The sequence below is a fragment of the Bubalus bubalis genome, chromosome 22, assembly GCF_019923935.1.
Source record: "Bubalus bubalis isolate 160015118507 breed Murrah chromosome 22, NDDB_SH_1, whole genome shotgun sequence".
NCBI lineage: Eukaryota > Metazoa > Chordata > Mammalia > Artiodactyla > Bovidae > Bubalus > Bubalus bubalis.
The window spans coordinates 54550175-54677056 of NC_059178.1; the positions used below are offsets into that span (position 1 = coordinate 54550175).

At 43.1% G+C, this 126882-nt stretch overlaps 1 protein-coding gene and 1 pseudogene across 2 annotated transcripts; both read right to left on the minus strand.

Annotated features, from left to right (window-relative positions):
• Positions 1-353: 353 nt before the first annotated feature.
• Positions 354-104942, minus strand: CD226 (CD226 molecule). 2 transcript variants are annotated; one of them, XM_044934495.2, is made up of 7 exons: positions 104589-104942; positions 80610-80774; positions 79966-80301; positions 27554-27901; positions 8785-8887; positions 3430-3487; positions 354-1088 (listed from the first exon to the last, which is right to left on the minus strand). In XM_044934495.2, exons 2-7 carry the CDS (start codon positions 80653-80655, stop codon positions 975-977), a joined length of 1005 nt encoding a protein of 334 aa, XP_044790430.2. In that variant the 5' UTR covers positions 80656-80774; positions 104589-104942; the 3' UTR covers positions 354-974. The 2 variants fall into 2 exon arrangements, with proteins under 2 accessions (XP_044790430.2, XP_006061341.3); XM_006061279.4 differs by lacking the exon at positions 104589-104942 and adding an exon at positions 85439-86159.
• Positions 87091-87493, minus strand: LOC102408872 (annotated as a pseudogene).
• Positions 104943-126882: the final 21940 nt, after the last annotated feature.

Consider the following 126882-nt stretch of genomic DNA (forward strand, 5'->3'; position numbering starts at 1 on the left):
TGGGTACCTGGTCAAAACTTTGAAGCAAAAAAAAGTTCTTCAGTACCTTCCTACTCTTTGATCCCTTTTCCTCCTTCCTTACACCCTCCTCAGCCTCTTCCTCTCTCCTTCCCAGTAATGGACTTGGGCGCCCCTCCTACACAGCTCTAGTGAGCCCTTAACTGACAGCCCATCCATCCTTTCTGGCCGTATTGTTGTTATTGTTGCTCCATCACTAAGTCATGTCTGACTCCTTGTGACCCCATGGACTACAGCACACTAGGCTCCTCTGTCCTCAACTTTCTCCCGGAGTTTGCTCAAATTCATGTCTATTGGGTCAGTGATGCTATCTAACCATCTTAACCTCTGTTGCCCCCCTTGCCTTTTGTCTTCAATCTTTCCCAGCGAGTCAGCTCTTCCCATCAGGTGCCCAAAGTAGTGGAGCTTCAGCTTCAGCATCAGTCCTTCCAATTGATATTCAGGGTTGATTTCCTTTCTGGCCATGATGACTGCTTAACAATGGACAAGTCATCGAATGTGCTTGCTCTCTACCAGGCAGAAACAAGGATTACGACTTGCTGAGAGCTGTCGGCAGTCATCTTGGAAACACAAGTGGAAAGCCTGAAGGAGAGTGAGGCTAACATCAAGGGAAGTAGATCCAATGTTGTGAAACGGGATCCAGAAACTGTCTTTTGTCCATTCTTAATTCTGGACATAATCTTTAAGCCCTGGAAAATAACCCTTCCCTGAAGCTTGATCTTCCCTGGATTGTCCCATTACATGATTCAATGTTTCCTTTTATGTATAAGCTAATTACAGTCAGGTTTTCTAAAACATATCTGTTAAGAATGCTCTCTATGGTTAGGCAGTATTTTTCTTGTCGAATGAAATGAATTTGGTCAACCAATATCCAAGGTAGACATTAAATAGTGGGAAGAAATTGTATGACGATCCATGTACATAATAGTTATCATTTACATTCTCCTATGATGGGCTTAGACTCTAGCCCTTGGTCCAAGACAGAAGACCGGGTGGTTGACATAAATGTCCTCTCCTGCACCAGCTGCAGGTGGGCTGGGAGGGAAGGGATTTCTGTAGTTGTTGGTTGCCTAGAAAGATAAACACAGAGGATGTTAATAATTCACTGCATTTCAGCACTTAATCAAGACACTCAGAACAAATTCCTCCTCAATTCAACCATAATAGAGGTCAAATTTCTATTACAATTAATTTCATAAAACATTCTCTTCATTGCATGGACTTTCCATGAGAAAATCACATTCTTGATCTCACGACTCTGAGATACAACAGAGACTAGTCTTGATTATCACTTGATATAGCGGGATATAAATTACCTCTTTAGATGTAAAATTCTCTCTCCTGATGTTACGCTATTTCAAAGAGAACAATAATTCACATTTTTATATGGAAGGTCTAGTACAGTATTTTCCCATAGTGGATAACCATTCATTTCTGTTGAAAGGATGAATTACTAAAGAAATGTTTTTAAAGTACACCGTGTCCTGGCTTAGGAATAAGCAACTGAACACAACTTAAAAATTACAAAAGCAAGAGGACATTCACTTTCAAGACAATGTTTTACAATCATTAATCTTCTCTAGCTAATCAAGTCGCTTTGACCACATGTATGCATGTGTGTGACAGAAGATACAGAGGCATAAGTGAGAACAAGGAGAGAGAGCAGGGGACAGAAATGAAGGGAAGAGGAGGAGGAGGAGAGAGAGGCCTTTTGGTGAGTAGTGAGTAGCTTGAAAATTTAGAATGGTGTTGGTGTTTGCACAGAGAAAGTAAAAGGAAAGTTCAAGTGGTATTGCTATCTACTCAATTTGTCTTTTTTAAAAGAGCCTCCAAAGAATCAAGGAAGTCTAACTTTGACAGACCAGCTGATTATCTTTCTAATTGCCACTCAAAATATCAAAAAGCCTGCAAAGCCTGGAAGCGTTGAATATCTAGGGCAGGAAGTTGCAAAGCGCCTTTCCTCCCCCGGAATTCAAAGCAGTAAGTGTGCCTTTGCATTGGCTTGAGTGGACAACAGCTAAGGACAGAGAAGAGACCCAAAAATTGTATGTGACAGAACAAAGCCACACTTCTCCAGCCTTTGCACTTGGTGCCCAGAAGCAAACCATGAGTTATTGAGGAAGACAAAAATTTGTTTTGCAAAGACTAACTCCTTAATAGAAGAAGAAAGCTAAACTGAGAGATTATTAAGAAGTCTGAAGCGCACACACTGGATTGTCAGAAGCTTTTTAGTACTTGAATGCTACTGGCCATGTAGCGTTCAAGTGCAAATAATTTAATTGAAGAGAAATGGATGTAATTTTAGATAACACTCGGGGAAATGTTTTATTGTAAGATTTTGTAAACAGAAAAATGTGCATTAGAGGGAATATTTGACCTACAGTGGAGACAATGAGTGAGCATGAAAATAAGCATACATCTTATCTGCAAACCCAGAAGTAAATTTCTTCCTCTTTCAATTAAACATGAAGGGGCAGGAGCAGGTAGAAAGATAATGTCACAGTTAACCCGAGTCCTGCCCAGCAGAAGGGTCTCTAGCTTCATAATCTGGACATCAATTAATTAATCAATTAATCCAAACATCATCACAGTAATGAATATCCTGTATTGCATCCTTTTATGTGCTTGCTATGTGTTAGTTTAATTTAATTTAACCCTCACAAAAACCTCAAGACACAGAAATATCGTCATGCCCTGCACCGGGTCAGATAGCATCTCCCCCAAATGTATGTACTTCCTAGACCTTCATTAATGTGACCTTATGTGGAAATAGGGTTGCTTCAGTTGTCACTGGTTAAGATGAGGTTGTACTGAAGAACCATGGGCCCTTAGCTCAATATGACTGGTGCCCTTAAAAGAAACGGAGAAGAGACACAGACATTCACGTGTGCATGCGGAATAACACCATGTGAAGACAGAGGAAGAGGTTTGGGCAATGTGTCAACAAGCTGCAGATTGCTGAGAGCCACGGGAACGGAGAGAGAAGCATGGAGCAGAGCCTCATGCCGAAAAGGACTCGACCCTGGGGAGACCTTGATTCTAGATTTCAACCCTCCAGAACTGTGAGAGAACAGGATTCTCTTGTTTCCAGTCACCCACTTCGTGGTAATTTTGTCGTTGCAGGCCTCCGATGGCGGTAGCTAAATGTGCAATGTTGACTATTAAGTGTAATTGCTCCCCTATTTATATGGATGTAAAACAGTGTCCAAGGGTATTAATCATAGGAGACTAAATCAGAAAAGAATTGCTTCATCAAATAGCTGAGACTTGAACAACAGGCAACTGTGTGGTTAGGTTATTGAGAATAAAAAAGAAGCTTACAAGCTGCAAAATGAACTGACTTGACAAGACACTTAGGATGCATGAAAGAGTTGTGGGGGAGGGGGGAGTAACTATTCTGAGAACACTTACCCTATTCTGTGTGATCCAGACATCTTTAAATAGGCCTCTTTTCTGTTGCCTTTTCCTTCTGGGAACACATGTACAAAAGAGAAATTAAGAATGACGTGTCAGCACTAGCAGTATTTCTTCTTTTTTTTCCAAAGATTTTTTTTTGATGTAGACCATTTTAAAAGTCCTTATTGAATGTGTTACAATACCACTTCTGTTTTAAGTTTTGTTTTTTTGCCACAAAGCATGTGGGTCTCAGCTCCCCGACCAGGGACTGAACCTGTATCCCCTGCATTGGAAGGCAAAGTCTTAACCACAGGACCACCAGGGACGTCCCAGCACTCTCATGATTTCAAACGCTCTATACCTCACCTGCACCCCGACCCTTACTGATTAAGCTGAAGTTGTTCATGGCTGCTTTATATGTAGTCACTCAAAATTCCATTGACCTAAATTTTTCCATTTTTCCTACATCCTCCAATGTGCTCACAAATGGCAAAGGCAGCTAAATGGATATCCAGTAGTGTAGCTTAGTAATTAATCTCAGGGAGTTTACTAAAGAATGCTGCAGAGTGGGTTGTTACATATATGACTGACAACCTTCTCCAAATAATCTCAGACATTTCCCACAATTAAAAGTTCCTCTTAAATGCCCCCAGTGTAGCTTCTTGGATGACAATGACAAAAGAACTAAGCTTTACAGACTCTTTCAGGCACTTCACTAAACCATCTGTATTGCTTTGCTTGCTGAGTCCCTTCGGTTGTGTCCCACTTTTCGCAACCTTATGGACCATAGCCCGCCAGGCTCCTCTGTCCATGGGATTCTTCAGGCAAGAATACTACAGTGGGTTGCCAAGTCCTTCTCCAGGGGATCTTCCTCACTCAGGGATCAAACTCTTTTCACAAGTGAGGAAATATATGCAGATCTATGACCTTTGATTCATTGTTAAATTATCATTCACAAGACTTGTTATATCATAATATAGAGTTAACTTTCCAAGTAGGTCCAAATATATATATATATATATATGTGTGTGTGTGTGTGTATATATATATATACGTGTGTATGTGTGTGTATACACGTGTAAAGAAATATATTTTAACATAAGCCTTAGTGTATACAATGTGATGAAAGAAAAGAGAACATGATTTCTTTTCTTCCAGTTTTATTGAGATATAACTGACATTGAGCACTGTATGGGCTTTCCTGGCGGCTCAGCAGCAAAGAACCTGCCTGCCAATACAGGAGACGTGGGTTTGATCCCTGTGTCAGGAAGATCCCCTGGAGAAGGAAAGGGGGCCCGGTGCCCAGGGGCTTCTGGGTGTGTGCCAGGCATGAAGGAAGGATTTCGTTTCCTCCAGGCACCCTGTGATATATTATGGCTCCTCTCCAGGTCAGTGCATCTGAAGCTGAAGCCGCAGGATTAGTTTAAACGTTTGCTAAAACAGAGTTCAGAAGGTCATTGTCAGGCCCTTGGGTCATTTTTCAAGATGTTTCTATTCTAAGCAATGACCACAAACCGAAACTAGCAACAGGGTAGAAAAGAGCACCCAATTTTTGCTTTGTGGTTTTGGCCATGATCGTGCATTCAGGTCCACTAATCTTCTTTTTATCACATTTAACCAAGTAGAACAATATATTCTACAGTTCCATTTAGCTATTCACGTAAAAGTGATGCATTCTCATGACTCAAAATCCATCCTGTCTGACACCTGCGACCCTCCCAAGACCTGCCTGTCGCTCAGTCTCTCTCCACTGTGTTCCCCGTGTTCCCTTGTGCTCCGGCTGTCACGTTGGCCCTCAGCACATTTTTATGAACCAAGGTGAAGCAGGGGAGAAACCCTCACTGCCACTAACGACCTGGCTTCCACACCTCGATTTGCTCATTTCTGACCAGGGATCGACTGGAGGGCAGCCCGCCATGCAGAGAAAGGGACGTCGACGGTTTCATGTTTCAACTTAATTAGACAAATGCTTGTGGACCATCCACTGTTTGGAAAGATTAGCACTAAATGCCATCAAGCACAAAGAAATGAATAAAACACAACCCCTGCCATTATGAATAGCAGGGAAGACAGGCAAGGAGGAAATGATTAAACTACAAAGCAGGCTGTGAGGCGTGGAGGGTGAAAGGTGCAATGGGACTCTGGATGGTGACCTCACGTCTGCTTGCAGGAGGTGGAACGCAGGGCAGCCGCCCAGAGGGGACACGCTCCCCACACCAAGAACATCCACAGGACTAAGGCTAAATCTGGGGGAACCAGCATTTTGGTGGCATCACAGAGGGGAAGAGTCGGGTGTGTTCACAGAATAAAAGTTGTATTTTAATACAACTGGTCAATATCAGGAGAGTAAGTAAAGTAGAAAATACGAATGAATATTAAATTGAAAGAAAGTGAAGTCGCTCAGGCGTGTCCAACTCTTTGCGGCCCCATGGACTGTAGGCTACCAGGCTCCTCTGTCCATGGGATTTTCCAGGCAAGAATACTAGAGTGGGGTGCCATTTCCTCTTCCAGGGGATCTTCCCAACCCAGGGATCGAACCCTGGGCTCCGGCACTGTAGGCAGACGTTTACCATCTGAGCCACCAGGGAAGTTCCTGACTATTAGATTGAGGTTAGATTAATCAGGCTGAACAGAGGGCACCTGTGACACAAGGTTAATGAGTTTAGCATTATTCTGGTGGCAGTGGAAACATAAACACTCTTTAAGCAGGGAGACAAGGTGGCCAGTCTAACTTTTAGAGAGGAACCAGGAAACATCAGATGAGTTCGAAGGAGAGAGATACCTGGGAGCAGGCAAGCAAGTTGGAGGGATCTCAGATGGCAGGTGAGCAGTGAGCGCTGCCTTTGGAGAGCTGCAGGCTGGGGGCGTGGCAACAAGATGGAGAAACCTAGGGGAAACCCTACCAATAAGCACACATGAGTGTGTGTGTGTGTGTGTGTGAGTGTGTGTGTGTGTGTACATTAATATTACTGGGGGAGAGGAGTGGAGATGGATGTAGATATTCACTCAACAAACATATAATAAATGGTTACAATGTGTCAGACTTTCAAAAAGCAGACACCAAAAGTTTGGTTCCTTCTTTCCCTGAGACTTTAACACAAGGGGTGGGATTAGGAGTGGGAGGGAAGCTGAAAGAGAGGGGATATGAATACATTGACAACATCCATTAGATCATCATTGAAAAAGCAAGAGAGTTCCAGAAAAACATCTACTTTATTGACTATGCCAAAGCCTTTGACAGTGTGGATCACAACAAACTATGGAAAATTCTGAAAGAGATGGGGATACCAGACCACCCGACCTACCTCCTGAGAAATCTGTATGCAGGTCAAGAAGCAACAGTTAGAAATGGACATGGAACAACAGACTGGTTCCAAATCAGGAAGAAGTATGTCAAGACTATATTGTCACCCTGCTTATTTAACTTATATGCAGAGTACATCATGAGAAACACTGGGCTGGAAGAAGCACAAGCTGGAATCAAGATTGCTGGGAGAAATATCAGTAACCTCAGATATGCAGATGATACCACCCTTAGGGCAGAAAGTGAAGAGGAACTAAAAGCCTCTTGATGAAAGTGAAAGAGGAGAGTGAAAATGTTGGCTTAAAACTCAACATTCAGAAAACGAAGATCATGGCATCTGGTCCCATCACTTCATGGGAAATAGATGGGAAACAATGGAAACAGTGAGAGACTTTATTTTTGGGGGCTCCAAAATCACTGCAGATGGCAACTGCAGCCATGAAATTAAAAGATGCTTGCTCCTTGGAAGAAAAGTTATGACCAACCTAGACAGCTTATTAAAAAGCAGAGACATTGCTTTGCCAACAAAGGTCTGTCTAATCAAAGCTATGGTTTTTCCAGTGGTCATGTATGGATGTGAGAGTTGGACTGTGAAGAAAGCTGAGTGCCGAAGAATTGATGCTTTTGAACTATGGTATTGGAGAAGACCCTTAAGAGTCCCTTGGACCGCAAGGAGATCCCAACAGTCCATCCTAAAGGAAATCAGTCCTGAATATTCGTTGGAAGGACTGATGCTAAAGCTGAAACTCCAATACTTTGGCCACCTGATGCGAAGAACTGATTCATTGGAAAGGACCCTGATGCTGGGAAAGATTGAAGGCAGGAGGAGAAGGGGATGACAGAGGATGAGATGGTTGGATGGCATCACCGACTCAATGGACATGAATTTGAGCAAGCTCTGGGAGTTGGGGATGGACAAGGAGGGCATTCTGCAGTCCATGGAGTTGCAAAGAGTCAGACACAACTGAGCAACTGAACTGAACTGAATACATACACAAGTAACTGATTCAGGTTGTCTCATGGCAGAAACCAGCACAACATGGTAAAGCGATTATCCAGTTAAAAATAACTCAGTAAATAAATTAACACATTAATTAGAATCACGAGTTATAAGGAATGATTCCAACCCAATGTGACTACAAATAAGATTGCCACAAATACCTAGACTGGTGAGTCGATGAATGTGGGGCAGCTAGGAGGGAAGGGTCAACCAAGAACATCCTAGAAAATTCCCAAGTGTGTCACAGACAATAAAAGGTAGGAGACTTTAGAAGAGGCAAGGTGGCCCCCTGCTCCCTCTAGGGTAGCCCCTCCGAGATCCTTTCTTCTCAATAATCTGTAATATAGGCACCCATATTACTTGTTTCAGACATTATTTAACCATTTAAAATCACACTGTTTGCTTATTAGAATGTGCATGCCATTACATCTCATTCACTGTGGTCAGAATAAATATTTGATGAATGAATAAAGGAAGGTGTTGGGGGTTCCCAGGTGGCGCAATGATAAAGAACCTGCCTGCCAATGCTGGAGACACAAGAGATGCAGGATAGATCCCTGGGTCAGGAAGATCCCCTGGAGGAGGAAATGGCAACCCTCTCCAGTGTTCTTGCCTGGAGAATCCCATAGACAGAGGAACCTGGTGGGCTACAGTCCCTGGGGTAGCAAAGAGTTGGACATGACTGAGCATACATGTAATGAGTGTTCAGCCCTGGTTTTGGCCTCAGAATCCACCCCTCCCTGACCCCTCTGTCACACACACACACCTCCCCCCTCATCTGCCAGCCTTTTGTGTTTGCAGGAGGAAGAAGACAGATATAGCTGCAGACAGGCAGTTGAACCTGTGGATGAGGGGGCGGACTGCCCACTCCTCCTAATTCTGAGATGAACTGCTCTAGCCTTCTCCTCTAACACCCCCACAGCCCCTGCTCCTCCTCTACCTTTTAGAACAGCATTCAAAGGACGTGGCCTCAGTTCATGAGTCCTAAGACAGCTCGGCCAGCTGCTGGGTCGTTAATAGAGAAACTCGAGCATCAGAATTACGCAGGAGGACCTGCAGTACTCACCTCTTGTAAGTAATGACAGTGATGCTGGTAATTAGGATAACCAACAGGAACAGAAGAACCGCCCCTCCAGCCACAAAGGGCATGTTTGATTTCCCGGTTTCACCTAGGAGGAAAAAAATAAATAAATTATAGGAGGAATTAGGAACTCAGCTAAAGCTAGAATAGAGAGGAAGTTGGGAAAATTTTTAAAGTGTACGTTAATCATCACAGAATAACAATGTATATAAAACAAAGAATCCAATTTAAAAAGCATAGGATGAGTAGGGGGAGAAGATTTCTTCTTTCAGAGTCTCCTAAATATCTCTGACTCCTCACAGATTTTCCTTACTTCCTTGATCTAATAATGGGTTTGACACCTTAAGAAGAATAAGAATAGAAAGCATTTATTCACACTAGGTAGCACTTCATTCTAATGAACTCCCAATCAGAAACACAAAATCTTTAGTAGGGAAAAAAAAAACTATCAAACTAGTATATAAATGAAGATTACTGCTGGGACTTCCCTGGTGATCTAACGGTTAAGACTTTGCCTTCCACTACAAGGGATGCAGATTCAATGCCTAGTCACTGAACTAAGATTCCACATGCTTTACAGCCAAAAACCACAATATAAAACAGAAGCAATATTGTAACAGATTCAATAAAGACTTTCTAAATGGTCCACATTAAAAAAAAATCTTTTTTAAAAAATGAAGATTACTCCTTAGTTCTGATAATAATAATTACATCACAACAGTATGTAACTTTGATATCTGTAAGTGGAATTTTGCATAAGAAATACTGTCTACTTAATGGCAGTTTAGGATAAAAATAATCAAGAAAAGTATGTTACTTTTCCAACTCAGGTATTAACTGGACAGACCAGCGATCGGGGGAAAAGGAAAATCTGAAATTTTCACACTGATTCTTTCACTATTTAGCTATTTGACCTCCAGCAAATTCCTAACCTTCTCTGCCAGCCTTCCTCCAACTGTCAAGTGATGCCAACACTCCTAATTACATCACGGAGTTGGGATAAGAGTCTAATGAGGCAATATTCAAATGAGCAATATTTGCTCCCCTCTGGACTGAGATCCTGTGAGATCAGAGACCATCTTATCTTTCAGATGTCCTCCTGCCCACAGCACACCTCACCCACCGCCACCCACAGAGCTCCTTGCAAGAAGACATCAGAATGTGTTGTCGATGGAAGTGGGATTGAATGGAAACCAAGGTGCTGTCTTTATGCCCATCTCTCTTTAGATGGCAAATTTTCCAGGCCCCCCTCCTGCAGAAAAGGGGGAGCTATGGCAGAGACCAGCACAACTGCCCATCCTCTTGAAACTGAGCTTTAATTTCCTGATTCCCAGGCTGTCTGGAATCCCATGGCAATCTGAAAACCATGCTTTTCACAGCAGTCTTCCCAATCTCTCATTCAGATGATTTCTTCCTTCCTGACTCACTATTTAGCTGAGATTTTTTTTCATGTCAGTTCAGTTCAGTCACTCAGTCATGTCCGACTCTTTGCGACCCCACGAATTGCAGCATGCCAGGCCTCCCTGTCCATCACCAACTCCCGGAGTTCACTCAGACTCACATCCATCAAGTCGGGGATGCCATCCAGCCATCTCATCCTCTGTCGTCCCTTTCTCCTCCTGCCCCCAATCCCTCCCAGCATCGAAGTCTTTTCCAATGACTCAACTCTTCGCATGAGGTGGCCAAAGTACTGGAGTTTCAGCTTTAGCATCATTCCTTCTAAAGAACACCCAGGACTGATCTCCTTTACAATGGACTGGTTGGATCTCCTTGCAGTCCAAGGGATTCTCAAGAGTGTTCTCCAACACCACAGTTCAAAAGCATCAGTTCTTCGGTGCTCAGCTTTCTTCACAGTCCTGCTCTCACATCCATACATAACCACTGGAAAAACCATAGCCTTGACTAGACAGACCTTTGTTGGCAAAGTAATATCTCTGCTTTTGAATATGCTATCTAGGTTGGTCATAACTTTCCTTCCAAGGAGTAAGCGTCTTTTAATTTCATGGCTGCAATCACCATCTGCAGTGATTTTGGAGCCCCAAAAAATAAAGTCTCTCACTGTTTCCACTCTTTCCCATCTATTTCCCATGAAGTGATGGGACCAGATGCCATGATCTTCGTTTTCTGAATGTTGAGCTTTAAGCCAACTTTTTCACTCTCCACTTTCACTTTCATCAAGAGGCTTTTAGTCCCTCTTCACTTTCTGCCATAAGGGTGGTATCATCTGCGTATCTGAGGTTATTGATATTTCTCCCAGCAATCTTGATTCCAGCTTGTGCTTCTTCCAGCCCAGCGTTTCTCATGATGTACTCTGCATATAAGTTAAATAATCAGGGTGACAATATACAGCCTTGACGTACTCCTTTTCCTATTTGGAACCAGTCTGTTGTTCCATGTCCAGTTCTAACTGTTGCTTCCTGACCTGTATATAGGTTTCTCAGAAGGCAGGTCAGGTGGTCTGGTATTCCCATCTCTTTCAGAATTTTCCACAGTTTTTTGTGATCCACATAGTCAAAGGCTTTATCATAATCAATGATAACAGCTCAAAGTTTACTCCACTCATTCTTTGGTAAGGTTTACTGCAAAGAGAGACTAAATCATATAATAAAAACTATTTTTACTTTTTAAATTTGTTTAACCTATAAGGTGAATAAAGGTAGCAAAATATATGAACACTTTAAAGACCTCGTACGTAGCATCTAAGATGGGATTTTGTTCAGATATCATGGGGAGAAGGAAACTGAAATTTATTCAGAGCAAAAAATACATTGAATCATCACTGCAAAAGGAACAAGGGAATTTTCTCCCAATCAAATAAGAAATTAGCATTTTTCGGTTCTTGGCACATTTTTAAAAGTAAACAAAATATCTGAAGTTATTCTGCATTATAACACAGACTTATAAAAGGACCGCAATTGCTATGCTGACATAATTTGAATATAGTAGATGCTAAGGTTAAGTCAAATGAACAATCGTGAAAGAAAAAAATGAAAGTTATGATCAAAAAATGCATTGACAGTACTCTGGGAAAATAATTTACCTACTCTTTGAAATATTATTTAGATCTTAATTACACTAAAAAAAGAAAGAAAACCAATCTGGGTGGACTACAGAGATCTAAATGTTTAAATGTAAACATGAGAAAAATGTGAGTATTATTTAATCTCTGAAATGAGAAATGACTTTCCAGTTTATACAAATAAGCAAATACATAGGATCAACTGGGTCAAAATGCAAAGTATCTGGAGGTCAAAGTCATCACAAACAACATGCAGAAACAAAAAAAATCAGTTGGCATCTTTAACATACCCTTGCTATTAAGAGAAAACTAAGCAAGACAATGAGAAGGATGTGGATAACTTATTAACCAAAGCACTTAGATTTGCATGAAAGGAAGCCAGTGGCAAGATGGATGACCTCAAGTTCAATCTAGGGAGCGAAATCTACCACGACCAGCCTCCAGGAAGAAAGCATTCTCTGTACATCGATCCTTTCATGAGCTGCTTGCACATTTGATTAATTTTTTCTCTACAAAAATGTTCAGAAATGTGAACAAAGAGTTTTGTGAAACATTTATAACAGCAAAAAAAAAAAAAAAAATCCTTATTTTCCGAGAGCAGACTAAAGCAAGACTATATAGCGGAGGGTCTCAAATGTAACTAGCATCACTAGCAGGCTTGTTAAACTGCAGATGGCTGAGTGGTCCCCTAGGAGTTTTTGACTCAGTAGGCTAGGGAGGGCTTCCCAGGCGGTGTGAGTGGTCAAGAATCCTCCTGTCAATGCAGGAGACACAGGCGACTCCAGTTCAATCCCTGGGTCAGGAAGATTCCCTGGAGAAGGAAAAGGCAACCCAGCACAGAATTCTTGCCTGGAAAATTCCATGGAGAGAAGAACCTGGTGGCAGAAGAGCCTGGTGGACTACTGTCTATGGGGTCACAAAGAGTTGGACATGACTAAGCAACTGAGCACACAGGTCTGGGAGGGTCCCAGAATTTGCAGGTCCTGTGTGATGCTGGTTTGGAGCCACCTCTTTGAGAATCAGGGCGTGGACGTTAGAATGATGAGTGTAAAGAATTCCAATGAAATGGAAAACTGTTGACTCTAAATAGAAAGTTAAGTAAAATTTCAAAGCCAGAATTCACAAATGCGCATGCTAAGATATCTCAATAGAGGATAGAACTTATGAGAAAAAAAGCCTGCCAGGCAACAGCATGCCACAATTTTAAAGTGATGAGCTTCAGGGAATAGAATTAAAAGCAATTATTTCTTTAGGCTTTTTGCTATTTTCCAAATGTACTAAATTATAATAATCAGAAAAAAAAAACAGTAGAAAAACTTAGAGGTCTGCCTGCTTAAAACAGAATACTCTGCCGGTTTTTAATGGTTATATTTAAAGTGCAGGACGTAGAGAGTTTCTCTGCAGAACTGTACTCAGAACCCTTAAAAATCACAATGGCTTTCTTTGTTAAGCTCTACATTATGCTAATTAAGTAGAAACCACTGAAAAGTATGGTGATTTGTTTCATGCTGCTCATTTATAAAACCAAAATCAAAATTTCAGATTCTTCACATTCTTTCATATAAAGTATGTTGGCTGTTTTTAACCTCTTCTAGCAAATGTTGGACTCAGATCCATCTTACTCATTTTTTAACACGTAGTATTTTAAGGCACAGTGTGTACTTGGCATTAGAGATGAAATGGTGGGTAAAAACAAAAAGCATGAGAGTCTGGTAGAGATTCAATCACACTCCAGAGGTATGACAATCCAGATATCTCAGCCTAAAGCCAATACTACTTTTTTTTTTTAATTTCTTTCTTTTCTTTTTTTTTTTTAATTTTTTGGCCAGGCAGTGCAGCATGTGAGATCTTAGTTCCCCAAGCAGGGATTAAACCTGTGCCCCCTGCATTGGAAGTATGGAGTCTTAACCACTGGCCTGCCAGGGCTGTCCATAGGTAATCCTACCACTTCTGTGCCTCCCACTCCTCGGCTGCATTAATGTGAACCATACTTGACGGGGCTAGTGTAACCACACCACTTGCTGGGCCCTCTGTGACTAAAACCAGAAACAAAAGGGAAAAGCAAACAGTGGTGGAAACTTTAGGGAATCAGTCAATATTTCCTAATGCTCACTTTTTCCTAAATTCTGCTACTAGATCCTAGCTTGAGTAATGTCAGCCCTCAAGCCCCTCTCTTAAAGGAAGAAGAATTACTGTCTCATCTCAGGCAGCCACTTTTTGGCTGATTTTTTTTTTTTTTTTCAACTTTCATCCCCATGCTGTGTTGATTCATGGGAGGACAAAAGTGTCGTGAACCATAAAGCCATTATTTTCCCACCCATCAGAAAAGATAAATACAGTTAAAACAATTTAAAGCACGTCAGTGAGAGATAGAAATGAATAATTTACTCCAGGACTGCAGTCCTCCCGGCTACGTTTCTGCCGATGACAAGTATTTATGGCTGAGTTATAAACCTTTATTTAGAAAGGCTCAGATAGAAATGCTTCCTGGTCCTTTCCTCAGAGCCAGGTGGGCAAGAGCAGGCGTTGATGTTTACAGTTCGTCCTTTATTATGGTCTGGGGTGGGGTCAGGGAGTGGGGAGACCAGGTAATTCCAAACCTAAATATCTGGATCAAAATAATGAACATTTCCCAGTTTTTCCATGCTGGGAAAAACTCACAGGTCCTGACCCTCTCTCTTGCCAGCCCTGGATAGGTCATGGTAGATACCAGTAAAAGTTATCTGTGCTGAATTGCCCCATTAAAAAAGAGAAGCATTCAAGTTCACTTTAGGTTCAGATGGGATATATTCAGGGTGTGTGTGTTCCCACAGGATGCATGTGTGAGTAGACAGACTCAGCATTATCAGGTCGATTCCAATTTTTGGCTCACGGTATGATGCAAATATCCAACCTGTCCCAAGCTAGATATTGAAAAGCACAGATTGAGAAGGGAAGCCTTGGGGTCTAAGTTCTGTCTTCTAAGTCTTTTCCCTGGAAGACCCCAGTACAAGACACTTGAACTTCTGGACGCTTTTCTTAGCAACTGCAAAATGATGATGAAATCAACACCAGAGTGGCAATGGAGGTGGCTATAGATAAAACATGTAGAGGTGCTTTATATATTTAAGTACCACATAATGTAAATCATCAAGAGTGTGATTATATTTTGTATGCATGCATTCAAAATCAGAGTTAAGTAACTAACTTCTGTTCTTTCATGTTGAAATTCCATGTTGTCCTAGTCATGTAAAACAGAGGGTGTTTGTTTCTGTAACTAGATTCACCTTTCTGGGGAAAGGTAAAAGGGGTGTTGAGAAACATGTATAGGATGGCTGTCCGTTTCGGGGACCCCTGGAAATAACAGTATCCTTGAGTTTGTTGAACTTTCCTGTATGCCTGCAATATGCATCAAGCGGGTTTTGGCATAGTAATATGATTCCAAGTTTTCAAAGGTCAAACTTCTTTGTGCAAATCAATTTTATACTCTCTGTATTTCAGAAACCTTTCCCTGTTTTATAGCAAGAAGGTCCTAGGGAATAAATTATTTGCAGAGAATTAAAGGACCATGACATCAACCTCTAATTTTTCTTTGGAGTGAATAGTAACTATTCCTCCTCAAAATAAAAGTAGCATGCATGTGGAATCCAAGGTATGACACAGCTAACACAACGTTGTAAATCAATTATACTCCAATAAAAATTAATTAAAAACAAGTATAATAAAATGCTGAATCTAAAAAAATATAAAAGTAAAATAAAATATGACACAAATGAACTTATCTATGACACAGAAACAGATTCACAGACTCAGAGAACAGACTTATAGCCAAGGGTGCGGGGATGTGGGAGGGGTGGATTAGGAGTTCAGGTTAACAAATGCAAAATATTATGCATAGAATGGATAAACAAGAAGGTCTACTGTATAGCAGAGAAAACTATATTCAATATTCTATAAAAACCATAGTGGAAAGGAATATAAAAAAAGAATATATATGTGTGTGTATATATATATATATTTGTATTAATATAACTGAATCCCTTTGTTGTACAGCAGAAAGCAAAGAGGAGTTAAAGAGCCTGTTGATGAAGGTGAAAGAAGAGAGTAAAAAAGCTGGCTTAAAACTCAACATTCAAAAAATTAAGATCATGGCATCCAGGCCCATCACTTCACAGCAAATAGATGAGGAAACAATGGAAACAGTGACAGACTTTATTTTCTTGGGCTCCAAAATCACTGCAGATGGTGACTGTAGCCACAAAATTAAAAGACACTTGCTCCTTGGAAGAAAAGCTATGACCAACCTAGACAGCATATTAAAAAGCAGAGACATTACTTTGCCAACAAAGGTTCATCCAATCAAAGCTATGGTTTTTCCAGTGGTCATGTATAGATGTGAGAGTTGGACTATAAAGAAAGCTGAGCACCAAAGAATTGATGCTTTTGAGCTGTGGTGTTGAAAAGACTTTTGAGAATCCCTTGGACTGCAAGAAGATCAAACCAGTTAATCCTAAAGGAAATCAATCCTGAATATTCATCGGAAGGACCAATGTTGAAGCTGAAGCTCCAATACTTTGGCCACCTGATGCAAAGAGCCGGCTCATTAGAAAAGACCCAGATGCTGGGAAAGATTGAAGGCAGGAGAAGGGGATGATAGAGGATGAGGTAGTTGGATGTCATCGCTGACTCAATGGACATGAGTTTGAGCAAGCTCTGGGAGATAATGAAGGACAGGGAAGCCTGGTGTGCTGCAATCTATGGGGTCACAAAGAGTCAGACACGACTGAGCTACTGAACAACAACAAGAATGTTAAGACCTACACACATCTTGCTCACTTCCGTGGTGAATCAGTATGCAGAAAAGAATCAGTGCAGCAGCCCCAAGACCCCCATCCTTAGAAAGCCCTGCTTACAAGGTTTGCCCTTGGTTGGTGTGTGGGAAGTTGGGTTTGGAGAGCATTCTCACCTTTTCTTAACTGCCAAGGTGGTTTATTGAATCTGAACTATTGACACAATGTGGTTTATGCTAAACACCTGCTTTCTTTCTGGGAATCAGCCAATCCTGACTTTGCCCCACCCATCTTTTCCATTAGCTGATATTGCTTTGTATCCTTTCGCTCTAATAAATCAGGGCCATCTCTTTGAAATGCAATCATCAAGGAAGAGAGAGCCCATATCTTCCAGTTCTATGGGAAGACAAGAGTCTAAGTTCCAAGGGCACCATGCTTCAAGGTGCAAAACTACCTCCAGCTGTTAAGATGTAAAAAGCTCATTTTTCCTTTGGATGAAGCCAATTAGCCAACACAAGTGGTCACTCTAGATGCCAGGTGAATTTAGGAGGAGCTATGCGAGACAAATGATGCTACCGAGTCCTCCTACTCAAGCACAAGTTATTGTTTACCTTGAAAACATACATATAGTTCCATCTGCGGGACTCTATGAGAAGTTAAGATTTCCTTCTATCTTTGCAGTCTCTTAGTGGACTGCCTGTGACGCATATCACAATTCTGGTTTAATGCTTATTCAATAATAAAATTGTTTTCTTTCCCTTCTACCCTTGTGGAGCAGTTTTCTGGGTAGGGAGAAGATTTTGTTTCTAATTCTAATTCCCCAACACATTGTTATTACTGTTGTTTAACCAAGTGTAACTCTACCTTACAGTGTCACTATTATGCTAATCCAAGAGGATATAATGGGAAAATTTTCAAATGTTCCACTAAAATCCAGATGAACATTTCACCCATGCAATAAGACATGGTGGGCATAACATACCATTGAAATATTTTATGTATTTAGCTGTTCGAATAAAGGTCCATAAATATGAGAGACTATAACTCTTCAGAATACTTAACATAGAAAAGAAACTTTTGTTTTTTCCTGGGAGATTCTAAGGGTTAAGCCTTCACTGCCCTTATTCTGATAGCTAATAACTCCAGCTCTGGGTTCAGTGGTCATTTATCATCTACAAGACCTAGAGGAAGAGCAGGATTTGAGAGGAAGGAGGCGGAGGAGAGACTTAAAATGGAAGGAGGGTGATGTGGGGAACTATGAGCTGATTCCAGGGAAGTTGCTCAAGGGAACGGAGCTTTCCCACGGGACGAGTGTACTGGGTGGGTCTGGTGAAGACCTAGGAGGCAGGTGGTTGCAAAGCTGAGAAGCCACCAGAGAGATGAGCTCTCACCAGTTCTCTCCAGCAAGAACCTTCACTCGCCTTTGCTCAGGGGTTACTCCTAAAGTCCCCTTATCAGTTCCTGGCATGGACTGGACCAGCCCTCACCTCCACACCCTAATACCTGCTACCTGATTTCGCTTGTCCTTCATAAGACTGATGCAAAGAGCCAACTCATTGGAAAAGACCCTGATGCTGGGAAAGATTGAGGGCAGGAGGAGAAGGGGGCAACAGAGGATGAGATGGTTGGATGGCTTCACCGACTCAGTGGACAGGACTTTGAGAAAACTCCGGGAGATAGTGAAGGACAGGGAAGCCTGGTGTGCTGCAGTCCAGGGTGTCGCGAAGTGTCAGTAATGACTTAGTGACTGAACAACGTGAGACTGCGTGAACACCCTCCCTCACATGACTTCACGATACTCAGAAGCCCCAGGAAAGGGGACGAGTCAGTGGGGAACCCACAGACACAGCACCTGGATGACCTGAGCACACGTAAGCACAGGGGCTGGAAGAAAATAGTGGGCGATCAAACCCCGCTTCCTTTGCCTACCCCTGCTCCATGTGTTGGTTCAGTAGATGATCTATGATACCTACTCACTTCCCAAAAGGAAGAGCACAAGGCTGTGGAACTCCACCGTAGCCAGCTTCTCCTGTGATGCTGCTGTTGATGGCAGGAATGTTTTTTTTCCTTCTGCTTGGAGAAGTAATTCAGTGCCGTGGTTAAGAACAAGAACCCTGGAGCCCATCTTCATGGCTGTGAAACCCAGCCCCACTCCTGACTAGCTATGAAGCCTGAAATAAGTTTCTTAAGCTCTTCATGCCTCACCTTCCTCATCCATAAAATGTAGATAATAATAGAGTTGTTGTGACAAAGGCATGACTAATTATCAGTAAGTGTTAGAGTGACTGGCACAGACATAAGCATAATATGCAAGCCTGTCATACAGCAGCCAAGACAAAGCCTTGTGCCACTTAGTCCTTATAACTGCTATTTATAAATTTTCCCTTGGGTCTTTAGAAAACTTTATACCTCAAACTCTATGACATTTATAAAGGCGTATATATAAATGTGCTATAAATGTCATACAGGTAGTTTCAGAATATGAAACAGAAAGCACTGGGCTGAAGATTAATTTTTCTGTCCAACTTTAAGTTATGTTACATGAAAAAATTTACTAATTGCTCTACAAAACATGTAAAAGTCAATGCCTGGTTATAAGAAACAAGGGATCTGGTAATAATTTCAAAATCTACAGCTTTATTCTCTAGAGTTTAACTATTCATCCGTTCTCTCCATTTTTAAAATAGCCAGTGATTTTATTAAAAAAGAACTGCATGATTGGATTTCAAACCTGATATCTTTACTTACTAGACCAGGAAGAAAAGACAGTCATCAACATAAAAGCAAAACAACTTGTTTTGATTAAAGTATTTGGGATTTGTGAGTTTCCTGTGAGTGTAAAATTGCCCACACAAGCACATGTATTTATTGAATGTTTGCCATCTGGCAGATTGTTCCTCCTAACAAATATTCACAGTTATCTTAATTCACAAATGCATACACACATATGCACATTAAAAGAGTGAAGAATTTATCTCAATGTTCAATATAAAACATGAAAAACAACAGGAGAATAATTACACTTTGCAAGCCTGTATTGCTTTATATTCGTAAACTGGCCTTCTATGTGGCCCTGATTTGGGGGTTATTTGCATATCCATCACATCCTTAAGATTCTTTGATTTGAAGTCACAAAAACATCCTATCCTTTGTTAACATCGTTTCTTCTCATCCCAATAATTACTCTTGACTTGCCTGTGTCCATCATTGCAATGATAAGGATTTTCATCACTCACTATTCACCTTCACTAAAGCCATTTCACACTCCTGACCAGCACTATGGAGAGCTTAAAACAGCTCAACCCTATATCCATGAAAGGAAGAATTGCCTCCTGTGGGTTAATTAAATAAAACCACTTTTATATTTAAAAGATTATGAGCATCATAGTTACTTCTGAGTCTTAGCCAAAGTGAACTACATTCAATTAATTCTGAAAATAAGGTGTAGAGGGATCAATGGGGATTGAAAAATATTTATTTTATAAAAATTTATCCAAGCATATTCTTCTGTTGAATGTGAAAGGGTTAGTCACTCAGTCAAGTCTGACTCTTTGTGACCCAGTGGACTGGAGCCCACCAGGTTCCTCTGTCCATGGGATTCTCCAGGCAGGAATACTGGGGTGGGTTGCCATTCCCTTCTCTGGGGGATCTGCACGACCCAGGGATCGAACCCATGTCTCCTGCATTGCAGGTGGATTTTTTACCATCTGAGTCACCAGGGAAGCCCTATGCTGTTGAATAAATACCTTTAAAGAAAACTCTGAATCATTTCAGTATACATAACTTTACAATACATGGGGGGTTCAAAGATGTATCTCTACGGCTGACAGGCCTGCATTTATTCTTCATTTCTTTTTCTTTCAAATAATATAGACTACTGAAAACGAACTAGGTCACCTTTGAATGCTTGTCAAGGGTCAGGTCAGAACATGTTCAAAATATCTCAGTTGAAGTTAGAAGTAGTTGTCTGACTAATTGAACTGCAATACTTAAAACTAGAATTTCTATTAAGAATGAAATGCCATTAACCTTATACAAAGAACTGTCTTTTTAAAAATTTAAGAAGTTTTCTACTTGCCTTTGGGGAAAAATTCACACCATCATCTACGTTCGGTTCCTAATAAGGCTCTAAGAGATCATTATAAGCTGTTAACGATTCCCAGATGTTTTAAAAAAAAAAAAAAATCACACATGACAAGGAAGAACAAATGGCTATTTTGCAGTTGGAGTCATTAGGTCTCTCAGGTAAATGTGGTCATGGATTTTAAGTGGGAGGAAAATCAGTACATTTTTCTGAATTTGAATTCCTACCTGAACTCTGAGTTTCTAGGGAGAGGAAAGCGTTATGAAAATTATTTAAAATTCAGGCTGAGGATAAAGATCCACTTTAAGAAAAACAGTTCTTAGGATTAGCTGCTTTCTAATACCATCAATTCAGGGATTCCCAGGTGCCTCATTGGTTAAAAAAAAAAAAATCCACCTGCCAATGTTGGTGATACAGGTTCAATCCCTGGGCGGGGAACATCCCCTGCAGGAGGAAATGGCGACCCACTTCAGTATTCTTGCCTGGAGAATGCCATGAACAGAGCAAACTGGCGGGCTACAGTCCACGGGGTCACAAAGAATCGGACACGACTGAGCGCACGCGCACACACACGATACCACCAGCTGCTTTGTTTACAGTAGCGATGACAATGGACACGGTCCCTTATGCAAGAGCTCCACCAGATCAATTTAACATGAGACTTTCAACACCTCCTTCTCTCTGATACTAACTTGTCATTATCATTATTCAGTTCAATATCTTGTTTATCTACACAAATATGGTATGTACAAAAAATGACTTCAGGCCACAATTCCAGGATTGTGTGCTTTAGGAAAGATGAATAAATCAAGATGTAGGGCTTATAAAACAAACTGACTGCTTGCTTTTTTTTTTTTTTTTTAATTCAATGACTCGTAAAAGAAAGATGTGGGCAGAGGAAAATGTAAAGTAAAGCTGTGATGTGTGCTCAGTCGTGTCTGACTCTTTGCGACCCCATGAACTGTAGCCCACCAGGTTTCTCTGTCCATGGGATTTTCCAGGCAAGAATAAAGGAGTGGGTTGCCGTTTCCTCTCCCAAAATAAAGCTACAAGGACAAAAGAGGGCCCTGACTGAATAGCTAACTCGTTTGTGATGATGGAAACAGTATGCTTCATCTGGATACCCAGTTATCATCCAGAATTTTAATAATGACTAAACAGGCTAAAAACCATAGGTGGTCTGTACTGGTAGAAGATACAGAACTTGCAGGCAGCGACACCAGTGCTCTGAGACTCTAGTCCTGTGGTTCCAGCATATAAGCTGCTGTGACAGGATTTTCTCTGCAGGAAGAGATAATAAAAGGCAGATGTTCACCATATCAGGTCATGGAAACAGATGTACCGGGGAGCCCAGCGAGGACCAGCTCAGACAGCCACCATGCCTACCATTTCAGGGACTTTTCCAATGCCTACAATAGTCATATCTATTATAAATTCAGAAGACTTGGACAGAAAGTTCTGGATTAATAAATCCATAAAAATCATATTTTATCTACAACTTCAAACTCTTTAGAAATCCAAATCAGCTGGGAAAAAAACGGAGTGAATTTTAGCAGAAACTAAGCCCAAATAAAGAAATGAAATGTATTCCTCTTCCTTAATAGTCTCATAGTCCAACTCAGGAGCACAGAGTCCAGAGTCAGTGATCTCCGCAAGCCATTAGAGGCAAGATTAGAACCTAGAGCAGCTACTCCTCGACACTACCCCTGTGTTGACCCATACCTCACAAAGAAAGAGTCTCTTGGCTGTGGGCCCACGATTTCCTAGTGAAAACTTCTGCAATCTTCATTTACAAATTCCATCCTCCACGTCTATCGATTAGTAATTACACACCATTAATACAGAATTGGAAGGACTGATGCTGAAGCTGAAGGTTCAATACTTTGGCCACCTGATGCGAAGAGCTGACTCACTGGAAAAAACCCTGATGCTGAAAAAGATTGAAGGCAGGAAGAGAAGGAGACGACAGAGGACAAGATGGTTGGATGGCATCACCGACTCAATGGACATGAGTTTGTGCAAGCTCTGGGAGTTGGTGATAGACAGGGAAGCCTAGTGTGCTGCAGTTCATGGGATCCCAAAGAGTTGGACACAATTTAGTGACTGAACTGAACTGAATACAGAATGTGCACAACAAGAAAAGTTTAAAAAGAAGATATACTTTTTGAAAGACATATATGTAAACGAAGCTCATGAGAATTTTCTCCCCAAACATTCCAATGCATCTTCTGAGAGCTCAGGTTTCTTTTGATTAGCAATCACTAAATCTCAAATGTTAAGTGTTGATGAAGAAAATCCAGAAGCAATCCAGCTAGAAAACTGGAAAATGAAATGGACACAGTTTGTACTAGAACACACAGGAATATCGGCATGCACAGTATGGGTCAAGAACACTTACTAAGCATACTCTGGAAAGATACTTTGACATCTCTAAGCAGAGATATCATGATCCTCAATCTCAAGTAATTTCTAATGTAAGGGTCTGGGGTCATTGCAAATAGATGCAATTATTCAATAACTTGAGGCTATCACCTTTCCTGCTATAAAAGTTTGAAAAATTAAAGCTGCTTAATGGTTCAATGTCAGGGAATCATTTGAAGTTACAGATTCATGAAGATGGTGAGATCTGACCGAAACGCTAAAGGAAACGAGGTAACTGTGGTGAGAATGAGTAAATGGGTTAGGAAGAAGAGAGAGTAGGAAGGTGTGAGTGACTGTGGAGGTGGTGACAAGCACAGGCTGACATTCTCATCTGACCAACATCTTTCCGCTTCGCCAGGCTACGTGTGCCCAGCCGAGTGGTAGGGGACCTGGGGCCCATCACCAACTTGTACATGAGCTTGGATCTGCATCGGTGCAGGGAAGGGGTACCTTTTTCTAATTTATATGCCATTTGTAATTTGTCTATCAAACTGTGGGCTCCTGTTTGTGGGCCAAAGACCCAGAACGTGACAGTGGCAGTCCATTTGAGAGCTCCCTCGCTGATGCCCTGACTGTTGCAACCAACTCTTAGCTAATTTCCTTTGTCTCCAATGTCTCTTTCTTATTCTACACTACTTGATTGACACATCCTTAAATACTACCTTGTGCCACCTGTGATAAAGAATTGAGAGTAACTTTCATTGCTCTTATACAACATCCAGAATTTCACCAAGCTATCATTCAATTGAGACTACCTCCTGTATTAACCCATAACTCACAATCTCAGCACCAACCTAGTCATTTGATTGCAATCACCTACTCTGTCCATGGGATTCTCCAGGCAAGAATATTGGAGTGGGTAGCCATTCCCTATCTGGGGAATCTCCCCAACCCAGGGATCAAACCCGGGTCTCCTGCATCGCAGGCAGGTTCTTTACCATCTGAGCCACCAGGGAAGCCCAACACACACAACTCCTCCTTCCCCACACATTCTGTGTAAGTCCCCAGATTCTGTTTTAACTCTTTCTTCTGCTCTGATCATCAAAGTCTTATTTGAAACTTGATGGTTCAGCTAAATACCCTCATTAGAGGGAAAAGATTGGAGAAGAATACTTCTTAGCAGAGTTAGAAACAGGTCTTCTCCAGAAACCTTCTGAGAGGACTGCTTTCACATCTTTGATCCTCCTTCTTTTTATAATCAAAAACAACTGTAGTCAGAATGCTATTTAGTTAATATTAGAAGACCTCAAAAATCCTTCTGATGAAAGTTAAAATACTTTTCCCATGACTAGTGAAAATCCAGAGGATATTAAGGGTCCAAAATAATTTTGGTCATTGTACGTATACCTGCATTTTCCCCTGTTCCTGGCCCTTGGTCCAGACAAGCTCCAAATTCAGAAATTTCAGTCTGGATCCATTTTAGACTACTTACCAGGTCTTGAGTACAAAGAAGGGGAAACAAACATTTCATTCAGCAGAGAAAATGCTTCTGCCCCTTTCTGCCTCTGTTCAAAATAAGTCAAGGCCTGGATATACGATGTATCAGTTGACAGCATATCATCTTTTTGGTGGTCTCTCAGTACCTGGTACTTGTCTGAAGATGAACGCAAGTGGGCAAAATCAGGGGAAGAGGCATGTGTGTGTGTGTGTGTGCACGCACGCATGTGTGTATTGCATGCAGGTGCATGTCTGTATATACATGCATGTGTGTGTGTGTGTAGAATACGAGAGTCATGAAAATCCCTTTTGGATCCCATAAAAAAAGTTGATGGGAGCTCACAAAAGGATGCCCAGCAGTTTACAAAATCTGCGTCACCATCACCTGTCCCTTGACAGTTGAAATAAATTAGATCGCCTCCACATCTCATACCTGTCTCTCTGCTTTCATCCCTACATTGATTTTTGACCGAACAGCCCTAGGACTTGAAATAATCAAATCATATCAAAGAAATACAAGTGATCTATTTTTGCTTTCCATCTGATTTTTTTTAACCTTCAATCTTTACTTACAGTTATTTTGAAAAGAAATTAAACCAAAATATTGAGTCAACAGCTATCATGTTCTGTCAATTATAACGTTTTACTAATGGGCCCAGTTGATATTCTTTCAACCTGTCAATTGAATGTCAAAAATCCATTTTTCAAGTATTCAAAACACTTGAACCCTAACTATACTGATCATTACATTCAGTCATTTTCAACACTGTCTGTGGCTTATTTACAGAGAAAAGAAATAGCTTTGTGCAAGGAATTTAGATATGTTTGGATAAGTGAAAGATTTTTATTAATTATTTAGAGTTAAATAACTATACCTCCTAAGAATCCATTTTTCTCTAGGATTTAAGATGTTTATAATAACTTTTTCAACATATAATGGCCAAGATCTTATTTCAGATGTGTTTGAAAATGGTTATGACATTTTCTGAAGAGAACACTCTCTTACCTTGGTCTCTGAGAGAAGATTTGTGTGTTTATTGTTTAGTCGCTAAGTCATGTTTGATTCTTTGCCACCCCATGGACTGTAGCCTGCCAGGCTCCTCTGTTCATGGGATTTTCCAAGCAAGTATACCGGAGTGATTGGTCATTTCCTTCTCGAGGGGATTTTCCCCACCCAGGGATTGAACCTGCATCTCCTGCATTGGGAGGTGGGTTCTATATAACTGAGACACCAAAGAAGTCTTAATGATTGCTTTTATTCTTTCTTTCTCTGGCCAGGTGTTAAAAACACTTCTATAATGCAAGAGTATTTCTTCAAGGCAAGAAGTATTTTCTCTATATGTATGAAGGAATGGAGTCAACATTTAAAATGAAGAACCTCTGTTAATTTTTCTCCCCTGAATATTTCCTCCCTCCTCAACATTCCATTAACCCTCTAGTTCACTTGAGAAGCAAAGAAAGCTTTGATGCTGTCCAAGGTGATCATGTACTGACAACTGCTAACCTCTGGCCAAGAACATCCTTCGCACACACAGCTGCCGGGGCGCAGCTGCGGAGGCTGCTGTACACACGAAACCTCCTCTTCTTCCCGAAGCAGGAAGGCGCTCTGGCCGGCAGCGTGAGCAGCGTGTATGCAGGGCAGCCACATCCTAGGAAGCCTCAGCTCAAAAGTCTACACACAGGCCGAAGCACACGAGGTGGCTGGAAGCACACGAAAGTAATGGAGAAAGAGATATGGGTGGATGGAGAGAAGGAAGGAAGGAGGGAAGGAGGGAAGGAAAGCAGAAAGGAAGGAGGAGGAGGAGGAAAGTAGAGAGTGAAAATACAGTGAAATAAAATTTCTGTCATAGGTAAATATACATTATTTTCTCTGACAGGTTCCTCTGACATCATTTTCTCTGACAGACTTCCCCAGAGGCAGAAGGGTGAGTCTGAGATGGCCTTCCTCCCGCTAGGCTGTAACTCGGGCCTCTGGACTGACTTCTACACAGGTCTGTACAGGTCTCTCTGTATTTGCACTTCAGCAGGTGAAATACCACTTTTTCTTACTCTCACACAGGTTTTAGGGCTTCATTATGACACAGCAGACAAATGACTAATACCAAATAAGCACTGGGCCTCGAGCCGGCTCAGGTGAGAAGCCCTGAAGGTCAGTTTCAAAGCTTCAAGGCCAGTCTGTTCCTGCTCCCAGGTCTGAAAACAAGTGAGGGAACCAAAGCTCTGATCTGGCAAAGAAGCAAGCACATTACCACACATGTATTACATTCTACTCAACGCTGATTCAGCAGACACCAGTCAAACATCTTCCCCTGTCATTGCTGAGGAGCCACGAGGATGGTAAAACCCAGTCACCACTGTCAGCAAGTTTGAACAGAATTGAAAAGTTAAAAATTATATAGCTGAGGGGATTCCCTGGTGGCTTAGTGGTAAAGAACCTGCCTGCCAATGCAGGAGACACAGGTTCGATGCCTAGTCTAGAAAGATCCCGCATGCCAAGGAGTAACTAAGCCCCGGCACCACAGCCATTAAGCTGTGCTCTAGAACCCAGGAGCCACAACCGCTGAAGCCCCCGTGCCCTGGAGCCCATGTTCCACACTAGAGAAGCCCCTGTGATGAGAAGCCCACATGCCACAACAAGAAACGCTTGCTGCCACTCGAGAAAAGCCTGTGCAGCAACAAAGACCAAGCACAGCCAGAAATAAATTGATTAAATTAATAAAAAAATTTTTAAAAGACACTTTTTAAAAAAGAAATTATATAGTCAAAACATATTGGGTGTTAATACCACATATTTTTCAGATGCACTGAATTTTTAAAAAGTTTTTGGAATATGACAGATCCAAAAAAAATCTGTGATTGATGGATCAGCAAGATAAAGAATAACATTCAGTAACTGACAACTTACCAAATTCAATCATTAAAGGTATTTTGTATAAGAAAGTCATGAGAAAGACAAAAGAAACCAACCCACAGCAGCGAGATTTTCCCATTTTTGACACGTGGAGACAGGTGCTACCCACTCACCATTGGTTACAGTCAGTCTCATCAAGAAGGTTTCTTTTTCCCCAGTGCTGGCTTTGAAGCCACAGCGGTAGAGTCCTGAGTCAGAGCCTATAACATTAGGCATGGTGACAAAGGCCTTTTTCATGCCCTTGTTGCAGTTGCTCAGTATCTGTCTTGGGTACTTGGACGTGTAATTTCTTCCTTGGGACAAGTTGCAGGTTATTAAGAGGTCAATCTGCTGGGGCTGGATCTTTTCCCATGACACTTCTTCTAACAGACGGTTCTCTCGAGGCTCACAGGTGAGTGTGATGTTTTTTCCAGGTTCTGAGACCATCTGGCTATTTGGTGGCCCAGCATCCTCAAAACTGTCTGAAAAGAACAAGCAAGTGATTACATTTTGGTCCTCGAGTTCTTGGATATGAGGGTGGAGATATCCAGAAAGCTCTATGAAAATGATGATTAATGATGTTATTTAACATAGTCTCAGTGAGTGTAAGTGATACCTTTACACCACATTTTTTATAAGAAAAGGATTTTTGAAAGAGGCTGGAACATAAATAGAAAAGAGGATGTGGTTGTTCACACATATTCCTTTAAGATTTCCTTGGTTAACCATATAATAGGAACATAACTGAACCCCCTGGAGTTTTTCTTGGTAGTGATCATATCAAAAGGCTCAATTTCACAAGACTGTTCTGTGGTGATGCTAGGCTGGTGACTCGAGTGTTTGAGTATCAAATATACAAATTGTAACCCTACTGATTGAGACTTTAATGGTCATAAAAGAAAGAGCAAATCATTGTCACAGAATATATACATAAACTCATCTTTCAGATATACAGGTTGTCTTATGCATAGATAGAGCAGGAAGCCACATGTGATATGAATTCCTGGAAACCAAGAAAGCTCTCTAATACTTTCCCACCTCCCTGTCACCAGAGCTGGCATACCCAGCACACAGTGCTCAGGAAATCATTACCAACTATCTAAGTCAGTAGTTCTCATAATGTGGTCTGAGGACCCTAGGGAGTTCCCGCTCTGAGACCTGCAATAACAAGCTTATTTTCACAGTTATATTAAGATTTAACTTACCTTCTTAAATCTTATTATACAAGAATATATATATTCTTAGAAATTCACTCATCATATAGGAATATACTGATGTTTTCAGAGGCTCTGATGGATAATGGGATATGTACTTATAAACCAGACATGGAACAACAGACTGGTTCAAAATTGGGAAAGGAGTATGTCAAGGCTGTATACTGTCACCCTGCTAATTTAACTTATATGCAGAGTAGATCATGTGAAATACCAAGCTGGATGATTCACAAGCTAGAATCAAGATTGCCAGGAGAATTATCAATATGGCATTTCACATGATGTACTCTGCATAGAAGTTATTTAAAAGTATATCATAGAGCCTCTTGATGAGGGTGAAAGAGGAGAGTGAAAAAGCTGGCTTAAAACTCAACATTCAAAAAACTAAGATCATGATATCTGGTCCCATCACTTCCTGGCAAATAGAGGGGGAGATGTGGAAGCATGGACAGATTTTATTTTCTTGGGCTCCAAAATTACTGCAGATGGTGACTGCAACCATGAAATTAAAAGACACTCACTTATTCTAAGGAAAGCTATGACAAACATAGACAATGTATTAAAAAGCAGAGACATCACTTTGCCGATAAAGATCATCTAGTCAAAGCTATGACTTTTCCAGTAGTCATGTAAGGATGTGAGAGTTGGACCATAAAGAAAGCTGAGCACTGAAGAATTGATGCTTCCAATTTGTGGTGCTAGATAAGATTCTTGAGATTCCCTTGGACTGCAGGGAAATCAAACTGATCAATCCTAAAGGAAATCAACCCTGAATATTCATTGGAAGGATTGATACTGAAGCTAAAGCTCCAGAACTTTGCCCACCTGATGCAAAGAACTAACTCATTGGGAAAAACCCTGATGCCTGGAAACACTGAAGGCAGGAGAAGGGGGCAGCAGTGGATGAGATGGTTGGATAGTATCACTGACTCAATGGACATGAGTTTGAGCAGACCCCAGGAGATAGTGAAGGACAGGGAATCCTGGCATGCTGCAGTCCATGCGGTCTCAAAGAGTTGGACACAACTAAGTGACTGAACAACAGCAACAATTTGTAAGTTCTGGTCTTTTCAGTTTAATGCCATTTTAATATCTAATATAGTAAATATTGATAGTTATAAGCTATATTAACAAAAGACTCTTTGGAGTCCCTGATAATTTTAAGAGAATAAAGGGAACAAATAATTCTAAAATTTATATGGAACCACAGAGCCAAAACAATCTTGGAAAAGAACAAAGCTGGAGGCATCACATTTCATGATTTCAAACTATTCTATAAAGCTACAGTAATTAAGAATGTGATACATAAAGACGTAAATACAGATATATTTCTAAAGAAGACATACACATGGCCAACAGACACATGAAAAGATGCTCAACATCACCAACCATCAGGGAAATGCAAATCAAAACCACAATGACATAGCTCCTTACACTTGCCAGAATGGCTATTATAAAACAGACAAGAAATAATCAGTATTGGTGAGGATGAAGACAGACAGAAGTCCCTGTTCACCGCTGGTGGGAACATAATAAATTGGTACAACCTGTGGAAATAGTACGGAGGTTCCTCAAAAAATTAAAAATGTAACTACAACATGATTCAGCAATCTCACTTTTGGGTATTTATCCAAAGAAAATGAAAGCGCTTATTTGAAAAGATACATGCACCCCTAAATTCACACTGCAGCATTATTTACAACAGCCAAGATTATGGAAGCAACTTAAGTGTCCATCAACAGATGAATGGATAAAGAAGATGAGGTATATACGCACAATGGAATATACTCAGCCATAAAAAGAATAATGAAATCTTGCTCTTTGCAACATCATGGATAGACCTAGAAGGTATCATGCTAAGTGAAATAAGTCAGATAGAGAAAGATAAATACCATATGAAAAACAAATGAACAAACAAACCAGAAGCAATCTTATAGATACAGAGAACAAACTGGCAGTTGCTAGTGGGGAAGAAGATGGGGGGTTAGGTGAAACAGGGGAAAGGGATTAAGAGGCACAAAATTCCAGTTATAAAATAAACAAGGTATGTAATGTACAGCATGGGGACTATAGATAATAATATTGTACTGGGAATTCCCTGGTAGTCCAGGAGCTAGGACTGGACTCAGTAGTTTCAGGGCTATGGGCCTAGGTTTGATCCCTGGTTGTGAATGAAGATCCCGCAAGCCACTCAGGGCAGCCAAATAATATCAATAATATTGTACTAACTTTGTATGGTGACAGATGAACAAGACTTATCCTGGTGATCAGTTCGTAACGTACATAAACGTTAAACCACTATGTTGTACACTTGAAACTAATATAATATTACATGCAAAATATACTTCCAAAAAAAAAAAAAAAGCGTAGAGATGAGAGGACAGAAGAGGAGAAGGGAAATCGCTCTTGAAAAAACAATTTATTATAAAATACAATAAAACATGCCATCTGTGTTAAACTACAATACTGTCTATGCAAGTCTCACGTCCGCCAAAAACTAGCTTCCTCCTCAGCAAGTGGATCTATGTGACAAAATGCTGTTGGAAAGAGAAACCACAGCCCTGCAGTTTACAATCTGCAGCTATACAACAATTCACAGAGCTAACACTCCAGACAGAAAACACTTCCTCTCCAAGCAAGACAACCCGACATCAGGGGAAAAAAAGAAAGGGAGACCATGCATGAGAAGAAAATAAAAGCTTAAAGGAAACAAAGGAGAACTGAAATTCAGACAGGGAGAGGAAGGTATGAGAAAAGAGAAGGAAACGTGCGGCAGTATAAATAAAAGGCTACACCAGAGAGGGGGCCCTGTGTTGGGAGAAATGAAAGAACATAAACACAATTTTAACAAAAAAGAGCAACAAAAACTTTCTGCGAGCCGTGCTGGACCCTGGGAAGTAAGAGGCCCGCTTGCTCTTGCCGCGGTTTTGCTGTCTGTCGTCAGGGCCAAAGCCCCTGTTTGTTGGCTTTGTTTTCCTCTGTGCGTCTCGCTCAGGGTCTCGGGCGGACAGACCCCTCAGGGAGCAGGCACAGGGAGGTTTTCACAGCACAGGCCCTGTGTAAGGACCCGACCCACCTGTCACTAGACACAAACTGGACTGAAGGTCAAGGCCCCCATGGCAGAGGCAGGTGACTGCAGAGCAGACTCGCCCCCATTAACCTCTGCCGATGAACCAAACAGCTGACTGGTGTCCCGTGAGAATCCAGACCCCGAGGAGGGCTGCAGAGCCTGCCTTGCCCACAGGCTTGCTGGGGCCCAGGCCACCTGGTCCCCCTGCTCAGCACATGTAAAGCGACATGGAACCACCCTGAACGCAACAACCAGAGAGACCCCACAAGCCCGAGACGACCTGGCATCTGGATGTGCTTGGAACTGGAAAGGGAATCTACTTAAAGGAAGGATCAAAATGACATCATTAAAAGGGAAGCAAGAGGTTGATTAAAAATAGAAACAAAAAATAATAAAAACCAGTTAATTTTATATATATTTTAGTTACATATTGATGTGTAGTGCACACATAGAATAGTCTGTGTTGTCTTTTGTTTGAAAGACTAGTTTTTAGAACAGTTTATGGTTGACAAGAAAATTGAGAGGAAGATACTTCCCTGCCTTTGTATGTGTGTGTGTGTGTGTGTGTGTGTGTGTACACACATACAGCCTCCCTCATTATTAACATCACACACAGAATGATAACATCTTTTATCAAGGCTGAACCCACAATGACACATGATAATCACACAAAATCCATCATTTACCTTAGAGTTAACTCTTGGTGTTGCACATTCTACGGTTTGGACAAATGTGTCAAGACATGTATCCATCTTTACCATGCCATGTAGTTTCCCTGTTCTAAAACCCTCCATGTGCTTCTAATAACCTCTCAGTCCTGGAAACCACTGAGCTCTTTATTGCTATGACACGTTTTATTTCTATGACACTTTTCTAGAGTGTCATACAGTTGGAATCCTACATATGTAGTCTTTTCCCAGGGCTTTCCTCATGGCTCAAATGGTAAAGAATCTGCCCACAATGCAAGAGACCTGGGTTCCATCCCAGGGTTGGGAAGATCCCGTGGAAAAGGAAATGGCACCCCACCCCAGTATTCTTTCCTGGAGAATCCCATCGACAGAGGAGCCTGGCAGGCTACAGTCCATGGGGCAGCAAAGAGTCAGGCACAACTGAGCGACTAACACTTTCACTTTTTCTTTCACTTAGTAATATTGATTGAAGTTTCCCCTGTGTCTTTGCATGGTTTGATAGCTCATTTCTTTTTAGTAATAAATAATATTTTGTCATCAGGATGCACCACAGTGCCATTCACCTACTAAAGGACATCTTAGTTTATTCCAAGTTTGGGAACTTAGGAATAAAGCTGCTATAAACAACCATGTGTAGGTTTTCACGTGGATATAAGCTTTCAGTTCCTTTGAGCAAACATCAAGAAGCAAGACTGTTGGACTGAATGGCAAGAGTACATTTAGTTGTTTAAGGACTGACCGTCTTCCAAAGTGGCTGCACCACTTTGCATGGAAACCAGCAATGAATGAGGATTCCTGAATGAATGAGCCCCACTTTCCTGCCAGCATTGGGTATGGGCAGTGCTCTGGCTTTTGGCCATTCTGATAGGTTTGTTGGTGTGTTGCTTTCATGTGATTTTTTTTTAATTGTAGAATAACATGATGAAATCCTCTGCACTGTGCATGTGTTTTTTCTGGCAGGGTAATGGATCATTTCTGAAAATTACTTCAGTGCTTCACTGCCGTTTCCAAGCACCATTCAGTCCCTAGGCACCACCTGCATTCCTGCGTGCCTCTGGGCATCCCACCGCTGCCTGCCCGCCATCACATCCCAGCCACTCACCATCCGCCCCCACAGTCCTCACTGGTTCTGCCTGCAATGTGAGCAGCTCTGCCACAAAAGTCACCAACCTCACAAAACCCTGAGTTTTGTTTTACTTCAAACTTCATAAACCCAGACCTTCATTTACCATTCTATCCTTAGGACCTAGAACAGTGCTTGGCATAGAGTAAAACATCAACTGATATTTTTCTAACAACAACAACAACAACAATTTGCAGTTTCACTTGGCAGACAATATGCAATGTGTATCTGTTGATAATATTAAGAAATGTGCTTAGTATCACATTTAGAATGCCTAAATGAATTAATAGGGCTTCCCAGATTGCTCAGGGGTAAAGAATCTGCCAGCCAATGCAGGAGACGAAAGTGCGATCCCTGGGTGAAGAAGATCCCCTGGAGAAGGAAATGGCACCCCACTCCAGTATTCCTGCCTTGATAATCCCATCGATAGAGAATCCTGGCGGGCTCAGTCCATGGGCTGGTGAAAGAGTTGGGCACAACTTAGCAACTAAATAACAACAACAAAATGAATTAATGTTTCCCAGCAACCATTGTCCATGTTGACAAATTCACAACAAAGGCACTGGAGTTGCCACACCACCACCCTGGAAGTAGCCACCTTGCCCAAATGATCAAGCCTGACTGTGATCAAGCCTCTAAATCTAAGGACCAATTTGCAGAACTAGGAAGGGCAGAGAGACGTGCCACGTGACACCCCGGCCAACACTCCAGGAGAAGACGGGAAACAGAAAGCTCCTCGGCACTGAGCAAGGTCTCCCCCGGCCCTGAAAGCCTGCTTTGCACACTGACCCTTTGCTTCCCCATCCTTTCAGAATTCTGCAGGGCACCCACTGCTCCGGACTCTGCCTGCTCAGTTCCAACATGAGCTTCAGCGCGGAGCACCGTTTCCACCAGGGCCCTACGCTGCTCGAGTCACCCACACTCTTGATCCTCAGAACTGAATGCTCGCCCTCCTAGAAATGCCTTGGCTTTGCTAACACCACACCTTCCTGCTTTACCCCTCTCCTTCCTCACCTGCCCTGGTCTCCTTCCCTCTTTCTTTGCTGGTCTTTTCAAACACCGTTGTCCTCCCTGGATTCCACTGCTCTCCTCTCTGCACTCACCATCCCTGGGTCATCCCACCCATCCTCCCAAGAGAGGCCACATCCATAACCCCTGCTTGGTCAGACCTCTCCCTGGGGCAGAGCCTGAGACAACACCTTCTCCTGCTGAGGTTTCCAACAGGCTAAAAATTCAACAGCCAGATGGCCTGAAGCTTTCTGCAAGAGCACTGCATTTTTAAAATATTTTATTTTTAATTGGAAGATAATTGCTTTACAATGTGGTATTGGTTTCTGCCATACACCTATGTGTATGACCTATGGATCATGCAGAGGTATACACATGTCCTCTCCCTTTTGAACCTCCCTCCCACCTCCCTCCCCATCCCACCCCTCTAGGTTGTCACAGAGCACCAGGCTGAGCTCCCTGTGTCATACAGAAGAGCGCTGCATTTACACCAGCTAATGGGAAGTGAGCAGAGCAGAAGCCTTGTATACTCCCAACTGCACCGCAACTACGTATGTGCTCAGTTGAGAACTTCTCTAAAAACTCACCAATAGAAAGTGTCCCCTACAAACGCAAGATAAAATATTGACTGCATGGGACTATGGAAATATTCTTAAGTGACCTGAGATAAAATTCTCAAAAAATAAGCAAGCAGGCACTTGTGGGCAAGTGGCTAAGGTTTCATGCTTCCAATGCAGGGGGTACAGGTTTGATCCCTGGTCAGGGAACTAAGATTTCACATGCCATGCCGTGAGGTCAAACTAATTTTTTTAATTATAAAATTTTAAAAAAGAAAAACAAGGAATCATGAAGAGAACAGATCTTAAAAGTTCTCAGCAAAGGAAAATTTTAAATTCTGTGTATATATATAGGGTGATGATTTTACAGTATGTACAAATATCAAATCATTATGCTGCACATCTGAAGCTAACATAATGCTATATGCCAACTATATCTCAATAGTTAACTAATTAAAGCAGTGTAAAAGGCAAGAAAAAGAAACAGAATCTCAAGGACTCCCCTCGTGGTCCAGTGGTTAAGAATCCATGCTTCCAGTGAAGGGAGCATAGGTTTGATTCCTGGTCAGGGAACTAAGATCCCACATGACATGCAGTGTGGTCAAAAAAATTGAAAATAAAGAAATAAATAGGGTCAGTCCTAACATGACAGAGGAATAGGACGGGGAGACCACTTTCTCCCCCACAAATTCATCAAAAGAACATTTGAACGCTGAGTAAATTCCACAAAACAACTTCTGAATGCCAGCAGAGGACATCAGGCACCCAGAAAAGCAGCCCATTGTCTTCAAAAGGAGGTAGGAAAAAACATAAAAGATAAAAATAGAGACAAAAGAGGTAGGGATGGAGCTCCATCCCAGGAAGGGAGTCTTAAAAAAGAGAGAAGTTTCCAAACACCAGGAAACACTCTCACTGCTGAGTCTGTGGTGAGCCTTGGAACCACAGAGGGCAACATAACCAGGAGGAAAAATAAATAAATAATTAAAACCCACAGATTACGTGCCCAACAGTAACTCCCCCAGCAGAGAAGCAGCGCAGACGCCTGCACCCGCCACTAGCAAGCGGGGGCTGGGCAGGGAAGCACAGGCTGCATTGCTTAGAGTAAGGACTGGGCCTGAATGCCCCGAGGGCAATCTGAGGGAACTAACTTGGGCTAGCAAACCAGACTGTGGGATAGCTACCACGCGAAAGGTCCTAACCTAAGACACCATCAGGCCCATTCACAGAACAAAGGACTGAGCAGAGCTAGCCCGGCGCATCCCCCTGCCTGGTGACAGGCAGGCGAGGGCAGCCAGAGCCAGAAGGGGTCAATCACGGCCCCAGAGAGGCATTATCTACCAAACTGCAAGCAGGCTTCGTTGCTAACCAAGACTTCTTGGGATTCTAGACAGTCAACATCCACCTGAGAAGGTGCGCTGGTTGTACACCCAGAAAACCAAGTGGCAGGGACAGGGGAAGCGATAAGTCTCAGTGACTGCACTTGCCAAACACCTGGTCACCTGAGCTGCTCGGACCTGGGAAGGGTACAAAACGCAGGCCCAACCGAGTCTGCGCCTCTGAGGACTACCCGAGTGCCTGAAGCTGAGTGGCTTAGACCTGGGAAGTACATACAATCCAGGGCCCACCTCAGACAGTTCCCGGCACAGCAACCTAGAGCCTGAGCAGTGTAGACAGGGAAAGCACACACGCCGTGAGCGGGGGCAAACCCAGTGTGGCCGAGACCCTGCGAGCACACACCAGTGTTATTTGTTTGTAGCGTCCCTCCCTCCCCACAGCACGACTGAACAAGTGAGCCTAAAACAAGTATCCACCACCACCCTCCTTGTGTCAGGGTGAAAATCAGACAATGTAGAGACCAGCAAACAGAAGAAGCTAAAACAGAGGGAACCTCCTTGGAAGTGACAGGTGTAATAGATTAAAACCCTGTAGTTAGCACAGACTACATAGGAAGGGGCCTATAGATCTTGAGAAATATAAGCCGGATCAAGGAACTATCTGAAAATGAACTGACCCCACACTGCCCACAACAACACCAGAGAAAGTCCTAGATATACTTTTACTATCATTCTCTAATTTTTTTAATCTTTAAGTCCTCTATTACTCCTTTAATTTTCATTTTTATAAGCTACTATTACTTTGCAAAAAAAAAAGAGAGACACCCTATTTTTTTAAAGCAAACTTCATATATATATATATATATATTTTATAATTCTTATGACTTTGTGTTTTTTTTTTTCCTTTAATATTGTATTTTTGAAAATCCAACCTCTACTCTAGATTTTTAATCTTTGCTTTTTGGTATTTGTTATCAACTTTCTACCTTTAAGAACCCAATCTTCAGTACCCATTTTTACTTGGGAGCGAGATTACTGGCTTGACTGCTCTCTCCCTCTTTGGACTCTCCTTTTTCTCCACCATGTCACCTCCATCTCCTCCCTCCCCCTTCTCTTCTCTACCCAACTCTGTGAATCTCTACGTGTGTTCTGGATGGTGGATAACACTTAGGAAACTGATTACTGGCTGGATCTGTCTCTCTCCTTTGGATTCCCCCCTTTATCCTCCTGGCCACCTCTGTCTCCTTCCTCCCTCTTCTCTTCTCTGTGTAACTCCGTGAACATCTCTGAGTGGTCCAGACTGTGGAGTGCACATAGGAAGTGATTACTGGCTAGCTTGCTCTCTCCTCTTTTGATTCCACCTCATCTCATCCTGGTCACCTCTATCTCCCTCCTCCCTCTTCTCTTCTCCATGTAACTCTGTGAACCTCTCTGGGTGTCCTGCACTGTGGAGAAACTTTTCATCATTAACCTAGATGTTTTATCATCAGTGCTGTATAGACGGAGAAGTCTCGAGGCTACTGTAAAAATAAGACTGAAAACCAGAAGCAGGAGGCTTAAGTCCAAATCCTGAGAACACCAGAGAACTCCTGACTCCAGGGAACATTAATCAACAGGAGCTCATCAAATGCCTCCATAACTACACTGAAACCAAGCATCACACAAGGGCCAACAAGTTCCAGAGCAAGACATACCATGCAAATTCTCCAGCAACACAGGAACATAGCCCTGAGCTTCAATATACAGGCTTCCCAAAGTTACTCCAAATCCATTGACATCTCATAACTCATTACTGAACACTTCATTGCACTCCAGAGAGAAGAAATCCAGCTCCACCCACCAGAACACCGACACAAGCTTCCCTAACCAGGAAACCTTGACAAGCCACCCGTAAAACCCCACCCACAGCGAGGAAACTCCACAAAAAAGAGAACTCCACAAACTGCCAGAATACAGAAAGGCCACCCCAAACACAGCAATATAAACAAGATGAAGAGACAAAGGAATACACAGCAGGTAAAGGAACAGGATAAATGCCCACCAAACCAAACAAAAGAGGAAGAGATAGGGAATCTATAAAGAATTACAAATAATAATGGTGAAAATGATCCAAAATCTTGAAAACAAAATGGAATCACAGATAAATAGCCTGGAGACAAGGATTGAGAAGATGCAAGAAACGTTTAACAAGGACCTAGAAGAAATAAAAAGAGTCAATATATAATTAATAATGCAATAAATGATATCAAAAACACTCTGGAGGGAACCAACAGTAGAATAACGGAGGCAGAAGATAGGATTAGTGAGGTAGAAGATAGAATGGTAGAAATAAATGAATCAGAGAGGAAAAACGAATTAAAAGAAATGAGGACAATCTCAGAGACCTCTGGGAAAATGTTAAATGCCCCAACATTCGAATCATAGGAGTCCCAGAAGAAGAAGACAAAAAGAAAGACCATGAGAAAAAAAAAAAAAAAGAAAGACCATGAGAAAATACTTGAGGAGATAGTTGAAAAATTCCCTAAAATGGGGAAGGAAATAATCACCCAAGTCCAAGAAACCCAGAGAGTCCCAAAGAGTATAAACCCAAGGTGAAACACCCCAAGACACATATTAATCAAATTAACAAAGATCAAACACAAAGAACAAATATTAAAAGCAGCAAAGGAAAAACAATAAATAACACACAAGGGGATTCCAATAAGGATAACAGCTGATCTTTCAATAGAAACTCTTCAGGCCAGGAGAGAATGGCAGGACATACTTAAAGTGATGAAAGAAAATAACCTACAGCCCAGATTACTGTACCCAGCAAGGATCTCATTCAAATACGAAGGAGAAATCAAAAGCTTTACAGACAAGCAAAAGCTGAGAGAATTCAACACCACCAAACCAGCTCTCCAACAAATGCTAAAGGATCTTCTCTAGACAGGAAACACAAAAAGGGTGTATAAACTTGAACCCAAAACAATAGAGTAAATGGCAATGGGATCATACTTATCAATAATTACCTTAAATGTAAATGGGTTGAATGCCCCAACCAAAAACACAAAGACTGGCTGAATGCAGACAAAAACAAGACCCCTATATATGTGGTCTACAAGAGACCCACCTCAAAATAAGGGACACATACAGACTGAAAGTGAAGGGCTGGAAAAAGATATTCCACACAAAGTGAAAGTGAAGTCGCTCAGCCGTGTCCAACCCTTTGTGACCCCATGGACTGCAGCCTACCAGGCTCCTCCATCCATGGAGTTTTCCAGGCAAGAGTACTGGAGTGGGGTGCCATTGCCTTCTCTGATTCCACACAAATAGAGACCAAAAAGAAAGCAGGAGTAGCAATACTCATATCAGATAAAATAGACTTTAAAACAAAGACTGTGAAAAGAGACAAAGAAGGACACTACATAATGATCAAAGGATCAATCCAAGAAGAAGATATAACAATTATAAATATATATGCACCCAACATAGGAGCACCACAATATGTAAGACAAATGTTAACAAGTATGAAAGAGGAAATTAACAATAACACAATAATAGAGGGAGACTTTAATACCCCAATAACACCTATGGATAGATCAACTAAACAGAAAATTAACAAGGAAACACAAACTTTAAATGATACAATAGACCAGTTAGACCTAATTGATATCTATAGGACATTTCACCCCCAAACAATGAATTTCACCTTTTTCTCAAGTGCACACGGAACCTTCTCCAGGATAGATCAGATCCTGGGCCATAAATCTAGCCTTGGTAAATTCAAAAAAACTGAAATCATTCCAAGCATCTATTCTGACCACAATGCAGTAAGATTAGATCTCAATTACAGGAGAAAAACTATTAAAAATTCCAACATACGGAGGCTGAACAACACGCTGCTGAATAACCAACAAATCACAGAAGAAACCAAAAAAAGAAATCAAAATATGCATATAAACGAATGAAAATGAAAACACAACAACCCAAAACCTGCAGGACACTGTAAAAGCACTGCTAAGGGGAAGGTTCATACAGGCATACCTCAAGAAACAAGAAAAAAGTCAAATAAATAACCTAACTCTACACCTAAAGCAACTAGAAAAGGAAGAAACGAAGAACCCCAGGGTTAGTAAAAGGAAAGAAATCTTAAAAATTAGGACAGATATGTGCAAAAGAAACAAAAGAGACCATAGCAAAAATCAACAAAGCCAAAAGCCAGTTCTTTGAGAGGATAAATAATATTGACAAACCATTAGCCAGACTCATCAAGAAACAAAAGGAGAAAAACCAAATCAATGAAATTAGAAAAGAAAATGGAGAGATCACAAGAGACAACACAGAAATACAAAGGATCATAAGAGACTACTATCAGCAATTATATGCCAATAAAATGGACAACGTGGAAGAAATGGACAAATTCTTAGAAAAGTACAACTTTCCAAAACTGAACCAGGAAGAAATAGAAAATCTTAACAGACCCATCACAAGCATGGAAATTGAAACTGTAATCAGAAATCTTCCAGCAAATAAAAGCCCAGGTCCAGACGGCTTCACAGCTGAATTCTACCAAAAACTTAGAGAACAGCTAACAGCTATCCTACTCAAACTCTTCCAGAAAATTGCAGAGGAAGGTAAACTTCCAAACTCATTCTATGAGGCCACCATCACCCTAATACCAAAACCTGACAAAGATGCCACAAAGAAAGAAAACTACAGGCCAATATCACTGATGAACATAGATGCAAAAATCCTTAACAAAATTCTAGCAATCAGAATCCAACAGCACATTAAAAAGATCATACATCATGACCAAGTGGGCTTTATCCCAGGGATGCAAGGATTCTTCAATATCCACAAATCAATTAATGTAATACACTACATTAACAAATTAAAAAATAGAAGCCAAATGATTATCTCAATAAATGCAGAGAAAGCCTTTGACAAAATTCAACATCCATTTATGATTAAAAAAAAAAAAAAAAAAACTCTCCAGAAAGCAGGACTAGAAGGAACATACCTCAACATAATAAAAGCTATATATGACAAACTCACAGCAAACATTATCCTCAATGGTTAAAAATTGAAAGCATTTCCTCTAAAGTCAGGAACAAGACAAGGGTGCCCACTTTCACCATTACTATTCAACATAGTTTTGGAAGTTTTGGCCACAGCAATCAGAGCAGAAAAAGAAATAAAAGGAATCCAAATTGGAAAAGAAGAAGTAAAACTCTGTTTGCAGATGACATGATCCTCTACATAGAAAACCCTAAAGACTTCACCAGAAAATTACCAGAGCTAATCAATGACTATAGTAAAGTTGCAGGATATAAAATCAACACACAGAAATCCCTTGCATTCTTATACACTAATAATGAGAAAATAGAAAGAGAAATTAAGGAAACAATTCCATTCACCATTGCAACGAAAAGAATAAAATACTTAGGAATATACCCACCTAAAGAAACTAAAGACCTGTATATAGAAAACTATAAAACACTGGTGAAAGAAATCAAGGAGAACACTAATAGATGGAGAAATATACGGTGTTCATGGGTCAGAAGGATCAATATAGTGAAAATGAGTATACTACCCAAAGCAATCTATAGATTCAATGCAATCCCTATCAAGCTACCAATGGGATTTTTCACAGAGCTAGAACAAATAATTTCACAATTTGTATGGAAATACAAAAAACCTTGAATAGCCAAAGCAATCTTGAGAAAGAAGAATGGAACTGGAGGAATCAACCTACCTGACTTCAGGCTCTATTACAAAGCCACAGTCATCAAAACAGTATGGTACTGGCACAAAGACAGAAATATAGATCAATGGAACAAAATAGAAAACCCAGAGATAAACCCATGCACCTACGGACATCTTATCTTTGACAAAGGAGGCAAGAATATACAATGGAGAAAAGACAGTCTCTTTAACAAGTAGTGCTGGGAAAACTGGTCAACCACTTGTAAAAGAATGAAACTAGAACACTTTCTAACACCATACACAAAAATAAACTCAAAACGGATTAAAGATCTAAACGTAAAACCAGAAACTACAAAACTCCTAGAGGATAACATAGGCAAAACACTCTCTGACATACATCACAGCAGGATCCTTTATGACCCACCTCCCAGAATATTGGAAATAAAAGCAAAAATAAACAAATGGACCTAATTAAAAGCTTCTGCACAACAAAGGAAACTATAAGCAAGGTGAAAAGACAGCCTTCAGAATGAGAGAAAATAATAGCAAATGAAGCAACTGACAAACAACTAATCCCAAAAATATACAAGCAACTCCTGCAGCTCAATTCCAGAAAAATAAATGACCCAATCAAAAAATGGGCCAAAGAACTAAACAGACATTTCTCCAAAGAAGACATACAGATGGCTAACAAACACATGAAAAGATGCTCAACATCACTCATCATCAGAGAAATGCAAAACAAAACCACAATGAGGTACCATTTCACGCTAGTCAGAATGGCTGCTATCCAAAAGTCTACAAGCAATAAATGCTGGAGAGGGTGTGGAGAAAAGGGAACCCTCTTCCACTGTTGGTGGGAATGCAAACCAGTACAGCCGGTATGGAGAACAGTGTGGAGATTCCTTAAAAAACTGGAAATAGAACTGCCATACAACCCAGCAATCCCACTGCTGGGCATACACACTGAGGAAACCAGAAGGGAAAGAGACATGTGTACCCCAGTGTTCATCGCAGCACTGTTTATAATAGCCAGGACATGGAAGCAACCTAGATGTCCATCAGCAGATGAATGGATAAGCCAGCGTGGTACATATACACAATGGAGTATTACTCAGCCTTAAAAAAGAATACATTTGAATCAGTTCTAATGAGGTGGATGAAACTGGAGCCTATTATACAGAGTGAAGTAATCCAGAAAGAAAAACAACAATACAGTATACTAACGCATATATATGGAATTTAGAAACATGGTAACGATAACCCTGTATGCAAGACAGCAAAAGAGACACAGATGTATAGAACAGTCTTTTGGACTCTGTAAGAGAGGGCAAGGGTGGGATGATTTGGGAGAATGGCATTGAAACATGTATAATATCATATGTGAAATGAATCGCCAGTCCAGGTTCGATGCATGATAACAGGATGCTCAGGGCTGGTGCACTGGGATGACCCAGAGGGATGGTATGGGGAGGGAGGTGGGAGGGGGGAATCAGGATGGGGAACACGTGTACACCCGTGGTGGATTCATGTTGATGTATGGCAAAAGCAATACAATATTGTAAAGTAATTAGCCTCCAATTAAAATAAATAAATTTATAGTAAAAATATAAATAAAGAGTTTCCTTAAAAAAAAAATAAAAGAAGAAATAGAAACCCAAATTCCTGATCACATGCAGGCAATAAGGTTCAGAAAGGGGAGCAATGGCCACTGAGGGGCTCCCAGGGCTGGCGGGTGGGGGGCAGCAGAGGCCACAGGCAGAAGGAAGAGCGTAGACCCAAAGGCTGAATTGGCCGCGCGTGACTTTGCCTCCCCCCAGCTCTGCCTGGTCAGACACGCAGTCATGCTGAAACGAGAGTCCAGCAGCTTCGAGCGGAACAGAACTAGAGCACCCTCAGGAAGCCGTATGGACCACGTGCTCTGACCACCCTCAAACTCTTGCAGTGTCATTGTTTCAAATGTAGAAAGCACTGCAAGGAGCGACGGCATTTCTCCAAAAACCTGGACTTATCCCAGGTGATGTCTGGGGTGTTGTGGGTTGAATTGTGTGCCCCCCAAAATCCCTGTGCTGAAGTCCTACCCCCAGCACCTCAGAATATGACCTTGTTTGGAAACACGGTGGTTGCAGGGGCATCAGGTAAGGTGAGGTCGAGCTGAAGGACAGTGGGCCCTGATCCAGCAGGACGGGTGTCCTTGTAAACGGGGGAACTCGGGACACAGACAGGCACACAGAGAGACTGTCACAATGCAGGCAGAGATCGGGGTGATGCATCCACAAGCCAAGGAACGCCAAGGACGGCCAGAGAACACAGAAGCTGGGAGACATGGCGCAACAGCCTCTACTTGAAGCCTCGGGAGGAACCAAACTTTTGACACCTTGATTTTGGATGCCCAGCCTCCAGAGCCGTGAGATAACACACTTCTGTGGTTTAAGCCACCCAGACTGCTATCTTGTTCCAGCAGCCCCAGCAGACTAATGTGGGGCGGGGAGTGAGGACTTCAGTGGCTGAATTTCAGTACGATCTGGATCTCGCCAGAACTGATCAGAAGCAGCAAGACCACCTGGTTAGGGAAATCAGGGGTCTTCACAAAAATCCTCTCCCCATGTCCTTCATTTAAAGTGCAGGTAAGAGGTAAAGGAACCAAACAAGATAAAAATAAGCTAAAAGACTGCTTGACAGAAACACGCAGATAAATCTGGAAGAATGAGAGCTGCGTCAAGAGATAAAAACACCAGCCACAAAGCCCTCAGGGAGGCAGGACCAGTGTGGTCATTTGTTTAAATGCAGGATGTAACCAGAATCAGGGAAGCATGTCCTGGGTGGTAAGTCAGAAATTCGGCCCCAACATTACATAGTAAGACAAAGTTTGCCTCATGTCCAAAATGTGATGCCCCTGTCTGAGCATCAAACAGTAAAAGGCTTGCAACTCAGGCTGCCCATACTTGTGATTAAAACCCTCTGTGATTCCAAGCAGCTGCTGCAGACCCAACACCCCCAGCCTGATCCCAGGCAGCCCCCAGCAGCTTCATGGAGCTCCTAGATGCTATGTGAAGGGTGACCAGGCCTTCTTACACAGCAAACTTTCCTCATTTGGGGGGAGGGGAGGGCGGGGGGGCTTTGTTTTAAGTACAGGCTTCCTTCGTAGCTCAGTCAGTAAATCTGCCTGCAAGGCTGGAGACCTGACTTTAATTTCTGGGCCAGCAAGATCCCCTGGAGAAGGAAATGGCAACCCACTCCAGTACTCTTGCCTGAAAAATCTCATGGACAGAGAAGCCAAGCAAGGTATAGTCCATGAGGTCGCAAGAGTCGGACATGACTTGGCAACTAAACCACCACCACAGTTGATCTGCGATGTTTGTTGGTTTCAGGAGTACAGCAAAGTGAATCAGTTATACATTTATCAGTTATACATACATATCAGCTATACACATAAAATAAATGTGTGTGCTTGTTGCATCCGACTCTGCAACTCCATGGACAGCAACCCGCCAGGCTCCTCTGTCTATGGGATTTTTCAGGCAAGAATACTGGAGTGGGTTGCCATTTCCTTCTCCAGGAGATCATCCCAATCCAGGGATCAAACCCGAGACTCCTGTGTCTCCTGCACTTGTGACAGGTGGATTCTCTACCACTGAGCCACCTGGAAAGCCCTAGTTATACATAGATACATATATATTTCACTATTTTTTAATGCTCTTTTCCCATATAGACTATTACAGAGTATTGAGTAGAGTTCCCTGTGCTATTACAGAGACTCCTTATTAGTTACATATTTTATATATAGCAGTGTGTATATGTCAATCCAAATATCCTAATTAACCCTCATGGGTTTTAATTGCTGAAAGAACACATTGCAATCTCTCAGTCATGGTACAGTGAAAATGATGCTTTTTATTTAAGTCGGTACCAAAAGGTCTGTTGAAACAGTTTAACTTTGGGGCATACACTGCAATTTCTGCCAACTAGGAAAAGAAATGACCCACAGGATATAAGAATTTTAAATAGTCCAGTTCTGAAGTCTTGTAAAATCAAAAATGACAATATTGCCCAGGAACGTTGGCTTGTTTTCTGCTAAAATGTTAGCAACTGCCCCCCACCCCAGATTTGGAAATTTGATGTAGAGTTTCTGCATGGCAAAGTTTTCCAGAAAAAGAATCAAAAGATTAACACCAACTCTAATCATACCCTTCCGTGCCTGTGTGCTAAGTTGCTTCAGTCATGTCTGACTCTTTCTGACCCCACGGACCGTAGCCTGCCAGGCTCTGCTGTCCATGGAGTTCCCCAGAGAAGAATGCTGGTATGGGTTGCCATGCCCTCCTCCAGGGGATCTTCCCGATCCAGGGATCGAACCTGCGTCTCTTACATCTTCTGCATTGGTAGGCGAATTCTTTACCACTAATGCCACTGGAGACTAAATTGTGTTAGTGAATTGTCTAGACTACATTAAAACATTTGGTCTCAGATACTTTAAACATTTCTAACATATTTTAAAGCAAAATAACAAACCTTGCTGCTGCTGCCAAGTCACTTCAGTCGTGTCTGACTCTGTGTGACCCCATAGAAGGTGGCCCACCAGGCTCCTCTGTCCCTGGGATTCTCCAGGCAAGAACACTGGAGTGGGTTGCCATTTCCTTCTCCAATGCTTGAAAGTGAGAAGTGAAAGTGAAGTCGCTCAGTCGTGTCCGACTCCAGCAACCCCATGGACTGCAGCCCACCAGGCTCCTCCATCCATGGGATTGTCCAGGCAATAGTACTGGAGTGGGGTGCCATTGCCTTCTCCGTGAGTCCTAATCATGCACCAGCATTAGACGCATGACGAGTGCCAACTCAGACTGACGATCAGAGGTGAGTCTCCCAGACGGTGAGTCTTCCAGAGGTGAGTCTCCCAGATGGTGGCACAGAAGGGGTGGGGTTCACAGAGCCACCCTCAGCCAGGGCTGGGGCCCCGGCCCTCATCTCCGGGAAGGGACCACACGTGATACTCCAAGTTCTCCTCTCCACCCTGCAACCAAGCTGAGTCGCACAAAGGCAAAATAGGCTCCCAGGAGGCCCTTGCTTTTAAAAATCTTATTTTATTATGCCTTAAGTCCTATAATTAGAAATCAATTTCTTTACTTGTCCTTGTTAAAATGCACATAACAACCTCTGCTCTTAGCAGGCACCCACACATTAGTGTGAAATCGTCCATTAGATTGCTCTCTGAGTGAAGGAAAGGAGGCAGGCTCCCACAGGCAAGTGGCCTGGAGCAGACCGGCTGCGGCAGAGGACACAGAAGAAGCAGGAGTCAGGCCCCCACCGGCCACAGTGCCCCCTGGGGAGCAGAGAGGCGGGGGCGAGGGGCGCCTGTGGGTGCAGGAAGGAGCGGTGGGAAACATAAGCAGGGTAACGGATGACGGATGGGAGGCAATGACGTTTTACCAATTTTGCCATTCATTCATTCAATAAAGATTCCTGAATATTGACATAAAGTAAGGCACACGTATATCAATGAAGTTAGAATATTCCCTCACACCATACACAAAAATCAACTGAAAATGGCTGAAAGTCTTAAATATAAAACATGACATCATAAAACTCCTAGAAGAGAATATACAAAAAATAGTCTTTAATGTAAATCGTATCAGTGTTTTATTAGGTCAATCTTCCAAGGAAAAAGAAAGAAAAGCAAAAATAAACAAATGGGACTTAAACTTATAAGCTTTTTCAGAGCAAAGGAAACCATAAACAAAATAAAAAACACAGCCTATGGAATGCGAGGAGATATTTGCAAATGATGTGACCAAGAAGGGCTTAGTTTCCAAAATATACAAACAGTTCATACAGCCCAATATAAAAAAAATAAATAAAAAATTTAAAAGATGGGCAGAAGGTCTATTGATAAATAGACATTTATCCAAAGAAGTCATACAGATAGCCAAAAGGCACATGAAAAGATGCTCAACATGGCTAATTATTAGAGAAACGCAAACCAAACAACAAGGACCTACTGCATACATAGCACAAGGAATTATAGTTGATATCTTGATGGGATTGCGAATAGTCAGACACGACTGAGCGACTTCACTTTCACTTTTCACTCTCATGCATTGGAGAAGGAAATGGCAACCCACTCCAGTGTTCTTGCCTGGAGAATCCCAGGGATGGGGGACCCTGGTGGGCTGCCGTCTCTGGGGTCACACAGAGTCAGACACGACTGAAATGACTTAGAAGCAGCAGCAGCAACAATCTAAATGGAAATAATCTGAAAAAACAATGCATATATCTGCTATACATATATATTAATATATGTATCACTCAATCACTTTACACCTGAAAATAACACAACATTGTAAATCAACTATACTTCAATTAAAAAAAAAAAAAAAAGATAAATAAGGCACAGTTCGAAGTGGATGAACAGACACATAATCCGGTCTTAGAAAAACAGAGCCTCTAGAAATTGTCCATTGAGACTCCATGTTCACAGAAACCCTGAGATAGAAAAAGTGTCATTTTGATTTCAAGCCAACCAAAAGCCATTCTGTAGGCTGACTCTGGGAACACCAAGATATCTCAAAGCTTCTTTGACCAAATGCAAAGTTATTCGCCCTAAGAAAACCTGCTGAGGACATGAAAGGCAGATGGTTGATTAAGTTTCACAGCATCTACCCCGTGTTCAATTTCTTTCCTCATTTAGCATTTTCTGGCACATCACTATTTACAATATTTATTTTAGTATCTACTTCATTACATTTCTTCAATATTTTAAGTTGGCTTTGTGCAAAACAAATAAAAATAATTTCTGATGAATGACACGAGAAATGACTAAGGAGCAACTGATATAAAGCTAAAAGGGGCAAAGAAGAAATGACACATGCACATCCCCACAATTCATCAATATATAATGTGTGTGACATTATATAAATATATGTCTGAGGATTTAGCTACTTCAACTGCCATAGAAGGAAACGATGTAATAAAATTAACTGAATTGCAAAACCCAGTCGTTAAAACACACTGCTCAGAAAAATCAGGAATTCACAATTTTTACCAACAGGATTTCTATCCAATTCAAACTTCTCTGAGAAACTGGAAAGCAATTTCTGCAAAATTCTACAGCCAGAAGACAAGATCTATGAAACAGAAGACATTTTAAGCAAGGAAAGGAGAACTTGCTGCCCTTTCATCTCCCTTGGCTTTGCAAAAATCTCCAGTTAATAATAGCAACAGCATTTAAAGAAAAGCAAGCTGAATATTCACTCTTACAGCTCTCTTTTGACTATCTGAATATAAGCCTCTTTTACTTGGGAAAAATATCTTACATGTACGGTGCCATCACTAAGAAAGGAGAGGGCTTCTGGGGAGCTTCAACTCTCAGACATTCGTGTCCTCCGTAACAGATAAAGGCAAGTGATGAAGGGGAGAATGGAAAAACCTGGTTCAATGCTTGGGTGTCTCCAAGCAGTGAGCTCCAAACAGCCCTGCACTGCAGGGAGCTCTGTAGACTTGAGAAGGGGCCATGCGCAACATGGACACTGACGAGATTTCAGCACTCCCTGCAAACCCCCTGGGCCCTCTAGACGCTGTGGGGGTGCACCTACCCCTGTGTGCTTCTCCCTAACAGCCAGTAGCTGCCACTCTTCACTGGGACTGCCTAGGGGGCTGGAACCTGCTGTGCCTGGGAACCCACACACCGAGAGGGACCCTTACTCAGGCCTGACGGGGTGGGATCCTCTGCCCTGTGGTTAGCTGGCCCAGCTTCACCAGCAGCATCTTACCCGGACTCATAAAGACATCTTCCCAACCTTCACCACTTGACGTTTTCAAAAGCAGTAGAGAAAAGAGAGAGAGTGAGATCTGGAGATTAGCAAGGGTATCACAGAAAGAAAAAAGAACACAGGGGCGTTTCAGAACATAGAATGGTAGAGCTCTGACCACAAAACGAGTCCTTAAAGAAATATGCTTAAAGGATTTGACATCCTCAACAGATCACAGATCGGATCATTTTTCCATTTAAATTTCTCATTTCTCAAAGTGAAAGAAGGACTGGCTTGGCCACAATCGGAAAACAAACAAAAATGTTTACTACTTCAAATAATTGTTTAGTAATGCATGCATATAGAAAGAAAAATAGTGTAGATGAGCCTGTTTGTAGGGGAGGAAAAGTGACGCAGATGTGGAGAAGGGACTTGCAGACAGCAGGGGAAGGAGAAGGTGAGATGAACTGAGAGAATAACATTGACATATAGATGCTACCACATGTACAGCAGATAGCTAGTGAGAGCCTGTTGTATAGCACAGGGAGTGGAGCTCAGTGCTCTGTGATGACCGGGTCGGAGGATGCGAGGGAAGCTCAAGAGAGAGGGGTTTATGTATACATATAGCTGATTCACTTTATAGTAGAGCAGAAAAACTAGCACAACATTGTAAAGCAATTACACTCCAATAAAAAATTTTACTTCCTAAAACGGAAAACTACCTGAAGCAAATTTAGAATTTCCTTAATCTATGCTCATGCATAGATTAATGCACTTTATGCACTGATTAATGCATAATCTATTTATGCATATATTCATAACAGATTTCACTAATCTATGCTCATGCATAGAATAATCTATGCTCGTGGGTTTTCCATGGGGCACTAGTAGTAAAGAACCCACCTACCAGTGCAGGAGACATAAGAGACACAGGTTTGATCCCTGGGTTAGGAAGATCCCCTGGAGAAGGAAATGGCAACCCACTCCAGTGTTCTTGCCTGGAGAATTCCATGGACAGAGGAGCCTGGCGGGCTACAGTCCCTAGGGTCCCAAAGAGTCAGACATGACTGAAGTGACTTAACACACACGCACACATGCTCATGTATTAAAGTGTGACTTTTTTTTAAAGATCACCTTTAAATTGGTAAGTTTCTATCTATCTCGCTCTTGAGTGACAACCGGAGAGCATTTACCATTACATTCCAAGAGCGGGGTGAGCGCCAGTGACGGCGGAGAAGGAGGTGGCTGTGGTCCCTCCGCCAGCACGGATCTCAGAGACAGGAGAAGGCACTGTGGATACAGAACACGTCTTCCATGGCCCAGGAGTTCTAGTCAAACGGTTGTTACTGAGCAAAGCACCAGTCCAAAGGAAACAGGCGAGAACTCAGATAGGCCAAGAGGATGATAGAGGGTGATAGACCACCCCGTACGAAGAAAGGGGAAGGAAAGAAGACACTTGTCATCAAAGGGCACAAGGAAGAAATTGGCATCTCACACCTTCTCCATCCCTGGGTCAGATCTTCTCGACTTCCTCTATAATCCCTAGTGATCCTAATGAAATTTCTGGACACAAAGTAAGTTGGTGAAAATACCTCACGGTTATTAGAGGACATTTCCAAAATTTGGAAAGCTGTGTTACTGTATTCATATCTTCTGAGCGTTATTTCAGAGCAGTGATCAAAAGTGTCTATGATTTATAATACTGTCCAAGAGTTGGGTCTGTAAATATTATATCAGGAAGTAGACGTTTTCTGGCTCTGAAATCCTTTCTACAAAAGGATTCTGTGCACCACATCCAAAACAGCTCTGCAGCCCTTAGTCTGCCAGGTGACCACGTGCTAAGAAGTCTCTGCATTGCTGAGCCCGTGAGGAGTTTGATGAGATCTTCCTTGACTGTTTCCTGTCAACCACCTCTTATTAGTGCCGGTGGCAATAAGAAGAAGCAGTGGAACTCAGTTCATCACCACTACGAGAAATGAAACTCACAGTGTACACCTTACATCAATATATTCATGATGTTCGTGGATCCAGGGCAAAATATTTTTATTTCGATTTGCACCTGTGGTTGGCAGTTCCTTAGCAAGGGCTCTTTCGATTTTCTCACTGCAGAGCTGTAGAGTTCGGTATTTCTGCCAGGTCCTATATATCAATCACTCTTTTAGAAAAGTAGTTTTACCAAAAGAAATTGGAAAGAGAAGAAAGGCCAAGCTAGACCAGACTTTCGGCCCTTTTTCTAATTGAGAATGACAACCGAAACCATTTCAGTTGCATTCAGCTGTCATTCTGTTACTCCCAATAAAATAGCCATGTTCACACTCTAAAGTAACTAACACACAAATAACCATCAATTGAGGACCTACCATATTTAAGACAGTGTTCTGAGATCTGAGCCAAAACCTAACAACATTCAAAGGGATTACAATTAATAATGTAAGAGGTCCTGACTCATCTGAAAATGAATTGGTACAAGAAAAAGCCCACGAAATATTTCTGAACCCTTTTAACATATCCTGGGTTTTTTAGGAATTCTATTTCTAGACAGTTTGAATCAGAGTGGATTTCACTTTGAAGTATCAGAACTTCACCATAAGTTGTTCACTTTGAAAACAGCGTTGCTATGACAACGCCACTCGAGGTACCTGCATCTTCAGTGGCACATGAAGTCATGGCTCACAGTGATCCTAAACAGAGTGGACACATTTGACCACTTTATTTTGTCTTTTCACATAATAAAGCCTTAATACTTAGGCATTAAAGTATAGACTCAGTTCAGTTCAGTCGCTCAGTCATGTCCAACTCTTTACAAACCCAAGGACTGCAGCACGCCAGGCTTCCCTGTCCATCATCAACTCCCAGAGCTTGCTCAAACTCATGTCCATTGAGTCAGTGATGCCATCCAATCATCTCATCCAACCTTCTCCTCCTGCCTTCAATCTTTCCCAGCATTAGGGTCTTCTCCAATGAATCAGTTCTTTGCATCAGGTGGCCAAATTATTGGAGCTTCAGCTTCAGCTTCAGTCCTTCCAATGAATATTCAGGACTGATTTCCTATAGAATTGACTGGTTTGATCATGAGAACCCCATGAACAGTATGAAAAGTATAGACTATCTTATTGTAAATTAATTTCTTGTTACCTCTCCTTGAAACTATGCTTAAAGCACTAAGTTTACTCTGTTAAAATGGTTTGTGTAGGTAGGTTTTATTATCTAAGAATATGATTTGAAAATAGTTAAAGGGATTTATAAAGTATTGATTATGAAAGATAACATTGACTCTAACAGGGTTCAGAATCACTGCTACCTTAATCTTTATAGCCTTATCATGTATCTATTTTTGGCTGTGCTGGTCTTCGTCGCTGCATGGGCTTTTCTCTAGTTGTGGTGAGCAGGGGCTGCTCTCCAGTTGTGATGCATGGGCTTCTTACCCCAGGGGTTTCTCCTGTTGCAGCTCCCGGGCTCTAGAACATGGGCTTGGTAGTTCTGGCACAGGGGCTTAGCTGCTCCATGGCATGTGGGATCTTCCGGGACCAGGGATTGAGCCCATGTCTCCTGCATTGGCAGGCAGATTCTTTACCACTGAGCCACCAGGGAAGCCCTACTTTAGTTGACTAGTAAGTGAAAATATACAGACAAGTTTAGGCATCAAGTGATCAAGTAGCCTGTGCAGTATACTCTTTAGTCTAATAAAGAAATCCACTATTAATGTCACTGACCAAAGACCCTGGGTACTTTCTCTTTGCCATGGCTCTCCACATGTTAGAATTCACCTAAAAGCCACATTAAACATGTAAACACTGGAAGCAAATATGAACTAGGAAAAAGAAAGATTTCTTTTTCAGATTACAATTAGTTCTCAAACACAGTTTGCAGCCTTGAATAACTTAGATAAATATGTCTCTTAGGAATGTGTATGTCCTCTTGTTACATGTCATTTTTTTAAAAGCAGAAACTAATTAAAATGGTTATATCTAAACCCCACATTTGCCATCTCTCTGGCCTATCTTGCTGTAAACACTTCCTCTAAATTAGGGGTGACTTCCATTTCCCCTGCACAGTAGAGACTTTCCTCCAAAGTCTGCAATTTAATTTCCACCTCCATCATTTTAAATATTTTAAAGTCATCATTTTACACTTTCCACTTTCCTCCAAAATTGCCTTCACTGATGGCTTCCTGACTCCATTATCTTGAAATTACATTTATCCCATTTATGGGTTTGCCTTTTAAAAACAAAACAAAAAGCTGTGCAATTGGGGGATCAGCGTCTAATCATGGGATGTGTTGGAGCTGGCTGTCGTGATTACGAATACTCCCTAATGTGCTGCAATCAAGGTGAGGTTTATCATAGTTGTCTACTTCATTTCAGAGGTCTACTGTGTAGAGTAACAGATAGGAGAATGAAGCTTCTTTTTTGCTGTCAATAGAATCAACTGTATTCAACAGCAAAAGTAATTCACTCATGGGTTTAAATTAGGTATCTAAGCAATGCATAAAAATAAATCGCTGGTGGCTTCAAGCTACCAGAAATAACCACCAAAATGATGATTTGTGAGTTGTGATACACCACAAATAAAACCCAAAACCTCACTGCATATTTCAGGAAAAGATTAATTTAGTGCTTACTTACTTATAAAATCATATAAGATAAATAAACCAAAACCGATTTTAAATAATAGAAGTTACCAACATGCTAGCCTTAGGGAGTAATTTAGTATGACATTGACCATCCACCCGTCTCCACTTTCCCTCTCCCCAAATGTTATTTCAACTCTAAAATGAAATACATCTTCTGAAAAAATTCAAAATAAAAGGTAAAAAATTAGGCTGTCAGGCTAATCTATATGAAATAAAATGTTTTCCAGAAAGCTATGACTCAACACATTTATCATCTCAACTAGAAACTGTCCTACATTTGATTCACTGAGTAATATGAAAAAGTATATTTTCTTGATATTTAAACAATAATATTTTACAATGAGTCATTCCCAAGGAATTAGAGATCTGACTTCATCTTATGTGATGAATGGTTGAATGGTTCATCAACTACAGCAGAAACCTACTCCGGGCATGAACCACGCATATGCCTTCTGTATCCAAGAGAACACCAGGGAGGATTTTTACACTCAGTATGTGTATGTGATCAGCATTCATCATGGCCTCAGTTTTGCTCTGAGAGGTGTTAAAAGAACTGACTTACTGCATGTCACTTCTGACCTTTGTGACATGGTATCCTTCTGATGGTGTCTATGCTGGTAAACACATCCCCAGATGCAGTAAAGACTCTACCTGCCAATGCAGGGGATGCAGGTTCGATCCCTGGGTGGGGAAGATTCCCTGGAGGAGGAAATGGTAACCCACTTCAGTATTCTTGCCTGGAGAATCCCATAGACAGAGGAGCCTGGTGGACTAGAGTCCACGGGGTCGTGAAGAGTTGGACACAACTTAGCGACTAACCCACCACCACCACATGCCCTGTTACCTGGTTAGAAGCCAAACTTACTCTTCCCCTGCTCCCCCTCCTCAGCTAATGTACCTCCAAATCCTCTCACATGTGCTCCCCAAATGCCTTCACACACCCCTTCCCTACATCCCACTCTTGGGAGATTCTTATCGTCCCCGCTGCCCTGGGTGGTAGCAATAGGCTGAAACTGACTCTTTCTACTCAGGCCCACTTCACCTCCATCCACCCCTCATCGCAGAGTCAGAGCAATCCTGGGAAAAGACACAGCTGGCCCCGTAAATCCCCAGTTTAAAATTCTTGAATGTACCCTCAAAGCCGGCATGGGGCCAGTTTTGCCAGCCTGCGGCGTTGGTGCACACCGGTCCTCCCGTCCCTGAGTTCACTCTTGTCCGCCCTCACACTGCTCACACGAGGTCACCCCTGCCTCCCTCCATCCTTTCCACCTGCCCCTTCCCTGGCTGCTTCCTCCCACTTTGCAGTCAGGTGTGGATTCTTCTGTTAAGCTTCTCTATATCACTTTTCCTTTTTCTCCTCCCGCTAGCTTAGACCAACCTCCCTCAACTTATGCCCATAGTTTAACCTGTACAGTTGTTGACTTTAAAAAAATAGAACAGAAGGACTTACATATTTTCCTACCCAATTTTGTCTTGACAGTTTGATTTACATATTTCCAAATTGTTGCTTTTCTCTTTCATCCTTCAGAACATCAGAAGCCCTGAGTTTTGTGTATAAACCTTTTTTTTTAATTCCTTATATAACTTGTTGGCAAAAGAGAAAAAAATGTCATTAAAAATGACCAGAGGACTTCTCTGATGGTCTGGGGGTTAAGAGTACACGATCCCAATGCAGGAAGAACGGGTTTAGTCTCCAGCTGGGGAACTATGTTTCCACATGCTGTGGGCACAGCCAAAAGGGAAAAAGAAAAAAGGAAATGATCTGAGACTGAGACTCCAGTGTCATAATTCATTCATTGCTCGCTGTGCTTTGAGATCACAGTGGGAAGGTTTAGTGAAAAATTTTTTAAAATGAGTAGTTTGGATTCCCTCTGAAAAGGAGTAATAGGGCTTGATAATTGCCGAGCGCCCCTGGTGTCAAACCTTGGAAATGGCTGGAGTGCTGGGTGTGCGCTTAAACGTCTTGCAGATTAAACGTCTGGGGCAAAGCTGTGATGGTGCAGGGGAGTGAGTTGGATGCAGTTCTCTGTGTGCACACACGGGAAGGCAGCAGAGGAGACAGGCAGAGGAGAACCTGTGCAGGGCCCGGAAACTGAACAATGAAGAGGAACTGGGAAACCATGGAGCTGAGCGATGATCCGGCCACCAAAACAAGAGCAAAAAGCCACGGGGAGAGAAACATCAAGCCCACAAAGAGGGTGAAACTTTACACGGTAAGCATTTTGACGGGAGAGGCTTCAATCACTGCATCGAATGAGACTGGACATTATCTTGGCTAACTTGCCGCCTCGTTTCTCCAGGGTAACCTGACACTGGCTGGGGCCACTGTCCTTCCATTATGAGTGCTGGGGAAGCTCGAGCCACTCAAACGCTGCAGAAAAGCTGCCGGGGAAATGGTTTCAAAAAAACCTGACCTTTTACATGACTACAACAGAATATCCAACATACTCCAAAGGAAGCCATGAACCAGGGAAATTTATCACATAGGACAAAATATTTCATTTGCACCATGATATTTACAGGGTCATCTGGAAGGTAGACAAAACCCTTCAAACAATGGCTGATGACTGTAAAGTCGTGACTCTTTGTTTTTTCGAAAGAACTGAAGGCAAGAAGATTATCTCAATTTTAAGAATAAATAAATGGTGAAGAGACCGAGCATATCATCTCTGTGTGAAGTGAGTGGCCTTCTGCAAAGCATATTTTCACCTAATCTTGCTGAACAACACAAGGCAAGACCATGGAGTCTAGCAACAAAGGATGGTTTATCGTGGCTGGTGCGTGAGTGCTAGTAACGAGGTGTGGAACTTGCTGAATAGTACAGGACGCTGCATGACGATTTTGCAAATCAAGTTCTTCCAAAAAAGAGTCAATGGTGTCCCGAGAACCGTGAACCACCCCCTTACTGTCATCTGCTCTGTTCTCACTCTTTCATCCTAGACTCAACCCCAAACTGGCAAACACTGAAGATAATCTTCACAGTCTCCCTAACCTCAGGAAAGACATGGCAAATGAACCCACTGCTGTCCCTTACTGGCTCTGATAAAAGGTGACCTCGTCTCTTTGAGCTTTCATATTTCAAAGCTTCACATCACGTGTTCTGAAACACAGGAATTTCCCCACAGAAAACACACTCCTGTGCATATATGTGGAATTTAGAAAAATGGTACAGATGAACCTACTTGCAAAGCAGAATAGAGACAGAGACATAAAGCAGAAATGTATGGACACCAAGCGGGGAAGGGGGGCTGAGATGAATTGGGAGGTTGGGCTTGACACATACACACTGTATGTATAAAACAGATACAACTAATGAGAACCCAGTGTACAGCACAGGGAACTGTGCTCAGTACTCTGAGGTGACCTGAATGGGAAGGAAGTGTAAAACAGAAGTGACACTCCCCCAGTGGCTCAGCGGTCAAGAATCCTTCTGCAAAGCAGGAGACATGGGTTCAATCTCTGTGTCAGGAAGATCCCCTGGAAAAGGAAGTGGCAACCCACTCCAGTATTCTTGCCTGGAGAATCCCAAGGACAGAGGAGCCTGGTGGGCTACAGTCCATGGGGTCGCACGGACTCAGACACGACTCAGACACTGAGCATGCATGCACACATATATGTATGGTTGATTCACTTTGCTATAGTAGAAACTAACACAACATTGTAAAACAACTATGCTCCAATAAAAATTTTTCTTAAAAAAGAAGAAAGAAAACACTCCCCTGTTACTTTCAAATGTCCATTCAGACATGAGTTGAAAGGATGCCCCAAGAAGCCCTTATTGTCCTCCTAAGGCATCCCTTTCTTTTCTTATTGTCTTATTTGACGAATCTTATCTCTTCTCTCTTTTACTTTCATGAATATATGTCTTCTGCATCTCTCACTCTACACAGCACTACTCTTAACTCTTCCCTCAAAACAAAACAACTTTGGCGCATTCTCTTTGATGTGGTATGCTGTGCTTAGTGGCTCAGTTGTGTCTGACTCTTTGTGACCCCAGGGATCATACCCTGCCAGGCTCCTCCGTCCGTGGAGATTCTCCAGGCAAGAATACTGGAGTGAGTTGCCATGCCTTCCTCCATGGGATCTTCCCAACCCAGGGATCAACCCAGGTCCCCTGCCTTGCAGATGATTCTTTTACTGTGTGAACCACCAGGGAAGCCCAAGAATACTAGAGTGGATAGCCTATCCCTTTTCCAGGCGATCTTCCTAACCCAGGAATCAAACCAGGGTTTCCTGCACTGCAAGCGGATTCTTTACCAGCTGAGCTACCAAGGAAGCCCCTTTGATGTGGTTATTTAGGTCAATTAACGAAAATAATATTTAACATGTACTCAGTACTTACGCCTTGACCTGAGATGTGACACTATCTGGGGAGTGTTTCATTGAATCTCAAAACCACCCTATTTAAAGGCTCTATTTTTATCCTTCTCACTTTCAAGATAAAGTAACAAAGTCATGGCTATGGAAGCCACAATCAGTATTTGAATCCGAAAAGTGATTAACAGAAAGAACCAAGGGCTCCTGATGGACCAGAATAGTAGGTGTCTATCTTACAGCACATCACAGCTCCTGCTTTGACATCTATAAACCACTGATCCTGGAGCCCTTTCGATAAAAACGCCACCTCCCACGTGCAGTGCCAATCGGCTGTACGTGTCCTCCTGTTACCTTCATACAACCAGTCACCGTCATCCTCAAGAGCATTTGTTTTTCACGCCCAGGTTATGGAGACAGACACCCGCCTCTCTTTCGAGAGCTCAGTCTTCCCCAGTTGTAAGTCTGACGGTGACCGCCTCTGCCACGCAGACCACAGCCCAGCACCCCGGCCCAAGGACTGTACGCCGCTCCGCCTCTCTACCCTCGCCATTCGTACCTCACACCCTCCTCTCTGCCCGAATCCCATCAAGTCAAAACACTCAGACCCAGGTGAAACGGGGGACACGCGGTGCTGAAACGGGAAGGGAGGAGCCCTCTATGGCTCCACCCCCAAATAGATCCAAGGTGGGAGATGGGAGACTGAGAGGCATGGAGAGTAGATTTAAAGCAGAAATATGGTAACGAAATAGCAAAATATGGCCTAATGTTGGAGAGGAGGGGTCAGGTTGCAGGGTGTCAAGACTGACCAATAGAAATCCATCTTTATCTCCGCCTTTCTTAAAATGTGCTGTCCTGGAGTGAAGTCTCCATCAACCCCACCCCAGTCCGGGAACTGACCAACAGAAATCCATAACTTTATCTCCACCTATCCTGGAGCCTAAGGAAATTCAGTGGATTAATGGAAAACTTACGAGAAACTGACAAGCTTGATCGAAGCGACATGTCTGATTTGGGGTGGAAAGAGGTTACTCAATAAAAACCAATAGAATATTTTGCCTTCGGACAAAAGAAAATGTTTCTGGGAGACAGATACAGCATCGTTTATAAAAGAACAGCATACACGGAAATCGTCTGAATAAGCAAATGTTACAGAAACACCAAATTACAAAGTAGGCACTAACTTCTTGGTTTTTTTTTTTTTTTTTTTGAAAGTCAGTAGTATCATCATTTTATTTTGTTCACTGGAGAGATCATTATGTGAAAAAATATTCTTTCTATTTTTTATATTTTCCTTTAAGTTATTTTAAAATGAAAGTATTAATTGAGAAACTCAAAATGATAAAAGTGAATCGACATATAATGCTGAATGTTAAAGAAAACACAAAAGGAAGTAAGTTTATATAGGTAGGTGGCATAAACAACGTTTCACTAACAAAGTTATACATAAATAGCTTTAAGTTCTATCTTCTTGGGCTTGGGTTGTTCTTTGGACCTTCGAGCCAATACTATAAAACTTAAGAGGAAAATATTATGCAAAATGGAAGAGAAATGAAAAGTTAAACTGGTGGACTCCTTAGATGTGTCTCCACTCCATCGTGAATTCCCCCTCTGAAAAAGCTATCTATGCTCTGAATTTGGGTCGTACATATAACTGGTCCATGTGTCCACAGAAAATAAAAATACCTTGAAATTTATATCACATTGTGAAAGGGAATAAATACACGCTATGCACTTTGAAGCACCTATCACAATCCAAATGACTAAAGGCAATTCTAACTAGAAAGCAAATGAAAAAAAAGAAAACTGGAAATTCTGCATAAGTAGAAATGATAATAAAATGCACATTTCCTGGTTAAAAAAATAAAAGATATAGTTGAAAGGGTAAAAATCCCAAAAGAAACCCCAAGACTACTGAAAAACACTGTTTTGAAAGCCCGGGGGAAGTAAGTGCTGCAGATCTAAAGGGCTGGGTGTTTGAAACCAAACCCTTCACGGCTAGGCTGGCAAAGCGAAAGTGCCACAGACGGATGAAGCTCTCACCCAAAGACAGACCCTTCAACTGAGAGTGATGAAGCCCAGAGGTACAAATGAGTAACCAAGCCAAAAGAGTATCTGAAAAACACCGTGCAAAAGACTACGGAATAAATGCCAAAAAGTTTTACAATACATCAAAGAGAGAAAGTGAGTGACAGAAACTTGATGGCATTTGAAACTAGCACACACAACAAGTTTTCTAGAGAACAAAAAGAGAATGAGAATAAGGACACTTAAGGAATGGTCTGATTCCATCTTTCTGGGGCAAGCTATTACGTTAGGGAATTTCCAAACTTCCCCATTAGAACAGAGAGGTAACAGGTTACATTAAAGAAATGATGAGCACTTGATCTAACTCAGGAACTGGATAGAGAAATGACCTCTCCAGGAATAGTTTCTCCTCCACTCAGAGTTTCTCTGCAGATGCCAGGCCCAGTTTGTTTGACGAAATGTGCATGATATTTACGAATGGGTACCATGCTTCAGAACAAGTATCTTTCCAGCGGGCACCATCTAACAGGGGAAGTCTAGATAGGTCATGAAATTGACTTCACTGAGGCCCCCTCCTGTCCAGAAAACAGGGAGAGCGTATTGGAACAGCACTTAGTGCATGCATGCATGCATGCTAGGTTGCTTCAGTCATGTCTGACTCTGCAACCCTATGGTTCATAACCCACCAGTCTCCTCTGTCCGTGGGATTCCCCAGGCAAGAATACTGGAGTGGGTTGCCACGCCCTCCTCCAGGGGATCTTCCCAATCCAGGGATCAAACCCCCATCTCTGACCTCTTCTGCACTGGCATGTGGGTTCTTTACCACTAGCGCCACCTGCACAAGCCAGCTATGCTATGGCAACTAGAAAGGCCACTGCAGCGTTGTTCTCCAAACAGAAAGAAAGTCCAACTTGCCTCCTAGAATTTCCTAAGTAGACAGTGACGCAGCAAAGGAGCACCGATGGATGCACCGATTTAGGTTTCCAGAACTTCTTTCTCCACTTTCTAGTCACAGATACTGCAGAGCCACATTCCCCTTTCCAAACTGACTCCTTCCCACTCTCCCAGCTTTCAGAAATCCAGGGCCATTCTGAATTTCCCTACCCACGCAATCAGGCTTTGGATCCTGTCAGTTCTACCTCCTAAACATTTGTCACGCATGTCCCCTGCTCTCCACGCCCATCGCCCTGAGTGCAGTCACACCTGCTCCGGCTGTGCTACCACAATAGCCTCCAGCCTGTGCTCCCTGCAGTCTCTCTTCCATGCAAACCCCTCCCCACCAGGCCCAATCCACTCCCCCTCCCCTTCAGTCGCCCACCCCTCCACCTGGCACACCGCGTTGAGTCGTGTTTGGTCCTTGCCAGCCTCTCCCATTGACCTGTCCTCACCCCCACCTCCTATTTTACCCTCCAGGACCGTGGGCTCCCATCTCTACCATCTCACACGTTTTTTGTTCTCTGGACCTCTATGCATGCTGCTCCTGCCACAGAGGACATGCCTACTAGGCTCCCTCTTTGGCCAACTCCTACCCCCCTTTCATTATCAGATACCCCTGCCGGCAGCTTGAACAATGGGAAAAAGTAGGGTAGTCTTAAAGGTCCTGACAGCCCCCTTTGGCATTTCTCTGCATCAGAGCATCTGTCATACAACGAATTGCTCTGCATCAGAACATCTATCATACTACCATCTAAGACCACCTGTTTTTCTCCCCTACGGACATATAAAGGGGATGAGGGCAGGAGCTATTTCTTCTCACTCATCACATTATCTCAAGTTCCTGATGGGCTGCCTGGCAACTGGTAACTGCCTACTCTGCAATTGTGGAAATAGTCTCTTTTTTTAGACTCAGTAATTCATTTACTCAGCCATTAGTTACTGAGTGCTTATTATATATCAGGTGTTTTACTTAATGAACAGCATCAGTTCTAACATTAGTGCTGAACCTTTATTCTTTCCATATATAACAGGTACTAGTGATGATAGGTAATACTGATTGAGCCTTACACTGTACCGCTGTAATACTGACTGAATCCTACACATTGTATTTATATTATCTGGTTTAATTCTCTCACTAAACTTGTAAAATAGGGAGTTGCTATGCTCTTTACAGGTATATTTTCATACAGTGCCTTTGTAGATATCTTTCCATTGGGATCAAGGTATATGATCTGCTTTTAAAATTTTGTTTTTAAAATTTGAAAATCTATACTTTAGTTAATAATATTGTATCACATGTTAATGGGGGGGTACAACATAATATTTCTTTATATCCTCAGTATTGGATTAGAAGTTTCAAACTTCATTCAAATTTTATTTTTAAAAATCACTAAGGTAACAGAGTTTCTAGACTTTTAGTGGTAATACTAGATGCCAAAATACGTGGAACTGTATCAAAGTTTTGAGTGAATATATAAATTAGAGCTCTAGCACTGTGGAAATGCTCTTGACACAGAACAAGAAGATACAACCTTCTAGGGCACATGGGAAGGGAATCCAATGTGCCCACCAGGTACCCAGGATCTGCTGTGACCTCACAGGGCCTTGCACACGTGATCTCATTCATCCTCAAGCCTGCCCCCTAGGTACCCATTATTATCCCCGTTCTATAGGTGAGTATACAGGAAGAGACTTTCCCAACGTCACAGGAGTACTAGGAAGAAGGGCAGACACGGAACCCAGAGTCCTCTGCCAACTGATCCATTTTCGTTCTCACCGTCACGAAGACAAAAAGCCACACAAACAGGAGCGAGAATTTCTCTAAACAGAAAACTGTCAACAGTGAAACTGCCCATAAGTTAATCCTGTAACTAAACTCACTATTGTGTATTTAATACATGCTATTTCTATATTTATATTTAATTGTCATAAACTTTATATAACATCCAAGTGACCATTTTCACCACCTTAAGTGTGCAGTTCCATAATGTTAGTATATCCGCACCATTATGTAACCAGTCCACAAAACTTTTCATCCTGCAAAACTGAAACTCTGTACTGCACCCACTAAACTTCCCCCGGCCCCCACCCCGCTCCTTTCTGTTTCTATGAATTTGACGGCTCTAGGTAACTCATAAAAAGGGATCATGCAGGATTTGCCGTCTTGTTACTGGCTTATTTCACTTAGAATTATATCCTCAAGGTTCATCCAGATAATTTCATGTGTAAGAACTTCCTTTTTAAAGACTAGATAGCATTTACTGCATGTCTTTACCACATTTGCTTACCCATTCATCCCTCCTCAGAGACCTGTGTTGCTTCCATCTTTTGGGTATTATGAATAATGTGTCTAGGAACTTGGTGTACTAAACTCACAATATATTCGCAAATAATGTGCTAACAGATATCATAACAAAATGTCATCCTTGTGGATGACACTAAACCTTTCTGTGTGTGAATAACAAACCAGTGGGGTGAATTACCAAAGTATTTTAGCAAGCTGTGAATTATGCACAAAAGTGGTTAGATATATTTTAATAAATGCCCAATGGAAAGAAAACTTTGGGGGTAAAAAAAATCTCCTCTATTTATCTTTTAGAATGAAGTTAATATAAATAATTAAATTATTTAGGGAAAAAACTACACCTCAAAGTACTCCAAACTCTATTTTATATATGAAGAAAGTGAAATGAAAGTTAGTTGCTCAGTCATGGTGTCTGACTCTTTGCGACCCCATGGACTGTAGCCCACCAGGCTCCTCTGTCCATGGGATTTCTCAGGCAAGAATACAGGAGGGGCTTGCCATTTCCTCTTCCAGGGGATCCTCCCATCCCAAGGATCAAACCCACGTCTCCTGCATTGGCAGGCGGATTCTTTATCACTGTGCCACCTGGGAAAATCAAATCTCTACTTACTACCCAGGAAAGAACTTTGCACTTCAGGAAGTTATTCAGAAGAAGGCATTCTGTTTCACATAATTGTCTCTGGAATAAATGCTTTTTACCTGTCCACTTAACACTCTTTTACCAAGTCACCCTTATGTGCTAAGTTCTTTTTCTCATGGTTTGTCCTTCACTTTCTGCTTTAATGCATTTTCAAAATTCTATATTAAGACTATCTACTTCATGGGGTATTTCAAGGACTAAATGAAAGAATCCATGTAAAGCCTTTAACTCTGCCCAGGGCTGCCGCGTAATAAACATTCAACAAACCACAGTTACTGATGCAAAAGAATCACCAGCCAAAGCTCTGCACGCTCAGGGCTTCACCGCACTTACATCTCCAACCCAACTTCTCTCTTGGGCTCTGACTCAAAATCCTCCTGCCTACAAGAAAGAGCTTCCCTCGGATGTCCAGAATTAAACCACTCAGCCCCATCCCAGACCGTCCCTTCACCCCATACACCCCAGTTCAGGAAATGGCAGCATTGTCTGCCCGGGATCTCAGGTTAAAACTGGGAACCACTCCAGTGCCCTCCTCCTTCTTCACACCTGACATTCACTCCACAGCTCTCCTGCTGCACAGCCACTATCTGAGCTCACTCCCAGAAACGGGGAGGCTAAGCAGACTGCCTGCCTCATCTGGGGGTGATCAGCAATGAAGGAGTCAGGTACCCCTTATCTGCATGTAGAGCACAGATAATTGGAAACAGTCCTGGCAGGTCCAGAATCCAAAAACAGGGGCAACGATGCTGTCATTCTGGGAAGATGACAGGCTATGTTACTCAGATCAGACCTTCATGTAAACACATCTAAATTATGAATAAACTTTTTAAAAAATACATAGAGGTGAGAAATAATAGCGCAATAAGGACAGAGATACAAGGATGAGATACTTCTTTTGAAAGTCTAGCCTCTTAGATAAGAAGAATAAGAGAAAATAAGGTAAAAAGAAAAGAACCAGAGATGGTGACGCCAGTGACAGAGACTAGGAGCAGAACAGATTGGGGGGTGAGTTTATGTTTTAGAAATGTCATTTCAGTTCAGTTCAGTTGTTCAGTCATGTCTGGTGCTCTGTGATGACCCAGCGGGTGGGCTGGGCTGGGGAAGGAGAGAAACCCACGGAGGAGGGTCCCGTACGTATACACACAGCTGACCCACACTGTTGGACAGCAGAAACTAACAACACGGTAAAGTGATTATCCTCCGGTAAAATAAAAGAAATAAATGCTAAACAACCAAAAAGAAAAGGGGACTCTCTCTTAAATACACCCCCTCTGCTTCAGCCCCACTTCTGTGGCCTCAGTGTAACTCTTTTTCCTCTCTTGTCTGACCTATTTCTCTAGCCGCTGCATGACTCTGCTGCGGACTGGGTGGCTTAAACCACAGAGCTCTGTGCTCTCACAAGGCTGGAGGCAGGAAGTCTGCCGTCCTCCTCCTGAGGCTGCCCTCCCCGGGTTTTCACGTGGCCGTGGCTTTGCGTGCGTCTGCATCCCAATGTCCTCTTCTTTCAGGAGAGCAGTCATACTGGATTAAGGCCCACTCCCGCGATGTCATCTGAGCTTGGTTCTCTCTTTACAGACAATTTCCATATACAGTTGCCTTCTGAGGTACCGGGGATCAGGGCCTTAATATACGAATTTGGGGGGAATGCAACTCAGCCCACCGCTGCCTCCGTACTTCCCCCTCACCTCTAACCCCCTGTAGACTTTTGTCTGATTTCTCTAAATTGCAAACCATTCAACTAATCAAAATTCTTAACAGCTCCTCATTGCCTAAAAGAAAATAAATAAAGTAGAACCCCTTAGAATGGAGTATGGTTGTGACACAAAGATGGAACCAGAGTGAACCCTCGCTCCCGCCCCACAGCAAAGAAGCTGCACTCTAAGCCCGAATGAGGCCTTGCACACACAGCTCCAAGTCGAGTATTCTGAAAACTGCCCCCACTCCTTCCAAATCAAAACCTGGAACCCCTGCAGAAAACAACAAATTTCTTCTCTGCTGCTCTCTGCCCCTTCAGGCTTGCCCCTGGGTATCACTAGCCATTGAAACTAATTTACACTCTGGCTTAATTCAGCAGCCTGGCACCCAAGCATACAGTCTCAATTTGCTTTTTTGTACTATTACCATGAATTGATGCTTTTGAACTGTGGTGTTGGAGAAGACCCTTGAGAGTCTCTTGGACAGCAAGGAGATCCAACCAGTCCATCCTAAAGGACATCAACCCTGAATATTCACTGGAAGGACTGATGCTGAAGCTGAAGCTCCAGTGCTTTTACCATCTGATGCAAAGAACTGACTCATTGGAAAAGACCCTGATGCTGGGAAGGATCAAGGGCAGGAGAAGGGTTTGACAGAGGATGAGATGGTTGGATGGCATCACTGACTCGATGGACATGAGTTTGAGCAAGCTCTGGGAGATAGTGAAAAACACGGAAGCCTGCATGCTGCAGTCCATGGGGTTGTTGCAAAGAGTCAGACACAACTAAGCGACTGAACAACAACGACTATTAGCACGAGCTCCCTCTAGTAGGAGGGCTATCCTGCAAACAGCTCAGTCATCCTCCAGCCTAAGAGGTTTATAACCTCCCTCTATGAGTAAGCTCAAGCATCTTTTGTTCTCTGAGGCTTCCTGAATGACCCCCTCCCCTGCCAACAACCATTCTTCCAACACACACACACACACACACACTACTATCCCCACCACCCTGTCACGACCAGCACCTCTTCTGTATATTGAATGGCATTAAAAATGATCCCTAAGCTGGAGATCAGAGACTGGGACATTTCTGTGTACCCTCAAACCTCGCACAGCCAACATTCCATAACTATGTACTTAAGGGAAGCTGGAAGGGGGCAGGAAGCAGACACCTGAGGAGGGGAAAGCTTGATCTGGTTGTGCACTGGTGGCCATGCACACTCCCTCCCCTTGCTTCCTAGTCTCCCATCTGTCTTCTCCCTGCCTTGCCTCTAAGTGATCCCACACACACCAGCCGCAGGAATGGTCCCAAATAATGGCTGCAATCATGACTGACGTGCTACTTCCACGGTTTGGAAACTTTATTAAACACCAAAGAAGTTCAAAGCTACACCTTCCACTACTGCCCTTCCTCCACTCCTGTGATCTTTTTCATTTGCCCCAAATACAAAGAGTGTTTCCCTTTTATGGGATTTTTCCCTTGATGCATTTTCCCCTGGAATCATACCTAGATTCCCAGTTGGTGCAGACAGCTTTCAAGGTCCCCCAAGCGGTAAGCTAGTCCCCACATGCTGTTCTCCGCTACTCATCAGCTTCCACCGGACATCACGGTCACTGGTCCATGTGTTTACATAACACATAGGACCTACTTCCCTGTCTTAGATTATAAACTTCTCGAAAATAATGACCTTCTTACTCATCTCTCCTTCTCCTCACAGCAAACTGTAAATGTCTATTCAGTATCTTCAGAGAGGACTTAAAATGCTTTAAATTACTGTTATCAACATTCATCCAATAAAAGAAGAACATCTCAAAGTGTCATTTCAACAGTAAGGTGTAATAACTAGCCCTCTGGTTCAGCTGTACTACTTTCACTGAAAACATAATAGTCAGGACTGTGTTAAGAATAAAAATTCAAACGCTGTGTCAGCTTAAAGAAACACAATGCCCGTGATTAGAAATGTTTCCTTCTTATTAAATATTCATTCTTTCTGGAAACATTTGTAGGATTTCAGGAAAACGGGAGGAAGAAGTAGCAAGTCCCATGTTAAATAAATATGCTATTGACTTATTTAAATGAGCAAATATGTTTCTTAAAAGATAGCAGGGACATAACTTGAGAATTGTGGTGTCACAAGCTAATGGGACACAAAATAATCTCATTGGGGGACATATGCTAATGTCGCTGAGCTTTACCTCAGAGACAAGTACAGAATCCCCGGCTGCTTCTCAGATGTAAAATGGTAGGTGCATCCACTTTCAACAGTAGCATCCAGTTTGTAAAGAGAAATAAATGTACTCTGTCCATTAGTGGAATAGATTAGGTAGATGATCTAAAATTTTCTGAAGTCTTGGGGTCTTTCTATGTCAAGAAGGAAATTATCCTGTACACAGGCATGCCCCTTTGGTACACTATTCTGGAAATGCCAGTGTTGGTATTAATAGCATACAGGATTTCACATAGCCTGGCAAGAAATGGGACAAATATGGTCTTAAGAGGTAATTTGCCAAAATGAGACTGTTAAGTTCCTTAAGTATTCCGGTAGTTAAACGGTGCACAGAAACGCAGAACAGAATTCATGCTCAGACACCATTCTCACCGGCCCCACTAAGCCCAGCAGGTATGACGCATGTGGCTATTCACAGAGTTATTAAATGTGAATTCTGCATCTAATATCTTCGTCCTTAGAAAGCTTTCTCTATCAATCTTCTATGGAACACAGGTCTTTCTCTCTAGGCAGATTATGAAGACTTTTTTTTTTTTTTAATGTAAGTGGGTTAAATAGCTGAAGTCAGGGAAAATTTTCTCACATTGAGATTTATTGGGTAGTGAATAATCTCTCCAGGGAAGTAGCAGAAGCCCCATCAGCTACGTTATTTAATTAAAACTATTGTGGAGTAAGGAGAAGAGATGGTGCCTGGAGGAATAATTTCTCATTGATCCCTGAAGGATGGACTTGATAAACTTTAAAATTCTTAATGGTTTCAAAATCTTAACTGTCTTCAGAAATGTGCCTGAAGGAACAGAAGAACCATCCTGCTTGCGACCTCCCCTCCCTATAAAAACTAAATGAAAACAAAAACCAGGAACCAAAGGCAGAGCTTAGAGACCAAGTGATTTTTCTGTCTATACTAAACCAGCTCCCTGCCCCAGCATCAGCTCAAAGAGACAGTGGGTTGCAGAGTCTCAAGCCCCTGGCCCTGAGAGCTTGACCTTTCCCCTTGCTTCAGTTATTTATTTTCATTTCTCCACTTTTAAACATCCAAAATCCAGCATTTTTATCTAATAAAATGCAAAAGTATCATTTTATACTCAGTCAGTACTGTCAGGATGCCTGTCCCCATAGGGTTTCTTTGAAGGTCCCTGACACCACCTCTAATCCTACGAGAAGGTGCAGTGAACACACCTTCTCACCCTTTGATGGGAGGAATTTTTTTTTTTTTTAAGAATCTAGAAGCTGAGATGGTGCAGGGGAGGGTCTCGGCGTGTGTGGGCTGAAGGGGTTCCAGTTAACCCAGGGGTAGTGGAGGGGGTGGCTCTTACTCACACTTGAAGCCACAGTCCCCACCCTGCACTCACACCCACACGCCAGCTGCACCCACTCGGCAGGCAGAGGAAGCGTGTTCCAGAGGCTGCGGTTGGCAGCCACCTGAGCGCTGGGGAGAGAAGGGCTGTGGTCACGAGCGACAGGAAGAGGTGTGAGCTGGAGGAGGGAAACCTGAGAGCTGTGTGTCTGCGCGGCACTAAGGCGATTTCCGAGGGCCGCAGGCGAGTGGAGCGCACCTTCCTGCGGTCCCGCCAAAGCCATCCCCCACCCTGGGAAAGGAGAGCAGCTAGTCAAGGAAGGAGTGGGCTTGTGAAGTCAACAAAAACGCCCGCTGGCAAGGAACGCAGCCAGTGGCGTCCCCTGCTCTGGACGGCCTGGGTGCATCTTCCCACAAGCCTGCATGACCATTCTCTCCAGGGATGCAGAGGCCTGGCAGAGTGGGAGGGATTGAGTGACCCAAAAGGGCTCACAGGCAACACCCCAGAGAGAGGTCTGTGCCCTGGGATGGATGAACAGAGAAAACTACTCTCATTAAAACCGAGGCAGAGGACGGGATGGCTCTTAACGGACATGAGTGTGAGCAAACTTCGGGAGATGGTGAAGGACCGGGAGGCCTGGCCTGCTGCCGTCCATGGGGTCGCACAGTTGAACACGACTGAGCGACTGGAGAACAACAAAACTGAACTTCACCAGCCACTCAATTGTTGAGTTTAATTTTGTATACAAATCCAGTATTGCCTTGTTTCAGAGTCGTTCTTTATGTCTCCCTTTTTGATTTTTTATTACAGAGCTCTACCCCGAAGGCCGAGAGTTGAATCTCATGGTGAATCTCAAGCATCTCCTCTAGGTTTAGCGACCAGAGAGCGAGTCAATAGAAGCAAGCATGGCCCGCGTACTGGCGACTGTTCCACTTTCAGGCTCCCATTAATTTCACCCTGGAGAAGTGCAGTGACCGTGAACTCGCTCTCCACACGTCTTAAGATGCTCTTTATCGTCTGCCTCCTCTATCTGCTATTTTATTTCATTAAGGAGTGAGATTTCTCAGCCTTTAAAATATTTCTGCTTTCCTCAGCTGGCTATTTCTTATTGACACTATTTAATATCTTTTTCCCTTCCTTAAATGAAAAACTACTGAAATGTAACATTTTAGAGAACCCATTTTTCTTCTCATATACGTGTACAACACACAGTTCTATAGATGGGGAAACGCTCATGACTTACTTCTGAGCTTGTAAGAATGGACCTTAAGAGAGTTTGGTATTTATTAATATCATTTATTATTATCTATTAGTAATCATTTGTTAATTCTTTCAATAGTAAATGTGAAAGAATTTTTCTACCTCACTTAAACAAACAAATAAAAAAATCCAACTTCAAAGCAAGAGCATGCATCTGATGGGCAAAACTGAAAGGATCCGGCAGGGAGGAGACATGCTGGTGTGTCCGCTGACACTTGTAACGGGAGAGTAAGAAAGACCCTTTCCTGTGGCCTCTGAGTCCCGTCTGGAATTACCACTGAACGACAAAGAAGCCTTTAGACTAAGTCTCCTCCTCCACCTCTTGTCACTAATATATAAGGTAGTGTTAGTGTCTCTGTTTTCTTCCTTTCTTCTGAATTTGGGATAGATAACACACCAGCTGAATTGAGAGTATGAAAATATCTTGAGATAGATTGTAAAATATAATTTCCACATACATCTGGATTCCTATGCCTCTTTAAGCATTAAGTCAGCAACACGCTGAAATAAACCAAGCCATGAACTGTAAACCAGAATAAACTGCATCTTCCCAACCCAGGGATCAAACCCAGGTCTCCCGCGTTGCAGGCAGATTCTTTACCATCTGAGCCACCAGAGAAGCACACGCCTAGGTGTTGTCTTGCAAAGTGGGTTAAAGCAGAGCCAAAGTTGTCTACTTTTTAGATAATATTTGAAGTGATTCTCCTGAATGCTACTATCTCCTTATCCAAATATTCAAATTTACCTCCATCAGGGTGAACTTCAAATTCCCTGTTTCCAGGAAATTTATCCTGAATTTCCCGGTTGAAAGTAAATAGAACTTACTCTTGGCTTTAAATTATAATTTGCAATACACAACTTCTATCTCCCCTAATACTCTGTGTACGGTTTAGAGCTAAGATCGTGTCTCTCTAATTTCCCAAGCACAGACATTATCTTGAATAGAGCAGGCTCTCAATAAAGCCGTGATGAGTGAATTAGTGGGTGAGTGATGTCAGTCCCACAAATCAGCCCAGCCAGGTCTACCTGCCAGATCTGGGCCACTTTCCCATTTCCAGCTTTAAATAAAATTTAAAGATACCCCAACTTTAGAAAAACCAACTGGCAAGACAAGAGCAAATATTGACATTGACGGGCGTAGCAATAAGACCCATCTAAGGCCAAATGTCGGAGAAGGCAATGGCACCCCTCTCCAGTACTCTTGCCTGGAAAATCCCATGGATGGAGGAGCCTGGTAGTCCATAGTCCATGGGGTCGCTGAGTCAGACACGACTGAGCAACTTCACTTTCACTTTTCACTTTCATGCATTGGAGAAGGAAATGGCAACCCACTCCAGTGTTCTTGCCTGGAGAATCCCAGGGACGGGGGAGCCTGGTGGGCTGCCATCTATGGGGTCGCACAGAGTCGGACACGACTGAAGCGACTTAGTAGTAGTAGTAGTAGTAAGGCCAAATGTGGACGACATACAGGGAGTCTCATCCCACCCAGGAAAGAACAAAAGGAAGGAGACAGTGAGGAACACCCTCACTGTCCGAGTTGAGATGGGAGCAGGTGGGGCTGGAGTGCCGAAGAAGACAGGGTGAGAAGCCTGCGTGATACAATGACACAGAGCACCTCTGCCATGAACACAGCAGCTCCCACACCAAGAGCCCCCGTCCTGCTTGAGAGTCCCCCACTTTCTCCCTCCCCGCCCCCGGCCCTCTCCAGTCTGTAACACGAATGCTCCCCACCAGCTTCAGTGTGACCATCCTCTGACGTGATGGTCTCAGCTTCCTCCCACCCACAAGAACTTGATTGGTTAACTGCCGTCTTCACATGTGCTGGGTGATCATCCAAATGTCTTCAGTCCTCAACTTTCTTTTGGTTTTCTGTTCCATAATCCCAATCCATTAACTGGTCAAAGGCTACTTTTCAACTCAATGTATTTGAAACCATTTGCAGTTACTTCCTCTCTTCCAAGACAAGCCATCTCCTAAGTTCCCATCTTTTTAAATGAAACCATCATTTTTCAGCCCTTGGATCATAAAAATTTGGACCATTTTCCCTCTTCTGGACCTCTAGCCCAAATCAGAATGAAGATCTCACCCTTAATTTAGATAATTATCTGTGAACTGCTCAAAATCGCAAGTGCATTCTTCTTCACTGTTTTTTTATTATTATTAGAAATTCAATAGATTTGAGAGGAATTTCATAAAACATTTTTAAGACAGATGGGAAACAAAGCTCCTGGATAAGAAAAACACCTGACTGGGAACTCTGAAGACCCTCGTGTCTCTCCTTGACTCCATCTCTTTCCAGCCTGTGCTTTCCTCAGAGTTTCAGCACATGTGTGCATCTCTAAGTAACATATCGCTTAGCCCTGCATGTTTCTAAACTGTAAAGGAAAGGAATCGTACCCTATGTGTTCTCCAGAAACCCTTGCTTTTTTCCTCTCACATGATGTTCCCCAAATTCATCCTGGTCGGGGAGCACCGTGATCAGTCATTCATTTGCAGGCTGTCACAGCGACCTGCTGCCTAAACCTTCTCAGGCATGTCTCCCACATGTGGGCAATCCCCAGAATACACAATGGGGTGGAATGATTAGGTCTTAGGAATCGGATTCTTTAACTAAAGCAGTATCATTTTCCAAATAGATGTGATAGCTAAATTTAGGGTATTAATTTGGAGAATGGTTTTGGTTAAGTTATTGTTCAGTTGCCAGGTTGTATCCAACTCTTTGTGACCCCACGGACTGCAGCACTCCAGGCCTCCCTTTCCTTCACCATCTCCCAGAGTTTGCCCAAGTTTGTGTCCATTGAATCAGTGATGCCATCCAACCATCTCATCCTCTGTTGCCCTCTTCTGCTTTTGCCCTCAATCTTTCCTAGCATCAGGGTCTTTTCCAATGAGTCAGTTTTAGTTAAGATTATCATTTAAATTGGTGACTGCTTAGCAAGAAGATTGGTCTCCCTAATGTGTGTGGGCCTCATCCAATCACTTGAAGGTCTGAATACAAGAAAAAGACTGCCCCGCTCCCGCCTTCAGCAGGTGCTTCCCGGTGGCATCTGCACCATCACTGGGTCCTCCTGGGTCTCCACCTGCTGGCCCGCCCTATCCAAAATCACATGACACACGGTATTGACGCTGTTTCTCTGAAGAGCCCTGAGTATTACCATCACCATTAACACAATAGATCCACCAACTCGCACTCCTGTCACCCGTGGATAAGCATTCCAACTCATAAAATATTATTAATATTTGTTCACCTGCCCTTCAACTCTTCCCCTTCTATAAGGCTGCAATGAGTTTAATGTAGGTAGTGAGGGAAAAAACTGGTTTATTATGTGTCTCCCTCTGAAAACATTCAGAGACTTCCGATGGTCTACACTGCAGAGTCAAGTTCAAACTCCATCAGGCACAGCAACATTGGGCCGTCCAATATTTCCAGGCTCTTCTCTGACTTTCTGCTGCTCTGTGGGCTTTGGCTTCTTTTTTTAAACACAGAATCTACTGTATAAAACCTTACCTGGGCCCATAGAGAACCTCTGCTGTGAGCGCAGAGAGAGGGTCCCACCATCACAGTCCCTCCAGTCTGCCCTCCAGTCACACCATCCAGTCTCCATCTGCCTGAATCAGACTTCCCCATGCCCTTCTCGTGGCCATCAGCACCCCCACTTTTTTCCCTCCATTTTCTCTCTTTCCCTCCCCCAGGCTATGCTAAAAAATTCCTTGTAAAAATGTACTATGTATTAAATAAGCTACAAGGATATATTGTACAACACAGGGAGTATTAGTTGTTCAGTCGTGTTTGACTCTTTACGACCCCATGGACTGTAGCCCGCCAGGCTCCTCTGTCCATGGAATTTTCCAGGCAAGAATACTGGAGCAGGTAGACATTCCCTTCTCCAGAGGATATTCCTGACTCAGGGATCAAACTGGGTCTCCTGGATTGCACGCAGATTCCTTACCATCTGAGCCACCAGGGGAATATTGCCAATATTTTTTAATGACCATCAATGAGGTGTAACTTTTAAAAATTGTGAATCACTACACTGTATGCCTGTGATTTATATCATATGTGTGTGTGCATGTGTGTGTGTTAGTCCCTCAGTTGTGTTCCAACTCTTTGTAAACCCATTGACCCAGCAGGCTCCTCTATCCATGGGATTCTCCAGGCAAGAATACTGGAGTGGGTTACCATTCCCATCTCCAGGGGATCTTCCCAACTCAGGGGTTGAACCCAGGTCTCCAGGCTTGCAGGCAGATTTTAACTGTATGAGCCACCATGGAAGCCCAGCTTATATCATACTGTACAGCAATCATATCATAATTTTTTAAAAGATCCTTCCAAGTTCTCTAGTCCAGCAGGACCTGTTCCTCCTAAGCCTCCTTGTTCACACCCACTCTGCTGGCATCCAGCTCTCCTTTTCATTCTTTGAAAATACCACCTGGTCTCACCCTGGTGTTGCAACTCGGCAACCTTGAATTGGCTAATGACCCTTCGGTTTCCTCAGCTGTATTTGGACTTCCCAGGAGGCACAGTGGTAAACCTACCTCCCCATGCAGGAGATGTGAGTTCAATCTCTGGATTGGGAAGATCCCCTGGAGGAGGAAATGACAACCCACTCCAGTATTCTTGCAGAGGAGCCTGGTGGGCTACAGTCCGTTGAATAGCCAAGAGTCGGACATGATTGAGCAACTGAGCACACACAGAATGGGAACACGTTACCTCCGACCCCACCTTGTTTCATGAGCATTAAACCAGAGGATAAGTATCTTCCTCATGCACACCTGGCATGAGTCAGATTTAGCTAACCTGGTCAGAGTTAGCTGGTGGGGTATTTGAGGTGCATGACATATTTGGGGGGACATTTCCATCAATATAACTACATTCACCCTGACTAGTGAAGCCAGAGACACGTGGGTTACACAGTCATTTTCTCCACAACCCCACTTCCTTCACAAACTCTTCCATGAAAGGGCTGCCCTCTCGAGATGCCTCAGTATATTTTTCCATGAGGCACTGAAATAAATGCAGCCATTCTTGCCATTAAATGCTCTAAATCAGTTACTGATTAAGAAATGCCTGCTCTGAAGGGAACGCACATTTTCACATAATTTTGCACTAACAATATCATTTATCCAGAATGAGATCTTCAACGTGCTTTTCCACTCTGTGCTGAAAATTCAAGGAGGAGAAGGACCGCAGGGACCAGCAATGATGGGTGTCCCCTCAGCCCCTGCCTGCTCGCGTGTCCCCTGAGCCGGCACTTCCTGACCTCTACTTGTAACTCAATCCAGTGGACACAAAGCCTGAGAACTTGGACAGATCAGTAGACCTCACTTCCCTTCAGTGTCCTCACCCTCAAATCTAAGTTACATCTACATCCAAGTGGGAAGGAGGGGGAGTTAAACGAGAAGACCTCAGTAAGGTTGACTGAGCTCCTCGCCCACTATCAACTTTCAGTAAAGAGGAGAAATCTGTATATTTAGAGTGCACGTGGCTCAATTCTTTCATCTTTTTAAAGATCTTACAATCTGTTGTACACATGAAGATCTCTGGATTCTGAGTCCAATCTTTCACTGTTAAATAGATAACTACCCCTCTACGTTATACAAACAGGTGATGTTTGTAGACCCTGACATGTACTAAAGCACACATGGGACTTCCCTGGTGGTCCCCTGGTTAAGAGTCCCCCTGCCAAGGTAGGGGACATAGGTTCGATCCCTGGTGAGGGAAGATTCCACGCCCCATGGAGCAACAACTGGAGACTGCAGGCCCAGTACCAGCGCTCCACAACAAGAGAAGCCACTTCGATGAGAAGCCGTGCACTGCAACTAGAGAGTACCACTGCTCGCTGCAACTAGAGAAAGCCCACGCATGGCAAGCAAGACCCAGCACAGCCAAAAGTAAATAAATAAATAAGTTCTAAAAAATAAAGCATGCATGGAAGAGCTTAAGTATATATAAGATTAATTTTGAAATATAGCTACTATATTTTATAAATTCACTATCATTCTTAGCTTAAAAGAAAAAATGAAACCCTCCAAATCTCAAAAGTGAATGAAATACTCTCACCGGCTGGTTAATGCAATCTATCCTTTAAAACTATAAATGATCAAAAACAACAGCAAAATATGTTTAAGAATACCATCATCAGAATTCCGGCAACAAGGAGAGTTGGCCTTTCTCTGACTGATGACTGACTGACAATCTCACCACAGTTTCTGAAAAAGTCCCATACGGCAGAGATCTCCCTTTTCCTCAAAATAACAACAGGGAGAAATAAATCTGGATAAGGGAAAATATTGCCAAAGTCATTCATACATGGTGCTAAAAATCCTACCTTGGGGTGGCAACCATAATTTAGTTCTCAATAATTTAGTGCTACCCTGTATCCTTAAACCTTCAGAAGAGGTCAAGCTACATGTTTTTGTTCCGAATAAAAATTGTATATATTTAGGGCCTATACCACAAAATGATATGTGGAATAATTGCTATAGTCAAGTTAATTTACATATCTTCTCCCCACAGTTACATTTTGCTGCTGTTGTTGAGAAGAGCACCCAAAATCTATTCTCTTAGCAAACCTCCAGTGTTCAAGATGATGACATTAACTATGGTCTTTACAGTGTACATTGGGTCTCTAGACTGATTCCATCTATGTAACTTCAACTTTGTTCTCTGACCAACATATATCTCCCCAACTTCCCACCTCCCCGCCCTAGTAACCAGTGCTCTACCTGTTTTGTTTTTTTTTTTAAAGAAAAGCCTTTCTCACTCACAGCGGTTATTTTAAGACAATTGAGCATAGACATGTCAGTTCTAGAGACAGAAAAATACAAACTTTTATACAAAGCGTTTTTTTTTTTTCATATAAAGAAGACAGTGCTAATAAATCTTATTGAATCAAGACCTTGAAAGAAGCAGAAAAGTCTGTACAGATCTCACATACACCCGTGAAAAATATATTACCTTGCTGCTGCTTCACAACACAGTATTTTCACGTTTTCATTTCACTGGAGTACAGCTGGTTTACGGTGTTGGGTCAGTTTCAGGTGCACCTGTTTTCAGTTGACTGTTCTTTCACAGAGATCAGAATACCTGACTTGGAACCCAAACTACAAAATCTCGCCACCCAAGGCAGGGTGGGGAAGCATATCGGTTTCTGGCCCAGGTGGCTCAGGCCATGCGTCCAAGAGCTCACCCCAAGACCCTTGTCATCCCCTGCCCCACCTGCATGGCTCATCAGAGTGGACGAGACACTGAAGACGTGCAAACAGCTTTTAACAGCTTTCACCAGCAAATGAGAGCTTGAGTGACGAATGAGGTCTTTAATAAGTGAGTATTTAAGGAGAGATTTTGCTGACTGACACTCTGTAAGGTTCATTCATACGCACAGAATTATTCTTAAGCTTAGCTACACCTAAAGAGAAAGGGAAAACTAACACATGGAAGTTTGTCTCACCTCCTGACCATTAGATATTCCTATATACTACTGTAAGTTGTTCATTTATAATACAGATTCCTTAAGAAGAAAGCATTGTATCAGGTGGTATATGATGTGCTCTGCTGGAGGTCTGTTTGGGATATAACTTGAGAGACACCAGACAGGAAACACAGTCCCGAACGTTTGCCTTACCCAGTCTATCTAAAAATTTCATCGTTAGTCATTTTGCATCAAAAGCACAGGCCTACCCTGGTGGTCCAGTGGTAAAGAATCCCCCTGCCAATGCAGGGGACACAGGTTTGAGCCCTGGTCTGGGAAGAACCTGCGTGCCATGGGACAACCAGGCCTGTGCATCACAATGACTAAGCCAGCGTGCCAGGGTCCACGAGCCACAATAAGCCACTGCAAGGAGGACCCAGCACCCCGCAATGAGAGAGGAGACCCTGCTCACCACAACTAGAGAAAGCCCACGTGGCCATGAAGATCAGCACAGCCAAAAATAACAGAAGAAAAACTGTTTAAATTTTTTAAAAATAAAGTAAAAGCACAAGCAATAATAATACCTACCAATAATAATAATTCCCCGGCTATCGAGGACCAAGTTCTTTACATATCTGATCCCTAAACCATTCAACAAAGAGAATGGAGCTATTAACTCAATTTGCTGTTTTGGAACCTGAGATTCAGACAGACTGAGCAGCTAATTCAAGGTTATAAAGGAAGTAAAGGCTTTAAAACCGAGTTTTTCCAAATATAATACCCCATCCATGAGGGCATTCCTCGCAGGACTCACTCACTCACCAAGCACTGAACCACAGTCGCTGGCAGACGTGGCAGGAAACGCTTAAAGAGCTCATTTGACTCTTCCTGAAATGACAGCTTGCAACTTCTAAAGCATCCTCTCTAGTGAAACTTGGGTGAAGAGAAAATGGGAGCCGGGGCTTGAACCCTGCCCAGGACTCACTAATAAACCCAGATTTGCTGCCACAGAAAGGACTGAATGCGCAGAGCTGAAGCACTTGGAGTCTTGCAAAAGGAAATGGGACCACCACACAGCGGGTGACTGGCCCCAGAACCCAAACACTGTCCACAGCAGCTTCACTGAGGTTCAAGTTCTCATCAAGGCAAGGTAAAGCCTGTGCTTTCTCCCATGACATTTGAATTCACAAGATGATAGCACATTAAGAAACATGGAATTGATTCACAGTATTATTTCTTTGAAACAACAATATAGAATCTAGAAATGCAACTGGGAAATGACACAAAAATAGGGTAAGGCATTTCACAGTTGCTACATGGTCTTCGTAGAACCAAATATTGGAGGTGGGTGAAAAGGTAAACGAAAACGTCACTTACCTGGTGGGACCACCTGTATCACCTTCTCCCAGGTTCCGTGTGGGAAAGTATGCAGGAGGCAGGCATAGAAGCCCACGTCCGCCTCAGAGGCATTGTGGAAGGACAGGGTCATGTCGTTAGAGGCCATGGTGTGATTTGAGAAGTAGACCCTATCAGTGTAGGCCTCTCTTATGATCCCATGGAATGCAGGGTTGAAAATGGCCATGGACTCTCTCTCCGTCTTAATCTTGAACCACTCCATCTGGGTTACAGTGTCCGCTAATGGATATACACATTCTAGGGTCATATTCTTAGCAAGTTTAACAGTCGTGTCCCAAAAAATCTCTTCACATGGCACTGAAAGACATGTCATCACGTGAGTTCAATTAGACTGAAACACCAGAGAGATATCAGAAACTTATTCTAGACCTAGGAAGATAGTCTTATAAATATTTATAAATACATTGGGATCACGGTAAAGACTGGCAGTTTCTACCTTAGCCTAAAAAGGTTTCCACTGCTGATTATTGGCATTCGCAACTTGTAGTTTTTCTGAACAAGTGAGAAGTTATCTAGACCAACCCAGAGCATCATAAATTCTGAACGTGTCACAGTATAAGACTTGAAAAAGGAGTAAATTCTTTAAATGAAGACATTATCGTTACCTGTGTACACATAAAGAATTGCCAAGAGGAGGGTGAGGTGATCCATCTCTGGAAGCCGTCGGGGAGGCCGGTTTCTAGAAGGACAATTTATAATGTCATCTGCAGAGCCCTGCCAGCAGGCACTGCTTCCTTCCTCTCAGATCCTATCAGCAGCGTCTTCTTTATCTGAAGTATGAACACAAGAAAAAAGGTCTGAGGTTCAAAGTCAGGCTCACTCGCGTGAAAGGATGGGTAGATTCGAATTACTTCTCTCTTGGGGAAATGGCTTATTTTCAAGCTTTTGTTTTCTACAAAAAACTCGTTCATCAAACAAATGTGGTCTGAGCGCGTGCTCGGTGCCTGGCTCTGCTCTAGGTGATGAGGATGGACCAATAAATTAAAAAAAAAAAAATTCCTTGCCATCATGCACCTTACCTTCTAGAGGAAGGAGACAGAAAATAAAATATGGAAGTACGGGGTGTGGTGAGGCGGTGAGTGTATGAAGGAAAACAAAGCAGGGCAGGGGATGGGGAAGAGGTGGTGGTGTTCCCCATGGAAGGAGGGCTGGGGAGTCTGCACTGAGAACAAGAGACGGGAGCAGAGTCTGCTGGGTGTGGGGAGGGGCCTGAACTCCACCAGCGTGCCGTGTGTGGCTGACCGTCACAGCCAACCCGTCACCTCTGCCTCTTTGCTGACCTCAGGCATTTGCTTTGGGGGTAAATTAAGGGACTGCAGAAGGCCCTCCAGAGCATGGCTCGGGTCATATACAAATCCACCATTGTTTTTTTTAACTTTTTATTTTGAAATAATTGTAAAGTCACAGGAATTTTCCAGAGAAGGCAATGGCAACCCACTCCAGTACTCTTGCCTGGAAACTCCCATGGACAGAGGAGCCTGGTTGGCTGCAGTCCATGGGGTTGTGAAGAGTCGGACACGACTGAGCGACTTCACTTTCACGTTTCACTTTCATGCACTAGAGAAGGAAATGGCAACCCACTCCAGTGTTCTTGCCTGGAAAATCCCAGGGACGGGGGAGCCTGGTGGGCTGCCATCTATGGGGTTGCACAGAGTCGGACACGACTGAAGCAACTTAGCAGCAGCAGCAGCAGCACAGGAATTTTCAGAAAAAGTACAGAGAGGGTCTGTGTACCCTTCACACAATTTCTCCTGATGCTTCCATCTTACATAATCCTAGGAGGTGCATCATTGCTCTCCTCCTTCTCTTGTAAAACAATATTCAGTTTCCTGAGAACTTGCTGGGAACATACTACCATGTCAGCGGGAAAATATATTATTGCCTCTATAACAAGAGACAATGAAGAAGAATGCACCTGACCCCCTGATGAAAGGGCCAAAATAAAAGGTGGGTAAAAAATGGAGAAAACGGGGAGCAGCAACCATTAAAGGCACCTTTGCCTGATGTTGACTCTGAGCCTACGTGATTCCATCCAAAGTTCACCCGTATGTGTTTTCTCCTTCACATCAGTAACTAATGTGGGAACTTCAAGTGTGACATCAGAAATGTAATGATAGGGTTTCCCTGGTGGCTCAGGGGTAAAGAATTCGTCTGCCAATGCAGGAGACACAGGTTCAATCCCTGGTCTGGGAAGATCCCACGTGCAGCATGGCAACTAGGCCCATGGGCCACCACTACTGAGCCTGTGCTCTGGAGCTGGGAGCCCAGCTACCGAAGCCCGAGCGCCCAGTGCCCGTGATCTGCAACCAGAGAAGCCACCACGGTGAGCAGCCCGCACAGGGCACCCAGCCCGCAGCACCTAGAGGAAGTCCCGGCACAGCAGTGAAGACCCAGCATGGCCAAACATAATAAACAAAATTATTTAAAAAAAGGTAATGATCATCAGAACAAAACTCTAACGTGTCCGTATAATACCGCACAGTGCTTCCTTATGTCTACAGAGCACTCTGTTTTCCAAAACCTTTCCCCTCTGTCATCTGTGCCTATGACTGTTTTGTGACCTAGTCCAATGAGGCAACTGTCATCTGTGTTTTGTAAGTAATTTGATAAAAATTTTACTGAGCCCTGTCTCAGGGACCCTGATTAGGTCCTGGAGACACAAGAACAGTCTCTGCCTTCCAGTCATGTATAGCACATTGCACCAGACAGATACAAGGAGCAATTTATGATAACAAAACTAAATCATTTCTATTCAAGTTGTTTGATTGAGTTTTACGACACCCCAAAGAGGAACAAATTCATTCTATCAGATTTGGGGAAGATTTCATAGGAAAGCTGCATCTCTTCCTGGGCTTTTCCACCTGAATGAGACTTTCCAAGTAGAGAAATGGGAAGAGGAGGGAATGCCCTGGTAGTCCGGTGGTTAGCACTGGACGCTTTCACCAATGGGGCCTGGGTTCAATCCCTGGTCGGGGAACTAAGATTTCACAAGCACAGCCAAAGAAAAATGTGAATGATATCATTTAAAAAGACAGAGAGAAATGGAAAGAGGAGATAAAGGTGCATAACACGGGGCATTTTCAGGAATGAGGTGACTACAGCCTAGAGGGGTGGGAAGGGACACAAATGAAGTTGTGTCTGGATCCAAAGGGTCTTAAATGACATCCAGAGAGGAGTTCAGACTTGGCAGCTATTTTACCACTGTTGTTCCAGCACCAAGCATGATTCCTGGGACATGTATTGATGGTATAAAGAATCCCAGCTCCAGGAGGAAATGTAAAAAATCACTGCAGCTGAAGCCATTGAGGGCAGATGGAGACAGAAAATGACAAGAGATTAGACTGTGCAGAGAGACAGGATGAGGCTGTTTGCCCTCAAAGACCTTCTGATACGATTCTAGGTGGAATCTGTTGGAGGCACTTAAGACACCAGTCTTAAGTGTCTGCTTTAAATTCTTAGAAAGAGAGCCGAGCATAACCCATCTTCCTCTCCCGACTCCTAACAAAAACCTGTTCTAGTTTGGGCATTGGTTTCTCTCACACCACAGGGATATCATGACTAATCGGAGCCATTCCACTGAGAACTAGGACAGATTTGGGGGCTGGAGGTGGAGAAGGCAAGTGGGGCCTGAGTAGACCCAAGAAGAATCAAGGAAATGATCTACACTTCCCATCAGAAAGACAGAAAGACCCTCAGTGAACCTCCTCCCCCAGGGAGTGAGGACTGGCGAATGCAGGAGGCTGACCGGGAAAGGGGTGTGCATCAACAACAACTTGTAGTAACCCCTTCATTCCCAAGACATCCAAGGCCAACTTACTAACAGGTGAAGAGAGCAGAGGGCGCTTGCATTCTGAAGCGTCTACACTCAAGGGGCCTAGAGGTCACAGACGTGAATTAAAGGTGCAGAAAGACATGGGGCTGGAGATAAGGTTCAGCTGCAACACCTTTGCTAAGGATGTGGCCTATTGATCAACATCCAGCTGAAGACAAACAGAAGCTGTGCAGGATCTATTTTTTGCTGTGCAGGCAGCCTTTTTTTTTTTTTTTTTGCATGATTTATGAAGGCATTTGGGCTTGAGGATTTTTCCTAATAGAGCCCTGTGTAAAAAAGAGCCCATTCTTGAGGATGGCATTCATCAAGACATTCCTTGACTTCTCTACCGTTGACCGCATCTCTGCAAACTGCAGAAGTGTGACTTCAACGCACAGGGCTGATGCCCGCCGGGTGTCCTGGGCTGGGTGCCCCTCCCTTGGCCGTCCTCACAGACCCTCCCCACCTCCTCAGCTGCACTGCTCTGCTCTCTGTGAGGCATTCTGCTTTTCCAAGTGCCGGTGAGACTGGGAGGATCCTGCTCTCTCCTCGGTTCCCCAAGTCTGCCCTCCAGGGCTCCTGCCGAGACTCTTGGTGCATCCGGGAGCCCATCCTGCTCCCACCTCCTCCTCCCGGCCTGGACAACGACCCACATGCCCGGGAGCCGAGGGCTGTGGAACAGAAAGCCTGGGCTAAGCCCTGAGAACAATGCGGCAAGGCGGGCGGGTCAAGACCACGCGAGCTCTGTCCTCTCCCGGTGTTCAGAGGGAGAGCTGACGGGGCCTGTGGCTGGGGGTCCTGGCTGCTCAGAGGCTCCTGCTCGCAGCCTATCGGGGGAGCAGCAGGGTCCAGAGGCTGCTCCTGCTTCACTGAGTCTCCTTAAAAGAACCTTTCCCACCAGGGCCTGGTGGCCAGTCACAGACCTCCCTCTGACAGGTTCTGCTGCCTCTGAGGGGCCATGGAAACTCGCTTCCACTCAAGGCAGAGACTTTGCTTTGGGATCCCCCAGAACAAGCTAGCCCACTGTCCCATCTCTGGAGACAGCTCAGCGGGAACTCAGACATGCCCGTTCGGCTGTTTCCTGCCATATGAGGAACTGTACCGAACAGCATGCGGCCTCCAGAGCTCAAAGTGTTGACTCTCCAACCCTTCGCAGAAGTTCGCCATCCCTTGCCTAGGGTTATTTACACCTGGAGATCAAACCTTTATGACTAAGTTATCCTCACTCAGGCTTTCTTGATGGCAGGTAGGTTAAGCCAGAGGCCTTCCCTGGTAGCCCAGTTGATAAAGAATCTGCCTGCAAAGCAGGACACTGGGGTTTGATCCCTGAGTGGGGAAGATCCCCTGGACAAGGGAATGGCAACCCACGCCCACATTCTTGCCTGGAGGATGCCCCTGGACAGAGGAGCCTGGTGGGCTATAGTCCATAGGGTCGCAAAGAGCTGGACATGACTTAGTAACAAAACCACCATCACCAGGTTAAGCCAGGCAGCCCAACACTGGTAAAAAAAGGCCCAGTTTTCTTATTCTCAAGATCCAAACTATCGGACCTTCCTAGGAACAGACAGAAAAAGGACTTTGAGCGACACACTTTTACTAAACTATGCCCATCATTAAACTTACATGCTTGTGGAAATGGTCGTCCTGGAGTCAGTCACAGCTCTTCCCCGCAGCAACTTGCCTGTTTTCCCCGCTGGTCATCCTTCTGGATCCACAGCCCCCCTCTCCCTGATCAGTATTAAGTTTGAAAGCGTGAGTTTGACCACATCCAACCTTCCTCTAGAAGGCTACCACCAACCTGGAGACGCAAGGGCTCGGCTCGTTCTGAGTCCTCTTCCCGGTGTGCATCTCCGGTAAGGGCTTCCTGTTTATCGGGGCCTCCTGGCCTCACTCCCTCTCAGTCAAGGCCATCTCCCCACCCCGCTCATTCCCTGGGGGTGCGTCTTGGGGGCAGCTGGGGCTTGGTTTGTCCCAGAGCCTCTTGGTCCCACGCCCCCTCCACACCAGGGCTCCCTCAGGTCGGAGCTGAAGTTAAATCACTGACATTTCACCCGGGAGGATTCAAACCAATCAACAAGCAGCCCTGCTTCTCTCTGGGAGCATCTCTACTGTTTCAGCCACTCAGGCTCATTCCAAGTCAGATATACTTTGGTCCCTTCTCTTTCCCCCTGGTAAGTGTCTACAGTTTGAAAAGATGCACTTTCACTGTCAGTGTTCTAACTCTGAACTGAAACTACATGCACAAAAAGAAAAAACCTGAAATCGGTTACTTCGCCTTTTCTTCCCCATTCGTTTTCCTGCCAATCAAAGAACTTCAGAGGCAGAAGTCTCTGAGGCCCAGGAAGTTTATCTCTGCCCAGATCTGAGCGCTGCCTCCCAGATCCCCTTCTCGGTTTTGTTTTCTGCCTCTCCGACTCTCTGACACAGAAAGCACACAGGTTGGCGGTTTCCTAAGAACCTTCCCCACAAATCTATCAGCTTCTTTGTTTCAGACACACAACATTTTCTAGGTTGTTGCAGAGGACAGCAGAGTTAATTTTATCCATGCTTTTGACTTAGTAGGGGATGGAGGTTAAACCAACACACAGGGTTTGTGGCTGAGGCTCAGTTCATTCAGTTTGGGAAATACTGGCAAGAAAACGTGGCATCAAACAGAAGAGAAGGCATGACCTGGCCCCAGCGTTGAACAGTGGGTTGCAGCCTCAGGCTGGCCTCTTCTGCAGACCACATGAATGCCTGAAAGCGTGCAAAAGACCTTGAAGTGCTGCCTTTTATTACATAACTGTCTTTCAAGCACGTTGTTGTGGGACAAAGGAAGCTTCCCAAAGCACCTGCCTGACTCTTGTCCTCCCTTCAATGCCTCACCATCCTCAAAAAGAAGATCCAACTTCTCGCTGACTTACAAGGCCAGACGCACTTGAACTCGGCTGTTTTTTTCCAAGGCGCACGTCTTACAAATTCGCTCACTCCCTTCCTCCACTCCTGATGCTCCTAACGGCTGATAATTTGAGGAACACATTCTGAAGGGCAGAGGTTACTTTGCTGTGACTTCTCTTGTTCTTCTCCCACCCAGCAGGTCTCAGCTTAGATGTCCCTTTTAGAGTCCTCTCCCTGAGCACACCCCCCCAAGACAGAAAGGTGTTCTTCCTTTGAATTTCCTGAGAATCCTAGGCACATCCTGACCGAAACACATACCACATCCTTTGCAATGGCCCATTTAGCTGCTGAATTTCTTTTTTTTTTTTAAGTATAATTTCCATTTTATTGTCTTTTCAGAGAAACCAATATTTCTTCAGTCTTTAAGGACTTGGATCCTTACATGGGCTTTGGTGGAGGATGTGGGGCAGCACCCGCAGGTCTAAATTGGGGTGGAGGTGTTCGGTCCTTACGGGCTTCCCGAGAGCGATTCCTGACTACCTTGCTGTGAATGGCACAACTCACGCAGTAATGTAGTTTCACATACAGCTTGGGAAGTACATAGGCATCGAAAACTCTTGCTTCAGAAATGTCCCTGATGGCTGCGGCCTCTACGATGTTCTAAATGACTAACTTCTTAATGGCCTTATCCTTGGGCACACATCAGGCACAGTTGGTGCAGCAAATAGGCTGCACATGGCCACAGCCCTTTTTGGCACGACCGTTGTTCCTTCTTTTCTTGGTCATCTTGGAAGCGCCGAGGCGAGAGAGCTGAATTTCTTATGATACCTAACCAAACCCCTTCAAGGTGAGGATGAGCTTTTGTCCAGCGCCATATCCACAGGGCCTGGTGCATTGCCTGGCACGTGGTGGGTGTCCCATCAAAACGTGTTGTGGGTGGGTGAAGTGATGACTTTTGTTAGATTTCACAACATGTGATCTAACTACAATCTGGAATCTGTCCCTATTCCAAGGTGTGATTTTTATTTTTTCTTTTGTCTCATCTTTCTATTTCTCCAATGAATAAGGCAAAAGAAAAAAAAAAAAAAAAAAGAAGAAGAAGCCTCAGGCCAAAATGCACACTGATTTTTCAGGACCAACCCAAAGACAAACTTTGCAGTTTGGGGCCAATCCTTTCTCAAAATGACACAATAGGCCCTGAACTGAACCACAAACAGCACCCAGAACCATCCCCATCTACCCAGATGATTCACATCGTGCCGACTATCAGAGCCTGTTGTAACGGTAGGTGCTATTTATTTACATCTCTTGGGTCTTAGGCTTGCAAATTCATTCTTCCACACAAAATCCAGATTCATACAGGTTAGGGGCTTTTCCACAATTACTCTTCTGTACTCACGTCCTAAGTTTTCATCCACCTGCAAACACATGCATTATCATCATCACCCATATCATAATACATATATTGCTATTACCAAGGAAGGAGGAGCGGAGGCAGTTTCTATTGCTTCTCTGTAGGATCCTCTTTGGCTTCTTCTTGGGGCTTTCGGAATCTAGCGAGAACCTAACCATCAGCTTTATATCTGCTCTTGTGGGGACACTGGCATCTCAGTGTCTTGGCCCAGGAAATGCAACAACGTTCTCCCCAGCAAGGTCTCACTCAGCAAGAGGGGAAACGTTAAAAGAGCACATGATCAATAATGAATCCAAAACAGACAATAACAGCATCCTGTGCAAATGAAACTGCCTGACACCCCCAGACAATGGTAGTTCTAAGTGTTCCCCCTGGCACGCTGCTGTCAAGACGAGGAAGAGCAGCGGGTCAGGATGACTAGTATCTGCCACTCAGAGAGAGGAGAAAAAGTCCTCCCTCCAGTGGTTTCATTGACTCTTATTAAGGACTTCTTCAACAGTTTAAAAGTCAAAAGACTCTTTAACGTTACCATTTGTTGACAGAAGTAGAAAGCACAGCTAAAATCCTCACATCTCTGCATAGAGCACTATCTCACCTGCCACCTCCTTCCTCCTCAAAGGTGGTCAGGGCACTGACTTGTTGTTCTAACAAGTAGTAAGTTTGAACAAATGCCTTTGCTATACAAATTGCATTTCAGAGTGACCTACATTTCTCTCTGAAGAAAAATTCAGCTACTGAGTGGAAAAAACAATAATAGATCTTTTCAAATCACTGCTTTTCAACACCTATTAAAGTAATAGCTTGAGACAATTGTCACTAGATGCTAAAGCCATTAGGCAAAAGGTGAGTGGGGGTTTTATAACGACATATACTCTTGACTGACAACACCTGAGCCCTCTGATCAACCCTGCTGCTGCTGCTAAGTCACTTCAGTCATGTCCGACTCTGCGACCCCATAGACAGCAGCCCACCAGGCTCCACCGTCCCTGGGATTCTCCAGGCAAGAACACTGCAGTGGGTTGCAATTTCCTTCTCCATTGCGTGAAAGTGAAAAGTGAAAGCAAAGTCGCTCAGTCGTGTCAGACTCTTCCCGACCCCATGGACCACAGCCTACCAGGCTCCTCCATCCATGGGATTCTCCAGGCAAGAGTACTGGAGTAGGGTGCCATTGCCTTCTCCCTGATCAACCCTAATCTCACTAAAATGGTCCACCCAGATAGGAAGGGACTCCTGACGTGATGTGGCAGAAGGAAATACAGCACCACTTGGGAAGAACTCCCACCAGTGATGGAACCTGCATCTGGACCAGTCTCTAGTGTCTCGGGATACGGGTACTAGAAGAATGGGACCATGAGGAAGCAATGAACTAAACACAGAAAGCAAGAGAAACCATGGGACAAATGTTTTGGGTTCTCAATAAATAATGAAAATTATGGTTAACATGAGAAAACGCCTCAAGGTTGGGAGGGGTGGTGGTGGGGAGATACCCCTCGTCCAAGGTAAGGAGCAGCAGCTGCACTTTGCTGGAGCAGCCATGAAGAGATACCCCACATCCAAGGAAAGAGAAACCCAAGTAAGAAGGTAGGCGTTGCAAGAGGGCATCAGAGGGCATCAGAGGGCAGACACACTGAAACCATAATCACAGAAAACTAGTCAATCTAATCACACTAGGACCACAGTCTTGTCTAACTCAGTGAAACTAAACCATGCCCTGTGGGGCCACCCAAGACGGCCGGGTCATCTTGGAGAGGTCTGACAGAGAGGTGGAGAGGTCTGACAGAATGTGGTCCACTGGAGAAGGAAATGGCAAACCACTTCAGTATTCTTGCCTTGAGAACCCCATGAACAGTATCAAAAGGCAAAATGATAGGATACTGAAAGAGGAACTCCCTAGGTCGGTAGGTGCCCGATATGCTACTGGAGATCAGTGGAGAAATAACTCCAGAAAGAATGAAGGGATGGAGCCAAAGCACAAACAATACCCAGTTGTGGATGTGACTGGTGATAGAAGCAAGGTCTGATGCTGTAAAGAGCAATATTGTATAGGAACCTGGAATGTTGGGTCCATGAATCAAGGCAAATTGGAAGTGGTCAAACAGGAGATGGCAAGAGTGAACGTCGACATTCTAGGAATCAGCGAACTAAGATGGACTGGAATGGGTGAGTTTTTTTTTTTGTTTTTTTTTTTTCTGTTGTTTGTTTTTATTTATTTTTTTTAAATTTTATTTTATTTTTAGACTTTACATAACTGTATTAGTTTTGCCAAATATCAAAATGAATCCACCACAGGTATACATGTGTTCAACTCAGATGACCATTATATCTACTACTGCGGGCAGGAATCCCTCAGAAGAAATGGAGTAGCCATCATGGTCAACAAAAGAGTCTGAAATGCAATACTTGGATGCAAGCTCAAAAACGATGGAATGATCTCTGTTCGTTTCCAAGGCAAACCATTCAATATCACAGTAATCCAAGTCTATGCCCCAACCAGTAATGCTGAAGAAGCTGAAGTCGAACGGTTCTATGAAGACCTACAAGACCTTTTAGAATTAACACCCAAAAAAGATGTCCTTTTCATTATAGGGGACTGGAATGCAGAAGTAGGAAGTCAAGAAACACCTGGAATAACATGCAAATTTGGCCTTGGAATACAGAATGAAGCAGGGCAAAGGTTAATAGAATTTTGCCAAGAGAACACCCTGGTCATAGCAAACACCCTCTTCCAACAACACAAGAGAAGACTCTACACATGGACATCAACAGATGGTCAACAACGAAATCAGATTGACTATATTCTTTGCAGCCAAAGATGGAGAAGCTCTATACAGTCAGCAAAAACAAGACCAGGAGCTGACTGTGGCTCAGATCATGAACTCCTTATTGCCAAATTCAGACTGAAATTGAAGAAAGTAGGGAAAACCACTAGACCATTCAGGTATGACCTAAATCAAATCCCTTATGATTATACAGTAGAAGTGAGAAATAGATTTAAGGGCCTAGATCTGATAGATAGAGTGCCTGATGAACTATGGACAGAAGTTCGTGACATTGTACAGGAGACCATCCCCATGGAGCAAGACCATCCCCATGGAAAAGAAATGCAAAAAAGCAAAATGGCTGTCTGGGAAGGCCTTACAAATAGCTGTGAAAAGAAGAGAAGCCAAAAGCAAAGGAGCAAAGGAAAGATATAAGCATCTGAATGCAGAGTTCCAAAGAATAGCAAGAAGGGATAAGAAAGCCTTCCTCAGTGATCAATGCAAAGAAATAGAGGAAAACAACAGAATGGGAAAGACTAGAGATCTCTTCAAGAAAATCAGAGATACCAAGGGAACATTTCATGCAAAGATGGGCTCGATAAAGGACAGAAATGGTATGGACCTAACAGAAGCAGAAGATATTAAGAAGAGGTGGCAAGAATACACAGAAGAACTATACAAAAAAGATCCTCACGACCAAGATAATCACGATGGTGTGATCACTTACATAGAGCCAGACATCCTGGAATGTGAAGTCAAATGGGCCTTAGAAAGCATCACTATGAACAAAGCTAGTGGAGGTGATGGAATTCCAGTGGAGCTATTTCAAATCCTGAAAGATGATGCTGTGAAAGTGCTGCACTCAATATGCCAGCAAATTTGGAAAACTCAGCAGTGGCCACAGGACTGGAAAAGGTCAGTTTTCATTCCAATTCCAAAGAAAAGCAATGCCAAAGAATGCTCAAACTACCACACAATTGCACTCATCTCACACGCTAGTAAAGTAATGCTCAAAATTCTCCAAGCCAGGCTTCAGCAATACATGAACCGTGAACTTCCAGATGTTCAAGCTGGTTTTAGAAAAGGCATAGGAACAAGAGATCAAATTGCCAACATCTGCTGGATCATGGAAAAAGCAAGAGGGTTCCAGAAAAACATCTATTTCTGCTTTATTGACTATGCCAAAGCCTTGGACTGTGTAGCTCACAAGAAACTGTGGGAAATTCTGAAAGAGATGGGAATACCAGACCACCTGACTGCCTGTTGAGAAACCTCTATGCAGGTCAGGAAGCAACAGTTAGAACTGGACATGGAACAACAGACTGGTTCCAAATAGGAAAAGGAGTATGTCAAGGCTGTATATTGCCACCCTGCTTATTTAACTTCTATGCAGAGTACATCATGAGAAATGCTGGGTGGAAGAAGCACAAGCTGGAATCAATATTGCTGGGAGAAATATCAATAACCTCAGATATGCAGATGACGCCACCCTTATGGCAGAAAGTGAAGAGGAACTAAAAAGCCTCTTGATGAAAGTGAAAGTGGAGAGTTCAGAAAACGAAGATCATGGCATCTGGTCCCATCACTTCATGGGAAATAGATGGGGAAACAGTGGAAACAGTGTCAGACTTTATATTTTGGGGCTCCAAAATCACTGCAGATGGTGACTGCAGCCATGAAATTAAAAGACACTTACTCCTTGGAAGAAAAGTTATGACCGACCTAGATAGCATATTGAAAAGTAGAGACATTACTTTGCCAACGAAGGTCTGTCTACATAGTCAAGGCTACAGTTTTTCCAGTGGTAATGTATGAATGCGAGAGTTGGACTGTGAAGAAAGCTGAGCACAGAAGAATTGATGCTTTTGAACTGTGGTGTTGGAGAAGATTCTTGAGAGTCCCTTGGACTGCAAGGAGATCCAAAAGGAGTCCATCCTAAAGGAGATCAGCCCTGGATGTTCATTGGAAGGACTGATGCTAAAGCTGAAACTCCAGTACTTTGGCCACCTCATGCGAAGAGTTGACTCATTGGAAAAGACTCTGATGCTGGGAGAGATTGGGGGCAGGAGGAGAAGGGGATGACAGAGGATGAGATGGTTGGATGGCATCATTGACTTGATGGATGTGAGTCTGAGTGAACTCCAGGAGTTGGTGATGGACAGGGAGGCCTGGCGTGCTTCACTTCATGGGGTCGCAAAGAGTCAGACACTACTGCGCTACTGAACTGAATCCAGCAAATGCCCAAAAGGCACATCTTTTCCTGATAAAAACTCAGAATGATTTTGGAATATGATTAGCATAATAAAGAAAACTGATTAGAAACACATGGTGAACTTGATGGTAAGACATAGAAGGATCATAATTAAATTCCCAAGATGAGGATGAGTACTATCAAATGCCACTATTTGGCACTGCTCTGGAAGTTTTCACTGATGTTCTAAGTTTTTAAAAAAAGAATATAAAATTGTAAATGTTGTATTATTTTAAATACACTATTATTTGCAGATGATCAACAATGTATGTGGAGAACACCACAGAAATCAAACAAAAAAAAGGAACTGAGAAAAGAATAAATGATACATCTAGCAAAGATTTCATAAAGCTCATCAGCTTTACTTTATATCATATCAAAAGAGCAGCAAAATGAACATATATATGCAAGTCTATGCATATACATATGTATGTATGAATATATATGAATGTTCCTCAAGAATCTGTAGTAATTATACAAAATCTGTGAATTCTATTGAAGGAAATAACATATAAGTCTTGAATAAATGAAGGTAGCATCCTATGTTCCTCCATGGCAAGAACCAATCTTGGGAAAATATATCAGAAATGTTTCAATTTATCTGGAATTTTAAAATCTTTTATATTCTTGAGCAGGTCGGGCTGGGAGAGAGTGTGAAAGCCTCGCTGACTCATGAGATGGCAAAAGCCATAAGAGGCAGTCGGGGTACTTTCCGTCAGCACTCGGTGTGGTTGGTGTGTATGGATGTTCATATAACAAACATTTCTCGGTGAGTAAGACCTTTGTTTAAATGCCTAAGAGCTAAGTGCACTTTTAATAAGAAGAAAAATGAAGTGAGGTCACCGTGCACTACCAGATATTAAAATGCATGATAAAGCAACAATGTGAAAAGGTTTTACTCTATTAGAATTGTGAATTCAGAGGCAGACCTGAAGAACTAGAGAAGTTCAGGGGTCGAGATTCAGTTCAGCTGTTCGGAAAAGAACACTCATGACCTCCTCCACAGGCACCTCCTAGTGTCTGTGACACAGTGCTGAGTGTGGGATGCTGGCAGATAGTGCAGCCAAGAAGATGTGTGGGGCCTGCCCTCGATGCCTCCTTACACCAACACCCTCCTCCCACTTCCGGTGCAGGAGGTGGTATTATCACTCAGTTGTGTCTGACTCTTTGCAACCCCCTGTCCATGGGGTCACAAAGAGTCAGACATGACTGAGCGACTTTCACTTCACTTCACTCACCAGGCCTAAAGGTGCTGCTAACCTGAAAAATGAAGATGGTCTAGTGATCTCATGCGGCCCAGAGAGCAGCTCTGAATAGAAACCAGGATCCCGTTCAACAACTGCAAAAGAAATGTCCCTCTCTTGGGACAGGAGGGGGTTCTGCTACATTCCTTCAGCCGAGAAATAGCAAGGATACCTACACAGGCATCGCCATTCTGCCTCCATCAGGCTTGAAGTCATAGCAAGCAGCAAACCCTGCAGGAAGCCAGCCTACAACTGTTTCATCCGAGTTCCCTCTGGTTAACGAGGGAGCAAGTGAAAGAAGTAAGCTGCTCTGTGGCTGAAGCTCAGCTCGAGTAAGAAGCCCTTCCATCTCCTGCAGAAGGATGCTGGGCAAAGGGACAAGGCCTCATGTAGGAGGAGGGGGCCCTGCCCTCCTGGATGCTCCCAGCACCCGTGGGATGTGGAATACTCTCTTACCTCACTAAAGGGGCTTTCTTTGTCTTAGACAAATGGCTCACCATCCTTTCAATGCTAACATCTCATTTCCTATGACACCCAATGTTTCAGTTGGTCAGGATTGGGTAGATGGTCCACATACGTGTAAAATGTTTTCTCGTAATTGAAAAGTAAAGTGAAAGTGTTAGTCGCTCAGTCGTGTCTGACTCTGTGCGACCCTATGGACTGTAGCCCGCCAGGCTCCTCTGTCCCTGGGGACTCTCCAGTCTAGAATACCGAAGTGGATCACCATGTCCTCCTCCAGGGGATCTTCCCAACCCAGGGGTTGAACCCAGGTCTCCTGCATTGTGGGAGGATTCTTTACCACTGAGCCACCAGGGAAGCCCTTTCTCATAATTACTACTACTACTACTACTAAGTCACTTCAGTCGTGTCCGACTCTGTGTGACCCCACAGACGGCAGCCCACCAGGCTCCCCCATCCCTGGGATTCTCCAGGCAAGAACACTGGAGTGGGTTGCCATTTCCTTCTCCAATGCATGAAAGTGAAAAGTAAAAGGGAAGTCGCTCAATCATGTCCGACTCTTCGCGACCCCATGGACTGCAGCCCACAAGGCTCCCCCGTCCATGGGATTTTCCAGGCAAGAGTACTGGAGTGGGGTGCCATCGCCTTCTCCGTTCTCATAATTAAGTTGCATCAAATAAAATGTAGCTAGGTCACAGGGGAAATGATTTTTTAGAAATGAGTAGACAGCGGATGGTGGCTCTGCAGGTCAGGTTGTCAGCCTCTTTTCAATAAACCCAGAATTAACTGGGGTTTGCTTCCTTGGTGTGGCTCAGGTGGTAAAAGAATCTGCCTGCAATGTGGGAGACCTGGGTTCAATCCCAGGGTTGGGAAGATCCCCTGGAGAAGGGAAAGGCTACCCACTCCAGTATTCTGGCCTGGAGAATTCCATGGACTGTATAGTCTATAGGGTCACAAAGAGTCGTACACGACTAAGCGACTTTCACTTTCACTTTTCCCAGGTGGCTCAGACGAAAGAATCTGCCTGCAATGTGGGAGACCTAGGTTCAGTCCCTGGGTTGGGGAGATCCCCTGCAGGAGGGCATGGCAACCCACTCCAGTATTCTTGCCTGGAGAATCCCATGGACAGAGGTGCCTGGCAGGCTACAGTCCATGGAATCACAAAGAGTCAGACACGACTGAGTGACTAAGCACATTTGGGTTTTAAGAAAACAGAACAGCAGATTTTCAGCACATGACAACTGTGAGATTTCCGCACGGGGTGGGGCGGGGCCGGGCGGGGAGGAATGCATTGTCTACCGTCCGGTGTTAGAGAAAGTGCCTAGCTACTGGGAAAAGCTGAAAAGTTGGCTGCCACCCCTGCCCAAGGACGTCTGCCACCCCCAGGCAGTAGGACTGCCCCGCACGCCCACCTGAGGGCCCACACAGCTTGCCTCCGGATGCAGACATAGGCTCCGCCCATACATTTATTTCATCAGAATCGGACTCCAAAGCTTGAGGATTCAAAGCAGGGTATCAGCACGGCCCCAGGGCCCCTGAGGGCCGCAGGGCTGCAGCCCCAGCCGTGCCCTGGGCAGCAGCGCACAGGCTCTGCCGGCAGCGGGGAGCTGGCTGTCCCCATGCAGGCGGTGGCGGGGCCGGTGCCAAGCGACAGCTGCAAGGGTGTCTTCCAGGCCCACGGGGGGCGGTCCTGGGGGACTGTGGCCAGTACAGCGGCATGGAGCCGGCTCCCCGCAACTCACCCCATTCACTCTGTGGCCTGTTCCGCGTCCCCTGTCCTTTCAAGTTGTTTCCTTCTCGACTCAAGACGGAAGCATTTTGGAAAGTTAGGACTAAGAACCCTGATCTGTGCACTCAGCTATCAGAGCAGCTGACACTTCAAATATATTGATAATTTGAATAGGGAACACATTCTAAAAATTGGAGAAAAAGTTTTATTAGCCTGAGAGTGAAGACAGAATTTTGGTTTTGAGATTTCATACATATATAATATGTATATATGTAAAATATATTAAGATACAAATATTAATATATATTATATATATATATAATATATATATATATATGGCTTCCCTGGAGGCTCAGTGGTAGAGAATTCACTTGCCAATGCAAGAAATGTGGGTTTGATCCGTGGGTTGGGAAGATCCCCTGGAGAAGGAAATGGCTACCCACTCCAGTATTCTTGCCTGGGATAATCCCATGCACAGAAGAGCCTGGTGGGCTATAGTTAATGGAGTTGCAAAAGAATCAGATATGACTTGGCAATTAAACAATATATATATTGACAGCAACTAAACAATACACACACATAATGCCAAAGCCAGGGAAAATGTGACAGTTTTTCCTACATAAAAACTTAAAACTCTGACTTGGCAAAAATTACACTTCCCTGTAGCTCAAATGGTAAAGAATCTGCCTGTGAGGCAGGAGACCAGGGTTCAATCCCTGGGTTGGGAAGTTCCTCTGGAGAAGGGAATGGCAATCCATTCCAGTATTCTTGCCTGGAGAATTCCATGGACAGAGAAGCCTGTCGGGCTACAGTCTGTGGGGTCACAAAGAGTCGGACACGACTGAGTGACTAACATAACAACAACAACACACTAGTAAAGCCAAAGGTGGAACAATTAGGAGAGGGATGTGACAGAGGATATTTTCTAAGTGCAAAGTACTTAAATATGAGTGACCAAAAAAATCCCACAAATGTCCCAATATAAAACAGGCAATGGATGCTGAACATCAATTCACACCAGAAGGACTACAGACTGAAAAATGTAAAAATCTATTTAATCTCATCAGTTGTAATAAATGAAAACAAGGACCAACTAATTTTTGCATGTCATGCCTGCAATGCAGAAGACCCCAGTTCCATTCCTGGGTCTGGAAGATCTGCTGGAGGAGGGATAGGCTACCCACCCCAGTGTTCTTAGGCTTCCCTGTGGCTCAGCTGATAAAGAATCCACCTGCAATGCGGGAGATCTGGGTTCCATCCCTCAGTTGGGAAGATCCCCTGGAGAAGGGAAAGGCTACCTATCATGGAATGTAGGATTCCTGTGTGCTGTTTCCTATCTCTCTTGAGCCCTCTGTTCCTTATCAGTTCCTGTCAGGAGCAAGAGGAGTGGCAAGCCACTCCCAGGACTGAGATCATAGAGATGGGATGCTTCCATATGATGAAAGGGATTATCTATGATCCTCTTTTGATATGGATTGCCTTTTGGCATTATGGCCTCTATTGCTCCTTGATTCCTTGGTAACTTGTAAAGTCTGGTCTTTTGATCTTTATCTGAAGAAGCTACCTTATAATATGGTATATATACTCACACAGAATTCAAAAAAGCACCCTTGTTCCACCAGAGACTTGGGTCCCCCTATCCTTTTCTCTCTTTCTCTCAATCTCTCTATTTCTGGCTGATTCCCTGGAGCGCAAAGGCCAGCTGCGTAACCCAAGGAATATTAGCCTCTTTCCTTCTTTCACTTTCTTATCGTCAACTCTGGACCACCAGGTTCCGGTCCATTAAAGGACCCCAACAAGTGGCGCCCAGAACAGGGGCCTGGTACACGCGGCACTTCGGACGGAGTGACTCGGGGCCTATTGAGGCTGGTAAGTACAAGGACATGGGTCAAATGGCTGGAAAGCCCCCTCACTTCTCTACTTTACTTAATCATTTGTTTAAAGTTCAGGGACTTTCGGTTTCGCACTAATGAGTAGAGGCTTGCCCTCAAACAATAGTTGACCATAATCCCTGGTTCCCTGATGAAGGCAGTTTTGATTTAGAAATTTGGCACTGGGTCAAAAAGAATGTTGAATAAGCCGCCAGATGGGGAAAAAATATTCCAGTTGATTTCTGGCCCCTGTGGGCTCTCATTAAAGCTGTAATTCTGCCATTTCAAGGCAATTCTAGCCCTCCTGATATTCGACAACAGACAGAATGCTTATTACATGAACATGAATTAGATGATGAAACTTTACAAAAGGACCAATTAGAACAACATAAAATATTTCCGAATTTTTCTACAAGCCCTGCCCCGGCTGCTCCAAATGCTCCTTCTCTGCCAACAGGCAAGAATCCAAAAGTCTCTCTTTTTCTAGAACCTAATGATTCTGACAACGACTCTCCTGAGATACTTTTTGACACCAAAACTGGGAATACTTTCCTGGATAATAATAAGTCCTTAGCACAATCTCATATTTGCAAAAAATTGCTACCTACTCACTCTCCTTCATGACAGAGGCTCTCTGAATTGCTGGCTTTGCAATCACAAGACTCTGAAGCCCATGGTTTTTCCGCCTTCTCAGTTTTAAGAAATGCTAACACTCGAGGGCAAATAATACCTTAATATGAAGATATTAACATTTTTCACATGCAACAAATAAAAAAGGCTGTAACTATGTATGGCCCACATTCACCTTTTACTAGAGAAATTCTAAATGCTATGGTGTCTTCTATTGAAACCTTTATTCCCTATGATTGGTGAACTTTAATAAAAAGCTCTCCTTAAACCAGGAGAATATCTTCAATGGACAATGTGGTTTCAAGATATAGCCAGAGATCATGCTAACAAAAACGCTTGAGCTAGCGCTCCCCAAAACCAAATAACTTTTGAAATGTTAACTGGCACCGGACAATTTGATGCTATAGAAGCTCAAACACAGTGCCCTCCTTTGTTGCATGAACAATTAAAAACAGTGGCCCTTGAAGCGTGGGATAGAATTACTCCTCAAGGGGAACCTACAGGTAGCTACAATAAAATATTGCAAGGACCTAATGAAACTTATGCTGATTTTTTAGCTAGATTAGAAACTGCTATTTCCCATACTGTAATCGGAGAAGAAGCTAAAAGGCAACTAGAGAAATTACTTGCTTATGAAAATGCAAATCAGGAATGTCAAAAGGCTATAGCCCCAATTCGTGAGACAGGGACTATTATTGATTATTTAAATGTTTGTCGAAATCTAGGATCAGAAACTCAAAAAATGCAAATGCTAGCTGAGACAATTGCTGCTTGCTTTAAAAAGGGAAATGAGGGATGTTTTATATGCAGGGATGAGAACTATTTAAAAAGGGATTGCCCAAAGAAAGCTAATAAAAAAAACCTCCAAAAGTCTGCCCCCACACACTTTGGGTCTTTTACTCGGCAGAACTAGTTTGACTTCTAAAGGAATTACTGTTCACCCTGGAGTAATCGATTCAGATTATAAAGAAGAAATTCAAATTATGATGTCATCTAAGATTTCATGGCAATTCAAAAGAGGGGACAAAATTGCTCTATTATTTCTTTTATCCTACATTTCTTTTTTTTGTTGTTTTAATTTTATTTTATTTTTAAACTTTACAAAATTGTATTAGTTTTGTCAAATATCAAAATGAATTCGCCACAGGTATACATGTGTTCCCCATCCTGAACCCTCCTCCCTCCTCCCTCCCCATACCATCCCTCTGGGTCGTCCCAGTGCACCAGCCCCAAGCATCCAGTATCGTGCTTTGAACCTGGACTGGCAACTCGTTTCATACATGATATTTTACATGTTTCAATGCCATTCTCCCAAATCTTCCCACCCTCTCCCTCTCCCACAGAGTCCATAAGACTGTTCTATACATTAGTGTCTCTCTTGCTGTCTCGTACACAGGGTTATTGTTACCATCTTTCTAAATTCCATATATATGCGTTAGTATACTGTATTGGTGTTTTTCTTTCTGGCTTACTTCACTCTGTATAATAGGCTCCAGTTTCATCCACCTCATTAGAACTGATTCAAATGTACTCTTTTTAATGGCTGAGTAATACTTCATTGTGTATATGTACCACACCTTTCTTATCCATTCATCTGCTGATGGACATCTAGGTTGCTTCCATGTCCTGGCAATTATAAACAGTGCTGCGATGAACATTGGGGTACACGTGTCTCTTTCCCTTCTGGTTTCCTCAGTGTGTATGCCCAGCAGTGGGATTGCTGTATCATAAGGCAATTCTATTTCCAGTTTTTTAAGGAATTGCCACACTGTTCTCCATAGTGGCTGTACTAGTTTGCATTCTCACCAACAGTGTAAGAAGGTTCCCTTTTCTCCACACCCTCTCCTATCCTACATTTCTATTAACTCCTCTAATGATGTATGGGCAGGCAGATTCAGCAGAACAGATCAAAAACAATCTTTATGACATCGCTGGTATCTGAATATGCCTGACAAAATATATACATCAAAATTAATGGTAAAAGATTTTCTGGTCTCCTCGATACTGGCTCTGATATTACTATTATATCCAAACATTTATGGCTCAAATACTGGCCTATACAAGAAAATCTCTTGCCAAATTGCAGGAATTTCTCAAACCAAAGTACAAGAAGTTTATCAAAGTGTTCAAATCTACCCATGTGAGGGACCAGAAGGCCAACCTGCAACATTAAAACCTTATGTGATAGATGCACCCCTTAATTCAACAGGAAGGGATTTACTTATTCTATGGCAAACTCAGATATACATTCCACATTTTTCCTAGGGGCCACTGCTCATTTAACAAATAATACAATTATTAAAATAACTTGGAAAAACAACAAGCCCATTTGGACAGAGCAGTGGCCCCTTACGAAAGGGAAACTACAGGCTGCTAAAGAACTTATAGACACACAATTAGAACTGAAACATACCGAGGACTCTTGCTGTCCTTGGAACTCTCTTATTTTTGTTATAAAAAGAAAATCTAACAAATGGCGTCTCTTAAAAGACCTTAGAAAAGTTAATGCATCTATGAAACCTATGGGTGCATTACAATCAGGAATCCCATCACCTACCACTATTCCTTTAAATTGGCACATTATTATTATTGATTTGCAAGATTGCTCTTTTAATATACCTCTACCCGCTTTGGACAGAGAGAGATTCGCTTTCTCTCCCCCTTACCCTAATCATATCGGGCCTCATAAATGATACCAATGGACTCTATTGCCTCAAGGAATGATGAATTCTCCCACCGTGCGTCAGTACTAAGTAGCTGAAGCCCTTGAGCCTGTGAGAAAATAATTTCCTGACTTTCTTGTTATCCATTATATGGATGATATATTGTTTTTGGCTCCATCCGTTTTAGAAACTCACACATATGTTTGATATAGCTCAACAATGCCTAAAAAACCTCTGGATTAATCATTGCCCCTGAAAAAATTCAAACCTCTACACCTTATCATTACTTAGGATTTGTTGTTAATAGACAATGTATTACTCCCCATCTAATTCAGATTTGTACTAATAAACTATCAACCTTAAATTTTCAGAAACTCTTAGATGATATAAATTGGATTAGACCCTCTTTCAGTTCAGTTCAGTTCAGTTCAGTTGCTCAGTCGTGTCCGACTCTTTGCAACCCCATGAATCACAGCACGCCAGGCCTCCCCTCCATCACCAACTCCCGCAGTTCACTCAGACTCACATCCATCAAGTCAGTGATGCCATCCAGCCATCTCATCCTCTGTCATCCCCTGTCATCCCCTTCTCCTCCTGCCCCCTCCCAGCATCAGAGCCTTTTCCAATGAGTCAACTCTTCGCATGAGGTGGCCAAAGTACTGCAGTTTCAGCTTTAGCATCATTCCTTCCAAAGAAATCCCAGGGCTGATCTCCTTCAGAATGGACTGGTTGGATCTCCTTGCAGTCCAAGGGACTCTCAAGAGTCTTCTCTGACACCACAGTTCAAAAGCATCAATTCTTCGGCGCTCAGCCTTCTTCACAGTCCAACTCTCACATCCATAATGACCACAGGAAAAACCATAGCCTTGACTAGACGGACCTTTGTTGGCAAAGTAATGTCTCTGCTTTTGAATATGCTATCTAGGTTGGTCATAACTTTCCTTCCAAGGAGTAAGCGTCTTTTAATTTCATGGCTGCAGTCACCATCTGCAGTGATTTTGGAGCCCAAAAAATAAAGTCTGACACTGTTTCCACTGTTTCCCCATCTATTTCCCATGAAGTGAGGGGACCAGATGCCATGATCTTCGTTTTCTGAATGTTGAGCTTTAAGCCAACTTTTTCACTCTCCACTTTCACTTTCATCAAGAGGCTTTTGAGTTCCTCTTCACTTTCTGCCATAAGGGTGGCGTCATCTGCATATCTGAGGTTATTTATATTTCTCCCGGCAGTCTTGATTCCAGCTTGTACTTCTTCCAGCCCAGCGTTTCTCATGATGTACTCTGCATAGAAGTTAAATAAGCAGGGTGGCAATATACAGCCTTGAGGTACTCCTTTTCCTATTCAGAACCAGTCTGTTGTTCCATGTCCAGTTCTAACTGTTGCTTCCTGACCTGCATATAGATTTCTCAGGAGGCAGGTCAGGTGGTCTGGTATTCCCATCTCTATCAGAATTTTCCACAGTTTTTTGTGATCCACACAGTCCAAGGCTTTGGCATAGTCAATAAAGCAGAAATAGATGTTTTTCTGGAATTCTCTTGCTTTTTCCATGATCCAGCGTTGCTGCTGCTAAGTCACTTCAGTCGTGTCTGACTCTGTGCGACCCCATAGACAGCAGCCCACCAGGCTCCCCGTCCCTGGGATTCTCCAGGCAAGAACACTGGAGTGGGTTGCCATTTCCTTCTCCAATGTATGAAAGTGAAAAGTGAAAGTGAAGTCGCTCAGTCGTGCCCTACTCTTAGCGACCCCTACTCTTAGAGACCCCATGGACTGCAGCCTACCGGGCTCCTCCATCCATGGGATTTTCCAGACAAGAGTACTGGAGTGGGTTGCCATTGCCTTGGCATTGCTAATTATCAACTGACTAATCTATTTAATACTTTGAAAGGAGATCCTGATTTAAACAGCCCCTGAGCACTTTCTCAGGAGACATGAGAGGAATTCTATTTGGTACAAAATAAATTACAAAAGCAATTTCTTACTCACATTAGACTATATTTAAAGCATCTGCCTGCAATGAGGGAGACCCGGGTTTGATTCCTGGGTTGGGAAGATCCCCTGGAGAAGGAAATGGCAATCCACTCCAGCATTCTTGCCTGGAAAATCCCATGGACGGAGGAGTCTGATAGGCTACAGTCCATGAGGTCGCAAAGAGTCAGACACGACTGAGCGACTTCACTTTCACTTTTCATCTTTAGAACTATTTTTACTTCCCTCTCTTCATTCTCCCACGGGACTTCTTGCCCAAAAAGAACACCCAATAGAATGGATCTATACCCATTTTAGAGGAATAAAGTCACTTACACCCTACCTGATTTAATTGCTCTAATCATTATCAATGGAAGAAATAGGACTAAAATTCTAATTGGCTCTGATCCCCATAAAATTGTGATACCTGTCAATAAATCTCAATTCGAGAATGCCTTACAAACTTCTATTGATTTCCAAATAGCTTTTCTGGACTATTTTGGAGAAATTTCATTTCATTATCCTTCTAACAAGCTATGGAATTCCTTCAAAAATACTGAATTTATTATTTCCCGTATCGTCAGCTCACAGCCAATACCTCAAGCTGAAGCTTTCTATATAGATGGGACACTATCTGAACACTAAAGAACACTAAAGCCTCATTCTGGTCTCTCAAAGAATATAAAGTTTTTTAAACTAAATTCCATTCTGCTCAGCAAAATGAATTATATGCTCTTATTCACATCACACACTAAAATTGCAAATAAAAAAATTTAAAAAGGGGGAATACACTGGAACATTGCTATCTTCCCTTTCTAAAGCAGACTCTACTAGATTCCAACATAAGATATTCTCTAAACCTATAACTATTGTTAGTACAGTTTTATTTGTTTTAAATTTTTTAAACTTACCACAAAGAGATATCTTGACAAGAGCAGAAAAACATTTCGAGTAATTGAAGGACACTTCTCTTCCTCTGCCCATTTGGTATCAAGATGGGTTCAATAAACAATGGAAATCTGGGAAAATAATCTTACAGGGAAAGGGATATGCTTGTATTTCCCCAGATAGATCCAATGAACTCACATGGCTTCCTCTTCGGAAGATTCGACCCAAGGGGGCCCCCGGCATTCAAAATGGAGACCAAAACAACAAAAACCCCAGGAGGAAGAAATTCCAATTTGGGCCATGTCAGATCTAAAGATCTCCAGGAAGCACCGCCCTCGGTGACATCAACCGTATGACCTCCCCTCTTGGAGACAGAAAAAACCCTTACTAATCAAGCTGAAAATCTGGTTTCTCAACAGGGAATGCCTCGGAGTCCTGAAAACCTTCTTATCGCTTTGCTTGCTTGGTTGGCCCGCATATCCCCTGGCTCCAGATTAACTAATCATACTTACTGGGCTTACTTACCCAACCCCCCTTTATCGCAGGTCATAGAATGGACGGAGAAAGGAGGTATCAACCAATGACTCCACCCATATGCCCCCTCCCTGGAACATGAAGGGGCCCTCACACCCTGGGGAGGAGGGAAAACAAACATTTCTTTAGGCTATGAAGTCCTTCCCTTGTGCCTGGGCCCAGGGTAAGTATGCATAAACGTCAGCCAACAAACTTGGGCTTTCGTCCTGCCTCCAAAAGAAGACTTTCGGACATTGCTTGGAATATTTACTGCCCTTTCTTTGTGAACCATGTTTATACTACTGAAACTTGAGGGAAAGAGTTAGGGAAAGAACAAAGAACATTATGTAAAGGGTTTACTTATAAGAACTTTAAATATACTCCTGTTCACTGGGACAAATGTCAAGCCAAATCAGGAAAATTAATATTTGTGGCTAGCCACAACATTGTCAATTGGGGACCCCATGGTATGTGGTTGTCCAACTATTCAGATGATATTAATAGCACTGTGTGTAATTATGCTACTCAAGTGGCTTGGAAAGTTACTAACACTAGGGTGGAACATTACCATGACAAAGGACTTCTTGGCTGGCTTGACGGTGGAATGGCACCACCTCGTCCTCGGATCATCCTCGATAAACAAATTGGGCCTGAACAATAGGCCATATGGAAACTTGCTGCAAGCACCAAAGAACTTGGAACTTGGACCGGACATTTCACAGGAACCAGTCGTAGTCATAGTAATTATTTCTTTCGCTTTAACCAATCATATTTCATACAGGCTTGTATTCCCCTTCCTTTTGTTTCAGCCACAGGAAACTTACAATTCAATAAGACTTTACGTTCTGTAACTTGTATAAATTGCAAATTATATACCTGTCTTAACTCTTCTATTTCCTTAAGAAATGAATCCCTTTTGATTCTTCGATCTTGAGGTAATTTGTGGTTACCAGTAAATTTCCAACGGCCCTGGGAAGAAGGTACCATGTCCGGGCTTGCTTCCCAATTACTTACTAAGTTACTCCGATGATCTAAATGAGTCACTGGACGGCTGATTCTTGGCATTTGGGGATTAATAGCTATTTGCACCACTGCTGCCGTCACTGGCATTGCTTTACAAACCTCAATTCAAACACATAATTTTATCCAACATTGGACTAAAGATGCTCATACTCTGTGGGCCACTCAGGCTCAGATAGATGAGGATAGTCAAGATGAAATACAGGAACTAAAAACAGCCATCAAATGGGTTAGAGATCAATTAATAGATGTACAAAAACAAGTGATACTAAAATGTGATTGGAATTCTACTCAATTTTGTGTTACTCCTGTTCAATTCAATCATAGTGCCTATAACTGGGAGCAAATCAAATTTCATTTACAAAATATGCATGATAATGCCTCTCTGAATGTACAATTATTGCAAAAAGAAATCTTTGAAACCTTCTCTAAAAGTCTGCCCTCATCCCCCATCTGGAAATTTTATCTGAACAACTAGCTGATCAATTATCTGGGCTAGACCCACGAGGATGGTTTCAAAGCATTACCCACAGCATCGGGTCTGGAACTGTAACTCTGCCGATTGTCTTGGTAATTATATTTGTTGTTTACCGTTGCCATTCTGAAAAAATTGTTAAAACTAAACAAACTCAAACGTTCTGGACCTTTTTTACAAATATAATAAAATAGGGGGATTTGTCAGGGAATGTTTAACAGTAGTATTCCTGTGTGCTGTTTCCTATCTCTCTTGAGCCCTCTGTTCCTTATCAGTTCCTGTCAGGACCAAGAGGGGTGGCAAGCCACTCCCAGGACTGAGATCATAGAGATGGGATGCTTGCATAGGATTTCCTTCACTAGCCTTTCCATTTGGTGAAAGGGATTATCTATGACCCTCTTTTGATATGGATTGCCTTTTGGCCTTATGGCCTCCATTGCTCCTTGTTTCCTTGGTAACTTGTAAAGTCTGGTCTTTTGACCTTTATCTGAAGAAGCTACCTTGTAATATGGTATATATACTCACACAGAATTCAATAAAGCACCCTTGTTCCACCAGAGACTTGGGTCCCCATGTCCATCTCTCTCTCTCTCTCTCTCTTTCTGGCTGATTCCCTGGAGCGCAAAGGTCAGCTGCATAACCCAGGGAATATTAGCCTCTTTCCTTCTTTCACTTTCTTATCGTCAACTCTGGACCACCAGGTTCCGGTCCATTAAAGGACCCCAACAGCTACCCACTCCAGTATTCTGGCCTGGAGAATTCCATGGACTGTATAGTCCATGGGGTTGCAAAGAGTCAGACACGACTGAGCCACCTTCACTTCACAAATGTAAATATATAAATGAGAAGAATGAAAGTGATCATTATTAACACGGGTAGATGGAGGACTTCCCTGGTGGCAAGGTGGATAAGAATCCAGCTGCCAGTGCAGGGTACACGGGTTCAATTCCTGGTCCAGGAAGATCCCACATGCTGCAGAGCAACTAATCCCCTGCATCGCAAGTACTGAGCCTGTGCACAGAGCCTGCGAGCTGGGGCTACTGCGGCATGTGCAGGTTCAAGTCCGCTCTGCCACAAGCGAAGCCATTGCAGTGAGAAGCCTGCGCACCGCAGCAGAGAAAGGCCCGAGCAGCGGCCAAGACCCAGGGCAGCCAACAAATAAATAAATACATTGACAGTAATAAAAAAAAAAAAAAAAAAAGAGTGGATAGAAACACGAATGCCAGATTCTGTGAGTGTAGACTCAAACAGGTTTGCATTTTCTACATGGAAAACTAAAGCTATGACTTAGTGTCTCCTCTGACCCAGTAAGGCCACCGCAAGATATTTATCCTACAGAACAACACGTTTAGCAAAGATCTGTGTTTAAACACCTAAATGTTTATTACAGCACCGTTTCTATGAATGAAAGCTGGGAACTCTCTGCGCGCCTTTCTCTAGGGAACTGGATCAGCTCATGGTGCTAAACCCATAGGCTGGGATGCTCCACGGCTCTTCAGTGGTTGCGCAGATCTCTACTTACATGTGCAAAATATGTCACATACCAAGTGAAGAACTTTTTTCAATACACATACGCTCATAATTGCCCACAATGCAGGAGATCTGGGTTTGACCCCTGGGTCGGGAAGATACCCTGGAGAAGGGAATGACTACCCACTTCAGTATTCTTGCCTGGAGAATTCCATGGACAGAGGAGCCTGGTGGGCTACAGTGCACGGAATTGCAAAGTCAGACATGACTGAGCAATTGACACACACTTACTTATGCTCATAAAAATAAGACATCCATTCAGAAAAGCTCTGCGTGGGCCAGGAGGCCCAGCCTCTGCTCACCTGGTGTGGCACTGCGGGCCCCAGCAGACCGCACCTGGGCCTCCGCTGGCCTCTGTCTTCTTCTCCCTCCTCTGTGTATACCTCTCCTCTCTCCTGATGGTCTCAGGGTCTCAGGAAAACAAACATTGCACAGACATTTTCAGGGCTCCTGACCTGACAGGCCCGACTGAGGACTAAGTTCTCTGGGAATTTGTTCAGAGGCCCCAGGAAACAGGAGAAGTCACTGTCTGTGGACAGACACGGACTCACAGATATTCCTATCTCGTCCCCACAGCTGTCCCCTGACCAAGCTCCTTCCTTCCTCCTCTGCTTCCCACATCTCTCTGGGCTGCTGCTAAGTGACAATATTCCCTCTGCACCATGGTTAGTGAGTGAGCAGAAACAAGAGTTACTTCCCCATAAACAAAAGAGTGTGGGCTTTGCAACGACACTGGGGTTCAAATCCCACTTCTTCATGGACACACTGTGGGGCCTCCAGCTCCCAGTGTTTTGCTGAGAGCATGGAGCCTGCCAGCCCCTTGGGAGCACCCAGGCTGGCAAACCCCACCCTCATGCTGTCCCAGCCAAGGCCCTCCACCCACATGGGGAATTTCAGGCCCAAAGCTCTGAATATCTTATTTGGCCTCTTGCACTCTCGATACTGCTGCATCCCAGGTCACTGAAAGAAATTTTTTACTTTCTAAAACAGCACAAAGCATACATGTGCTGCTGCTGCTAAGTCACTTCAGTCGTGTCCGACTCTGTGCGACCCCATAGACGGCAGCCCACCAGGCTCCGCCGTCCCTGGGATTCTCCAGGCAAGAACACTGGAGTGGGTTGCCATTTCCTTCTCCAGTGCATGAAAGTGAAAAGTGAAAGTAACGTCACTCGGTCATGTCAGACTCTAAGCGACCCCATGGACTGCAGCCTACCAGACTCCTCCATCCATGGGGTTTTCCAGGCAAGAGTACTGGAGTGGGGTGCCATTGCCTTCTCCGATACATGTGCTAGGATACAAAATTAATATACAGAAATGTGTACAGATGAACCAATATACAAATAGTTCACACTTCTCCTAACCGGATGTTGCACTATGTGTACAATTGTGCCTATGTCTTATTCTCATGTTTTGTGTCTGTCTCTGGATTCTCCAACTTGAACATGAGTTCCTTGAGAGCACATACTGCCTGTTCATGGTTGTGCCAAGCATGACCTGCCATCCTGGTTTACCTGAGGCCAGGCAGTTTCACAGGACCTGGGATTTCAGTGCTAAAACCAGGACAGTCCTGGGCATACCTGGGCAGCTGGTCACTCCAACTGTATCCCCAACCCAAGGGCAATGCCCAGCATGCAGCAGCTCAATAAACAATAACTCTGCTTGAACGTTTCCTTTCAAGTTTGTTTTTGGAATAAGGGGAGGCGAAGGGGGCCAAAATGCCCCACAGGAGCTCAATAAATAAGTGTTGGCAGGAGAGAGGCAAACAGAACCTCAAGGCGACCCCAAGGTATAGCTATGCACTAGTTACAGAGATGAATCAGTCCAGACTGAAGCCCTTCAGAGATGCAGAGGGATTTCTGAAAGAAATGAGATCTGAACATTGAGAAGAGATTTAGATGACTGGAAGGAATTTGAGGATTAAATGAGTAATAAGAGCATGAAATTTTAAGCAAATGAAAAATAATGCAGCAATAAACTTTAGGGAAGACAAAGAGTGATTCAAGAAAGGAACAGCATCAGAGATCCTAGATGGACCATGTGGAAACAGCATGTGCCCAACCACGACCATGGAAACACTCGATATTTATGAAGAAACTATGCTGGGAGGGTGGGGGGGATGAAGCGTCGGTCAGATGTTGGGAGGTTATATTAGCAGTAACAAAATCAACCTCAATGGCCAACAAAAAACAAACAAGCAAAAAATAAGAGTTGGCTTGAGTTTAAGGCTTTCTCCTGTTGAAAGTGAAAGTGTCAGTCATTCAGTCCTGTCCAATTCTTTGCGACCCCATAGTAGACCACCAGGCTCCTCTGTCCATGGAATTCTCCAGGCAAGGATACTGGAGTGGGTAGCCATTCCCTTCCCCAGGCCATCTTTCTGACCCAGGGGTCAACCTTGGGTCTCTGCCATTCCAGGCAGATTCTTTACCATCTGAGGCACCAGGGAAGCCCCTTCTCCTTCTGGGCTCTCACGAAGTCCTGGGAGGAGACAGGACACTGTGGTCGACCAGATGTACCAGCTCATCTCCTGGCTAAGCAGCACTGTCTTCTCTTCCCATGTTTTCCCCTGTGTTTCAGGAGCTAGAACAATGGGCAGTGCATTTACCAGACCCCTGCCAGCAGGATTTAAAGTTAGATTCTGCCAAAGAAATGCACCTGCACAAGATCTGGAAATCAAAAGATAAGTAGGATTTCATTTCTGCTGAACTGAAGTCATGCCCTCTGTGAAACTATGTTTACTACTGTTCTTCAGCTGTGGTGGGCAGCTGTTAGGGCTCTGCATAGAGGAGGCTGGAAGCAGCCTCCTCACCAGGGTCTCCCTGGAAACGCCCTGCATCCATGCTCCAGGTAGCTGTGGATGGTCCAGAGGAGGCCCTTGTTCCATCTTTCAAGTCAACAACATCGCCTCTCTCTGACCATTCTTCCCTGGTCTCGGCTCCTTCTGACTTTCCGCTCTGCCTCCCTAATCTACCTTTAAACCCAGTGATTGAATCCACGATCATCTCCCTACTTCAAAATCCTGAACTTTAATCATATCTGCAAAGTCTCCTCTGCTGCGAAAGGTGAGACAGTCATGGATTCCAGGGGTTAGGACATGGACACCTTTGGGATGCCACTACTCTGCCAACCACAACAACAAAATGCAAATGAATTGATTTCTTTCGTTCCTCCCCAAAGCACTGACTCTGGTTTATTCAAAGCCCTAATACTTGGCACAGAAATAAGCAATATCATCTGAGAAAATTCATTCATGATGTTCAGAGCTGTAGTTTGGTATCCTGAGGGCTGATGGAAAAGGTGATTTGGGGGAAGAGATAATAAGCAGAGAGAAGAAAAACTTTAAAGTTGAGCATATACAAATGCATGCACATTTATTGACTAAAATGCTAATTCATTGAAATATTTATATTTGTGATCAAATGTTTTAGACTTGTTAGTTTCACAGATAAGGCCATTATGTTCTCTGGCCGGTTCCCAATGGTTGGGATCCAAAGGCAGTATACAAGAAAATGAGAAATAAGATGAAAACAAGATCGGGCTATATTCTAACTCAAAGTCAAGTCCCTTACTATGCTTGCAGCGTGTGTTAAAACGTACACGCTTGGCTTATTTTCAGTCATTTGACCGACTTTCCCATTTGCTTCAATCTTCTCTGCGATTGCAATCCCATTTTCCTTGTCTCCCATTCTTTAGGTTATGTTTATTGATTTCTCTAGGGACCTTTCCAATTCTTCCTCGTTGCATTGTTTTTCTTCATCCTGAGCACCAGCATGCCTTTCTCTCTTAATTTCCTCTGAGGAGCCATTCCACCATATCAGTGCCCTAAATAAAAAGCTGAGATGTCCTCAGAGTTCAAAGTTGTGTCGCGGGCATAATTTTCCTTGTAGTACAGCTATGTAATCAGACTGTTCCTTTACCAACATTGATCTGATGTCATACTTCAGCATAACAGACTGAAACTTTATTTTCCTGCATTTATTAAAACCAGAAATTGAAATATCTATGATTTTTTAATTGGAATGCTACAATTATCTAGCTGACACATTACTATTCAGGACACAGTTCATACATGGCGGGGGTGGGGTGGGGGGTGGGGGCTACAATAGCCATTTCCCTAATGCCAAGTCCGAACCTTGGTGTCATCTTAGAGTTGTCTTTTTCAACCCCTCATTGTTAATCACCAAGTACTGCCGAGGCAAAGAAAATATTTTAAAGCAACCTCTCCATCCACACGCTCATTGTGCTGGTCCTCAAAACATCCAACATGAGAGCTGCTTAGCAGCAGCAGCAGCAAAGAAATTCTACTTCAACATATATAACCTAAAGAAACTCATTCACAGGACTTCCCTGGCTATCCAGTGGTTGGGACTCTGCTTTCACTGCAGGGGATGCAGGTTTTATCCCTGGTCAGGGAACAACTGCCTGTGGATCCATTTCCCCAGTAACTACTTTCTGAGTAAAAAAAAATTTAGGCATTTTTCTGGTTATCTCACTTAATCCTTCAACTATAAACAGCACAGGTATAAAGCACTATTAAATGGTCACCATTTGAGTGACAGTTTTCTAATGCTTTAAGTGTTTCATTCACTAAACCTTTTAAAAATATTAGAAAATGGAAATTGTTACTATTCTTACATTACATTTGAGGGAACTGAGGCACAGACTGAAGTAATTTGCTCAATGTTCCCCACACCTCTCGGGTAGCAAAACCAGAATTTGGACTCAGATATTGGACTTACCCTAATGCTGGTAAAGACTGAAGGCAGGAGGAGAAAGGGATGACAGAGGATGAGGTGGTTGGATGGCATCACTGGCTCAACGGACATGAGTCTGAGCAAGCTCTGGGAGTTGGTGATGGACAGGGAAGCCTGGAGTGCTGCAGTCCATGGGGTCACAAAGAGTCAGACATGACTGAGCAACTGAACTGAACTGATTAGACCGCAGAGCACACACTTTTCATCTCAACACCCCTCTGCTCACTCATCGGAGTCAGGCTTTTTCTCTGCTCAACAGATAAGGAAGTGAGCCTTCAGCAGGAAGGAGACCTGCCTGAAGTTCCATGTGTAAGAGCCATCGCAGCGCACTGCTTTTCTTCAATGACACTCCCCAGGTCAGAAATTCTCACTGGAAAAATTATTTCCCATGGCAATGTTTCCCAAAGTGCACCTTCCAGTTATCACAGAAATTATGGAAAGTGTGGATTTTTGTGGATAAACTCGCTTTGGAAACTTTACACACTTTATTTCCCTTTTAGAATACAGGCATCATTCAATGCAGTGTGTTAAAGATCCTGATAAATTCAGTAGCAAAGAATCCCCCTGAATTTAGTTTAACCTACTGTTTCTCAAATCCATTTCACCATGAAATTACATCTTTATGTATCCTCAATTAGCCTGCATCTCAGAACACACTTTGGAAAATGCTGTGCAATAGATTCATATATAAACATCTTGGCTTCATTTTCAAAGTCTTACATAGTCTATTCCCTTCTTTACCTGTCCAAAGTTGCTTCTTATTTGAGAATCAAATAAATGTAATTCAGTACATCAACAAGTTAAAGAGGGAGAATTATGTAATCATATTGACTGACATATAAAAAGCATTTGACAGAAAAATGCATATCACCCATTCACATTAAAAGCCCTTCATGAGTTAGAAATAGAGGGGAATTACCTCAACTTGATAAGAAATCATCTGCAAAGAACCTATAGCTAGGACTGAATACTTTCCCTTTAAGACTGTGGGGGAAGTAAGGAGGTCTGCTTTACTCACTGCTATATAACATGGTGGGCTGCCCTGGTAGCTCAGAGGTAAAGAATCCGCCTGTTAATGCAGCAGATGTGGGTTCGATCCCTGGGTTGGTAAGATCCCCTGGTAAAAGAAATGGCAACCTACACCAGTCTTTTTGCCTGGTCAATCCCGTGGACAAGGAAGCCTGGTGAGCTACAGTCCATGGGGTCACTAAAGAGTTGGACACAACTTAGCAACTAAACAACCACAACACACAGCATAGCACTGGATGTTCCAGCCACTGCAATAAAGCAAGAAAAAGAAACAAGAGGCATACAGATTAGGAAGGAAGAAGTAAAACTATTCCTACCTGCAGAGGCCATGACCGTCTATGTAGAAAACCCAAGAAATCTATAAAATCTTCTATAACTAATGAAGGTGAAAGTTAGTTGCACAGTCATGTCCAACTCTGCAATTCCACGGACCGAAGCCTGTCCTGCTCCTCTGTCCATGGAATTCTCCAGGCAAAAGTACTGGAGAAGTTGCCATTTCCTTCTCCATCTAGAACTAATAAGTAAGATCAATAATCTTGCAGTATACAAGATCAACACCACAAGACTAACTGCATTTCCATATGCTAATAACAGACAGCCCAAAATTTAAAACATAATACCATTTACATTCACTCCAAATAAAATAAAAGACAGGTATCTGGTATATTCTATACTATGGAATAATACTACTAAACAGTTAAAAGGATCAAACTATCGATACATGCAAACATTTGGATCAGTCTGCAGGGAATCATGCTGAGTAAAAAAAGTCAGCCTTAAAGTTCTCACACTGAATGTATTCCGTTTATACAACATTCTTGAAATGACAAAACATTTTTTGCAATTGAGAAATTTGAGAACAAATTAGAAGTTTCCAGAGGTTAAGAATGGGGAGTGATGTGGAAGAGAAGTATTTGTTATAACAGGCAACACAAAGGATCCTCATGATATTGGAACTGTTTAGTATCTTGACTAAACAGTTGGGAGATACGCAGATCTACGTAGGTGATAATACTGTATAGATCTTAAAATAATTAATGCAATTATTCTTGTATTAGTATGATATACTTAAAGCATCTTATACACGTTAACACACTAGAACTTAATACACACAAGCACACACATACAAATGAGTACAAGTAAAACTGGGAAAAGCTGAATAGTGTAGGTGGATTGTACCAATGTCAGTGTCCTGGCTGTGACATTGTACTCTAGTTTGTAAGATGTTAGGGGAAACTGAGTGAAAAATGTATGGAGTCTCTCTGTATTATTTCTTACAACTGCATGTGAATCTACAATTATCTCAATTAAAAATTCAATTAAAATAAAGAGAGAAGGCAATAACATATGATAACTTTGATGGTTCTCTGGTGCTCCACTGCCAGGTGTCTCCTGCCAAGACATTAAACTGGGGATTCAATCACCTTTTAGGTGCCATTAAGAAGGGTATTTACCTTGGGCTTTTGATAGTTACAATTCCTGCACTTTCTGTGATTTTCTCACCTCAAACATGGTGATATAAAGTAGCATCAGTTCAGTTCAGTTCAGTAGCTCAGTCGTGTCCAACTCTTTGTGATCTCATGGACTGCAGCACACCAGGCTTACCTGTCCATCACCAACTCCTGGAGCTTGCTCCAACTCATGTCCATTTGAGTCGGTAATGCCATCCAACCATCTTATCCTCTGACATTCCCATCTCCTTCTGCCTTAAATCTTTCCCAGCCTCTGGGTCTTTTCCAATGAGTCAGTTCTTTGTATCAGGTGGCCAAAGTATTGGACTTTCAGCTTCAGCATCAGTCCTTCCAATGAATATTCAGGACTGATTTCCTTTAGGATGGACTGACTGGATCTCCTTGCAGTCCAAGGGACTCTCAAGACTCTTCTCCAACACCACCATTCAAAAGCATCAATTCGTCAGTGCTCAGCTTTCTTTATAGTCCAACACTCACATCCATACATGACTACTGGAAAAACCATAGCTTTGACTAAATGGACCTTTGTTGGCAAAGTAATGTCTCTGCTTTTTAATATGCTGCCTAGGTTGGTCATGACTTTTCTTCCAAGGAGCAAGCATCTTTTAATTTCACAGCTGCAGTCACCATGTGCACTGATTTTGGAGCCCAAAAAAATAAAGTCTCTCACTGTTTTCATTGTTTCCCCATCTATTTGCCATGAAGTGACTGGACCAGATGCCATGATCTTAGTTTTTTGAATGTTGAGTTTTAAGCCAACTTCTTCACTCTCCTCTTTCACTTTCATCAAGAGGCTCTTTAGTTCTTTGCTTTCTGCCCTAAGGGTGGTGGTATATGTGTATCTGAGGTTATTGATATTTCTCCCGGCAGTCTTGATTACAGCCTGTGCTTCATCCAGTCCACCGTTTCTCATGATGTACTCTGCATATAAGTTAAATAAGCAGGGTGACAATATACAGCCCTGACGTAATCCTTCCCTATTTGGAATCAGTCTGTTGTTTCATGTTCAGTTCTAACTGTTGCTTCTTGACCTGCATACAGATTTCTCAGGAGGCAGATCAGGTGGTCTGGTGTTCTCATCTCTTTAAGAATTTTTCAATTTTTTGTAATCCACACAGTGAAAGGCTTTGGAGTAGTCAATAATGTAGAAGTGGACGTTTTTCTGGTATTCTCTTGCTTTTTGGATGATCCAACGGGTGTTGGCAATTTGACTTCTGGTTCCTCTGCCTTTTCTAAAACCAGCTTGAACATCTGGAAGTTCACAGTTCATGTATTGCTGAAGCCTGGCTTGGAGAATTTTGAGCATTACTTTCCTAGCGTGTGAGATGAGTGCAATTGTGCAGTAGTTTGAGCATTATTTGACATTGCCTTTCTTTGGGATTGGAATGAAAATGGACCTTTTCCAGTGCTGGGGCCACTGCTGAGTTTTCCAAATTTGCTGACATATTGACTGCAGCACTTTCACAGCATCATCTTTTAGGATTTAAAATAGCTCAACTGCAATTCCATCACCTCCACTAGCTTTGTTCATAGTGATGCTTTGTAAGACCCACTTGACTTCACATTCCAGGATGTCTGGCTCTAGGTCAGTGATCACACCATCGTGATTATCTGGGTCATGAAGATCTTTTTTGTACAGTTCTTCTGTTTATTCTTGCCACCTCTTCTTAATAACTTCTGTTTGTTATGTCCCTACCATTTCTGTCCTTTATTATGCCCATCTTTGCATGAAATGTTCCCTTGGTATCTCTAATTTTCTTGAAGAGATCAGTCTTTCCCATTCTATTAGTTTCCTCTATTTCTTTGCATTGATCGCTAAGGAAGGCTTTCTTATCTCTCCTTGCTATTCTTTGGAACTCTGCATTCAAATGGGAATATCTTTCCTTTTCTCCTTTGCTTTTCACTTCTCTTCTTTTCACAGCTATTTGTAAGGCCTCCTCAGACAGCCATTTTGCTTTTTTGCATTTCTTTTTCTTGAGGATGGTCTTGATCTTTGTCTCCTGTACAATGTCACGAACTTTCGTCCATAGTTCATCAGGTACTCTATCAGATCTAGTCCCTTAAATCTATTTCTCACTTCCACTGTATAAGGGATTTGATTTAGGTCATACCTGGTTTTCCCCACTTTCTTCCATTTAAGTCTGAATTTGGCAATAAGGAGTTCATGATCTGAGCCACAGTCAGCTCCCAGTCTTGTTTTTGCTGACTGTATAGAGCTTCTCCATCTTTGGCTGCAAAGAATATAATCAATCTGATTTTGGTGTTGACCATCTGGTGATGTCCATGTGTAGAGTCTTCTCTTGTGTTGTTGGAAGAGGGTGTTTGCTATGACCAGGGCGTTCTCTTGGCAAAATTCTATTAGCCTTTGCTCTGCTTCATTCTGTAGTCCAAGGCCAAATAAGCCTGTTAGTGCAGGTGTTTCTTGACTTCCTACTTTTGCATTCCAGTCCCCTATAATGAAAAGGACATCTTTTTCGGGTGTTAGTTCTAAAAGGTCTTGTAGGTCTTCATAGAACTGTTCAACTTCAGCTTCTTCAGCGTTACTGGTTGGGGCATAGACTTGGATTATTGTGATATTGAATGGTTTGCCTTGGAAACGAACAGAGATCATTCCATCGTTTTTGAGATTGCATCCAAGTACTGCATTTGGGATTCTTTTGTTGACTATGACGGCTACTCCATTTCTTCTGAGGGATTCCTGCCCGCAGTAGTAGATATAATGGTCATCTGAGTTAAATTCACCCATTCCAGTCCATCTTAGTTCATTGATTCCTAGAATGTCGATGTTCACTCTTGTCATCTCCTGTTTGACACTTCCAATTTGCCTTGATTCATGGACCTAACAATCCAGGTTCTTATGCAATATTGCTCTTTACAGCATCGGACCTTGCTTCTATCGCCAGTCACATCCACAGCTGGGTATTGTTTTTGCTTTGGCTCCATCCCTTCATTCTTTCTGGAGTGATTTCTCCACTGATCTCCAGTAGCATATTGGGCACCTACCAACCTGGGGAGTTCATCTTTCAGTATCCTATCATTTTGCCGTTTCATACTGTTCATGGGGTTCTCAAGGCAAGAATACTGAAGTGGTTTGCCATTCCCTTCTCCAGTGGACCACAATCTGTCGTTCCTCTCCACCATGGCCCCACTGTCTTGGGTGGCCCCACACAGCATGGCTTAGTTTCATTGAGTTAGACAAGGCTGCGGTCCATGTGATCAGATTCACTAGTTGTCTGTGATTGTGGTTTCAGTCTTCTGCCCTCTGATGCCCTCTTGCAACACCTACCATCTTACTTGGGTTTCTCTTATGTTGGATGGGGTGTATCTCTTTACGGCTGCTCCAGCAAAGCGCAGCCGCTGCTCATGACCTTGGACGTGGGATATCTCCTGTTGGCCTCGCTCCTGACCTTGGACATGGGGTAGCTCTTCTCTGCAGCTGCTCCTGATCTTGGACGTGCGGTAGCCCCTGTGCCGCTGCCCCCGCGCCGCGACTGCTCAGCGCCTTTCCACACACAGCCTCCGCCCCCAGCCTCCGCCGCTGCACAGAGCAGCCGCCGCAGCCAGAGATACTAAACACTGAAGTTACCTCTTCCCCATAACTTAAAAGAAATCTGGGGAATTGTGCAGGCAGGATCTATGAGCACAGGTAATATTAGCACGTGAAAGAAGACACCACACCAGAAAAACAGTGGCAAAGGTTTGATCTTCTTCTCTTATGCTTAGAAAAAAATACACTATATTATCTTTAAGTGGTAGAATGGGTATGATATTTTCTTTTTCTCTAGAATATGAACATACTTTAATTTGATAAAGAAGAATTTTTAAAAATGAATCTGCCATTTTTTCCTGCCACTAGACAAATACTTCACTGGGGGAATTAAAAAAATGAAAATGATGCCATGATATAGATGATGGTGGTTGTCTGGGTTGATGCCTTAAAGTCAATCTTTATATTTCTATTTACAAATCTCTTTAGTTATAAATTTCACATACAATCAGATGAGAACATTTTAAATGAAAAAGGCAAATGAGTAATTATTAAACGAGTGGATTAATAAGTGCTGCAGTCAGCCTTGTATAACCTACTGCAGTAAAACAATCCATGAAAATATGGACAAAGTCTTCAATAAGTATTGATTGATCTGAATGGGTTCTGAACGAAAATATGCGACCACAAAAAATTATATGAATGTGCTTGGTTCTGAGGAAGACAAAGTCATGGCTAAAGTCAATTTCAGAGAGATAACAACGCTCTGAAAGCAGTTCACTTAGACCACGTGACTGTGCACACAGGTCCCACACAGAGCAGACACTCATTTGAGTTTGCTTTGGGCAAATGGCATACGGTGTCCTTCACAATTTGTCCACAATGGATCTTTATGAATTACCAAATTACACACTCCAGTCACATTCACAGCGGCGAATTTCAAGCTGTTCTTCAAACAAAACATTCTCTTTCAACCTCTGTGCTTTCACATTGAAACGGGCCTCCCCTCTGGGTCTAGTGAACTCCTGCATCCCCCTCAGGATGAGGATGGAGACACAGGTGCTGGAGGTGGGCAGCTGTCAGTGACCTGGAAACTGGGCATCACAGCTGTGGGACTCGGGGGTGCTGAGGAGTGTGGGCCAGAGGTTACAGGCATCCTACAGCACCTCTGAGGAGACAGGTCTCACACATATTCCAGGGACAGGTGGTGGCCAAGGGGGCAGAGACCTACGTCCAACAAAGGAACCTGGGAGGAGCAACAAAACTTTCAATCTGCATTGACCCTTTGACCTGGCAATTCTAGTTCTAGGAATTTTCTCTAAACCTGTACAAGTATAAAACAACAGAGGACAGGTTTTTAATAACTATGGTATTATTATGATAGCAAAACATTGGTAACAACTTAATATTCATTCATGAGAAACTGATTGAATAAAGTTTGGCTCATCCATATACTGGAGTACTAAGCATGAGGAAGAGCCCTATGAATTCGTAGAGAGTGACTTCCAGGACATACTTTAAATGAAAAAAAGTACAAAAGAGTATGTATAGCATGCTGGCCTTGCTGTAATAAAGAGGAATAATTTCATATATATATTTATGTATTTATATATATATATGTATATATATAGCAATATATGTATTGCGATGTATACACTGCAAAAAGAAATACAGAAGGAATTGGGAGAGTAGCATGGAAACATCCACTATCATACGTAAAAGATAGCCAGTAGGAATTTGCTGTATGACGCAGGGAGCTCAACCTGGTGCTCTGTGACAACCTAGAGGGGTGGGTTGGGGGCGGTGGGAGAAAGGTTCAAGCGGGACGGGACATGTGTATACCTATGGCTGATTCATGTTGATGTATGGCAGAAGCCAACACAATTTTGCAAAGCAATTATCCTCCAACTAAAAATAAATTAAAAAAAAAAAAGAAATATGAGAGATAAGTCATAAACTAAGGGTGGTATTTATATGTGCAGTTGGTGGGAAGCAGGTGGGGACAAAGGGATAGGAAGGAGACCTCTCTAGCTATTTCTCTTTAGATGATTTTGACTTTTGAGTTACATTGTATGTTTTACATAATCAAAAGAAAAAATCAAAGGATTTAAAAAATAAAACTAAAATTGATCACAAAAAAATGAACTTAAGTATACATCAAAAATATAACCACACAGAAGAAGAATTAATTCAAGCAACTTTGGAATTCAGTTCTCTGACTATGAACTTTAATACTAAGGCTATCTTCTAAGTACCAAAACAACTGCAGAAAAACAAAATAGAAAAACTCAAGCTTTAGCTAGTAGTAAAGTAGGACCAACTTGCTGCAGGTGGTATCACACGAGGAGTGATTCTGAAACTATTTTGCTGGGGCTGCAGGGTAGAGGAAATGATAGATACATTCGTTCTGATGCTGTAGGGAACCAGGGTTCTTACTGTGAGAAAGAGATATACGAATAAGGAATGAGGCAAGGAGAAGAACTCTGTGTTCCTAGGCTAACATTAAAGTTATCAGTGTAAACTCATGAAATTTAAAAATAAGTTTCCTGGCTCTATTCACCAGAAGAGTCTAGAAGTAGGGACAGCTGAATAGCCCCATCAGCTATGAATGCGTTAACGACATTGTATATTTGATGACACAATTGGGCACTGAGGTGCCTTTTAATCTAGCCACCCACACAATGAGGTTGGGTGAATTTTCTGAATCTAATGATCTGAGGCCTTGAAGAGGAAGTGGGAGTGGAAAATTAAAGAAGGGACCACTTCTGAGAGTGTTCTTGGTGGAGTCGCCATGAAGTGCACTCTGTTATGCTGTAATTTTAAAAAATAGTTATTTATTTGGCTGCCCCGGGTCTTAGTTGCAGCGTGCGGAATCTTTAGCTACAGCACGCAACATCTTAGTTGTGATGTGCAGGATCTAGTTCCCTGACCAGGGATCAAACCCGGGCCCCCCTGCCTTGGGAGCATGAAGTCTTAGCCTCTTGACCACCAGGGAAGTCCCTGTTATGCTATTAAAATAATATTTTGACAAGGTCAGTGGGTATGAGAGAGCAAAATTGTTGTCTGTTGAGGATTTGCAAACATTTTAGAAGAGATAAACAGGAGTCTCTAGTAATACACTTTACTCCTTTTCAAAGTCACTTATCTCTTTATTATTCCTTAATTCCCACATTTGTGCTCAGACTCTCAGTCATATTCAACTCTTTGCAACCCCATGGAGCCATGTTATTTACTCTATCAATATTCGTAATGTGCAAAGTTTCTTCAGTTGTGTCTAGCTCTTTATGACCTCATGGACTGTAGCCCGCCAGTCTCCTCTGTCCATGGAATTCTCGGGGCAAGAATACTCGGGTGGGTTGCCCTTTCCTCCTCAAGGGGATCTTCCTGACCCAGAGATCGAACCCACATCTCCTGCGTCTCCTGCATTGGCAGGAGGATTCTTTACCACTGCGCCACCTGGGAAGCCCTTAACTCCCATAAAAATCTATGGATAAGAAGACCAGAAAACTCTCCAAGTTATGTACATGTCACGACTCTCTGCCGTCTGAGCATGTCCTGCTGAGACTGTCCGTAACCTTGGTTGTGTGATCGCTGTCGTGTCAGCCTGAGCAAACTGCAGTTACGGGGACAAAGAGCAAGTGTTAACAACTGGATGATTCCTCAAGGTATTGCATGGAATGTGGAAGTGAGGTGAAGTCGCTCAGTCGTGTCCGACTCTTTGAGACCCTGTGGACTGTAGCCCACCAGGCTCCTCTGTCCATGGGATTCTCCAGGCAAGAATACTGGAGTGGGTTGCCATTTCCTTCTCCAGGGGATATTCCCAACCCAGGGATTGAACCCAGGTCTCCCACATTGCTGGCAGCTGCTTTAACCTCTGAGCCACTGGGGAAGCCCAGGAAACCTTAATTCCTCTGGAATGGGTGGCTGTGTGTATGTGTGTGTATGTGTGTGTGTGAGTTGCTCAGTCATGTCCAACTTTTTGCGACCCCTGTAGCCCTCCAGGCTTCTCTGTCCATGGAATTTCCAGGAAGAATACTGGAGCGGGTTGCCATGCCATTCCCCAGGGGGACAGGTGGCTACTTAGGTCTAAAAGGACCTGAGAAATCACGCTGATGGGGAGGCACGGGGACAGTGAGAAGAACGGTAGGAATGAGCCAAGGGTTTACAAGCAGAGCCAGGGTCTTCCCAGTAGAGGCAATAACTGAAGTCAGAGTGGGTGGTGACATGACATCTTGGGGAAAGTACAGAGAAGAAAGAACTGAAGAATGTTTACAGTAAAACTAAACCAAAAACAACACCAGGCAAACCATAAACCATATGTTTCTAAAGGGTCCTTAAAAGATCAGAAGACAGATCTTAGGGTGGGTTCAAGTTCTCAGAAATGAGAACCAGCTCATAGCTGAGCAGAAATAAAAGTGAAACATAAGCTCTTTCCACAGTGTTTTCAATTTAGTGATCATCCTATCAGTTCAGTTCAGTTCAGTCGCTCAGCTGTGTCCGACTCTTTGAGATCCCATGAATCGCAGCACGCCAGGCCTCCCTGTCCATCACCAACTCCCGGAGTTCACTCAGACTCACATCCATTGAGTCAGTGATGCCATCCAGCCATCTCATCCTCTGTCATCCCCTTCTCCTCCTGCCCCCAATCCCTCCCAGCATGAGTCTTTTCCAATGAGTCAACTCTTCGCATGAGGTGGCCAAAGTACTGCAGTTTCAGCTTTAGCATCATTCCCTCCAAAGAAATCCCAGGGCTGATCTCCTGCAGAATGGACTGGTTGGATCTCCTTGCAGTCCAAGGGACTCTCAAGAGTCTTCTCCAACACCACAGTTCAAAAGCATCAATTCTTCGGCACTCAGCTTTCTTCACAGTTCAACCCTCACATCCATACATGACCACAGGAAAAACCATAGCCTTGACTAGACGGACCTTTGTTGGCAAAGTGATGTCTCTGCTTTTGAATATGTTATCTAGGTTGGTCATAACTTTCCTTCCAAGGAGTAAGCGTCTTTTAATTAATTTCATGGCTGCAGTCACCATCTGCAGTGATTTTCCAACAACACAAGAGAAGACTCTACACATGGACATAACCAGATGGTCAACACCAAATCAATCAAATTGATTATATTCTTTGTAGCCAAAGATGGAGAAGCTCTATACAGTCAACAAAAACAAGACCAGGAGCTGACTGTGGCTCAGATCATGAACTCCTTATTGCCAAATTCAGACTTAAATTGAAGAAAGTAGGGAAAACCACTAGACCATTCAGGTATGACCTAAATCAAATCCCTTATGATTATACAGTGGAAGTGAGAAATAGATTTAAGGGACTAGATCTGATAGACAGAGTGCCTGATGAACTATGGACTGAGGTTTGTGACATTGTACAGGAGACAGGGAGCAAGACCATCCCCATGGAAAAGAAATGCAAAAAAAGCAAAATGGCTGTGTGGGGAGGCCTTACAAATAGCTGTGAAAAGAAGAGAAGCGAAAAGCAAAGGAGAAAAGGAAAGATATAAGCATCTGAATGCAGAGTTCCAAAGAATAGCAAGAAGAGATAAGAAAGCCTTCCTCAGCGATCAATGCAAAGAAATAGAAGAAAACAATAGAATGGGAAAGACTAGAGATCATCCTATAGCTAACAATAAATAATAGCATCTCTCTTCCATAAAGTACCAACAGGTATGCTAAATAAGGACAAAGTAATAAAAAATTGAGCCATCCTAAAATGCTAGAAGAAGAATATTATGGGCCCACAAGGCACACGCACACATATTGAATTCAGATGTATGAAATGTCTTGCCTAACGATCGAGCAGAGGGAAGGAAATTAGTGGCTGCTGCCCAAGAACTTGGGATATATGATTCTCTGAGTATGGAATAGAAACAGACCAGTAGTTGTTTTCTTTTCAGTTTAATAACTGTATTAACTTGATCTGTGCTCTTATCAGCTCTCAGCAGAGAGGAGACAGAGCTTTAACTTCACTGGGCTGTAGAATAATAACCCATAATTCAGAAGTTTCCAGAAGTGAGGTTGGTGATTACTGTCTGGCATCCAAACATAAAATGAGTTTGAGCATCACTGTATGGTCAGCAATACCCTACTTGTGGGAGCCAGTGGACGTTCAAGTTGGAGGTGGGAGGACCTCCACTCAGTGCAAGGTGACCGGACCCAAGTAAGGGCATCAGCAGATACGGGCAGCCCTGCCTGTGACCTTGGAGACTGAGCCGCTCAGGGCAGGGGTGAGGGGTGGGGTTTGCACAGGAGCATGGCCCACCCAGCTCCAAGCAAAGCTGGAGCCCAAACAGGGCGTTAAGTAATCAATTTGAAGATGTTTATGCTGCTTGGTGTCTATGTCAGAAGCTTGCTCTCTTTTATACTTTAATAAAACTATATTACACAAAAGCTCTGAGCGATCAAGCTTTGTCACTAGCCCCAGACTGAATTCTCCTCTGGAGGCAAGAATCCCGGTGTCTTCCATGGTTCAGCAACAAACTTTCATCTTGGGGGCTTGTCCGGGATTCTTCAGGACAAGGTTAGGATGCTTGGAGCGCTAGTTCTTTGTTCTCCTAACAAACATGTTTTCTGCTGTACTTGACTAACTCTCCAGTGTGCTAGTGTGTATGAATGACACACCCTGCGTGAAGCAAGTGAGGAGCCCTGCTCTGCAGTTCCACGGTGACCTCATATGGCCTATGGCAGAAACCCTGTCAGGGGTTTATACTGACCTGCCAATAGACTTCCCTGGTGGCTCAGATGGTAAAGCGTCTGCCTACAATGCGGGAGACCCGGGTTCAACCCCTGGGTCAGGAAGATCTCTTGGAGAAGGAAATGGCAACCCACTCCAGTATTCTTGCCTGGAAAATTCCATGGATGGAGGAATCTGGTAGGCTACAGTCCATGGGGTCACAAACAGTTGGACACAACCGAGTGACTTCACTTTCACTTGCGCTGCTTGGTATCAATCTCTTTCTGTCTCTAAGTACCTTCTCCAGACTCTAATATATGTCCATGATATGTGTGTGTGTGTGTGTGTGTGTGTGTGTGTGTGTGTGTGTGTTGCACAAGTTGTGTGTTTCTCCTGCCGTGGAGGATGGGTCGAATCCACATATTTTCAAGTCCATCAAGAGCAAACCTCTTTCTTATCCATTCCTCTTCTTTGAGATTAAAATATGTTTAGGTCTTTCCAGTGTTCTTGCCTGCAAAATCCCATGGACAGAGGAGCCTGGTTGGCTAGAGTCCATGAGGTCACAAAGAGTCAGACATGACTGAAGCAACTTAGCATTCATGCATTCAGGTCATTTGTGGGTTGTGTCTAATGAGAGTTCAAATTATATGGGGCTGGCCAAAATTTTCATTTGGATTTTTCTATACTAGGGTTCGATCCTTGGATTGGGAAGATCCCCTGGAGAAGGAAATGGCAACCCTCTCCAGTACTCTTGCCTGGAGAATCCCCTGGACAGAGGAGCCTGGTGGGCTACAGTCCATGGGGTCGCAAGAGTCGGATATGACTGAGCAACTGACACACACACATACTAGTTTATGGAAACACCCAAACTTTCTGGCCAACCCAAGACTACTCTTCTCATTTCAGATGTAACCTAACAGCAACATGAGCTAACTAGTTTTAAGATGCCCCACGAAGTCAGCATTAACTATAAATAAGTGCCATCTTCAGCTCTAGCAGTCTGAGGCAGGCACCGTTAGCTCCTCATCCACTGGACTCTAGGAGCTCACTGATCTTATTTGGGTCATGTCAGCCAGCAGTTGGTGTGTGTATTTGTTTGTCTCTGCCCTGAGGGCTAGGGGCTGCTTAACCAGGGGCTCTGTGTTTCATACCATGGTGTCAAGGCCTGAACATAGTGTTCAACGTGTGCTGACTTAATACAAGTCTATGGCAAGCGAAATGCACAGCAGACTCGTACATAGCAGTGTTTTTGAGATTTTCGACAGTGATGCTCACACTCTAGGTATGCTTTCATAATGTTGAAATCTGAGAGGTTCTTTCTAAATTACAATAGGTTAAAGGCATCTTTTAAGCT

Bases quoted from the DNA above. Each gene is read 5' to 3' on its own strand.
- CD226 (XM_044934495.2), bottom strand. From the start codon at position 80,655: ATGGATCACCTCACCCTCCTCTTGGCAATTCTTTATGTGTACACAG. The intron at 80,302-80,609 runs GTAACGATAATG...CATGTCTTTCAG, and splicing joins AATTCTTTATGTGTACACAG to TGCCATGTGAAGAGATTTTT. The intron at 27,902-79,965 runs GTAAGTGACGTT...TGTTCTTTTCAG, and splicing joins GATACAGGTGGTCCCACCAG to ACAGTTTTGAGGATGCTGGG.